General features: G+C 39.3%; 3 protein-coding genes across 4 annotated transcripts; 1 reads left to right on the top strand and 2 right to left on the bottom strand.

Annotated features, from left to right (window-relative positions):
• The first annotated feature begins 28,478 nt into the window (after window positions 1-28,478).
• Window positions 28,479-65,432, top strand: ywhaba (tyrosine 3-monooxygenase/tryptophan 5-monooxygenase activation protein, beta polypeptide a). The gene is made up of 7 exons (XM_041782688.1): window positions 28,479-28,616; window positions 44,230-44,389; window positions 51,052-51,192; window positions 54,659-54,782; window positions 56,232-56,395; window positions 58,604-58,699; window positions 61,436-65,432. Exons 2-7 carry the CDS (start codon window positions 44,237-44,239, stop codon window positions 61,490-61,492), a joined length of 735 nt encoding a protein of 244 aa, XP_041638622.1. The 5' UTR covers window positions 28,479-28,616; window positions 44,230-44,236; the 3' UTR covers window positions 61,493-65,432.
• A 1,759-nt stretch (window positions 65,433-67,191) lies between these two features.
• On the bottom strand, window positions 67,192-76,926 carry tomm34 (translocase of outer mitochondrial membrane 34). Of its 2 annotated transcripts, none has more exons than XM_041782686.1 (8): window positions 76,631-76,926; window positions 74,417-74,567; window positions 73,067-73,166; window positions 72,672-72,824; window positions 72,144-72,316; window positions 71,818-71,965; window positions 71,043-71,169; window positions 67,192-69,887 (listed from the first exon to the last, which is right to left on the bottom strand). In XM_041782686.1, exons 2-8 carry the CDS (start codon window positions 74,544-74,546, stop codon window positions 69,786-69,788), a joined length of 933 nt encoding a protein of 310 aa, XP_041638620.1. In that variant the 5' UTR covers window positions 74,547-74,567; window positions 76,631-76,926; the 3' UTR covers window positions 67,192-69,785. The 2 variants fall into 2 exon arrangements, with proteins under 2 accessions (XP_041638620.1, XP_041638621.1); XM_041782687.1 differs by lacking the exon at window positions 76,631-76,926 and adding an exon at window positions 76,094-76,604.
• A 5,375-nt stretch (window positions 76,927-82,301) lies between these two features.
• On the bottom strand, window positions 82,302-124,869 carry LOC121507338 (protein-glutamine gamma-glutamyltransferase 5-like). The gene is made up of 16 exons (XM_041783620.1): window positions 124,798-124,869; window positions 116,795-116,968; window positions 116,398-116,652; window positions 114,351-114,469; window positions 113,079-113,207; window positions 112,507-112,684; window positions 110,808-110,940; window positions 109,365-109,493; window positions 102,347-102,447; window positions 97,817-97,932; window positions 97,489-97,615; window positions 97,132-97,403; window positions 92,954-93,128; window positions 92,701-92,864; window positions 85,354-85,487; window positions 82,302-83,262 (listed from the first exon to the last, which is right to left on the bottom strand). Exons 1-16 carry the CDS (start codon window positions 124,817-124,819, stop codon window positions 83,115-83,117), a joined length of 2,376 nt encoding a protein of 791 aa, XP_041639554.1. The 5' UTR covers window positions 124,820-124,869; the 3' UTR covers window positions 82,302-83,114.
• Between the last annotated feature and the right edge of the window lie 3,388 nt (window positions 124,870-128,257).

Below are 128,257 nucleotides of genomic sequence, written 5' to 3'. Positions count from 1 at the left end.
TGGCTGAAACTTGCAGAGTGCATGCAAGGCTTAACACTATTCACACTGCACTGCTGCTGGCAAAGCTTCCTCTCCACCGCAACTCTCCTCCTTTCCTGCTACCAGACTTAATCTGACTGGGACTAGAAATGGCAGCTTCCAGTTTTCAATCCAAGCCCTCAAAGACTGAGCGACTGCTCTCCCAGTTTATATCAGAGTAGAAAATGAGAACAGTGCAGTGGTAGCATGGGGAATTCCTGGTTTCTGCCAATAATTTGTATTTTTAATGCAAGTTCCAGTAGTAGGAGGGTTCTCTCTCCCGAATCATACTCAGGTTCAGATTTAAAAATCAGGAAAAATGTTCTAAAAAGAAGAACCAGCACTTTCTGAATTCCCAAGTATCATGCAAAAACGTAAAACCCAAGAACTTGGATGTTTACATTTCAACCAAAGTAACTTTTTTTCTGTTTGTAGATGGGAAATGCCTGTTTGGTTGGGATGAAACATGCAGCTTTGTGGGTTTTGGGAAAATGTACTGAGGTGCCATTTCACCTGGCTGTTTCCTGTATCAGTTCATATCTTGAGATATCTGTCTTGGTGAGCAAATGTTCATCCAAGACACAAAATGACCAGTTTCAATTGAATAAATCAGGAAGTTGTGGAGTAAAATGGAGGTAATATATGTCAACCATGATTTTAATGTGCATAAATGAAACATGCATGATGTTTTTCCCAATCAAACTTAGCATAATTGAACCGTGCCACGGTCAAATCTGTTGCATTTGTCTTGAAACATCCAGGTGTAAATGTGGTCTGAATATTGAGGGAATTTTCTCCTCTTTGTGTTCAGTTCTGTGGTGTTGTTTTAAGTTTTTACTTCCGCCTCACAGTTCGAGTGCAGAAAGATATTTGTTCTTCTGTTGTAGCACTGATGTTTGATTCTGATACAAAAAAACACCTGTATCAAATATTTCCATAATCAGTGAGGATCGTAGCCTGGCCGACAACTTGCTGTAAATCCCAGTGTTACTGTAGTCCAGAGTGCTCTTTAGCTAAAATTAGATGTAGGTTTTTAAGATTCCTCCTCTCTTTTTTTAAGCTTTGGCTAACAGTTGTCTAATAACAGTTTCTACTGTGCCAATTTCTACCAGCAAGTGTCTTCTCCTTCCTGATCTTCAGTTACCTTGTGGCATGTGCTGCTGTGAGGGAGGAACAGAAACGAGCGCTCACGACGTCTGACAGCAGGCCGTGCAGAGAAGAGTCCCTTTTATTTTAAATTACAGCCCTAATCCACAGACCGCCGCGGCACCTGGTGATTAACCAAGCTACGACAAGAGGAAGAGAGCGAGGAAGCATGAAATGTACAAAAGAAAAGGATTGTAACACCGAGCAATGTAAGAACAGCCCATGAATTTAACACAGATCTGCAGCTTTTCACGTGGTAATCTCACAAATATGATTTCATTTTTCTTCTACAAGCATAATATGTCATTTCCTGCACACATAATGGCTATTATATTGGATTTGTTATGTTTCATGGGAAATCTTCAGCCCTCAAAATCACAATAATGTCCCACAAATGTAGCATGGAAATGAAAAATGTTCCTAGTAGTTCAAGAGAAAATCACACAAATTTTCAATCCATCATCTGATGCAGTAGATGGCAGAATTCACGCACTGGTTTGCAGATCAGCCAAGAAGAAAAAAGATGAAAAAGCTGCTTTTGCAAGTTAGTTGAAATTTTTTATTCTCTGTGCAGACAGTGAAGTCGATTCTGCTACTTTGGATTTTTTTATTCTATTTGCCAGCAAAAACACTCTTCATTCTTCTACATCTGTCATGCAGTTCAGAGAATGACAAAGGCCTGTTCTGCACAGAAACAGCCATTTTTGAGGAGATTTAAATTTGCATTTACAACTCTTCTCACTGATGAGTACCCAGTTCCTGATCACAGCTGCCTTCACATCTCCAGTCTGGTTTATTCCAATAATGAACAAGACTCCAGCATGCTAGCTCATTACACAGCCCCATACGGTGGGCGTCCGACTTCTTAGAGAGGTAAGTGGTGTTCAGCCATGCGAGATTGAGCAATAACAGGTCTGTGATGCTCTTAGATGTGCTCTACCCTTCGCCAGGAGGCGTGGGTAACCTGCTGAATCCTAACCTTGCAAAGCAGATGGATTCCCCGTTGTTGTGTTTCTCACTGTCGAATCCATCTTGCAGAGCTCCCATCTAAACAGTTTGGGAAGTTTAGAAAGTGACAGGGCCAATCAGCATCGAGGGCAGTACTTGTGGGCGCGGCGAAGTCGTACGTAAGCAAGAAGCAACAAGAGGCCAGTGTAATTATGGTGCAAGAGATTAGAGTGTACGTTTTATCAGAACTTGACGACATTTCTTTATTAAGAACAAAGAACAGCAGTAAGTTGTTTTCTTTTCTAAAACAACAAAAGTCGTGTACTGACATGTCTACAGTCGCCATGTTTAACATTATGCAGTTCTCTATGGGGTTTACTGCTCGGTAGCGGCGCACCTTGGTAGCGGCTATATCACACGTTTTTTTGCTCTGATTGGCCTGTAAAGATGTGACAGACATAACATTCATCCAATCACCGTCTGAGTTTTTTTTTTTTTCGAAGGCTCTGCCCTTTCCCAAACCCCGTCTATGGAGGGTTTACCAGATGGATGTGTGAAACACATCCATCTGGCGTGTCATGTGGATTGCAATTATTTCCCATTAGTGAGAAATTCCCAGTAGGTGCTGGTCATAAGCTTGCATCTATTAAGTCCCTCCCCTTTGTGCACACCGCTTGTCGCTACTACCAGTTGGATGGTTGAATTGGATAGTAAGGTCCTCGGATTGGATTGGCTCTGCCAGTGTCGGTCACGGCTCTGGGGAGAAGACGATCAAACTTCACTATCCAGAGGAAGTAAAAGTCGTAACATGGTTTCTGTAGGTGAACCTGCAGATGGATCCTTGCCAATTTGCCAGGGCAGGGACAGGCACACCTCCAACTCCCATTGGTCACTGCTGTCACTCCTGCAGTGGCGTGGGTCTCCCCTCCACCGCAGCAGGCACTGTGGGGCGAGCATACGTGTGTGACGACCCCACCTCCACCTTTTTGTCAGGACTAGGTATGAGACTGACAACACACTCCACCCACTCTGACCTCTGACTGCTGAAACTCACCCGCCAGCCCGCTTCAAGGGCTGACGGAACCTGCCGTGTGGGCACGCTCGCCAGGAGGCCTGGACAGGCGGGGATACCGCATGTACGGTTAACTCCAGAGCCCTGCTGCTCTGTCTGAACCTGCCAAAGACCCTCGTTAAGCATACTTGAGGATGAAACTGATCTGTCCTGCATGACTGTGATGTTTGTGGAGAGCTGTAGAATTGCCTTGATGTGTTCGAGGCCACTTGAAGAACCATCAGACTTGTGCCCGTCTGGTACGTTAAAAGTCGGAAGTTTATAGCTGTAACCGAACATGTTTTGCCACGTTGGCAAAACATGTTCACAATATTGGATGGTTGCCGATATCAGATATTTTGAAGCTTATTTTGTCCAATATTGATTACACAATTTTTTATTGTCAAGGAAACCAGTGCCGTATTTCCATCAGGGGGTCCGGTTTGATTCAGTTTGGTTTGGTATGGTTTGGTACACTAAACCCCAAAATATTTTGCGTTTCCACAGACACCGGTGCTCTCACTTGGTGGGCGGGCTGTAAAAGCATGCATGTGAAGTCACAGACAGTGCGAGTCTGCTGGTCCAGCAGCAGAGTTATAGAAAGGATGAGTGACCGAGTGACAGAAATTATTAGGGAGTAAGCAGTAAAAAGCTTTATTTCAGCTGAAAGTGCTTTTTAAAAAAAATAGTATGTTTTAATGATGTTAACTGTTAGTACAGCTCCACAGCTGATGGAATACGTGTACAGAGATGGTTTGACTCGTAACTCTACGTTAATATGTGAACATATCAGTCTAGAACAGTTTATATGACAAAATAGGAAGGTTTAGAGCTGTACTGTTGTACATTAAAAATAAAGGAAAAGTTCAACTGGTGTTAAAATCAACCTAGATTAAGTCATAAATCCGGGGTGTACTGATCACGTTGTAAAATAGTCTGCAGCCTGAAGTTTTACGAACACATTCAACAACCACAGAGCGATGTTTTCACAGGTTACCTAGTGTAAGAAGTAGATTAATAACTAGTTACAGAAGAGAATGAATTGTTCTAAGGCTTCGTATTTACAAACTTCAGCATGAATTTAGTTTCTCATTTATTGCGGATGGATCGAGCTGATGTGAGCCTTTGGGCTCTGCTTTGTGCTTAAAATCAGGTCCAGATAAACATCAGGAAACTTGATTTGTGGCCAGATACCAATATCCATAGACAAGGAAACAGTTTGGATCTCTGTCGAGTCCCAATATTTCCCATTTAGGCAGATATTAGTCTGCTTTTCTCCCGTTTTCGCCTGCTTCTCACAGCACAGACTTCCGTGTTTTGAAGCCCGAAGGCAAGCAGCTGAGTCGCGCACTGATGTAACGTAAGTGCAGCCCCTATTGTTGTGTGTGTAGCTCTACCTTTTTTGGTATGGATTGGTAAGATTGGCACCCCTACGGAAGGGTGCCAAAAAGTGGGACGGTACGGGTCGGTTTTTTGGGTCCCTTTCCAACTTTTGCTCTATGGAAACGCAAAAAAATGCTTGATGTTCCGCACTGAAATGAGCTGGACTGCTTGGTGGAAATGACCTACAGGTGTCTCCTGTTCAAAGAGAGGCTGGGTCAACCAGAGTTTGGACAGGAGCGAGGTGGGGGTGGACAGTCTGGTAGCTGTTTTACACATTGGGCTTTATTTTAAACATTCGTGGTATGATTGGCCTCTTTGAGTGTGTGAGACCCTAGGTAACCAGATATTTGTCTATAATATGAGTGAAGCATGCATGCAGATGATTAAATTATGCACCCATTTAAAAAAATGCATGTGCATAAACTCTTTCATGAGCAGTCAATAAAAAGCAATGACCACAAAGATCATTTGACCTTCTCATATAAGACTAATTGGACATTTATACAGATTTTGAAAGCTGAAGATTTGTCACCTTCCCACAAACAAAGCAAATTCTTGCAGGAAATTACACAGTATGTTTCTTGAAGTCAATAATTTAAACGCTTTTGTTAAATGAAGTCACCTTTATGGGACTGTTGCATTAAACACTGCTGGTCTGGATTACAGTTTATGGGCTGTTTGCATGTTATCGGTGCTACAAGGCTCCATCTTTCAAACATAGGATGATCTTAAAGGGAACACAACGTGCACACTGTAGAGAAATTTCTAGTTTATTGAAGATCAAAAGTATCTGTATTTTTATTTGGGCACTTTATGATCTGTGACGTCTTTTTATGTGTAAATATTCTGGTTGTTAGTGTCTTTTGGAGTGAGCCAAAGTTGATCTATAAAAGCAGATTAATGTTAAACCTCTGACGGGGAGATGGGATTATCTTTGCTAGTTACCGTAAGACTGTAGCGTTAGCTGGTAGCATCCGCATGGTTAATTAAAACTCTAATTAATTAAACTTGATAAGAAATGAACATGCAGTGTGATAAATAATGAGGAAAACATTCATATGTAGCGATTTTATTCAGATAAAGAGATTAAGGAGACACATTTGGGTTTTTTCTTTCACAGACAAACTATAATAAGGAATAAAAGTGTTTTTTTATTTATTTTGAAACTAAATTTAGAGATTTTCTTTCAGTGACTAAGATTTGATTCAAGCTACACCAGTTGGATTAATTCCACTTTGTATTAAACAATGCAAAATAGGCCTCTGTTTTGCTAGTAGCAGCGTTGCAGGGATATTAATACTGGATTTATTTCCAAACAGATTTGCTACATTCTGTAAGCAATAATACACAAGCAGCCAATCATTGCAGCTTTTCAATCGTTATGTGGAAACTGGAGGGAAATAAGAGACTTAGCAGGTGATTTTCTCTGTAGTCAGATTCACAAAAAAATATTCAAATCAAGCTCAAGGCAAATGTTTCACAATGATTTTCACGATGGGTATTTTTGGGGCAGTTAATAAAAAGTTGTTTTTTTTTTTTTTTTTTAAATAACAGCAAAGTTTTCCAGCTTCTTCCAGAGGATTTTGAGTCTATAAAAGCAGTAGAAATGAGATTCCTGCAGAGAGTTTCTCGGCCCATTCTAAAGCCCAGTTCAGAACAAAGACATGGATTCAAACAGCTAACTGCTTGAGATGGCCACTATGCAGCCCTCTGAAAGGTCACACCACTGCGACTGAGCAAGAGATTCTGACTCAGTTCAGGTAGCTGCAACTCACCACCACATTAAAATGGATTTGTTGTGTTCCAAATCTTTGGGCTGTAAAGTCAGGGTGAGGAGCTCATACATGAGGGGGTACTTGGAGTAGAGCCACTGCTCCTTTGCATTGAAAGGAACCTGCTAAGGTGGTCCAGGCATCTCGATGGATGGATGGATGGATGGATGGATGGATGGACGGACAGATGGTAGATGGATGGATGGATAGATGGATGATGGATGGATGGATGATGGATGGACAGATGGATGGATGATGGATGGACAGATGGATGGACGGATGGATAGATTGATGGATAATGGATAATGGATGATGGATGGATGGATGGATGGATGGGTGGGTGGGTGGGTGGCTGGATGGAGTTTTAGTCAGACTAACATGGCTTTGGTAACTTAATTAGAATAATCTGATCAAGAGTAAATTTCCAGGTCTGCTGCTGTCAGAAAATGATTTCTTTACATCACTTGAATAAAAGCAGGTATTGAGCATGCAAAGAGAGAGCTGGGAGCCAACTTTAGAACCCTAGAAACAATAATCACTGGTTAAAAATGCTCTGAAACTGAAGTTATAATAGTTACCAGTGCAAAAAAAAGCCATTTTAGAATACAGACCCTTCAAATATTCTGATTTCAACATATCTGACTACAGAAGCAGAAATCACTTGTTAAAGTTCATACTTTCACTCAGAACATGAATGTTTGTTTCCATTATTTGTTTCAGGAACAGTGTGTGTAGTTAATCTCTGTTTAATCCAGAAGTAGCTGAATTTTATTTAAGATTAAATTAGATTTAGAAAAATGCAGGATCATTTTTCACAACCTAAATCTACATTCTATGGATTTTATTTTAATGACTTCGTGTTAGTAAGAACAAAAAGATGATTGTTTATAAAGATGATATGAAAAAGCTGTGTTAATGGAATATACATAGAAATAATCTATATTTAAATATGCTGAAAAATTCTTCTTATTGTGACCCGAGGAATGTGTTTTTGTCTGTGTAATTTTGTGCCAAAAGTGAAGTTGAGGGCTGATTCCCAGTTGTGGACCAATGAAAGAAGAAAGTTTACACACTTGGCATAAAATGTTGATTTGCTGGGCTGATAATGCTTAAAAAAGAGGATGTTACGGCTCCTGAAAATGAAATGTTGCATGGAAAGCATCTAGATTAGTAACGACAGATGATGATGAGAGTTAAAAATGGTGCAGCAGTAGCCATAATAGAAGTTTAGCATACATGTATCTACTTTAGTCTTGCAGCTGCTGCTTGTTTAAATATAAATTACAAATAAAAAAAGCATTTTAAAGCTACAAACATGCCAGACAATTGGCATGCATGACTTCAGTGACGGGTTTCTGTGATGGCTACAGCTGCAGACGCTTGGTGTAAATTTGGTGTAAACTTTTCTTCCACCAACCCTTGCAAAAAATTTCTTCTCTAATCTTTTGGAAACGAGAAAAATTAAATGCCAACATTTGGATAAATCAATGTTGTTTATTAAAAAATGATTGTGTATTTTTGTTCAGCAGAAGCTTCTTGTTCACAGTCCGAGTTTTTGTGACATTTTTGTACCTTTGAAGGCAAACCGACGAGCTAACGCCATACGTGTAGATGTTACATTCGACATGTTTAGCACCAAAAATGTTCGTGTTTGCATTCACCCATGTTCTGATTGTGTCTGCCACATGGATGTTCATGATGTACTTCTATCAATTGTAATGTAAGTAGAGGCCTTAAATACACAGAAATACATTATGTCAGGGCTAAGGACTAAGAAATGTCACATGAATCAATCAAATCGATGCAAAAAAAATTTGCAGTTTCACCATTCCAGCCCATTAACTAAGATAATTTACATCTTATCTGTGGGAAATATGATCTTTGAGTTTGTTCTTGGTGAATTTCTGATGTTCTAAAGGGAATATTTGTGTGTGATCAGACTCTCGTGTGTGGGTTGAGCAAAAAAACACCCCAACATTTTTGCAGAGCAGATATTCAACCATTCTGACCTGTTTCTAAACAGTTTCTTCGTTGATGTTTGATGCACACAATAATTTATGGTTTCAACAGTGAGGGTAAATTGAAAAAAATAGCTGTTTCAACACAGTCATGTGTGCCATCTGTAAGAATTTAAGAGTGAAGTTGGGGTAAATTTCCACCTTCCTACCTTTTTATGGACACCATTCTGCAAAAACAGACATATTTACCAGTTATTTCATTCTAGAGTGTTGTAAGGGACCATAGCTCATGATACAGACTAACATGGACAGAGTTTTAGAAGCAACTGGTTTCCTAATCCCCGTGTTCACAAGTCCAAGTTATCCCCAGCTATCTTGAATCTAGCAAAAAGCAAAGACAGCTGAGTGGTGGAGTGGTCTTTAGCTGTTTTTGAACTGCCTCCAATTTCCACATACTCTGCCTGCACCTTGATGTGCTCACAAAAACACTGGAGAGCAAATGGCACCCTTTCTAGTCAATCTTAACAATTCCTCTGCAAGTTCACTGGTCCGGCTCCTTCATGTTCCAGAAGCACTGCTCCACTTAAGATACTGCATCAGCTGCTTTGCAGAATTTCAAACATATCCAAGTTTGAAAACAAGTTCTTATGACCAAGTTTATGCTCTTCTAATATTTAAGGAGTTGCACCAGCTGAGATAGTTTCTACATAGGCTTAAGTAATAGGAGGCAGCACTCTAACGACTGGGTTGATAAATGCTTTTCATTGATTGGTTAAATAAGTGAAAACATCAGGGATAGGGTTAGTGACTTAATACGAGTTTAACCACAAATTTATTTTACAAATTTGAAGTGCTGTGCACATGAATGTAATGCAGGTGGAGTATGTGGATTTTGTGGGTTAACATATAGTCTGCCAAGCAGAGCTTAGACCAGGCCCAAAAACTGCAGTCCAACTCTACTTAAGCCTGTGCATATTCCCCTGCAGCCCTGCCTGGCCAATTAACCTGCTCTGCACAATGTGCATGCCTACTTTGCTACATGTTTTGTATCTCTTATTGGCCTGTGATGAATGTGACGGACAAAACGTCCAAAACTTCCCAAACACCTTCATTGGGTTGTTTCCCTGTTGGATGTTAAATATATCCCATGTCATGGGTCTGTGAAACAGTTTATCTGACATGTCAGGTTACAGCCTTCAGGTTTGTCTGTTTTTGCAGAAGGTTAACCTCAAGGGTGAACAGGTGAAATCTTTCACATGTCTGGTATCTGAGCTTCAAATTTCCATATCTGTTTTCTGTTAGATTCATGGATTATCCTGGTTGGTAATCAGAGTGCAGTAATGTTGAGTTAATTCCTAGACACATATCCCATCACGTGGAGTAGTGGGAGGATTAAAAAGATAGAAACTCCACCAGTGGATCCCATAAGCAACTCCATTTTTCCCTCAGTGGCGTCCCCAACTAAACTCCATTATAAATGTGTTCCTGCCCACGCCATCTGAAGGATCGACACATTTGTAGCGTCCCCCGTTACCATGAGAGAACGCTTTTTCAGGTTGGGATGACCCCAGAGGGAATCAAAGTTCCATGCATAACTTTTAGGTACTTTCTCAAAACAAAACTTCAATGCAATCCCTCTGTGTTGTTTTAGTTTCAACATTGTGTAAATCATTTTCTTTTGTCTTTTTACTGTCATCTGAGGCCTGTAAGGATGTATAAGAAGTTGATGGCTGTGTCCTACACTGAACTTTTACTCTAGAATGCTGAATGTGATATTGAGAAATCCCTGGGTACAAACTAGATTGGCCTGACTTTTGAGGCATAGTGAAAATACAAAATTTAGAGATAATTCTAAGAACTTTTGTGGTATTGATCTTTGTACTCTGGGTCAGTGAGTACCCAAATGTAGGTACTTGATCTTGGTCTGAAAAAGTTGTGCATCTCTCATAGTCTGTGGTTTTGGTCAGTGTATTTTCTGGCAGATCCATTTCCTGGTTGAAACCAGACTCAAAAAATGGGAGAAACTGTTGCTATTTTTTAAAAAAGGGTCTATTTTTTTTTTTTTTTTTTTTTTTTTTTGATTCTGTTATTTTTCTTTCTTTCTTCTTTTTAATGAAATACTTGAGAAGAAGGAAATCATGTGACCATTGGGAAAAGTGAGCATTTCAAAATAAAAGTCTCCATGTCTTAACAAGAGCCATCCATTGTGTTTAACAGTATGATGATAGTTATACATACATACAGTAAATGGAATGCAGGAATGCAAGTAAATAGCTATAATTTAACATATTAATCAAGAAATAATAATGTGCTTTACTATTTTTTCAGTTTTTTTATAAATCAGTAAATTTGAAAACTCATGGATAACAATAATAATGATATTTTAGCATTAAAAATATCATTTTGGTTAAAGAGATTCTACATATTGGCGTATTAACCATTGCAAACCATAAAAAATGATTTTGGTAATTACCAATGCTGTTAATTTAGGGCAGCTGCAGCATAAACCTTACTTTGGTTAGGGTTAGGGTGGTCTAATACATTTGTTAGGCACTGTATATATATTATAAATAAGAGTTGGTGTAAATCTGACACCAAACACACAATCAGCAAACGCATGCTGTAAAAGGCCTGCTATGTTTGGATCTGAATTAAGAATTAAAGAGGTAATTAAATTACTATCCATTAAATTTCCAGTACATTTACAATTTAAATAATTCATTATACTTTGTATAAATAGCATTTTAGCCTATTATATTACTGTAAAACACAATAGATGGCTCTTGAGAGGCTTTTGTTTTGAAATGCTCACCTTTCCCATTGGTCACAAGGCAAGGCAGGCAAGTTTATTTGTAATGTACATTTCAGCAATAAGGCAATTCAAAGTGCTTCACACAGGACATTAAAATACAATGGCATAGGAAAAAAGAAACACAAAGGAAACATTTTAAACGAAACATGTAAAAGGTAGGGAAAAAAACAGCAAATAAAACCCAGAAAAGATAAAAAACCCGGGTTCCTCTCTGTTTATTTATTTTATTTTATTATTTATTTTTTTATATGTCAGAAACAACCTTGGTCCATAGATTGTATTCTGTCCCAGACAGTTTCACGTTTCTGGCCAATCCCTTTATATATAAATATATATGCCAGAAACAACATTGATCAAAGACTGGATTCTGTCCCAGACAGTTACACGTTTCTGACCTATCCTGGATGCAAGACACAACCTTGGTCTGGAGACCAGATTCTGTCCCAGACAGTTTCATGTTTCTGGCCAGTCCCTTTATATATATGTCAGAAACAACATTGGTCAAAGACCGGATTCTGTCCCAGACAGTTTCACGTTTCTGGCCAATACCGGATCCTTATCTGATCTCCAAGCTCATAACTTCAGTGCTTCACACAGGACATCAAAATACAATGTCAAAGGGAAAAAGAAACAGAATAGAAAAACTTTATAAGTCAAAATAATAATAAATTTAAAAAAAGTGATTTAAAACAGCATTAAAGCATCAATTCAATTTCCTCAAGAATTCCATTAAATGAAGAAAACAAAATAATGGAATTGAAAAAAATTGGACCCTGTTTTGTAAAATGTTATTTGTTTTTTCCATTTTTTTCATTTTCGGTCAAGAACGGAAAAACAGATTAACGAGAGTTTCTCGTTTTTTTTTTTTGTTTTTTTTTTTGTCTGATTTCAACCAGGAAATGGATCTGCCAGAAAGTACACTGATCGGCTTTGGACACAGCCCACATTTTCCAGAGGCCTCTAAAATGCTCCATTTATGTAGGTGATGTTTTGGTTTGGGATATGAAATACTGGAAGACTCATCTTTATTTAAAGATAGGAACTTATCCAGGGAACGTTTTTCATGTGCTCTTTTCTCCAGCTTTTCCCTCGCTCCAGTCGTCCTTCATCAGTAATGGCAGCTCAGTAGCAAAGGGAAAGGAAAACCTCACATAGCCATATAAAGATTAAAAACTTTATCTCAAGCATACTGCAGATTTAATTGTTTTTGTTGAGTAATTTCCATCCCACATGGAGTTTAGCATAAACCAGTGCTCCTAATTCAAATGTCCATGCACTGGTCTCCATCTGTTGCTCATGTCTGACAGAGTTGAGGACCTGAATGTTGTCAGAGGAGTTACAGAGTGGTGCAACTTTAGTTTTAATCAAAGCACTGTCATTTAAAACACAAGTTAATATTTGCAGATTCTTTGGCAAACTGTTCTATTGTTGAGTAAATGCACAATTTGGTGTATTGTTATTCTATTCCAGCTGTCAATAAAATAGTTTAACTCCAAAATCTGACGACTCTGGTTCCTGTTTTTCATGCATCTGCAGAGGTGATATTTCACGGTTTTGTTTGAATCTATGTGAAATAACTGAATTTATCTTTGAATGAATGGTGACTCGTTCTATCAATGCCTTGCTTTAAAGGGCAGCTTATGAAAGACGCTTTCACTGACCCAGTTCACAGTTCTGTTTAAATCTGTGATACTGACACCTTTGTGACGTTTGGCCTTTACTCTGAGGTGTACAGGAGGACAAAGGGCCATCCTCAGAGGTGAAAACAGAGTCAGCAAGGTCAGCATCTTCAATTATGTATCCCATGCTTTCTCGCGGCTGTGCAACACCAAAACACACCTCAACACCTGGACAGATGGGGCAGGTAATATCATGCCATCCTGGAATAAGTGCAAATGGCTGTAAAGATGGCAGAGTTTTGCTATGGCGCTGTCATGGAAATGCATTGGAAACACCTATTAATGAGAGAAAAATACAAAAGTAAACTGGGTAAAATTGCATCCTAAAATACAGATTAGTAAGTACTTAGACGTGGTTAAATCAGTGTTGATAAAAAGTTTTCACCCCCTTGGATGTTTTACCCTTCTTTTGATTTCATAAACCAATCATGGCCACTATAATTTGGCTTTTTGACCCCAGAAAATACAACAGAACCTCTTTAACGTCAAAAAAAAAAAACAGATCTCCTCAAAGTTATGTCAATTAGATAAAAATATGTAGTGTGAAATAAGTGACTGAATATTTTCAGACCCTTTAAGTCAGGATTTAGTAGAGTCACATTTGGCTGCAATCACAGCTCTGAGTCTGTGCGAATAGATCTCACTCAGGCCTAAACATCTGGACTCCACTCTTCTGTGCTAAACCACTCAAGCTCTGTCAGGTTGCACAAGGATCAGGCCTGAACAGCCGTTTTCAAGTCCAGCCACAAACCCTCTACTTAATTGAGGTCTTGGCTTTGACTCGGCCGCTCCAGAACATTCCCCTTCATGTCTGTAAACCATTCCTGTGTAGCTTTCTCTGTACGCTTCAGTTTCACTCTCTTACTGGAAAATAAATCTTCTCCCAAGCTGTAGTTCTCCTGCAGACTGAACAAGATTATCCTCCATGATTTCCATGCGTTCATTTTGCCCTCTAACTTTACAAGCCTTGCATGGCTGGCTGCTGAGAAGCATCCCCACAGCATGATGCTGCCACCACCATGCTTCACAGTGGGGATGGTGGCTTTGTGGTGATGTGCAGTGTTTGTCAGATGGACTGGCATGTTTACATGCATTTTAAAAGGCCGATATTAGTCAAGCAAACACAGGCATCAACATTTTGTACTGCTGTAACAATTAAGGCTGGGCAGTTAATCCAAATTATGATTAAATCGCAATATGGCCTGCTGCAATTTTCAAATTGCAATACAATCATTCAGGTACCATTCTTTTCAAATTTTTTACAAAAAGTCCTACCTTCTTCATTTTTGTACTTTTTTTCTCATTATCTCTGCCAAGGAGGTTATGTGATCGGGTGGGTTTGTTCGTTTGTTAGAAACATAACTCAAAAAGTTGTGGACAGATTTTCATGAAATTTTCAGGAAATGTCAGAAATGGCATAAGGAAGAACTGATTAGATTTTGGGAGTTATCCGGATCACCGTCTGTATCCAGGAATTTTTTAAAGTATTCTGTACTATTGGGAGATAGGGCTAATGGCGGAGGTCTGCGCTGTTACCACTTTACACCAGGAGATGGTGGACATGAGTAACTTCAATCCCAGCAGCCTTTGTGGGTGTGTTTCTATTCAAAGTTTTGGAGTTTATAGAGTTTGAAAGACCCACGAGGCAGGAGGGTGCCAGAGATTTCGGGGGGGTGTGATGGCCTGTCTGTTCTGAGGTGTTTAAATTAGGTTCACTCAAATGACATATTATCATGATAAAACTCATATGATTGGTTCATACCAAGGCATTTTGCTAATAACACAAGTGATTTGGGCCATTGTGTTTGGCTTTAAACAATGAAAACTGTTCAAATTTATGTGTATTTTTGACAGAAGTATCTCTTTTTTCCATGTGGGTCCTGGGGGGGCGCAGCTCCTCTTAGATATGTCAAGGGGGGGCTCAGTTGAAAAAGCTTTGAAACCACTGATTTAAGGAAAAGGACCTTTGGGTGAAATTTTTGACTGAATTTGACTTTCCTGTTAAAAGCTCTGTCTCATCCTCAAACCCTCAGGAGAAAACAGCAGCACCTTTAAGAGCAGGAAGTGATTCTGATTCTAAATAGACACTTGATGAATGAATTTCACTCAGACCGATCTTTGAAAATGGATGTAGAACATCCTGAATTGAAACACTTCCTGCGGAGGACGATGATGATCTAAATTTAATTCTCTTCTAGGTCACAGAAAGCTGGAAACACATGAAGACGTCAGCAACACATTTTAACATCTGCAGGAAGAATTTAATGATCTTTGGGTCTGGCATGTCTCCAGCTGGCAACACAATAATAAAAGAAATACATGCATATAAACTTATGAACCTTCATCTTTAGAGAACATTAGATTTTACATGGGCTCTACTTTAGATGTTCTATGTTTAAGATTTGTGTCATTTATGATCATGCATGATTTAATGTTTGATAAATACATAAATACATCCATCCATCTCCTTCCCCTTGTTGTTCTTGTCTCTTTGTTCCCAACCTGGGGTCTGGTCCCCTCTTCAGGGGGGCCAGAGATTTCAGGGGGTGGGGGAAGCTTTTCTGCTCTGAGGCTATAAGTGAGATTTACACAGAACTAACAAAATCTTAATTAAACACTCATGAACAAGAACATATGTGTTCAAAGCTAATTTTTCTTGATCTAAAAAATTAAAAGAATTAAAATTGGTATTAGTTTTGACTGCAATGTGTTGCCTTTTTTCTCAGGGGGCTCATATTTTCTTAGATTCCAAAGGTGGGGAGCTTAAAGATCGTTGGGAGCCACTGCTTTAACGGATGACTAGAGTCAACAATTAAACTTGAAGAGTGTAAAATGTTTTTAAAAATGTCTGAACACATTTACATATATATTTATAAATAAAATAAGTACTGTTAGTTTTTATTTGGCTATTGATCTAAATTTTCTAACACTATTTTGTATTTATAAAAACATCCAGTCTTTATTTTTATTTGCTTCGATTTTACAAAACTAAATGCACATAATAAAATTCAACAAAATAAAGAATATTCACATGATCTCAAACTTAATAGATTAATCTAAAATGTACTAAGTAAATCATTCTAACTTTGGCTTCCTGAACTATCAGAGCTTTTACAGTGGATCAGGCGCAGCGCTATAATTAAACCTCTCAGTCTTTACTGCCATCTAGTGCCCAAAGCATTGACCTACAGCTCCACTGGTGTTAAGCCTGCAAACATCAGAGTAATTATCAGCTAGTATTCTCTTTCTACATTTCTCCAAGTTTCTTTTTATAACAGAGGAGGCAGAGAGCATTAAGGTCAGCTTAAAAGTTTGTCCACAAATCAAGTGATTTTTATTTCAATAATGATAAATGATTAAATCTCAATGACTACATAAACTATACTGCCAAAAGTATTCACTCACCCATCCAGATAATTGAAATCAGGCGTTCCAATCACTTCCATGGCCACAGGTGTATAAAATCAAGCACCTAGGCATGCAGACTGTTTCTACAAACATTTGTGAAAGAATGGGTCGCTCTCAGGAGCTCAGTGAATTCCAGCATGGTACTGTGATAGGATGCCACCTGTGCAACAAGTCCAGTGGTGAAATTTCCTCACTCCTAAATATTCCACAGTCAACTGTCAGTGGTATTATAACAAAGTGGAAGCAACTGGGAATGACAGCAACTCAGCCACCAAGTGGTAGGACACGTAAAATGACAGAGCGGGGTCAGCGGATGCTGAGGCACATAGTGCGCAGAGGTCACAAACTTTCTGCAGAGTCAATGGCTACAGACCTCCAAACTTCATGTGGCCTTCAGATCAGCTCAACAACAATGCATAGAGAGTTTCATGGAATGGGTTTCCATGGCCAAGCAGCTGCATCCAAGCCATACATCACCAAGAGCAATGCAAAGCATTGGATGCAGTGGTGTAAAGCACGCCGCCACTGGACTCTAGAGCAGTGGAGATGTGTTCTCTGGAGTGACCAATCGCGCTTCTCCATCTGGCAATCTGATGGATGAGTCTGGGTTTGGCGGTTGCCAGGAGAACGGTACTTCTCTGACTGCATTGTGCAAAGTGTAAAGTTTGGTGGAGGGGGAATTATGGTGTGGGCTTGTTTTTCAGGAGCTGGGCTTGGCCCCTTAGTTCCAGTGAAAGGAACTCTGAATGCTTCAGCTTACCAAGAGATTTTGGACAATTCCATGCTCCCAACTGTGTGGGAACAGTTGGGGGATGGCCCCTTCCTGTTCCAACATGACTGTGTGGCCCCAGGGCCTTAGTTTTGACACCCCTGGCCTACGGTACAGTCTGGGCAGGAAGTAGGGTTGCCACAAGCTCCTGGTCGTGCTGAGGATGTCCCAAGAGCCTCATGAATATGACTGTGCTGTCTTTATTTTATCCCTATGTTAAATGTTATTCTTATTACTGCTTATTCTGTTATTATGTATTTATTTTATTCCATTATGTGTTTTATTTATCCTTTAAATCAGGGGTGTCAAACTCAATCAAAGCAGGGGCCAAAATCTGAATTCAGGTCTAACCTGAAGGCCCAATGAGGTCAAGATTTAACTGAAAACTGTCAACCATTTTTCCACAGGTAATGAATTGTGGGGGAAATTAAGCAGTGATGATAAATGATTTTAAGATTTCTAAAAAAAAAAAAAAAAATTTAAATGATTAAATATCACAGCATCAGTGTTACTGTGTGTCCATGTCAAATAAATCCAATCCAATCCATTTTATTTATATAACACATTTTACAAAAACATTACGTTTACCAAAGTGCTGCACAGTGACTAAAACAAGTAAAAACCACAGTGAATTAAAAAAAAAAAATAACCATAAAATACATAAAAACTTCACAGGGACTAAAAACAAGCTTAAAAAGAAACACACACGGTAGGGCAAATAAAAACAGATAAAAAGACACACAGTAGATCACACAACTCTCATGCTGAGTTAAAAGCCAAGGAATAAAAATAAGTTTTAAGACACGATTTAAAAGTAGGTAAGGTGAGGGATGTTCTGATTTCGTTCTGATTTAGAAATGAATGCAAAATAAATAAATAAATAAATAAATGAGTTTAAAGGTTTAAAATCTGAGATAAAAAGTCAATTTTCTAAGTCCTAAAGGTCAAAATACAGAATTAAAAGTCAAAATAAAGTTTTTAAAAGGTAAATATATGAGATAAATTACAAAATCAAGAGTATAATTTTTAAAAAGTCAAAAGAGAAGATAAAATTCAAAATTGTGACTCTAAAAGGTCAAATATGAGATACAATTCTTGATTAGGCAGTTAAAAAAATGAAAACATGGGATTAAAAGTCAAAGTTAGGAGTTTAAAAGGTCTAGATTTGATTTAAATGCAAATGTGCGAATCTTAAAGGCCACAATATGATAAAAAAAAAGGTCAAAATTATGAATTTAAAAGGTCAAAATATGAAATAAAAATTCAAAATCCTAAGTTCCACTCATAATCCTGGGATGCAAAATGAAAATACGGAATCAAAACACAAATTCATTTCTTTCCCTCATTCCTGACTTTTTATCTAATTATTTCTGCTCTCTATTTTTTCAGATATTATAACTTAACATTTTTTTTATCTTCAAGGTTAAATTTACATCCTCATTGCAGCAGGCCAATTATAATTAAGATATGATCTTGCGGGCCAGGTAAAGCTGCACCGCGGGCCGCATTTGGCCCCCGGGCCTTGAGTTTGACACCTGTCCTTTAAATGATTCAAGCTGCAAAAGATTCATGCTCATTTTTCTTCACGTTCACTGTGATGATCATGTTGAATGTAAATCTGTTTTTCCTTCACTGCTTCGCTGATAAATTGCATTTAGTGGTGCTGATTGGCTCTGTGCAGGGACTATAAAGCTTAATTTAATCAAATATAAAACATTCGTGCTCTAATTCAATAAATGATGCTTTTACGGCACAGCCAATTTACAGATAATCAATAAATAAGCCCTATGAAAGCATGCACTCATCCCATCTACTCTGAATTATGTCATTAAACAGAGGAATTTCCAGCTCACTCTGCAGAAGGCTGCAGTCATTCACGCTGCTCTGATACAGTACTGTACTGCTTTTCTTCATGTTTGTGAACATAAATACAATAAATCTAAAATCTACACATATTTCTACACAGTAATCCTTCTATTTTCCAGTGTTTCCAGTCTGTTGTTCAGAAATGTGGAGTTTTGCTTTAATAATGTATTTGACTGCAGGCATCTGCAGCTGAATCAGGAGGGAAAGCATCCATCACACTGGTGCTGAGGTCAAAATCCACAAGTTTAGTCATTTATAATGTTTTCTAGAACTTTTAGACACACATAAACACATGGGCCTCTGGATGGAGACATGAAGATATGCAGAGCACAAAATATCTTCATGCATAGCTGGTTTTCAGCTATTTTCCACTTTATTAAAACTTTGCATGCCTATAATATTGCCATACCTCTTTTAGAGATTTTTGGACCTATCTAGAGGTAGAATATGTGGATTTTTTGCACTTAAATGTCTACATACAGGTGCATCTCAAAAAATTAGAATATCATGTAAAAGTTCAATATTTTTGTCACTCTTTTCTGAAAGTGAAAACCATAAAGTGATTGAAAGATAAAGTGGTGAAAAGAGGTTAAAATGTGGCAAATGATTAAAGAGGGAAAAGGGGGCAAAAAGTGTCATAAATTGATTACAAATGACAGAAATAGTTTAAAACGTGTTAAAAATGGCCAAAAAAGAAAAAGAAAACTGGTAAACATTGATTAAAGAAAGGCACAAAGGGGATAAAACATGCAGGAAAAGTGGTTTGAAAGGGTTAAAGAATGGCAAAAATTAGGTTGAGGAAGCAAAAAGGGGCAAAAAGTATCAAAATGGGTTAAAAGTGGCAAAAATACAGCAAAAATAGCTTGGAAAATTAGTCAAAAGATGTTCAAGAGTGGCACACAAGGGAAATAATTGGCAGGAAAGTGGCAAAATGGGTGAGAAGTTGCAATTATTGTTGAAAAAAATGTAATAAGAACAGGTTAAAAAGTGGCAAAAATAGATAAGAGTGGCACAAATGGGATAAAACATGCAGGAAAAGTGGTTTGAAGGGGTTAAAGATTTTCCAAAATTGGGTTAAAGAGACCAAAAGGGGTTCAAATAAGTTAATACTAGTACTAAATCACAACTGTGGAGGGCCCATTCTCTGGGATTCTCAGGGATCCAGCCAATTCTGTTGTTAGGCCTGTCTCCTTGTGGCCCGCTGCATGATAGATACCAGGGATAGATCTCACTAGCAATGACTAAAGTGTCCTGTGTTTTGAAAGAAGATAAAATATTTTAACCAGACCAGAATATTTATTCCATTTTTGTGTATTTGAAAGTCTGGCCCTTCGAGTTTCTGTTGAGACTAAATCTGGCCCTTGTGCAAATGTACTTGATGACCCCTGCTTTATGTGATTCTGAGGGTATTTTATCTTTTCCTTCTCATTCTTTTATCAAAAGTATATTAACATTTTCTTTTATTTGTGGGTTCAGTAAGCTGTCTGTGAAGTTCAGGAATAGTCTGAATCATGTTGTCTGTTCCAGGATTCTAAAAGTCCAGCTGAAGGAAACATGGGGTCCCAGAAGCCAAGGAAAGCCCGGCCACACTCTCTCCTCTGACTTTTCTTTAAAGCCCTCTGGATGGTGCTATCTTGCCTTCTCAAGGAAAATTCACCTATACCCAAACTTAATATACAGATGCATCTCAAAAAGTTAGAATATCATGAAAAAGTTCAATATTTTTTGTCACTCTTTTCTGAAAGTGAAACCCATATATTATATAGACTTGCTACACATAGAGTGAAATATTTGAAGCCTTTATTTCTTGAAAGGTTGATGATTATGCCTTACAGATAAGAAAACCCAAAATTCAGTGTCTCAGAAAATAAGAATATTACATAAGAACAATAAAAAGGATGTTTTAAACAGAATTGTCAGGCTTCTGAAAAGTATGTTCATTTCTATGCCTTCAATACTTGGTTGGGCCTCCTTTTGCATGAGTTACTGCATCAGTGCGGCGTGGCATGGAGGCGATCAGCCTGTGGCACTGCTCAGGTGTAACGGAAGCCCAGGTTGCTTTGATAGCAGCCTTCAGGTCATCTGCGTTGTTGGATCTTGTGTCTCTCATCTTCCTCTTGACAATACCCCATAGATTCTCTATGGGGTTCAGGTCAGGCCAGTTTGCTGGCCAATCAAAAACAGTAACACCATGGTCATTGAAGCAGCTTTTGGTACCTTTGGCAGTGTGGGCAGGTGCCAAGTCCTGCTGGAAAATGAAATCAGCATCTCCATGAAGCTTGTCAGCAGAAGGAAGCATGAAATGATCTAAAATGTCCTGGTAGATGGCTGTGTTGACTGTGGACTTCAGAAAACACAGTGGACCAACACCAGTAGATGCCATGGCAGTCCAAATCATCACTGACTGTGGAAACTTCACACTGGACTTCAAGCAACGTGGATTCTGTGCCTCTCCACTCTTCAAGGTCCCAGAGTCTGGAGAAAGAGGACTTGTACTGCAGCACTCAGGACCTCAGACTGGGCTGAAGGTTCACCTTTTAACATGACAATGACCCTAAGACCACAGCCAAGACACAGGAGCGTTTAGGGACAACTCTGTGAATGTCCTAAAATGGTTCAGCCGGGGCCATGACATGAACCCTAATGGTACAAACGGTCCCAATCCAACCTGACAGAGCTTCTAAAGAAGAATGGCTGAAAAATCCCCCAGTCCTGGTGTGCAAAATGTACTGCATCAAATTCAACAGACTTGAGTCTGCAACTGCTGCCAAAGGTGCTTCAACTAAGTACTGAGTAAAGAGGCTAAATACTTATGTCAATGTGATAGTTCAGGGGTTTTATAGATACCTTTGGAAAGATTTCTCTAATTCTGTTTCCAAGTTTTCATTATGGCATAGTAAGTGTAGATGAATGAGAACAGGCACATTTAAATGACTGCAGCATCAGGCTGCAACATAGCAAAAGGGAAAGAAGTGGCAGGAGGCACAAATATTGACTAAAACAATGATAAAGCAGTTGTTAAATAGTTTATACATAGGTCTTTTGAGAAGAAAGGCATGCATAGGCATTTTTTAGAGTTTTATTGAGGAAACAATAAAATCTAAGTTAATTTTTGGCGGAAGTGTCATTTTTTCCTTCTTTCTTGGGTCCTAGGAGGGCTCCGCTCTTCTTGGGTGCATGTAGGTCGGCTCCACTCTTCTTGGGTGAATGTAGGGCGGCTCCACTCTTCTTGGGTGCATGTATGGGGGCTCTGCTCTTCTTGGGTGCATGTATGGGGGCTCTGCTCTTCTTGGGTGCATGTAGGGCGGCTCCACTCTTCTCGGGTGCATGTATGGGGGCTCTTGCTCTTCTTGGGTGCATGTATGGGGGCTCTGCTCTTCTTGGGTGCATGTATGGGGGCTCTTGCTCTTCTTGGGTGCATGTAGGGGGGCTCTGCTCTTCTTGGGTGCATGTATGGGGGCTGATGCTCATATTGGGTGCATGTATGGGGGCTCTGCTCTTCCTGGGTACATGTATGGGGGCTCTGCTCTTCTTGGGTGCATGTAGGGCGGCTCCACTCTTCTTGGGTGCATGTATGGGGGCTCTTGCTCTTCTTGGGTGCATGTAGGGGGGCTCTGCTCTTCTTGGGTGCATGTATGGGGGGCTCCGCTCTTCTTGGATGCATGTATGGGAGCTCCAAGGAAAAATGGTTGGGAAACACTGCTTTAGTTTCCTTACTGTATTGATTTTATCTCCTCAGTTTGTTGTATTCTACTCCTTTCTTACGTTTTTTCTTGTTTTTATTGATGGTTGCTGTCTGTCTGTTCCTCTTAAACTTTGGGCTGCATGTCTTATGTATGAAAGGTGCTATACAAATAAATAAAGTTGAGTTGAGTAAAAATCTAACCAGGCAATTTAAAATGAGAGGATCATCTTTTAATTAAAATAAAAGGCTACATCATATTAAGTAGAAAAAAAAAGTCTGGCTTGAGATTTTAGTTTGCAGACTCATCTAGAAGGAAAAGCTGGGCATCATCCACACCTTTCCCAGCTTGACCGGCGAACTATAAGTTATGAAGAGGACTTCCTCTTTTAGGTTTGTTTTTTTTTTTTTTTTTTTTTTTTTAAGGTTTTCTTAACAGTTATAGGTCTGTGTATTTCCATGCCAAAAAGAAAAGGAAGAGCTGCCTCACTAATTTGATTACGACTTTAGCTCTATGAGAAACTTCTCTTTTCAGTCGTCTCCATAATCCAATCTGATGTCTATAACCTTAAACAGCTCTTTAAAACTCAGTGTTATAACTAGTTTTATACGTTTTGAGTGTCTTAAAGTTTTCTTCTGTCTCTTCTTGAATGTTTTGCACCTCTTTGTTTTGTATTTGTTCTCTCCTCATATGTCTTTTTGCATCTGGTTTGTTTTCATTTTGCATCCTTTAGAGAAGTTTTGCATATCCTTGAAGTCTGCGTCTTTTTAGTGACATCTTGAAAATCTTGATAGATTGCCTAGAGTGACTGAACCCCTCTTTGCCCCCATTCATTTGTACTGGTAGTGGCTTCACTGCAAAAAGTATGCAGAGATACTCTATATCAGTGATACTCAACATGTGGTTCTAGAGCCAGCCACATGTGACTCTTTTATGAGGATTTGAGGCTCTTTCATGTCTTAATTTGAAATAATATTCCCCCAGACTTTCATAAAGGGAAACTTTGACCTCAGAAATTATCCATTGCTAGTCACATTAATCAGTTTGAATCCCCACATTAATACAGTTGGCTTTTATTTTTTGTCTGTACATTTCCATCGCCCTTATTTGCAATTTGTTGCCTTTTTTCAATGTTTTGCTTCTTTTGATCCATTTTTACTGTTTTAAGCCCACTTTTGCCATCTCTTTTTGCCCATTTTTACAACCTCTATCCAATTATTGCCACCAGTTGTTTTTTTTTTTTGTTTGTTTGTTTGTTTGTTTTTTGCCTCTTTTACCCTACATTTTGCTATTTGCAATTTTCCATTTTTGCCATGTTTTTTCACTTTTTGCCCATTTAAGCCATGTTTCACCAAGAAATGCCACTGTTTTCAGCATTCTTGCCACTCTTTGCTGCTCTTTGACCATTTGCCCAACATTTTTGCCAATTTAGGTCATTTTTACACTCATTTTTTGCCATTTTTCCCCCTTATATCCCATATTAGTCACTTTTACACTCATTGTTTTTGCCATGTTTTTACTGCTTTTTGACCATTTTCCCCACATTTTTGCCCATTTAAGTCACTTTTACACTTATTTTTGCCATTTTTTTTACAGCTCTTTGACCATTTTCCCACTTTTTGTCCATTCTAGTAATTTTTACACTCATTTTTTTGCCATGCTTTTCCTGGTTTTTGGCCATTTTCCCCACATTTTTACCCATTTTAGTCACTTTTACACTTATTTTTTGCCATGTTTTTGCTGTTTTTTGACCATTTTCCTCACTTTTTTGCCCATTTTAGTCACATTTACACTAATTTTTGCCATGCTTTTGCTGCTTTTGACCCACATTTTTGCCCATTTTAGTCATTTATACAGTCATTTTTTGTCACGTTTGTTGGTAACTTCTCACCCCTTTTTGCTGTGTACTGCGGATTTTGCCATTTTTTTCTCCCTGTTTTTTCACTTCTCACCCACTTTTTTGCCATTTTATGCCTACTTTTCCCCTTTTTGCCACTTTTGTTTTATAGCCACGTTAATCAGTTTTGTCACATTTCACCACTTACATTGTGGCTCTTGGAAAGGCATTATTCAACAGTTTGGCTCTTTGGTGGAGCAGGATTGAGTAATGCTGCACTATGTGGACAAAAGTATTAATCTTTTAAAGGACACAGTGATTTAGTATAAAATGTTGTCGGGTGCTGGCCTGATTATGTTGACTGTCCATTTCATGATAACAGCTGATCAGAGAGGCTGGACAAACATCAGTGAGTCTGAGAGCCATAGAGATGATAAGAGGCAGGGACGTGAGCTCATCACTGGAGATGTGTTGTTAATGCAAAGTGTGAGGGTGTGTAAGCAAGTGCAGTCAACCTGGTGTCTGATTACCCAGCATGAATGATGATGAAAAATATAAACAGGGTCACAGAGACAGGCACTGTGGAGATGCATCTGGTCCCTGCTCAGTTCAGTATTTCATAAGAACACAAACAGTTTAAAATGTACTCATGTGCATCCATGTATCTGCAGCATCCTCACACCCAACCAGAGGCTGATGAGGTCAAAAGGTTAAAAGACGATGTCTCTCAGCTGCAGTTTAATCAGTCACACTCAGATGATCTGTTTTCAATCAGTAACTTCTGCCACTGATTTATTTGCCTTATTGATTTAGTTATCGATCTCCTGTCCATGTTTTCCTATGCTTGTCATTCTTAAATTGCACACTGGATCATCCTATTGATTTCTGAAGCATTAATAAATCAATATTTAAAAAAATTTACTGATTTCTTACTTACTCAACAACAGTAACACTCTCCTCTGTGGTCTATCTAAAATTTGAATAAATTTGCTTCCATTAATTACAAATCTACTGCATGAGTGCAGACAAGGACCAAAAAATGGGAGAGCACACAATACGCTGTTTTAAAGTCCTCACACTGATTAGTTCTTTGCTGAATTATAAAGCCGTACTCCAGACGACCTTTCAGAGACGGTTTAATTTATGAACCGGGATGGTCCTCGGATCCTCGGGTTCTTCTCTCTTAGCTGTTCCTCTGTCTCAGAACAAAAACATTTGGTGGAACTGCAGGGCTGCAGAGCTCAGAGAATGGATTTTTGACAGGCACAGATCTGGGGAAGGATACAGAACCATTCTGCTGCGCTGACGGTGCCCAAGAGCAGGGGTTCTCAACATGGGGGACGTGAGACACTGAGAAAGGGTCACCAGATGAATTTTTAAAAAATAAATGCAAAAAATAAGTGAAATATAAAACAAATGGGGATTTGGTGAGATTTAAACAGAAATCGAAGTAACCAAAAAAGCTTTAAAAAGAAAGCCTGTGCAAAGATTTGGCAGGGTCCCTTATAAACCCAGAAAATGGACCCCTGATTAACCCAGAGAATGGACCCCCTGATAAACCTAGAGAATGGGCCCCTGATGAACCCAGAGAATGGACCCCCTGATTAACCCAGAGAATGGACCCCTGATAAACCCAGAGAATGGGCCCCTGATAAACCCAGAGAATGGACCCCTGATAAACCCAGAGAATGGACCCCTGATAAACCCAGAGAATGGACCCCTGATAAACCCAGAGAATGGGCCCCTGATAAACCCAGAGAATGGGCCCCTGATAAACCCAGAGAATCTGAATTATTTATAGTATCAATGCATGTGTGTTGGATCAGTAGTGTTGGTGTCCTAGTCCTGAATAACAGTTTTCTCATTTTGCAGCTGAAAAGTGTCAAACTGTTATTGGGTTGTGATGTTGAAAGTATTAATTTTACCACTTTTTAACCACTTTTCCTGTCCAATTTTGCCACTATTATTTGTTACTTCCTGTCTATTTTTGTGCGATTTGGACCCATTCTTGCCTTTTTTTTTTTAGCCATTTCACACCAATTTAACCTTAGTTCTCTCATGTGTTTCCTCTATTGACCTATAATGGCCACCATCAACCAAGTTTTTTTGTGTTGTTGTTTTTTACATCTATTTTTGCCTGTTTTAACCTCATTTCACTTTTTAATTCACCATTATGGTCAGGTTTACCCCTGTCTGCCTATTTTTCTGCCTTAGTTAACTCATTTTTGCAATTTAAACCACTCCACTCACCTTTACAACCCACTTGACACTTTTCCTTTCTTTTTCACTTATGCTACTTTTAAAATCCCATTTCACCACCTTTTCCATTTTAACCCATTGTTATTCTGTTTTTGAAGTAAAGGATTTTACATTTTTAAGAAGCCTATAAACTACAGCACAAGTGAACAAAAAAAGAGATTTGTTGCTTTGATAAGAGTGTTTATTATTCAGGTTAAATATAAAATATGGATATCACAGTTTAACTTTCCAGTGGATCCATGATTTTGCTAACCTCCACAGGTCCCCAGATGGGCTGGGGCCCAAAAAGCTTTCCCCTCTACCCACCTCTATTGGGCGGCCTTGTCTGCACGACTGTTCTTGAATGTGCATGGCTGTGTTCAACCACCTTCAGGTACAGTGGGGGACCCCGGTCTCTGGCACTTTTACTTTGAGGGTTGTAGGCTGAAAAGTTTGAGACCCCTGCCCTAGAGCAAACTGGCCTCCATAATTACCTCCGCCAAGGAGGTTATGTGATCGGGTGGGTTTGTTCGTTCTTTTGTTAGCAACATAACTCAAAAAATTGTGGACGGATTTTGATGAAATTTTCAGGAAATGTCAGAAATGGCATAAGGAAGAACTGATTGGGTTTTTGGACTGATCCAGATCACAGTCTGGATCCAGGAATTTTTTAAAGGATTCTGTACTATTGAGAGATAGAGCTAACGGTGGAGCTCTACGCTGTTACCACTTTACACCAGGAGATGGCAGACATGAGTAACTTCAATCCCAGTAGCATTTGGGGTGTGTTTCTATTCAAAGTTTTGGAGTTTGTAGAGTTTGAATGACGCACGCCTGGAAGAGGAGACGAGTCGGAGCGTAACAGAGAGAAAGACAGCGAACTGTAGCAAGAATACTCACAATGCTGGGAGGAATAGAGGAATATTCACCCTCTAACATGACTTCCAGTCGTCCAGTGAGACCATGGGTGCATCTATTGGCACACGTAGCAAAGCCAGTGCTTTGCCTCACTGTGTTTCCACCCCACCAGGGAGGGAGTAATCGGCGAATGCCGTGGTGCGGGGCACATGGGAACGGATCCAGGAATTTTTGAAAGGATTCTTCACTATTGGGAGATAGGGCTAATGCTGGAGGTCTGCACTCTGCGAGTGCTTTTCTAGTTTCTTATGGTTTTTGTGTTGTTCCAATGCACATAAAAGAAATGAACATGTGTATACCAAAAATATTTGTAATTGCAACAATTTCTGGGAGAAATTGTGTATTTTCTGGAAAATTACAGGGGTGTAAATACTTTTGTCCATGACTGTAGTTATCTGTTTTGCACCAAAAACAAAGTCAGATTCTTGTATGTGAAAATGCACTTGGCAACAAAACTCAATTCTAATGTTTTGAACTTTTTAAAGTCATTGCAAGAAGGTGGCAGCAGACGGAAACAAGAGAAAATGTCCTAAATTGTCTGAATTCACAATAACTTTAATTATGTACTATTTCTCCCTTGTTTGCTTGGTCATGCCTTTTACAGTGGTGTGTTTGCTAATAAATCACGCCTTAATATAAATAAAAAAAGTGTATTAAAACACAGTGAAGATATCATGTTCACAGTAGTTTGATGGACTGAGTGTTTGAGGGTTTGCAGTGGTTGTGTAGGTGGAGTGGTGGGAGAAACAGAGCTGCTTGTTATAAAGTATTCATCGCTGTATAAAATCAGTGTAACCCACACAGAGATGATCAGCTGACACGATGGTGAACTCAGATACGACGGCAGCAACGGCCTCGTGGAGACAGTTGCCGTGGCGACCGGTGAACGTCATCCTGTAGCGGTTGCCATGGTCCTCCTGACGTCAAAGCCCCTCCAAAGATGCTCAGGAAACCCCCTGGCGCGGTCGCCATGGATACTGGCGGGGGGGGGGGTGGGGTTTAGAGGAAGCGGAAGTGTCAGAGCGGGCGGAAGTGGTACTGCCCTGAATACCGTGAGCAGCGAGCGGAGGACGGCTTGACAAACTCCCATCGTTCAGAGAATAAAATCGGGATCCTAGCACGCTCTAAATGTGAGTTCACTTACATATCACTCGATTGTCGTCTTATGCACAGGGTAGTGATGATCGTTATCGGGGAACAGCAGCCCCAGCGGTGGCCCCATTCCCTGCCTCTGCTGCGGAAGGTGCCTATTGTGGTTAGGGGCTGGGTGCGAGGATTTAGGCCGAGGCTTGTGGCCAAAATGGCGAGAGATAACCAACAAAACACATGCCCTGCGGCTACCTGTGCTCTTTGCGCCGTCGATTGCGCTACTTATCGGTGATTTAGAAGGCCTGGGATCTGGTCGATGCCATGCGTGTTGCGCGGTGACCAAGTAGGGGAGGGGAGGGGGCAGCAGCACCCAAGTTTGGCCATTTTGACAGCTTAGCAGCGGAGCACAGGCCCGCAGTGGCCGAGACAATTTAGCAGCAAATACTTAACAGAAACATCTGATATTTTGTTAATTTTGACATGCTGCTATACCAGGATGAAATAAAATGTTTGATTTAATTTATCTTCAGTGGAATAGCGCTGTTGGCGACGTCTTTAGCGTCGCTCCGTCATGGCGTAGAGAGGCGATATCGAGGCTAACCCACCCTCCCTATTTCCCGGGAGTTTCCTATCTAAATGTACTGGAATTTATACCAGTTTCTTTCGTTATTCTCTATCTGAAAGGGGGCAGTGGGGACATTGAACCGACGCTGCATTTAACCCTTTAACTATTTACAATCATATCTCGGGTTCAGCGCAGTTACGATCGCCATTCAGATTGAACTGGGTCAGATCCCGTTAGAATGCTAGGTTAACGGTTCAAGCTGCATTCAAGTGCTTCGCGAATGCTCGGAGTTCCTAAAGTCAGGGGTGGATTTTTTTCCCGACTTAAGCTTTCAAGCGTATATTAGAAATCTGTTGGCCACAATAGCTGATTTGATATTTATAAACGACTTAAAAATACATCCATAAGACAGCAAACTGAAAACAGTGGATGGATATGAGTAGTTAACTTCGTCACAATGAAACTTTTAATTTGATTAGGTTCTCTACTGCAGTACCTGTGCAAGGCAGAGTGTTTTGTTTGTTTTTTTTATCTTAAAACCCTTAAAAATTCAAAGTTTTAGTCCTCGAAAACTTAGGATTTTTAACTCGTACATTTTGAGTATTTCTTTAATACATTTCTGACTCCTGAAGTTGAAAATTGTACCGTTTTGTCAAAAAATTGACAGATCCTTTGTATTTTTTTATTTTCTTAGTCACCCTTGAATGCATTCCTAACTTTTGCCAGCGATCGCTATGCATAATATGATGCGATTGTTATCAATTCGCAGAGTTTTGTGGCATTTTTTTTTTATTTTACAGGCCGTAAGTCATAAATCCTACTTTTCCCATAGTACATGAACGCAGTGTACAGCCAGCTAGGCTAACCGTTACTGCTGCATTCGGATGCTCGGAGCGCCTAAGCTGTGAAATAGTCTTTTCTCCTTTATGAGCTTCAAGTATTGATACAGAATAATTATCAATGTTAAATTATTTTTTTCTGTAATTTTTCAGATCTTAACTAAATTGCTCTGTGTGAACAGTAACTCACACCTTTAGCCATTTGTACTTTTATCCCCAAATACTAATTTTAATTTGTCTCTTGTAAGTTTTATTTCTCCATAATTAAACTAATATTTAATACATCTGTAAATCACGTCATTACTGTCAATTCGTAAGCCGTAATGAAACATTTTCTCGTTCTACTTAACCATCACTTGAGTTTTAGAACCGTGGAGCTCACAGTTCCGAGTTTATCAACACAACATGAATGCGTCGTAAGGCTAGCGGCAGTTCAGTTAGCCGGCTAGGCTAGGCTAACCCTAGTTAGCCTGTTAGCTGGCGGTAATCTATCTCTCCATCTTAAAATTCCGCAGGGGAATGCGACAGGGAGGGCGTAGCTGTTGTCAGGCCTACTCACAAGCATGGCTCCCTTTATTAGTGGACCGAAGGAGTATTTTTGAGCAGCCGTGTTAAAACTGCACCCTAGGGCGTTGTTTTTTTTTTAAAGCGGTTTGGTTCGCGTCGTTCCGCTTGGGAAGATGGTGTTCTTTTTTTTTTTTTTTTTTTTTTTGACGCTGCGCATTAGCACTGAGGGTTAGCTGGATGGTTTCCTTACTAGCTAATGCTGGGTGCCTTGGTGGCAAGCCAAGTGGTTGTAGCTGACCGTGGAGGCCGAGATGAATCATTTTACCGATATGCAGGCCTCTCTTGCAAATATGCGCCGTCAAAGCCTGTGTAACCGCTCTGAGCGGCGTGTAATCCACTGCTCAATGCTAACGCTCAAGCGGGTTTATGGATCACAAATCTCACTGTTCGGATCTGATGACGGATGTTTGTCAATGCTTTGATCGTTTTGTGATAAAGAAAAACAGATTTATAACTAATACTCTTTAGCCCGCGATGACTGTATGTTTTAACACATGCATGAAATAAAATGCATCTATAAATCCAAGAATAATACTAGACAAATCATTAACTAGGGCTGGGCAGTTTATTCTGTTTTGAAGATGGGCTGTTAGACAGGGTATAGGGAATGCTGTTTGTCTTGATCAGATTTATGTTGACTGAACAGTGCTCATACAAAGGTTGTTCACAGAAATAAAATGTTCTTATAATTATCATGTGGTTGGGCAACCAGATCAGTTTATATTCCAATCACAATTCTGTCATCTCACAAGCATGAAACAAGATAACAGATGAAATCCTCTAAATATTTTAGTTGTATGTTTTTTCAGTTTTTTTATGATATTTTGGGGAAAAAAACATTATTTATTTCTTGTATTTCAAAGGGATATGAGAAAAGTGTAATAAATACATGTGGTTCTGTTGGTGTAAAATCAATGAGTAATTGTGTTCAATAATTGCAATCCTAATTTGGATAAAATAATTGTACTTATTTTAGTCATAATTAAGCAGCCATAATTTTTCATTAACTTTATTAACACAAAAAGGAAAACTAGATGGTAATTTGGCAATGGTGAACATGTAAAAAAAAAAAGCTTTTTCCACTTAGTGGTGTGTTTGTACTGTCTGCATCTGCAGCATATGCCTGTATATCTTCTGTTTCTTGATAGAACACAGCCTTTGGCTTGTCAGGCCAAGTTTAAAATTGAAAGACTACAGCAGACTTGTATGAGAAGATAAGATTCTGATTGTTTTCTCGCATAGCAATCAGCAAGTACCTGCATAAAAATGCAGACATCAAAAAAGTGAATTTAAAAAAAGACATTTCGAACAAAAGTTACCATGCATAATGAAATATTAATGCATTATGACTCTGAATGCTCAATATTGTCGTCCTGATATCGGTTTCAGCAGATATTAGCCTATTAGCAGTATTGGCATATCAAAATTAAAACCGCTGCAGAATATTTTATAAGATGAGGGCCAAAAGGAGATATAAATCCTTCAAAAATGGCACACTGTCTAAATTGCACAAATACATATGCACAGAATTGTGTAATTTAGATCATTTGCAGGAATTTGACTGCAATTTTTGATGACTGAAAGAACAAACTACCTGATATTGGTGGCTTTGGACTTTTGTTAATGGTACCTTGGTGTCCAAACAGATTATGACATTGTTTAATTTCACTCTTATATCAAAGTTTAAATTCTGATACTGAGACAACCTGATTGAAAATGCATTCCTACAGTTTTTTAGAACCTTTTATTGTACTGATTGCAAAAAAAAGTTGAGCAATTTACTAAAATAAACTAGAGCAGGGGTGTCAAACTCATATTGAGTCCGGGGCCAGATTTGCTCCAAAGAGGAGTCCTGAGGGCCAGACTATTTGGGCCAGGATTGTGAAAGTCAATCGCAGATTCTGAATTTAGGCCTTACCTAAGAGCCTAACAAGCTCAACATTTTAACAAAGTTAACCTCATTTTCACCACAAGTAAATTATGAAAAAAAATATAAATAATACAGATAATAAATCATTCTGAGATCGAAAAAAAAAATGATATGTTTAAAGGCTCAAAGTCTGAGATAAAAAGTCAAACTAATTAGTTCAAAAGGTCAAAACATGAAACTTAAAGGCAAAATAATGTTTTAAAAGGCAAATAAGTGAGATAGAAAGTCAAAATCACAAATTTAAAAGGTAAAAATATGACTCTTTTGAATTGTATATGAATTTTGAATGGAGGATCTTGAAGGTCAAAACATGAAAAAGTCAAAATCATAAGTTGGAGTTGTGAGATGCAAAATTGGAAATATGAAATAACAACATTAATTTCTTTTCCCCACCTTCCTGGCTTTTTATGTAGCTTCTTTTACTCTTTCTTTTTTGGATTTTTAAAATTTAACAAGGATATTTTAAATCATCAAGGTTCAGTTTACACATTTATGGAGGAAATCTGCAGACCTCATACTGGTGGACCAGTTATAATAGAAAGAACATATGATCTTGCGGGCCAGATACAACCATACCATGGGCCGGATTTGGCCCCCAGGCCTTGAGTTTGACACCTGTGATCTAGAGGAAAAATCTAGATCTAAAAATGTCCCAGATAAAGAACAAGTCATCAAGGCTCTAGTTTGATTATTTTCACCGTGCATCATAATTCAGTCTGCCGTCATTTGATTGATACATTTTTATTATAAATATTTATGAAAGGGTTGTAAATTAACTACAACAGTTAGATGAAATGTAACTAATTATTATTTTGACTACAAAGAGCTAATATGTGATTAAAAGTATTGACTGTTGTCTTTCATACTCCCAGTAGAAGAAGAGAGCTGACCTCTGAGTGATGCTGGTATTGGGGCTGCGGCCAACATAAAAACATTGCATCCTTATTCCTCTGTAAGTGGACTGATAATGGAGGAAATGGTTATCTGAATTTATAATGACACATACACAATTCACATACACTAATGGTCCTACAATTTTGTTTTTCTGTAAATGACTGAAATGCTCTCAGTATCAGCAGATAATTGATTTTATGATTCAGGCCTTGAATCAGCTGTGGAAATGTGCCATCATTGCTTTCCGGCTTCGAGGCTCATAATCAAGACTACAGGAAGTGACCAAGAGCTACAGCATGATCAAACTTAATGTTGTTTACTTCTGTTTATTCATATTAAAGGTGTTAGCTCATGCTGCTCAACGCACAATGGTTGTAAAGAGGTTTGAAAATTCAGTATGCTGTTAGAAAGGTCAAGCTGTCGTGTTAAGCTGTAACCTTGCGAAGCAGATGGATACACCAATTTCCTTGTTTTTCACTGGCCAATCCATCTTGCAAAGCTTCCATCAGTTTTATTAGAACTTGACATTTCTCTGTTAAAAGAAGAACAAAGGGCAGCAATGAGTTGTTTTCTTTTCAAAAATGACAAAAGTCGGGTACTGACATGTCTGCAGTCGCCATGGTTCGCGTTATTCCTCGGTAACTGCGCACCTCGGTCACGGCTACATGTTTTGTTGCTCTGATTGGCCCGTAAAGATGTGAGAGACGGGACGCTCATCCAATCACACTCCAAGTTTTTTCAAAGCCTCTGCCCTTTCCCAAACGCTTAGTATTGAAGGTTTTCCAGATGGATGTGTGAAACACATCCATCTGGCATGTCAGGTTACAATGGGCCCCTTTGAGCGTGTAGTTCCCTAGGCAACCAACTATACCAGATGATATAGTTGTACATTTTGCTGATATAAAGGGCTGTAAATGCTGGCAGAATTTTTGATATCTGCTCATACCAGCATCATGACAACAATATTGTGTATCCCTACTCACGGTCTGTCCTGATTCCTCTAATGCCCGACCATCTGACTGCTGTGTGACTACGTAATTCATGAACATGCCAGATCAACTGTTTCAAATATCCATTGCATGGGAAGATTTCGCATTCATCTGGGAAAGCTCCCATAGAAAGTGTTTGGGAAGGGCAGGACTTTTCCCAAAAATTCTTGGAAGGTGATTGGAGGAGCATTCTGTGTGTCACATTCATGACAGGCCAATCAGAGCGACACAAAAAAATGTTGTATGCATGTGCTACTCTTGAGCTGACAGGTTACATCTGCTGTAGATTAACAATGGCAAATAAAATGGATGCCAAGGTCGGTCGGGAGAAGAGCAAAAACATCTTTTCTGCTGAGACGAGCTTTCACTGTTGCTCTTTGCTTTTGTGTTAAAAAGAAATGTAGTCCATTTCCAATTACACTGCCGCTTTCCTACTGCTACAGCTGAACTAACAGCTACCAGGGTAGCAACCGTTGTATACATCAGCAGATCCATGCATAACGATCGTCAAACCATCCTGAAGCAGACCAGGAGAAAAGTGAAACCATCTTTTCCGTCATGAAAAGTTTTCGGTGTTGCTCTCTGCCTTTGTTTTGATAAAAAATGTCGTCCGGCTCTGACATCACTGCCACTGTGGATAAGTCAGAGCAAATCATTCCACTAGGAGCTAGCAGCCGTTGTATACAACCACTCACACAACAACTAACCCTTTACCCCGTAACCCTCACAAAGTCATGCTGAAGCAAGTTGGCAGAAGAGTGAAAACATCTTTCCCATCAAAGTTTAAGTGTTGTTTTTAAATCCTTCATTTCCATCACAAAAGTGGTCAAGCTGCAGTGAAATAGCTGCTGTACTAGTGCTGTATCCAAGCTAATCACCACACTGGGGGCAGCCATTGCAAACAGCTAGTTAGTTATTTCCCTCAAATGATGCTGATTGGTCTGAGTGCTCGGTTTGGCACAGACATTGTGGATTGGAACTTTTCAAGACAGATTGCCGGACAACGGAGATAGTCTGGCATATCTATCTGCATTGTAAGGTCAAAATCGTGAAGGTTTGCAGAGCGACTTAACAATTCAGTTGTAGTGTGAGCTGACATTCTACCATGAACATTACAGAATTTGTCTCAATCGCCTCGGCTCTTCCCCGCACGTCTTTTTCCACTCTCTCGTCCCTGTTCCCAGCTCTGGTTACTTGATTTTTGCCAATATCCAATACATCAATATTTACAAATCATTTACAGATCATTAGGAAAATAAATATATTTTTTCCAGTACTGGATAGTAATTTGATATGTAAACACAATCTGATTAGCTAGTTATGATATCACTTCCTGTTTTCCTGCTGCTACTGGGTTGCTCAGTGCTGTTTCTTATGTTGCCTCGGGATGTTTTTTTTCTTAATTTTTTTCATCACACAGTTTTACTTTTGCCACATTAATCACATATCACATTATCGCTGTCATGAATAGGGATGGGGATAGAAACCCGGGTCCATAAGGACCCAGTTCTGTGTTTTTGAAATACCCGAAATCAATAACATTTTAGCTTATCGATAATGCAGTCCAGTCTCCCAGGCTCTGGGACATAACGTCATTTTAAGATATAACTGTTGTAAAAACATACACCAGTTCTTTCAAGGGGAGCATAAACTAGAAGTATTGTGCATCACATTAGACCAAAATGTACCTTCAACTGTCAGCTTGAGGAAAAAAGATGCCGCCTGTGAGACGTATGCACTCATCTCTGCCTGCGCTGTGCACAGTTTTCTTCTTCAGCTGCTCAGATAAATGCTGAAAAGTGCTCCAAAACTTCAAGTCCTGTTTGTTAACAATATTAATCCAGTGTAGAAGTCCACGGTGGAATGGGCAGAAGTAAAGATAATTTGCGAACTTTATGAGCTAAGCGTGGAAAATATGATGTGTTCAGGTAAATTGGACGACTATAGTCGAAATGTTATGTGTTCAAATGCCACATAAATATGGGAAAATTTAGTTTTGGACGAGAAACCTTAGTAAGCACAGTTGTGAATATGAAGAATGTGTTTATATTTGAGGGATGTAAAATAGATGTGACAGACTGAATTATAGCTTTTTACCTCAAGCACTACTCAGCTAAGACTACTCAAGTGTAAATATTCATCTCCATTTTGTTTTTCCACCAAACTATAGAAAAGTATCAATAGTGGTATCGATAAAGACTCAGATCAATAAGGGTATCAGTATTTAAAAAAAATAACAATTCCCATCCCTAGTCATGAAACAAAAACAAATAACAGTTTATCCTATTAGATAGGTTAAAAAAATATTGGATTAGGATTGTTTTGACTCGTAATGCAAATTGGATTCCAATTGAAAGAATGGTCATTGTTGCTTCGCTCATTTTGATTAAGAAAAACATGCAAGAATACCATCTCTACTGTAAAAAATGGTAATAATCTACTTAATGACACATTTCAGGATAAATACGTCTTCTAAGTTTTGAAAATTGCAAAGGGATAAATTTAATCTAAATATTGATTAATTGCCCAGCTCTAGCTGATACCAGTATTAGGACTGATATGTGAATGAAGCTCAGACCTAAAAATTCAGCCTTTAAAACACAATATAATGTTCGAGAACGAACAAATGATCACATACCAGACCTCAAAACTAACTTTAAAGTCTAATGAATGATGAGTAAAGAAAGTCTTCAGATGATGTCAGCCTGTTGGTCCAGACTAAAACTCTACTAACTTATTTTTCATGCAGCCAATATTTCCAGCTGATAGAGGCAGATTTTTATTGCCAAAATATCAGTTGTAAATATGACTAAATTCATACTAAACCTAATTTCTGAAAGCCAGACAAACAAACCTACAGTATAATGAAGGCAGAGATTGATTTACTCTTGCTTGTATAACTTTCAATCAGACCTAAACTGGATTAGGCATTTTGGGCGCTCATCTCAGCCTGTGTCAGGCTTTGAGTCATAAATGCTGATCATAGCAGGAGTCACAATGTCTGCCATCAGTCTTCACTATAGCTGGAAGTAAGGCCTTTGTCTTATTTGTACCAAAAGTAAAGCACAGAGTATGCTTAAATTTGACTGAGCTTGTGAACTTTGTTGATGTTTGCACCATTCAACATAGAACATTCAGGTTGAAGAAGGACCTTGGTATCTGTCTGAACAGGAACATATCGCCATCTACTGTTTCAAGACAGACATAGTTGAATTGAGTCACAACCATAGTTTGACTTTGGTGTGTAAACACTGTGGACCCCATCCTCACAACTGAACCCAAGCCCTGCACTATTGCAGAAACCACAGATGTTATGAATAAAAGGGCAAACTGGGTTCAGGTGTGAGTGTGAGCATGCATGGTCCCAGTTTCTGTCAGGCCTGTGATTGATTGTCAGCCAGTTTGGGGCGTATGCCGCCTCTGTGAGAGCTGGGATCAGCTCCATTTATAAATACTGGGCAGAAAATGCTGCAAGGAACTCATTACCTCAGGATGTAAAGTGGACGTTTCTTTGACCGGTGATGTGAGACAGAGTTCTGCATATCAGCATGAAGCTTTGAGATGGGATGCCATGCTGAGAGGACGCTGCATGTAAAGGTAGAGTCGTGATCATGGATACCATAAACCAAGATTCAAAGAGTAAATCTGCTGGGCTCTTTGCAGTGAACAGATTTAATTTTTTTCTTTGCAAGAAGGATCCAAACAGAATGCCAAATCCACACAGGAATGGCTTAAAACGAACAACAATGTCCCAGAGCGGTTCATTATAACTCAGTCCAATCAAGAATTTGTGGCAGGACATGAAATATGCTGTTTACCCACAATCCCTGTGAAGGACGACAGGGCCTGAGCAGTTTGGTGATGAGAGATAAGGGAACAAAAAAATGTAACAGACAAATGAGGATGATGTTTTTGCAAAAATATTTGCTGACATTTTAAAGCAGTCCAATAACAGGCAAAAAAGACTCCAGATTTAGAGTCTGAGGTCTATTTTGGTGGCACAAATGCTTATCTGTGTAAACAGCAATACAAAACAATATCATAATGAGGTCTTGAATAAGTAAAGATGCAAAAGTTTGCATTTTCATCATTTTTAGTTGTGTGACAACCAACAATGCATTTGCACTGACTTAGAAACTGAAGGAGAGAGCCTGAATGACTCATTATAGAGAGAGAGAGACACAGAGAGGCTGTGATGTTTCTCAGGGCTCGAGGACTTTTTTGTAAAATTTGAATATTCTGAAGACTTTTTTTCATAGAATTATTTTTTAATTTATATTGGTCCAAATAAGATAGGAAAATATTTTTTGTTTCCAAAAAAAAAAAACATAGTCATTAATATTTACTGTGTATAAAACGTAAAAATCTTTGAGTTTTAATTTCTGTTTAGTTTTTTTTGTTTGTTTTTATAGTCCCATAACTTTTTAAAAATTGAAACAACATTACTGCAGCACACATATTCTTAAAGCCCAGGATGTCCTTTAAAAGGATGTTGAGCTTGACTGTGCACCACAGGCTGGATGTTTTACACGCTTTTCAGACAAAAAGTCCAGGTGAGACAAAATGATTAAAAGAATAGCCAGGACTCATCGCTGAAGATTGTTCAGTGACGAGGGTTGTGGCAACTAGGGCTGTAGTAAACCAAAGAAAAACTTGGTCGACCAAAATCGCACCCAGGCACCAACCTATCAGTTGGTCATTCAGGTATGAAAATAAGAAAAATAAATGTTAAAAATCACCTGTTGGGGACCTGTTTAATCCATACAGGTTCCTCACTACACCTGCTTGGTACTCTAAATTATCCTTAAATCACGTAACAGGCCTTTTAAAGCATTAATATATCTTTTCGCCTCATCACCTCTCACTAAAAATATAATTAATTGAGAGACGATCAGCCCACACCTGCCTTTGATCTCCGTGATCCCGGCGCGGTATCTTTTTAAACTCATACAGCCTACAGAATAACCTCAGATCATCGTTTTTCATTCATTTATAACGGTAACTAATAACAGGATCACTTAATCCAGCCTGCGCCATGTCATTTATGAGCATAAAGCAGACTGCATTCATTGTTTATTTACAGAAGATTTTATTTATTTATTAATTTATTAAAGAAGATTATAAAAGGAGATGATACTATGCAGCCTACTTACTGACAGGTAAATCAAACTGACCGCGGGAGACGGGAGTTGATGGAGTGAGGGAGGGCAGAGCAGAGACACTCAGGAACGCCACTTCAAGACAAACAGCCTGCATCTTTGTGATGAGTTAATGTGTTGTTTCTGAGCATTAGTGCTGTAAAACATCAGAAAATATCCCACTCTGCTAGCTTTGTGTGCTTCTCTACCTGTAATTTCTAAAGATGCATTGCTCCTCGTCCCCTGCAGCACATCTCTCTATCAGCTCCGCACACTTCGCGCCTGCCATCAGCATCTTGAGGGAGGGGGTGGGTGACTCACTGACCAGAGTGATCTTGGTCAAACAAAAGCTTTTTGACCAAACAATCGACCAATCGAATTGAAGCTGTCAGCCATAGTGGCAACAAATGAGGTGGGAGAAGCAGCTGTAGACTCTGGTAGTACAAACTTCCTGGCACTGTTGCTAAGGCTAAGCTAAACCAATGCAAAAAATGGTACTGCTGACAAATCTTTCACAATAAAAGTCCTTAGTTGCACTTTTTCAGGAGTGCTTATCTGTGAATGCCCACATCAGGGAGTGGGGTGTTTTCTGTAGCAGCTTGGCACACCTCAGCAAACGAGGAGTGAAACTGAAAACTACAAGTTCAGTTATGAAGAAGGGAACACAGAGACTTATGAAAACCTTTTTTTAGTGGTCTTATGCTCAAACATGACTTTAATGTGCCATAACAGGTTTGTTATAGAGGGCGATGGGGTTTTGGACACCTGAATAGGCATTTAGATGCATTATCTCACAATATAATACTGTTACGATGAAGAGCGAAAAGATACTGTGATAGATGGGCCATATCACCCACGACTACTTCTAAACCATCCTTCTCTACATTTTCCTCGATAACCAAGTAAGTAGACTCATGAAACCATTTATGTATTATACCGTAATCACAATATTTCCAGAATAACCACCCATTATTACTCAATCCTGCAGCACTAATAGTGACTAAGGCAAAACAATTATTCTATATTTAATTGGAATCTCAATTTTACCTGCAGTTTTCAAATCTCAGGAGATGCAATGTCTCTTTAATTTTATGTCAAAGGTCTATTTCTAGGACCATTTTGATTTAAAGTTTGTGCAGCCGTGGTGTTCTGGCACACATTTCATACATACATTTCATACATACATTAGTTATCTTTGGGCAGAAATTGAAAAAAATCACACTCATCAAGCTTGGTAACACTCTTTCAGTAAGCATTTTTGTTTTTACTAAAAAGATGAGAATTGTTTAAAAATTGGCGCTTTTTAATCCCAAAATTTTATTGAAATTGCTGTGTAGCTCAAAATAATTTCATTTCAATACTAAAATGTGTGATAATAATTAATCAGAGATGCCCCTGTGATACGCTAGGATTGTGGGTAATGTACAATAGTGCTGTTGCTCGAAATTGCAAATACACGTTTTTCTTCAAAATAAAGTTGATAATATACAAACTTGAGTCTTTTACGTGACCATATATCATCGCTTCACACTCAGCTCGTGGTAAGTGCCTCTAATGATTATGACGTTATGGCTAATATTCAAATCTGAAAAGCAGCACGCTGATCTTGTGGCTGATAAGGGACAATAGGAAAGAGGGACATAGACATAGCAGATACACCTCAGCTGACACCCTCAGCAGTTTAGTTACTCTTAAAGTTTTTGCCAATTCTTTCTTTTTTTCACTTTTACAAAGCTGCATCAGCTCAGTACAGAGATCAAACCTGCCACACAGAATTATGCACAAGTCAAGTCCAGAATAGCCTAGACCTGTGTATATTCGACTCATGACCTGACCCATGACTAAACTAAATATCTACACACTCACTTCAAAGTGATTATTTTTAGTTTCTAGACCATCAGCTTGTCTCTACAAGACGGGCAGTACTACACATAGACTGCACAGATAAACAGTCACCGATACCGGGCTTTCCCCGTCTTTCTCTGTTAGAGGGTTTGTTGATTTTGACAGATTTTCTGACACAAGTACTTGCTCTGTATCGGGGTTACTCGACCCAGTTAAGGTTTCCCTCATCGATACACAAATATGAAGAAATTGTCAACATTGTTGTGACATCTGAGAATCTCCATCACTCCCAGCCTGCACACTGAACCCTATCAGAGTGGTGATTGGCTATCTCTTTGTAAATAAACCAATATCACTGAAGTTTCTGTGCAGATGTGAGAGTAAAGCAGCACTTTAGAGTGTGTGTACTGACACATCTTGTGTCTAGTGCAATCGTCTTATGGTCTTTCATATAGCTGTTAGAAAAAAATCCCAAAATAACAGCTCTAAATATCACTCAAATAAGCTGATATGCAGCCGTTGTCCTTTCCAGTCCATTGTGTAGCTCTCTCAGCATGTTGTGTAGATGTAGGGGGGAGATGGAGGCGAGGCTGTGGCCTACTTAGACCTACAGATTCATCTGGAGAGCAGGAAGCCCTCTGGGATGAAGCCACTTTGCTGGAATTAAAAGGATTTGTATCAAGTGCAGTGCGCTGCTTGTGCTTTGTGCTTTGCTGGTTTATTTGATTCTGACCTTTTTTGTTTTATGTTATCCAATCAGTGATTATTTTCATTAGCATGACTGAGCTTTTGTTTAACAAGTGCTAGTGATTCAGACCTGTGTGCTATTTACCACTTCTTCTGAGGCTTGCATGATTTTGGTCTTTGCATTAATGGCAGTGTTGCATACATATGTGATGGTGGATATCCTGATAGCGACAGTGTTTCAGTGTAACAGCGTTAAATACAGATGATACAGGGAGTCAGGTATGTGCAGTTAAACAACTTTGAAACCTGAAAATATGAAGATTGGGATTGTTGGTGTGCTGCATTTGCTGGAGAAGGGGAAAGCTTTTTGATTTCAGTAACGGGGTTTAAGGACAAAAAATGGTATCGAAACTCTATCTGGAGGTCAGACCAGAAAACAATCAGAAATGAGAAAGTTTGCCGTCCCCCCCACCATAGTCACTTAAAATCTGTGTAAAACAATGAAAATTGGAAAATAGCTCAGCTTTACTGGGGAATGACACTTAGAGAGGAGCCACAGGCTCACATTTTAGTCTTTACCTTTAGTTCAAGCATTTATTTTCTTGCCGAAATCCGGTACCAAGTCATGGTATTGTGTTCTATGCACCCTGCCAAACCTGGGGTCCCTGCTTTCTACAGCTGAGAGGCAGAATAGATACAGCTGCATTGTTTTTGACAGATTTACCCACAGTGGAGAAATATCACAGATTTTGAATGTCCGACGAAAACATTTTAGTCTAGTTTTAGTCATCGTGACGAAAACTAAACTTAGTTTTTGTCAGTTTTAGTCATCACAGATCTGTTTTTGTTAGTCTTAGTCTAGTTTTTGTCATGGAAAAAAGGCTGTCTACTAACATTTTTAAACATAGTTTTAGTCAACGAAATTAACACTGGTTAATTTGAGTTAGGCCCCCCCAAAGTGCCTGATTAGGAAAAAGCTGACCCTTAAATGTAGTTGATGACCCCTGCACTCAGCTATCTACAGTCCTGCAGTTCTAGGTTGATTCTCTCCTGTACTCCAATTCTGTACCATGAAATCGATGTTATCTGTGGAGGCAAAGTTTTGGTTCCCCTCCTTTCTTTACAAGAACGGAGATAAAAGTTGTAAACAAAGATTCTATTCTCGCTCAAACTATTACAAATTTCACCATTTTGGTAAAATTATTCTCGAACATTAGCACTGTACTGATCAAGCTCTGCCATCTAAACTGAAGTGGTCTTTTCATACCAGCTCAAAAATTCATTTTTTTCTGCCACCATGTCGAAAATCTGTGGATTTTTTTCCCTCCAGAAAACAGTATTGGCTGTTAAAATCGACATTCATGCTCTGATATTCTATATCCTAGCAACCAGGCGCATCACTACTGGGAAAAAACAAAATACACAGTGAGTACCTTCAAGCACTCCCAGCTCTGCAGAGGATCACAGGCTGTTTTCAGCTGAGGAAGGATGCTCAGATGAGCGATCATAAGGAGGACTGGTGATATGGACCAAAATTTGTTCCTCTATTTTGTAAGCTGAATGGGGATTTGTGGTATATAGTGTAATGAATGACAAACTTCTATATAGTTCTTGTAAAAATTAAGCAATATTGATACTACTGCAGTAAAAAAAAAAAAAGCCCTAGACATCTGATATCGGATGCTCTTGAGCACCGTCCATGGGAGATGTGAATGCAACTGTGCTCAAATAAGGAAGCTACATGACATGGTCCATTTCATCCTCTGAGCAGCAGGGTGGATTTAGATGAAGGAGAAAGGTCGCTGTTGGCATCTTGAACTAATAAAAGCATTTATAGCAGCAGGATGGACTCCATTGTCCATTCGTGAATGTGTTTGGGTGCAGAGCAATGTTGCTTATGTGAAAGCGGACCATCAGGAGAGAGGGGAGCAGAATAATCTTGTTTACTGTAGAACTGTTAAAACCCTGCTCTACTATACAGAGGAATGCTTGGAAGATCCTATAGACCCTTTCTGTTAAATTCATCATGATGAACATTTATAGGGCCCTGCTTCTCTCTTTAGGTCTTTTTGTCCTCTTTATCGCCTCTCTCTCCTTATGAGTCTTTGCCTTTTTTTTTATCCCAGATGATAAACAGGCAGCCTCAGTGTTCAGGTACAAACACTAACTGTTTATCTGTCCCTTGTTCTTCTCTCTGCAGCCTAAAAATGGATAAGAACGATCTGGTGCAGAAAGCCAAGCTGGCAGAGCAGGCCGAGCGCTACGACGACATGGCCGGCGCCATGAAGAGTGTGACGGAGCAGGGCGGGGAACTGAGCAACGAGGAGCGCAACCTGCTCTCTGTCGCCTACAAGAACGTGGTAAGTCGCCTGTCTCTCTCCACTGCAAACCATCAGATTCTTTGGATTTTACTCTACTGCCAGTTCACGTTTCAGTGAACATAACAGCACAGCACACAGAACCTAAACAAGAAAAAGACAGCAAAACCAGAACCCAGACACAGACCCAACCAGAATATTAACCCAGATATCACAGGGACCCAGGCGGATCAGGACCCCAGCTTCATGTACATGTTCCTAGTTTGAAGTTAAATGTCAAAAAAGATTTGTCTGAGATTTTTAACTGAATGAACAAACACAGCAAGGAGCAGAGGATGATGTTGGGACAAATCAAAAATGACTGCAGCTCCTCATAAGCTAATGAGTCGCTGCTTGTTGTCAAAACTGATGTTTCTAAGGAAATGTTTAAACCCCCCCAGAAAACTTTGTGGTTCTCCTCAGCAGCAGAATACACAAAAAGTTCTGTTTCATGAATATTTTCTAGTCTTAAGTATAAAAGTAAAATTATGTAAGAGCAGCCTGAGGTTTTCCAGCCCTGATGCTCTTTTTTTATCATTCAGCTTAACTTGATTTTTATTTCAGAGTTCACCACAAGCTGTGACCCAACCAGCTGGACAGTCAAAGTTGCTCTCAGTAGGATGTTAAGGACAAAAAGATTTAGTTTTTAATGCTTTTATTAGCTGAATATTGAGTTTATTGTGTCCACCTATGTTGTGCTACTGTTACCTATATTATATATTATCAGTGTACTGTGTTACAATGGGAAGAATTGGAGTTGTGTAAGGAGTTAAATCAGACCCTGCCTTCATTAAAGAAAAAGCATTTAAGAGCAGAAACCATTTATTCTAGGAAAGTCCTAGAAGTTTAATGCATAAAAAGAAAAATAATGTAATAATTTGTTTTGTGTATACCAGTGTTAATTTTGTTAACAAAAACTATGACAAAAAAAATATGTTCTTTTTTCAATGAGGAAGACAGGACGAGGGCAGGCTAAAAATAGATTACTGATGATAAAAATGCTGGTGAAAAGTAGATGACTTTTTGTTACAAGACGAGACAAAAATGAACGTGCCGGACTGACGGACCTGCTGTCTGTCAAAACAACCAGAGGAGAGAGAGAGGAGGAGCGATGTGTCTGGGTGTGTGAAGCAGTGTGACAGAAGCCATTTTTACACAGAGATTCCATAATAAAGGTGAAAAGGAATGCCCATCTCTGTTCCGCAATGAGCACTTCACACAAAGGTATAACAGAGCCGTGGACGCCTGAGCTTACACACACACACCGGCGTCCCGTAATCAGATGGCAGCCGCTGCCCGAGCTGCTGCTTTCAATAAAACTTGAAACTTTGGATTTCTCAGATCAAAACTTTGTATTTTCTAAATGAAATACGGGGAAAATAACATGAACATTCGTTTTGATCAATTAGATCCAATAGACTTTTTTTCCTCCATGTTTCTGAGTTGGAGGTCCGACTTAAAAGGGGTACTTCAACATTTAAGCAAATTCGCCCATTGCCATAGTTCCTATAGTCTTAGTAATAGGTTCGTTACCTTTAGTTGTCGGTGCAAGCTGTTTCTAGATCGGTGCTGTCGAGTTCGGACCTGCTGTGCCAACTCAGTGTAAGCAGACGGTATTCCAGCTTTCCCTCATCAAACTCATCAAATACACAATCCAACAACTCCAAAGTGCTCTCGTGGACACGCTGTGACCTGCACATTCACCACGCTATGAAATAATAACGTATAATTATGTAACATTAGGACACATGAAGCAAATACTCTGAACTATTTCTTGAGTAGACCACTGGGCGGAGTGACACAGTGCAGCAGCCATGTCTAGAGTGTAGCTCCGGCTTTGCATTTAGCTTTAAAACACCTCCGTCTCGTAATGTTCCATGATCATTTCATAGCGTGGTGAATGTGCAGGTCACAACTTGTCCACGAGAGCGTTTTGGAGGTGTTGGATTGTGTATTTGATGAGTTTGATGAGGGAAAGCCGGAATACTGTCTGCTTACACTGAGTTGGCACAGCAGGTCCGAACTCGACAGCACCGATCTAGAAACAGCTTGCACCGACAACTAAAGGTAACGAACCTATTACTAAGACTATAGGAACTATGGCGATGGGCGAATTTGCCAAAATGTTGAAGTATCCCTTTAAGCAGTGTCACAGCGCACATTTACGTCGGAGGTCGGAAACTTCAGAGTCGGAGCTTACTTTAACACATCGTGGAACTTTTCAGACGCTGCAGTGAGCAGAGATGTGTCAGCTCTCTCCTCTCCTGTACAGAAGGTGATCAGCTCTCTAACCTCACAGTCTCTCCAGTTAATCCAAATTATTCTTTGTTTTATCCCGCTTTTGTTTTGTCCAATGAAATGCCACTCAATTAAACCGTGCTGGTTTTTAAATCTCCCGTTTATGGAGACAGCAGCGCACACTCGCCGTTGCGGAATGCTGTGACGTCCTTCCACACTCGTTGCGGAAAACTCTGTTATGGCTCTGATACTACCTCTTGATTTGGATCAGAGGTGGGGCGAGATCGACCCCCCATTGTGGAACAGTCGCTTTCATACAGAACGCCGTTGCGGAACAAAGGAGTAACAGACACGGAAAAGAGAGGCAGTGTGAAAGTAGCTAGAGAGAGGAGCTGCTAGGTAAATAAGCCTGTAGCTCTTCTTTGTATTCTAGTGGTAGTCTTTACAAGACATTAAACTAAAATGCAGCCAGCCTACCTTAGAATTGTTGAAAACCTCCATCAGCTGTTTAGCAGCACAGACTCCTAATAATTGCTTCTGTTGCTGTTGTATAGTAATCCTCCTCAGTCTTCGTCAGAGTTGCAGTGATAAAAATGTCCAAAACCTTGTACTAGGTCCCGTAAGTTAAAAATACTAATCCAAAGTTGAAATCCGCGTTAAAATCAGCAAGACAAACACTAATTAGCTCACCAAAGGAGGCGACATACTGTTGTATTATGATGTATTTAAAGACAGTTAGTCTTCTGAAAATTCAAGGAGGTTGAAGTTCCCTTATTATGATGCGTTTAAAGCCACATGGAGAAAATGGAGATTTAGTTTTAGTGAGAAATCTGAATGTGGTCTTTTAAAGGACAAATGTTTGTTTAATTCGTAATATTAAATAGATTTAAAGTTTGAGTTCAGTTAAAAACATATTGTCTCTTTTTTCCACCCCAAATGCACCAATATTCCTATGAATATTACTAATATTATCAATAAAAAGTTTGATAATTAAGGTGCATTAATAAGAGTACCATTATGAATAAAAATCAATCATTCCAATCAGAAAAGTTTGTTATTCAATATATGGTAGTATTTTCATTAGTTTATTTCAGACTATTACATGTAGGCTGTGATTGTACAAAATGAGGGTTTATTTAGTTTTAACAATTTAGCTATTTTTTAAAGAGAAAATAAGATGTGACTAAAAGTAAAGACTAAAATGTCAGGACTTTTTATCAGCTAAAACAAGAATAAAAATATGAAGGGTGAACAGGACTGACATGTGACTAAAACTATATTTGTCTAAAGAATAAAACTAAGACTAAATCTAAAAATGGCAGCCAAAATTAACACTGGTGTATACAGGCACACAAAAATCAAGCCTTAGTCCTCTTCTCTAAATCTTGGCCTAAAACCCAGAAAAGGCTGGTAGGAAGTAAAGGGGTTAAAGTTATCTGTCCCTGTGACTGATCTCTGTCAGTTTCATGTTTTATTTTCAGACATTTTTGTTACGATCAGACTTGTGACAAAAAAATGTCTTCGTATTTCATATTTGTCCTGTAGTACAAATATGGTCTTGTATTTTATGTTCATTTACTGTGTGCTACACTTTGTCCAGGTGAACGGTTTATAGCCATGATGGTGATGTGCACATGCTTAATAGTCACATTGCAAGATCTGTAATGTCATTTAGGTTACTGGTGGGTGGGAAACTGGTATCTGTACAGTCCCAAGTAGAATTTCTGCAACAAAATAAAATTTTTGCACTTGTGCCTTTGAAATTCAGCAAGCTAAATGGGTAAAATATGTGTTCTTTCCTCTCCAAGTTTGTTCACTTTAATAACCACAGCATAGCGAGTGTGCTGGCTGTCTGTCAAGCAGTCTGTTGCTTTAATATAATCTGCTTTTGCTGATCTCAGTTTGCAGCTATTCATCTCATAACAGCTTAAACAGCAGCTTAAAGGTGTTCTAACTTCTGACTTTCTTGAGCAAAAACTATACCAGTACACCAGCCAAAGCTAAGCTAAATCTGTGATAGCCATGCTTGTTTTGTAAGTTCTTCACAAAAAAAAACAATCTGTAGTCATGTTTCTGAGATGCTTTTATTGTGAAAGGAAACAAGAGCGTAACACACCACACAAGGCGATGCACGTTTTCTGAGTCCAGAGCAGGGCGTTTTTGTTCACTTTAGTCCTAGCCGTGGAGAAAACCCTCTCCGCCTTGGCGGAGGTGCCCGGGATGCACAGGTAACGGCGTGCCTGCCGGGACAGGAGAGGGTACCTGGACCGGAACATTTTCCACCACGACAGCAGGTTACTGTTGGTGGGCAGCGCGGTTTTACTCTCGCACATCAGCATCTCTTGATGTAGCGAAGCCTCACTTGCCAAATTACCACCAGCGTGTAAACCACCTTGGTGATAAACATCCCCAATGGTGGCCATTGGTGCCTCTGTGTTTTGGTGTGAAAACTTTATTGTTCATCATCTACCTTGCCATGTGACGGAACATTTGAATCCTTCACCTATATATGGGTAAAGTAGAGGCTTAAGAGTGAAAGGAGAGGCTTGAGAACAATTGTAAACAGCAAAAATATTTATTCAAATATTAATGAGTAATATGTATTTGAATTTTTTCAAACAACAAAATTTGTTCCAACAGCCTTATTTTGTAATGCCACATTCTAATACCGTTACTGTAAAAGGCCAAAAAAAATGGGATATGTTAATTAGGCAATATTTCCCAGGCCTTATTACCCCAAACATGTCATAATGCCTCTTCTATGTAGCTTAATGCAAACTAAAGGCACGGATTTGCTGTTTTATGACTGATGTCATCATTCAACAGTAGTCAGAGAAATGAGCAGTGTGCATGCACACAGTCGGTTTCCCCCTGCCTGTACAGGCAATGCTTCTGCCGTTGCAGATACATCAGCATTACTCTTGAAGCAGACACTTAGTTAGCCCTGTAGTTCCCAAAGTAGGGGTGGGGATCCCCAGGCAGTCGCAAGACAGTGAAGGGGGGTCGCACATTGCTTTCTATAAAACAAAGACAAATTTAATATGATTTATAATCATACATTATTTTCTAAAAATATATTGTTACAGAGTTCAATTTGAAATAAAAAAGTTAGTTACCAAGTGATACTTGTGCTTAAATTTAAGTAAAAGTTACAAAAACTACCTAAAATGCAAGTTTTATACATGGTGCTTTGTGCAAAATCATGCACTTATGAGGGTCCCCAATCTCTGCTGCTGTTATTTTGGGGGTCATGGGCTGACAACTTTGGGAACCCCTGTATTAGCCTATGCAAGGCCCTTCTCCAGTGAGTGTATTCCCGCTATCATCAGCCCTTCACCCAGGTGCTCATTGATGTACGGTTCATTAATGGCATGGCCTCATTGATTACTTTAAAGCTTCAGGTGTGGGCTGAGAGGGACAGAGGTGAACTTTCTTTTAATTTGTTACACTAAACGTAACTTTTAGCATCTTTTAAAACAGTTGATGGCATTTGAGTGACGTTTACAGGCAAAAAACAAACGTGACTCCGCCACTTCCCTCGTTGCTTTTTCCCTCCTCCCCGTGTGCTTGTGCATGTCAGAGCTGATGTCACAGGGCACGACCCGATGTATGATATGTAAAATCTAAAAATGACTGAAAACAAAAATAAAAAAATGTAATTGTTTGATTTAAATTTTAATTTAAGTACATACGAACACTGAATTGAGAACTGAGAAAGCATAACAATGTCTGAGGGTTGTGTTTCGGCTCTAATGTCCTGTAAATACATCCCACTGGCTCTGCATAACAAAGCTTTTATTTTGGTAGCAACCACCAGTGCGTTAGCTGGTCATGTTTGGACTTGCTACACTCAACTTACTTAACCTTGCTAAGTTGAATACAAAAGAATACTGACCTGCTGCATGTGTGAGATGGCCTTACATTGTTTGAAGAAGTTCACATTTTTCAACACAAGCTTGATTTAGGGTTGTAGCGTTTCTGAAAGTCTCTGTTTTCAGGGCTTAAAATACCAGAGAAGTGTAAACATCATCTATAATTAGACAAAAATCAGTGCAGACATAACCAACCTTAGTTGATTGTCTGCAGTCACACGTAAAGTGACATGCAGTCATTTCTTACACACTTTAGTCTGAGGTAATTCTTGAAATTTTTGCATTTCATTTCAGTGTTAGCCTCCCGTTAACAGTACTTTCCATAATTCCAGCCGGTCTGATTTTATGGTTTAATCATTTAGAGAGACTGAACATTTCTCCACCATGAGTGAGCACTTGGCAGCAGTGACATAATTTCAAAAGCAGCCTCTAATAATCTTTTTCATCTTTCTTGCATCGATGAAACTGATCTGTTAGTTTAGCCGTGTTGATCCAGCAATGAATATAAGATGGTGTCTGTTTCTTTGGTTGATGATGGTGCTGTTTTCCCATTAGGTGGGGGCTCGCCGTTCATCCTGGCGCGTCATCTCCAGCATCGAGCAGAAGACGGAGGGCAACGAGAAGAAACAGCAGATGGCCCGCGACTACCGCGTGAAGATCGAGAGTGAACTCCAAGAAATCTGCAATGACGTGCTGGTACGGAGAGGGATGGAGGGAGGAGGTGTTGAGAGAAGAGGGATGAGGAGAAGGACAGAAGGTAGAATGAGAGAGAGCAGTGGAGGAAAAAGAAAGCAGGCTGGCAGCCGATTCCTCCTGACTGAGGAGAGAATGACACTCTTATGGTGTTGCTGCAACACAAATACGTTTCCAGCAGCAGCAGAGTTGTAGAGTGGTCAAACAAAGATTTAATTTTCTTCGCAGTTTATTATCCTGCTGCTTGCTGGACTAGCTCAGCTTAGGTTTTTATTTTTACTGATCTGCTGCTGAGCCAGAAAGATGCTTGACTGGGAAGATCAGGCTAGTAATGTTTGGTTTCAGAGCGTGCAGAGGTGAAGAAAAGGACTTCCTGTTTGTGGAAACCTTAAAAACATGGAGGTTTTAAAAATGATTACTCTGCCCAGTCAATAACAAGCGATGCATTGAAAAAAATGCCTGGTGGCTTTGTGAGGGTGTTTTGCTACGGGTGCAAGAATGAGGGGAGGAAATGTGATCCAGGAAGTCCAGTTTAGTTACACACCACTGGGTATGACTGTTGTAACACCTTCTTGATATGTTACGTGATTAAAACGTTTGGATAAGAATGACTATGCAAAAATGCATAAATCTCAAATCTGCAAATCTCCCCCCATTCTCTTTCTCCCCAGGTTTCCTGTCTCTTTTGAGATGTTTTATTAAAAAAAGACAAAATGCCTAGAAAATAATCTTAGAAAATGTATTTGAAAGAGATGAAGGAGGGTTTTAATCATCTGATCTTTATTTACTTTAGGACATGGGCTCAGATTTGATTTGCTTGCAGTCCCCATAGCTCAGCACCTGAAAGCAGATTTTGCGCTCTAAAGTTTTGGAGTAAGGGAATTTGCAGAGTGTGGCTCCTTAATGAAACCAATCTTTTATCAGGTGCTGATTTGGATTTCTTTTTTGCAGTAATCAGACTCTTAATTGGCAAAAACAACCTCTTCCTATTTTAAATAAAACTCCTCAGGATTCTTAAACTGGTGAAACACAGATTACGGATGTAAATGAACTTAAGGTGTAACTTTTGCTCTTGGAGAGCTGTCAAGCAAAATAACTAAAGATGAAGAGTAGAGATATGCTGCTCTGCCCCACTAGTGTTACTTTTATTTGCAGTTTCACCACCTGTGCAATACAAACTGCTATACTAAATGTGTAAGTACTAAACAGTAAACCAGCATTTTCAGTTCTTAGATGAAGCTGTTGTGAAAATACTGGATGTTATGTCAAAAAGAGCTACAGAGGGAAGCAGGAACTGCTACTGCAAGTCTCAAGGCAGCCTTACACCTAACCACTTTTCCTCTGATTTCAAAGTCACAGACAAAATTCCAAAGTCGAAGTAAAATCACAGGAGTCTCGCTAAAGTTGCAGCCGCCCTCATTGTCTCAGTCATTAGGTGTGAGGTGGTCATAAGACTTGATTTAGCAGTTTTAAGGCGGTCTTTCTTCAGTCTTGGCACTACGATAATATCAAACATGTTTGATACTGTTGCAAGTCTTAACTCTGGTCGTATGCAAATTGTGTTTCTCAGTAACGCGACTGCCATCCAAAAGTAATGGGAGCCGGTGCCGTGCATAAGCACATTTCACTTCATTTTTCAAAACGTGCACATGAGTGTGGATCAGTCTGGAGCCGCTGAATGTCTTCTCAGAACTCAAGAGATTGAAATGACAGGAACGGTAAACCTCATTGGGATTTTCAAAGTAAAAACCCAATCAGCTCTTTTTCATGGTGAAACTTTTCGCATTTTCATACGGTACTTTTATTCTGAAGTGTTTCCAGGATAGTTCCTCGGTTGTTGCAGTAACATGCAAAGTCGCTTCTGTTTTTAACTTTCTTTTCATTTCTAAGCAATGTAAAAGATTTAAAAACATCAGATTATTATGAGAGATTTTAATTTATACAATCTCCATCTCCTTCTATTTCTTGTCCTCTGCCCCAAAATTGTTTCATTTTCCACCAGATGCATGATTGGAAATAATATCAAAAGGAATTGATTGTAGTCTTGTAGTTAGTGACCTGCAGTCTTTGCATAATCTCAGTCTGAGACTAAAAACTCAGCGGCTTGCTGACAAATTGTCTTTAGATGAGAGAGGATCTCAGTTGTCGTCAGTCTTTTTAGAGTCTTTTAAAAGTTTTAGCAAAGTGCTCTAGTCTAAGGCTGGCATTACTTGTGATGGACCACAGTTATTCTCTCACATCAGCTCCATGTCCCAAGCTTGCTACGTTTACAGGTCTGTCCTCTGCCCCCCAGTAGACATTTCCATATGGAGTAAAGGGATAGAAACAGACTACTCAACTAGCACCACTGCTGCTTAGAAGGGACCCTGCATGATGAGACAAGTTTGCCTTATCTCTCATGTATACAGGTGCATCTCAGAAAATAAGAACGTCATGTAAAAGTTCATCCAATTCCTGTGATTTACTTCAAAGAGTTAAACTTATCTCAAATAAAGACTTCCTTTGTTTGATAATTATGGCTTACCGCTCATAACAATCAAAAATCCACGCTCAGAATATTAGACTAGTGTGAAAAAGTTCAGTTTGCATTAAGTTGAGCCTTCATTGTCTCTCTGGTTCAATTCACTCAGCCACAATCACTGAGAAGACTGCTGCCCAGACTACTGTCCAGAGGACAATCATTGACACCCTCCATGTGGAGGGTAAGCCACAGAAGGTCACTGCTGAAAAGGCCAGGCTGTTCCCAGAGTCTGTATTAAAGCAGACTCATGAAAGCTGACTGAAGGGAAAAGTGTGATAAGAAAAGGAGCACAACCAACAGGGATGAGCTCAGCCTTCAGAGGATTGTCAAACAAAGCAGATTCATGAACTGAGGGGAGCTTCACAAGGACTGGACTGAGGCTGGAGTTGGTGGACCAAGAGCCACCACGCAGATGAGTCTAGGAAACGGACTACAAGAGTGGTGTTCCTAGTGTTAAGCCAATCCTGGACCATAGACGTCATCAGCTATAGGAGCATTCTTCACATTTCCAGGTCCTGACTGGGTTAAAGCAGACAACGCTCAAGGTCAAAGCAGACTTTAGATTTTTAGCGCCTGAGCAGACGGCTAATAATATCTTCAAGGTCAAACTGTGAGCTTGTGCAGTGATGTGGTGCTGAAGGAATGAAGGGAGGAGAGGACGGGTGGAGAAACACTCGCCTTAGAGCTGTATTAAAGGGGGTTACTGCAAATATCTGAGCCATGACGATACAACTCACTGTTTAGACTGATGGGGAGGGAAATTATGTTTTCTTCTCCAGCATTAAGCATATTTTTTATTAACTGACCCTTTGACAAGCTGGTTAGTTGTTACTAGGTTAGTTAAAATCTCTTGTCACTTTGCTCTCTCCTGTTTGAATAAAATACCCATCTATTTGACTAAATAACAATCGATGTGTAAATCCAGATTTCTTTTGTTTTCTTTTTCAGAGCCTGCTCGATAAATTCCTCATTTGCAATGCATCTCAGGCGGAGAGCAAGGTGTTCTACCTCAAAATGAAAGGAGACTACTTCAGATACCTGTCAGAGGTCGCCAGTGGGGACTCGAAGAAGGGTGAGCATCTCAGCCTCTAACTGCAAAATGGATCTACAGTTTCAGTTTAACTTGGTGGAGAAAGCTCTGCTCTAGAGATGCTCCCTGGGTTAGTCATGCAGCATGCTCTGACTTTTTGCATTTATGATAATATACTGAAAACAATGAAATTATTCAGAAGCAATTAATCCATAGTAGCATTAATCTGAATAGGAGGGAGTAACAAGCTTTAAGCTATAAAGGAGGCAGCTGGGGTGGAGGAGGTGAAGCTTTGCCAGGAGGTACAGTATTGCTCTAAACTGAAATGTGTGTCAGAATACCTGTTTAATAAACCTTTTTGCAGCAGAGATGTTATGCTGTACACATCAGGCAAGCATCCAAGTGTACATTTTTTTAGAATAGTTTAAAAAAATCCTACTTTCCTTTACTTTGCCTATGTTTTGCGATTGAAACTTAAAATGGTCGTTTTCTTCAGTATAACAGTTCATATTGAATTTAAAATATATGTAATACTTTTCTTGCAGCAGAGATTTTATGCACATAATGCAAACATTCATGTTTTTCTAGAATAAAAATTCCTGCTATACTAATGTATATGCTTTTCTCATTTAAAATGAAATTGCCATAAAAATGATTATCCTTTAGTATAGCAATTGATAACAAATTTGCAATATGAGCCAAAATAATTGCAATTAGATATTTGTTATAAATTGTTTTTCCCTAGTATGTTATATCTAATTTTGGTACTGTACATTATGATTTAGAATGATTTATTGCTTGTATTTCTTAAAAAATATATAAGATGAGGAACCTAAAAATAATTGCATATTTAATCACAATATTGGAGGTAAAAATCGCAATTAGATTATTTTTGCAAATCGTTCAGCTCTACTTTCAAGGTTGTAAGAAGAGGTGGACAAAGTAAAAGACTATTGTACCCAAGTAAAAGTACAGTTACTCCGATTAAAACGTACTTTAGTGAAAGTACTGGTCAATGGATCTACTCAGGTAAAAGTAAAAAGCATTTAAAGTTTACTTCAAGTACTAAGATGTTGAATGGTTGTACAGTTTCATTAGTTTATGCTATTGAGAGAATACAAATTATTGTCAGCTGGTAAAATACTTAAATCATTCACTACTTATTCAAAAATACTGCAGAAATCAGGAGCATATATTTCCAACTTTAACCTCATAGTAGTCTATAATATAGCCCTTATTATCTACTTTAAAATGTTCCATTTGATCTGTATGCTATATGAAATAACTATGGAATTCCAGCATGTTTTTGGAGACATCCTGAGTCTTATTTGTTAAAACAAGAACCATTCTCTCTCTTCAGGTCACAGTGATCTAGCTCGTCCAGTAAAGTATGTCTGTGTTGATGTAGAATGTGTCACAGAGCTGAATGTTCAAGATCACACTTTGTTAGAGACATAAAGTGACATGGTGCTGTTGTTTTCCGTTGCACAGAAACAGTGGAAAACTCTCAGCAGGCCTACCAGCAAGCCTTCGATATCAGCAAGAAGGACATGCAGCCCACACACCCCATCCGGCTGGGCCTGGCTCTTAACTTCTCCGTCTTCTATTACGAAATCCTCAACTCACCCGAGCAGGCCTGCTCTCTGGCCAAGCAGGTGAGTCTCTCTGTTACCTGTTTAGCCGACTCAGAATCAGAGCTCCTCTTTTAAATGTTGGGTTCCTGTGAGATGGTGAGCGTGAATGCAGAGGTCAGACTTCACAGTCTATGCGAGGCCATAGGAGATTGGAGAGCCATACTTTTGTGCTATGACTTGACAACAGACAGGACAGACTACAGGCTGGTGTCTGACCAATCATCACGATCGATATAATGACTCTAGAGGGAAGAGGGGCGGGGCTACATGTCCCCTGGAAAGAAGACTGTAAACAAAATACTGCTTTTTCTACTGCACTTTGTTTTTGTACCCACATTTAATAGTGAATGATGATTCTTACAGCAGAGACTCACCAGGTTGTGTTAGTACAAAGCCAATTCCAAAAAAGTTGGGGCGCTATGTAAAATGTAAATAAAAGCCATCTTACAGTTTGCAGATTAAGACAAATGGATTGTTTTCAAAAAGGGAAGTTTTCAGTAATCAGTCAAAACAGAAAACACATAAGCCTTTTTATGAAGTGATCACATGTATCATAACTAAAACATGAGAGTACACATTTCCAAAAAAGCTGGGGCACTGAGTAAAATATTAAAACAGAATGCAATGATTGATAAGTCTCATAAACCCATATTTTAGTCACAGTAGAACGTTAAAAACATATTTTACCATTTCAATATTAGCTCATTTTGAATTTAATGGCAGCAACACATCCTAAAAAAGTAGGGACAGGGGTACAATTGGGGTACAAGAAGGTGGTACTAATGGAAAACAGGCCAAGGTACTAATGGAAAACAGGCCAAGGCAGAGTCTCTCAAAAGTAAAGATGGACAGAGGTTCCCTAATCTGTGAAAACTACATCCAAAGATTGTGAATCAACTTCAGAAAAAAAGATTTGTCAATGTCAATTGGCAAGACTTTGAATATCCCACCATCTAAAGTCTGTAATATCATCAGAAGATTCAGAGAATCTGTAGAAACTCTGTGAGCAAGAGACAAGGCCGAAGGTCTGTATTGGATGCTGGTGATCTTGGAGCCTTCAGGGTCACTACATTAAAAACAAGCATGATTCTGTACTGAAATAACAGTATGGGCTCAGGAACACGTCCAGAAATCATTGTCTGTCAACACAGTTGGCCATGCCGTCCAGAAATGACAGTTAAAGCTGGATCATGGAGAGAAGAAGCCATATGTGAACAGGATCCAGAGACACTGCTGTCTTCTCTGGACCAAAGCTCATTTAAAGAACCTGGAGTCCTAGAGACTTAAGTGGGGTACACACATAAAGACAATTGGGCTTTTTTTGTCCCGATTTTCCCCCTTCCCATCCAAGGACGACAAACGCCTGATTATCTTATGTCTTTTAAGATTATCCTATAAGATTATCCTTTGGTCTGAGGTGTTTTAAGAGTGAGTTTGTCCTGATAATCGGCTCCGAAAACAGTCGGGGCCGACAATCGTAAATATTAGACTTGTTCAATATTTACGACCAAAAACCTTAATGTGTGTGGACGACTCCTGAGTCATGACTCCGTGAATTGTGATGTGGAACAGAATGTAGCCAATCAAGAAGCGAGCTGACTGAGGGACAAGGAAGCAGGCGTAAATAAAAACAAACATGGCTGACCTGCTGAAGCATCATAGAGTTCGGTGGACTTCTGTTCCTGTGTTACTGGGCTAATAACACCAGCCATTAGCTTCATTTGACAACAACTCACCTCTAGCTCGCCCAGTAGACTATAAAGTCCGTGTTCGCGCTGTCTCCAGCATTTTCTCCACAGTCTTCTTTTTTTTTAGTTCAGGTTTTCTGTTAAAAATGGTCCCAAGAACACCGCCATTCCTTCTTCTTGGATGTCCTCTTCCATGTTGCGTGTTGTGTTCTCCGGTTGTTGCTATGTTTCTTCTTCTTCGTTTTTGTTAGATCACGTGTGGTCACACAAGATTTCTGGCTTGGAGGACGAGATTCTAGATCGGTGGTGGGACAGAATCATGATGTGTGTGGTGTGCTGTGTTGAGATTATCGGAGCACACCACACACAGTACAATCAAAACTGTTCAATGCCTGATTTTTTATCTTCATGAGTGGGATCTCTAACAGATTAAAAAAAAAACTCTTAAGATTTAGAAAATCCTTGTGTGTACCCCACTTTAATCTATGTGGTAAAAAATATCTACAAGGATGTGGATCTATTAATCTCTCCTTCTTCACAGGCTTTTGATGAGGCCATCGCCGAGCTCGACACTTTGAACGAGGACTCGTACAAAGACAGCACGCTGATCATGCAGCTACTAAGGGACAACCTGACTGTAAGTATAAACACACAATCCAAACAGTTATCTATAAATGTTTTCGAATTTAAGGGTTCTGTAAAATTCAAGCAGGTCTTTCTCCAGTTGTATTTTCTGACTTAAGCACAGTGGAGCTCAGGGCCCAAAAGGAGAACTAATAGAGAAAAAATATGCCTGTGAAACACATGGTGTAAGAGACCAGAGCTATGCAAAACAAAAACAATCCTGCACATGGTTGGAGAGGGAAGATGAAATCTAAGAGTAAAACTGAATAAATATCACCAGCACCATCTTGAAATTTCTCTCATACTTGTCCCACATATTCAGCGACCGTGCCTCCTCTTTAAGGCAAACACACCCATCCTCTTTTCTCTGTTTCAAAACTGGGACATGAATGAAAAAACAAGAGAGAGAGAGAGAGGATGGAGAAGAGTTAAGAGTAAAGGTGACTTTTTTTTAAAAGAGAGGAGCTGAATCAGAGCAGTGTGGTTGGATTTTAATCTTTAGTCTGAAAACTAAACAAAGATGATTGAAGAAATGAAGCTGGGAAATTATCCAGGCAATGCTGGAGCACAAATATCCTTTTTTTTAGTGGTCCACAATCACACATTACATCAAGAAAAAAAGAATTCAGTTTTTGATGAGAATGTTGAATATCGACAGGATGAGAGCTGTGTTTGCTTGTTCAGCAGTATAAAATAGATCTAACAGATGGAATCATGACATTTTAGACTAAAAGCTCAAGCTCTAGTTCGCTGAAACCACTTCAGGTAAAGACGGCTCATTGTTTGTTCCACCAAGCTGCAAAGAAGTAACAATAACAGTATTGATAAGGACTCAGGTTGATGAGGAGCTTTGGGTTGATAATTTGACTAGTTTATCTGTTTCTTTGGTACTTTTCTGTTCTGTCAAATGTAAAAATAATCTACATACAACCTTTGTTCCTCAAGGCCCCCCCTCATATCTTAGAAAAGCTAAAGCCACAGGACCTGCTTGGAAAAAGTACACATCAATTTTAACTGTTTTCATTGACAAAATTCCAACACACCAGACCTACATATTCTTGCTCTTGAAAAGGATCTATTTATAAACTATCCATTATTATTTTGCCTTATTAGGACCGCTCTTTAAAAAGTTAGGATAATAATAAAGATTATGTGTTAATTTTCAAGAAAAATCTAAATTCTCAAGTTTAGAAAGCCTTTAATTTAACAGAAAAATAGACATTTTTTTACTTAAACAGTCTTAAATGTATGTGAACCAAAATTTGAATTTTTGAGATTATAATGTCAAAAGGTTGATATTATTTTCTTGTAATTTCTTGCCTTTACAATGTTGTTCTTTTATGGTTTTAAATTGTGACATTTTGAGTTTCTAATGTCAAACTTTAAGATTTTATAAACTTGGAAATTTCAAGTATTTTCTTATATATTTACAAATTTCTAAACTGTGAAATTCTGAGTTTGTTTTCTTGAAAATAGCCTTCATTAGAACAGAATAGAATATTTTTATTGTCATTGTACAAGTACAACAAAATTAATCCTTAACATGTCTTTGTTTTAATTTCACTTTTTTCCTCAAATTTACAGATCCTCTTATGTTTTTTTAATCTGTAAGGGTGGCACTAATACACCCTCATACTGTATTTCTAATTATGTTTTATTTCCTTTGTTAAAAATACAAGTACATTTTACTTTGTCAAGATCAGAGCAGACAGGCGTCCACACCCCCTTGAAATCTTTGGGCCCCCCCCCAAGGGGGACTTGGACCCCAGGAACCACTGATTAAAGGCCTTGTCCATATGGAGACAAAAACAATATATTTCCGTTTTGTTTTGAAAAAGTTTTCCGTAAACACGAATCATTTGAGGAAATGTCCGCGTAATCACGGAACCACTGAAAATGCTGGATATTGCAGCTGCTATCGCCACGCCTGTAAGTGGCACTGTAACGCTGCCACTGAAATGCACCAAAAGAGAGAAGAAGATCACAGAAAACTGCCCCAAACTTTCTCCTGGTAGTTCTCCGCGATGGATTTAAGAAAATCTGATGTATGCTGTTCTCAGTGGTGGTAAAGGACCATCAGATTTTGCTGTAAAAGCCAAAATAAACCTGGTAGCTTCTGCAGCACAAACACAACCCTGTAATCCGTCGTTGTTGTTTTGGTTAGACACACACATGCGGCTCAAGTGGGCTGCGCTATGTGTGATTTAATCGTTTCAAGAAAGATGTGGTTGGCTGTCCACATGGTGACGAAACAGTAAGCTCTTACATATTTGTTCACTCTGGGACCCAGTTTCAAAAAGTAGCATTTACAGCCTCCTAAAATGCCGTGGATGAAACACCGATACGACAAACTTTTGCTCCATGTAGACGAGGCCTAAGGCATGTGTTGTCAAAACAGTTTCAAAAAGCTTTTGTCAATTAAAACTAGACCGTGGGGTACGTAGTCTGACCTGTGGCTCTTTCACAGCATGTCATTCTCCTCACTCTCATTCCTGTTTCTGGCTCAATCCGCTGTCTTATGTCTCCCTAATGAAAGCAGGAAAAATGTAGTTTTTTTAAAACTAGAATGAAACTTACAAGATTAAAAATGTCTAATGTTACTAAAACTAAAGGTGGGCTATGATCAAATTTAAAATAGCTGCTTAAATTTCTACTGTGTCACAGGAAGACAAAGCTCATGTATAAAGGAATGTTGCTCTGACATCGATTGTAATGGCTGTTATTTTCTTTCTCTTTTGTCTTTGTACAGCTTTGGACATCAGAAAACCAGGGAGACGAGGGCGAGACCGGTGACGGGGAGAACTAGAGCGCACTTCACTGTTAACCCATCCCCACTCTCTTCCTCCTCCTTTTATCTCTCTTCCTCTTTCTTCTCTTCTTCCTCTCTTCGTACACATAAAACAGCCCGCTCATTCCCTCGTCCCACTTTTCAAGCCCGGCCTCCCGACTTCCCTTCTGTATAACCAACAGCATGAATAGTACCTGACCTTCACCAACAGAGATGTACATGAAATAAAAAATGAAAAACCGGAGGAGGGAGAAAAGAAAAACTACTCCATCACCCCCGTCAGCCCTCCTCCATCCCTCCTCCTACCCTCCTCGTCATCATGGCACTCCACAGCCGGCCGGGCGGACTCAAACCGCCGGCCAGTCTTCTAGCACGCAGGGAGGGTTTTATCCCAAACCAGGAAATAAATGAGCATCTTTTAGAGCCCACTTTTACCTTCCTCATTTAATCTTCCTCCTCCATTCCTTCCTAACATCTCAGTACGTTCTCTCACCCTCCTCCCCTCTTCTTCCTCGTCTTTAGCGAGTTAATGCATTTATCTAGTTGTCCATCCCTTCTGTTTTGGCTTTTCTTAGTGTACTGGCATAAATGGCTGGTTTTATTCCATTTTAAACAAGACAAAAAAGTTATTAAACTGTCCGTTTATTTTCAACAAACACTGTGATGCTTAGTTTTTCCTCCACATCGACCATATTTGAGCTTGGAGAGGGTGTGTTTGAGCAGCAGTGCCATTCTGCTGAGGTTTATACAGAAGGGGGCTCCTACAAGGCTGTATTGTGACACTGACAAATTAAAATCAAACTTTTAACCTGCAAAAACGTTTATTTTACTTTCCAACGTGGAGTTTTTATTGGCTCCATTTCGCATTTTTCCACAAACCAATCTGGAATATAAAAAAAATCAAACATTCCATGGAAACCTGTGGGAACATTTTCACATCAAACGGGACCTGCCCGCTTCCTCGGACCATCCCAATCAGCACCACTGTCCCTAAATTGACCCCCATGACATGTCCGATCCCCTTTGCGATCGCTTTTCTCTTTTTTTCTTTGTGTGTGTGTGTGTAACAAAGTCTTTATTCCCCCCACCCTGGTTTTTGAAAACTGTAAAATTGTAAAACATTTTTAGAGCTTAACTGTAAATCTGTCTTTTGGAGAAAAAACTAAACGGTTTGTCGATGTTGTTCGTTAACACCCGCTTGCAAAGAAAACCTTGAAGCCGTTACAGTCAGCTGCTGATTTTATGTTTTGGCGTTATTGACCACATCATTGATTTGGATTTTTTTTTTTCCTCTCCCCTTACAACTCTTTGTACTGACGAGTTTCGAGCAGACAGAAATGCATGCAATCATATCTATCCCCGTGTTGATCTACTGCAAGCATCGAGTGGGTCTTCTCTGCAGACAAAGACTCTTAAACTCCCTGCTTCCTCGTCTAAAATGAAAAACAGCCAAAGACGATTTTCAGAAAACTAAATTGAAGTGCAACTAACCTGATTTTGAGCCTGTTTCTTGTGATTTTAAAGATCTTGAAAAAGGAAATTACTCTAACAATGGTTCAGTAAAGTTTCATGTGTATACATCCTTAAAGATTTTCTCTTAAAAATTATCCAAATGTAAGCTCAAACGTATGACTCTCTAGGCTTGATTCTGCTTCCTGCAGTTTAAAGACGTAGAAAAAAGGTGGTAGATGACGCTTGACTCGACACGGTTTGGAAAAATTGTATCCTGGGTTCCTTCTTCCTGAAGATTATCAAATTTATGTGCTTTACTCTGCTTCTTGTGGTTTAAAGATCTGGATAAGGAAACAAGTTTGGGGAAGTTTGCAACCTCTTATTCCTCCGTCCTTATTAAAAACAGCAGCAGGCGTTAAAGACGCAGCTGAGAAATAAATAATCCAGTCGCTTGTAAATGATGCTTGACTGGACACAGTTTGGAAAATTTGCATCCTTGATTCTTTATTTGCAAAGAAATACAGCATCATTTTTACTGAAAATTGAAATCTCATTCGAGCGTCTGTAAACAAATTTTTAGGCTTTAATTTGCTTTTTGAGGTTTAAAGAGGTGCATAAAAAATTGGTTTGGTGATAATTTTCCTTTTCCTATTGGAAAAAAACAAAGACCAGGGGTCAAAATGACTCTTATCCTCTTTAGGGAAAAAAATCCAGTCACTTGTAAATGTACAATTCCAATTAGGCATCATATCCACCACTCCCTGGATTTTTAGGCCTTAATCTGCCTCTCACAGTTAAAAGACCTGGAAAAAGTTGGTAGATGATGCTGGGCTCGACAAGGTTTGGTTAAATTTGCATCTCCTTGTTCGGTTTTTGCCCCTTTCTCTGTCCCCCTGCCTGCCTACTTGTTTGACAAGTTCTAACTGCTGAATTGTGCAACGGTCCAACAAAAAAAAGCACGCCTTCTTTTATCACAGAGTAAATCTGCAGCATGCACCGTGTGAGGAAATGTAAACTGTGTATGGATGGTTGAATTTACAGCTTCCTTGATGTTGAAATATTGCAGATACAGCAGCAATGGGAGGTCTTTTTTCCTGGGACTGGATTGTTTTATGAAATTAAAGTCATGTGAAAAGATACATCTAACTAATCCAATCTATAAAAGGTCTTTTATCGAGCTTTTAACTGTTCATAGTGGTGCAAAACTAAGGGAAAGAGGCAAGTAAGTTAACTTTGGGTTTTTATAGTTGGCCCAAATTTTGGTTCTTGGTGTAAAAATGTGAGTTTTTTAATACATTTTCAGAAGAAGATCCTCAAAGTAAAACATGCTAAAAGATGATTTAGATGATTTGGTGACCAAAGCTGTTATAACTGCATCGGACCAACAGAAGTCTGTACTCTAGCTGGCTGCTTTTGGAGTTTAAAAACAAGGAAGCATGGGTTTTAAGTGTTTTAAATGCAAAGGCATGTGCGTTAAAGGAGCCTAATCTCCCAGCAGCCAATCATCTGTCTGGAAGAACGGACCTTTGAATGGGTTCACGGCGAGTTTAATAAAAGACGCACACTTTGAGTTGACCCTCAGGACCATTTAGAAAAGACTCAACACTCGACCAGTGGTAAGGAGAGCACTTCCAGCTTGTTTGGGATCAGATATTCAAAGAAGTTTCAACAGCAACAATCGGGCTGTTTCTCTTGTTCTAATGACGACGCTCTGTCGAAATCAAGATACGTCTTTGTAGTCCCAGAGTGGCTGAGACTTTAGCCCCATGCTTCAGAAGTATTAGCCGAGCAGACGAGACCTTCTGTTTGTTAAAAAGTAGACCTAGTCGATAAATCTTCTCCCTCTTTCCTCCTCTCAGTGTCACAATAACCTTGTCATGAACCATCTCGACATTCCACTCTGTAGGTGTAGAAAAGTCACGTGTCTCAATGTTTATTTTCTTTTGCTGGGGACAAATGTTTTCATGCACTGAAGCTAAAAAGGTTTGAAAAAAAAATCCTCCCTGCCGCTCTTTTTCTTGTTAGCTGATCAAAAAAAAAAAGGAAAAAAACAAGGCAGTTCTTCTTCGCTTTCTAAGGAAAAAATGATCCCATGCAGTAGTGAATGTGGCACCGAGCCTGTCTGTATATCTGGTATCTCAAATCATTTTGTTTTTACTGACCAGTATTCTGCTTAAAAATAAAAAGACAAAAAAATAACCCAAAAACCAACAAAAAAACAAGTTTGCTTCTGTGACGGTTTTATTGCTTAGCGCGCACGTGGTTGTGAAAATTTAGACTTAGCTTAAGGACACCGATAAAAACAAAAAAATGACAAAAAAAAAAAAAAACACCCCTTTGACACCCCCCCACCCTCCCCCCCGCCCCACCCTGGTTATTGACGTAATACTAGATTTGTGTATGTCTTTTAAAAAAAAATCCAACTCTAGTTTCACCCTACATGTTATAAACAGGACAAAATGTAAAAGACAATTTAAAGTGAAATAAAGGTTTTATCAGTTCCGAACCAGCCCCGATCTGTTTATTACCAACACAACCCCCTTCATCACGCATGTGTCTTCATATCTGACTTCACTGCTTTGAAGTGCATGATGGGAAAGATTAGGGAGCACTGCACGGAGCACCTAAAGTTCAGGAAAGCATGCAAAAATACTCAGACAGCATTGGGAGACCACGTTTTCGCAGGTTTGTTTCCTCCTCCTGCAGTGTAGGTATGTTTCAGACAAAAATGCAAATCTACAACCTGATATGAAGAGCGGCCATGTTCTCCTGGAGGATATCTGCTTTTTAAACTGTTGTATGCAAATAAAAAGATGCAAATTCTTCTTTGGCCTCACCAGAATAAGAGGAGTGCAAGAAGAACAAAACCGCAGGATGTACTTTATGATCAGGGTTAGCTGTGGGTCAGCCTTCTTTGTGTAGTCGTGGCGGTTTATGAGACAGCGGGCCCCCCATGTGCAAACATGTAAAAGACTACCCTTTTTTATAGCATACACAAAGTAGGTTCATTGTTGATATTTTTGACTGGTTTCAGAGGTTTTTTTTTTCTTGCCGATACTGGATCAGATATGATTATATTTCATGTTTGATTAGATATGCACAGTATTATTGGCAGGATATCAGTTTCAGCAGATCTTAAGCATCCGCACATATGAAAGGTTTTGCAGGTATTTACAACTTGCATATGGTGTGAGTATTTGCCTATATTAGCTGCAATTATTGTCATATAAAAGCTATAAATAGCCAGCTAATCTCCTTTGTATATCTTTCTATATCTGCTGTATATAACCTATTTAAGTAGTAAATATCGGCCTATATAAGCAGTAAATATCCATCTAAATTAAGAGGAAATAGCCTGTATTTGCTGAGAATGTTGACCTGTATTGGCCTTTAACAAAGGGCCATATGGCTGTAAATATTGTCTTTTATCATCCACGTGTATGGGGCTATATAGTCTGTAAATATTGGGCTATATCAGCAGTAAATTCTGGCTATATCTACTGTTAATATCTACCTGTATTGGCTGTAGATATCAGCCTTTAATCACTGTAAATATCTGTATACATACATACATAAATATAGCCAAATATTTATATCTACATGGCTGTAAATCTGACTATATCAGCTGCAAATAACAGGCAGTATTGAAATATCAGCTGTAAATAATGGGACACATCAACTGTAAATAGCAAAATACAAACCTGTATTGACTGACAATGTTGACCTCTGCTAAGAGAAAATAGTGGGCTGTAAATATCAGTCCTGTATCTTCTGTATCAGGCTTTATAGTCAGTAAATATCAATCTCTATATTAACTGAAAATATTGCCCTAAATCAGCTGTAAATCCCTGTCTGTATCCACTGTTAATATCAGCCTGAATCAGCTGTAAATATTAGCCTCTTAGAGCTCCAAATGTGGACCTAAACCGTCTGTTAACATCAAGCTGTATTGGCTATAAAGTTTAGGCAATATCAGCTGAAATATCCAGCTATTTCATCTGTAAATATCTGACTATTTCAGCTGCAAATTTAGGCCTTAATTGTCTGTATATTATCTGCCAATATCATCTATAAAAACAGGCCTTTGTTGATATCAAGCAATCAGCTGTAAAATCTGACTTTATTGGCTTTAAATATCAAGCAATATTGGAATATATTGGCTGCAGAGATCTTGAGATCAGAGATATTGAAGTCGAATCCATATTATTACCTGATGAAAAACCAATCATTTCAATATTTAGAGGAACAACAGACAATGTAGGGGCTTATTTTTTGAAGTTTATTTTCAGTTAAAACAGAAGCAGGTTAACAAAAAGACATGATAAAACAAAGAATAAGATTCTTGGCGCAACCTTGTGATAGTGATAAAATGTAGCTTTGACTCCTTGAGTGAAGCACAGAGCTCTAGAAGCAGTTTGGTTTGTTAGAAACCAGGAAGTGAACTTTTCATCGAAGCTATTGAGCAGAGACAAGTCCAGAGCTGCAGCTGGACGATGTCGACAGGCACTTAGGCAGGACAGAGGTCACTCACTACATCAGGTTAAGAATGAAAAGATTCTCCTTATTTCACAAAAATGATACAGAAAAGGAAAAAGATAAGATCAAATGAGGCAGTACTGTGTGTAAGATCACTCCTTTACAAATACAAACTGCTGCTCTGAAACTTAAAGTCAGAAACAAACAAAACTTTCAGTGCTCAAAAATGACAATCTCTCACCAAAGTTTTAAAGACGACAAACATGCTCACACCTTTAGGACAAAAAATACAGGATAAATAGGAGAGCTACCTGAGTGTTTACTTGTGTGGTCAAATGGCTGTTTACTTTCATTTCAAACAGAATGAACCTTTACAATCACCAAAATCAAGCAGGAAACAAGAAGGCAGTTCACATTTTTTAATCTGACAAGTGAAATCCTCCAGCCTTCAGTTTAAGGACTTTTTCAGCACTTATATGATATTTTTTTTATTGTCCACTGGTTTTTCAAACAAGCTGACAGTGTGAAAAGGCATCCTTAAGTTAAAAAAGTTCTGGTTTTCGCTTCTTTAGCCTCCACATGGATCACCAAAGGGTGAAAAGGTTTTTTTGTTTTTGTTTTTTGTTTTTTTAGTTAATCAGTTACAGATGAGAACCTGAGCATGAACTTTAAGATTTGAAGTCAAATCCAAGGTTTTATTTTTTCAAAATGTTTAAATGCTTATCTGCTTATCAAGCTGAGAAATTTAATCATCCTTAAGTTTTTTGGTCTTGTTTTAAAAGTGTAAATAAACTTAAGGACACAGGTAATAATTCCATGTTAAACCCTGTGGTTTGAGCTTCCAGTGGGTTTTCATCTCTTGTCTCTATCTGCTACTGAGGCTGGGAAATAAAGATTTTAGTAAATGCAGAAATTCTATGCAGTTTTTCAGAAAACATCAAGCTATCCACACTTGGGTGTTCGTTTGTTTTTAGGGAGCCATTTAGGAGATCTAAATGGGTGAAAATAATTAATACTTCACTTGTTTATGCTTACCTACATCTTGTATGGCTGCTTTTATGTTCTTGCTGCTGGCTCAGCAGTATACCAGTCCTTAATAAACAAATACCTCTTGACAATCTCAGTATCAGACATCCTGGATATGAACACAAAGACTTTAAAGGTCACATATTTAACCCCTTGAAGACAAGTTTATAGTGGTCTCAAAGGTCCCAAAAACATGCCTGTGAAGTTTGCTGCTGAAAAAACACTCCAGTGTTCGATTTTTGCAGGTCTAAAAACCCTCTGTTTTAGTCCTACTCAGAACAGCTGTTTCTGTGTCTTTAAATGTTAATGAGCTTTCTGACTCCGTCCCTCCCAGAAAATAGATGTGACTTAATGGGTGTGGCTCTCCTGATCCTCCTTTTAGCTGCCAGCTGAGAGGAGGGCAGAACTTTCTTCCAGGGCCAACTGAAGCTGGGGGCGGGGCTTACTCCCCATATGACATCATGGGGGGAAAATCTGAGAACGGCTTGTTTCAGCACACATTCTCTGAAAGGTTGAGAAAGAGAGGGAGGGGGGAATTCATTTTTTAGATTCTTGGGGGGGATTATGGACAAACCAGGGGCACATATTTTTGCTAGGAAAGCCAGAAAAGGCGTATTTTGCATAACATGTGACCTTTAAAACAAAAGGGATTGGATGGCGACTCGGTGTGGTCGAAGCAGAAGAAATCTAAAACAAGGTCAGACGCTCTCAGAAAACATGCACCAGAAACAAGAGAAATTAGGCACTACAAGCATTAAAAATGTAAAAATAAGGAAGGAAAACATTTTTTTGGGGTGCAGTTTAGCTCAGTTAGTAGAGAAAGCTACAGACCTCAACACATGGGATCGATTTGCAGTCTTGGCCATGTTTTATGCATGTCAAAAAAATTATCATTGGTCAAATGGTTCTAAAGGACAAACTAAGCTGAAAATATCTGATAAATTTAATGTTGTGTTCACTAGGGGCCTACAAGTATGACTGATTAACTGCTGGGCTTCCTGTGGTGATTGTAAAGGCTCATTCTCTGTCAATTTCAGCATTTATAAATACCAATAAATACTCAGTGACTTAAAATAAAACAGGTGAAATACAAAGATTCTCAAAGCTGAACATGGCGGCTCATCCTCTGCAGATTTTACCATTCAAAGCTGTGTTTTTTCCAGAAGGTTCTTGATAATGACCCATGTTTGATCTGTGTGTCGGAGCGTTGTGGAAACACGGGTGGATTATTTGACTTACAGCAGTGGAAACGTGTCACTGCCCCGCAGAGATTCCTCAGTGATTCGTCTTCATCTCCTCCTTGAGAGTGGCGCGGTCACAGATCCTCTCCGCCGTCTCCAGGGTCTCTGATGAGTCGTCACTTCTTTTTCTGCACTTCCTGCAGCAGCTTCAGGGCGGCGGTGTTCTTTGGTTCCACTTTCAGGAGGTTGTTCAGGTCGTCCACGCACGCTTTGACATCCTGCAGGAAAGATGACGACAGTTTAGACACAGAAACTTCACAAGGTTAATGATGGAAGTGAAAATATAACAGCACACTACAGGCTGTCATTGAAGCATTGTTGGTGGCTTCACAGCTTTCACAATTTGTGACCTGTCTTCAATTTCAATGTAGTCGTCCCTCAAGTTGACAATAGCTCTACAAACTAGGGATGTGCCATTCCAATCCTGACTCAAAAAGCTACATCAGATATCGCTGATTTATGAGGCTTGTTCCTCAGTGCTCTGTCAGGTAGTGTCTGGAAGTAACAGATGTCTATGTTGAAGCACTATTTCCTTTGTGGAGAGAACATAAACGTACTTTTTGAGCTAGTGTAAAGGAACAGAAATGACATGTAGAGGTGAAATCTTCACATAAAACTTTCAATTAAGAGAATGATTTCTGCTCTTGGTAAACTAGAGTAGGGTAAAAACAAAGTCCTCATACATTCCTGAAGGATGTAATCAATCACAGAGAATGCACTGCTGACACCAAACAGTCCCTAAAACAGTCTGCTCCTCTTCAGCCACCACATTATCCTACTTTCCTCAAACTATCACCAGGACAAATATATTTCATTGAATACACTACACCTACTTGAAGCTGGTTGTAAGACTTATGGTGTAACTTGTGCTTAAATTAGAACGATCTCAGCTGGTGCAACACCTTAAATGTTAGTGGATCATAAATGCTGTTGTGAGGCAGAACTTGCAGCAACCTCTGGTTGAAAGGTGAGCAAAAATCTGCAGTTCCTGAAGGCCTGGTCATCAGGTATTCTTAAAAGTGAAGGTTTTTCTCTGCATTTTAGCCTCCTCACTAAGAGAAGATATTCAGCTCATTTCTAATGGATTTTATAGGCACATCTTTTTGAGGGTGCAAGCGAGTTCTAATATTTGTCTCGATGCATTCCTGATTTAAGCTGGTTATTTAGTTTCATTTGCAGGCTTTACTCTACCACTAAATCTCCAATCACAGGTTCAACAGATTACTCACTGAGGTATACTGAGAAACTACCAAGTGGACATATTCATAACCAATTAGACAGGAAATTATTTTATTTTGATACCAGCTCTGAACAGACACCTCTGATGGTGACGCTTGTGTGTGAATCAGGATGTGATGACGAGTGTCGCTAACCTTCAGCTCTTTGTGAGCCTGAGCTCTCCTGTAGAGCGCTTTCACGTTGCTGCTGTCGATCATCAGGGCCTCATCACAATCCCTGACCGCGTCTCTGTACTGCTTAACAGTGAGGTAACACAACGCCCTGATCACGCCCACAACACAAACACAGAGATGCACACATACACACAAGAGGAAAATCATAATCAGACATCAGGGAGCTTATATAAAGGACATTCCGGAAAAAAATCACTTGAGTGTTTGAATGAAAAATGAAAGCAAAAAATTACAATATATGTAGGTCCTGGTTTAAGTTACAACTGTTTAAATATATAGAATTATTATTATAATAATCATTATTCAATAGTAGAGTTTCAATGTGCCAGTATGTGCATGTCAGAAATGCACCCTTGTCAGTTTTGTTTTCCAAAATGTGCAGACATAAAACTGCAGTTAAAACAAAAAATTTCCTAATTTGAGATTTGATGGGGGGAAAATATAGAAAGTCTTGAGTTTGAAATCAGTTTTGAAAGCCATTGAATACATAAAAGTGTGGATGTTTGGATAAAGATCTGAAAGAAAGCAAAAAAAGGAACACACTTAGACAATAAACCTCTTAAAGTGCACAACAAAAACCAACTAACAAAACATGGACGCCTTTCGACTTGCAGCTTTCTTCAGCGCTGATCGTGAGTCAAAACCTGTCCACTGTGGCTACTGCCTTGCCTTGAAATAAATCTACTTAAAAGGAGAGTGCTGACTCCTAAGTTCTGTGGGTGCAGATCTGACTCACCTGTTGGTGTAGGTCGTGACCTCCGTTGGGTTGTGTTTGAGGCTCTGAGTGTATTTCTCAATGGCCTTCTTGTGTTCTCCTTTCTTCACTAGAGTGTTCCCTTCGTCCTTGAGGGCCTGGCCTTTTTTTACGTCTTTTTCACTCGGAGCTAAAGACAGAAAAAGAGAGGACAAAGAGGAGAAAAGGTGTTACTGGTGAAACTCTGGAGACGCAGGAAGTAAGACGACTTTAATAGGAGACTGAGATTTTAAAGAACAGGATAGTTAAAGTTATTTTGATGACAATACATTTCTATTACTTTAAGCAGGAACCCTAAATCTTCTCACCGGGTTTCTTTGTTTGTGTGGTGCCGTTCTGCTGTGGTGGTGGAGTCGGCTGTGTAGCGTTGGCTGTAGTTTTCTGGGCGAGTTGCTCTCTCACTGACAGAGGAACTGTGGGGATGGGAGGAAGCTTTTCTCTCCATGACAGACCATCTGCCTCTGTGAGCGCCTTTGTCATCCTGAAAGACAGAAAAAAAAAAAGTTAGGGTGAAAAATAAGAAATTACACCAGATTCATTATTTGTTAATTGACGTCCAAATGACTGATTAACACCCGTTTAAGAAAGTTTAGTCCCTGAAATTCATTGAAAAATGTTTGAAGAGATTACATATCCTCACTGTCAACACCTTGAGAGCTTACACCTTGAAGGATGAATGCCTTTATTGTTGGAGTCATACATATTTAAAGTCAGCTAACTGTTGATTTGAAGACATGCGGCCAGAAAACATTTCACTTTCTATATTTTTTTATGTTATCAAGCATGCCAGTACATGAAATAGATGGGTTTTGTTGTTCTTTAGGAGTTTTTCCCACCTGTTGGTGCCATCATGAGCGGCAGCAATGTTGCAGTCTATCTGCAGGGCAGTCTTGTAGTCGACGTACGCCTGCCTGTATCTCTCCAGAGCTTCGTGAGCTGCAGCACGACGAAGAAGAGACTTCACATTGAACGGGGACAACTCCAGAGACCTAACAGAGAAGACACAAGGTCAATAATTTAGTTGACATCTGACAGTGGAAAAAAAAAATGAGTTCGTATTTTCATCTTATATAGGCCAAGAATCTAGAGCTAAAAATAAGCAGCAACACCAAAACAAACATCCTTTTAAGTATGAAAAAGTTGTACTTAGAAATAAAATTTCTAAGAATGTAAGAATGCAAATATGAGGTTTTAAAGAGCTAAACAGATAGATGAAAATAAAAACACTTACGAGTTGCAGTCCTTTACACACTCTCCACAGTTTCCGTCTTTCAGATAGCTTGCTGCACGGTTCGAGTACAAAATGCCCAAATCCTCTGGGTTCTTTTTGCCTTTAAGAGAAAATAAGACTCTTAATCTGGAGGTTAACATCATACTAGTGGCAATAGTAGACAAAAAATACTTTGAGACAGACATAAAGGTGAAAGGTTTAATAGACAAGGATGGATGGTAAGCTAAATGGACAGAAATGTTAATAAAGGGTTGAACGCCCAATCTTACTCAAGAGTATGCACAGCACAAATGTTTTAGCACAAATGTGATGACGTGTTAAAATACACTCTAGTTGTTTTGATCAATATTTTAATGATTTTTCTTAAAATGCACCATAAACAGCTGATGGTTATTTGTGACCGAAGCCAGATAAAGTTCCTGCAAGTCAGCATTCCGGTGGTGAGAAAAATGGATACAAAGTCATTTTCTTCAAAATGATCATTTTTTTTCTTCTCATTTTATGCAAGTTCGACATTTAAACCACTCATTCGATGAAAAAAGTAACACAAATGTGATATTTAAAGCGTTAATTTTGTGTTTTAAAATGCCCTGTTTTCGGAGTTGCTGCGGGGAGATTGAGGGGAGGGTAAAGCGCAACTGCTGGGCAATAATTGGCCACTCACCCTGCCACTGTTCTCAGTTTCGCCCACTGAGATGGACAATAATAAACACAGCATCGCTCAAACGCCACCCCCCCCACCCCCCACAGCACGTAAATACAGCTGTTTCTAGTTATCACCTTTTATTAACAAGCCTCAAGACGCACCCTGCAGCGAAGAAAAGTAGAAGAGACGATGAAGAAGCAGCAAGAATTATCAACAGACTTGGGATGACTTCAGGATCACTCGACAGTGAAAGTTTGATGAAGGTGGATTTCCTATGAGAATATTTTGATGAGCGTCACCAGTCTAATTCAGAAGCTTGGTTTGGGTGGACTTTATGTAAATGTGGCCCTATTGTTCACGCCCATTACCTGGCCTGCCTGAAGGTAGGAGAAGTCCTGAAACTTTGAGCCTTGTTTTCTCAGAACAAACAGAAACTAGAAGTTAACATTAAAATGAACATATCTTTGTAAAATATGCTCAGATTAAGGTGTTTGATACACCATTTGAAAGCTTGGAATCTACGCTTTCACAATGTGTAAAAAACTAAAAAATGACCTCAGACAACTTGCAGGAGTTTTTACCAGCTTTGGTCACATTTTTGCATAACCACAGACCTACAATTACCTGAGTATATAATGCAGTTCTTACTGTCTTCAAGAACCCTCAGAGCTAACAAAATAAGATAATTTTAGGGTAAAACTTACTGGATTTTTCCAGCTCTTTGATAGCCTGGCTGTAGAGATTGGTGGCCTCCCCATACTGGCCTGTCTTGAAACATTCATTTCCAGCTTGTTTCAGCTCTGACCAGGATTTGGACTTCTGTTTCTGAGGCATCTCTTCTATTTAAAGGGTTTTCTAAAAGGATTAAACATCAGTTATTAAATGTCCAGCAGTATGTTAACTGATCACAGTGCAAAATGAATACAGATGTTAACCAGAGGAAGGTACTAGGACTGTCACAATAGCAGATTTTTAAAAGCTATGGTTCTGATAAAAATCCTCTTCCTCTTCCTGTCCCAGTGTAACAGAAATTCAAGCCATTGGCACAGAATTAGAAAATGTCTTCTGGTGAATTAACAGAAATTACAGTGGCATTTCTTCACTCTATATAAATGGCATATGTTGTCAGCATTGTTGTAATAAAATGTGCAAGTTATATAGGGTGAATTCCTTCTTGGTTAGGGCAGCCAATAGTTGAAATTCTGACTCAAGATCTTGTTTACGCTTTAGTCCTACTTAATATCACTTAACAATGAGTGTATTATTTTAACACAAACCTCCACTTTAAGGACCTTATTTGCTTATAACCTAGACAGTCATTTTTTACTTTTGCACTGAGTTCTCTGTTGACCCATCTCAGCAACCACCCAATTTTATCTAGATATTTCTTTCATTGCAAAGTTGACATTGAGGCTGTACTTTAAAGGAGCAGTGTGTAAAACTGAATATCAACATCCAGAAGTGGGTTCTAGATTGCATTTCTCTGCTGGAAATTGTGGCAACCAGTTGAATTTAATGTGTATCTGTAATGTGAATACAATACAATACAATAACTTTATTTATCCTTTTTTTCTCTATTGTACCACGGAAACATGTAAAAATCCAAGATGGCGGCATCCATGGAGGGGACCCTCCCTATGCATGAATTAAAGGTTTATTCTGAGTTGTCTTTTTCAAAATACCTATTTTTGAATTTAGATGACTAAACACTTATTTAGATAGGCCGTCTTAGATATGTTTTGCTTTATTTTACCAAGTTTGTTCAGTTAAATGCTACTAGGGTAAATATTACACACTACACCTTTAATCTACACAAGATGAGGAAGGTAGTGGTTGATGAACAACAGGAACAGAATATTTATAATATCTAATATCCCTTTCAACAGTTTGGAACAGATGTTATTTACATCATTATAATCATTTATAGGTGTTTAGTTATGCTACTTTATAGTTACTAAGAACCTTGCTTAATGTCTACCACACACAACATGCTGCAGATGGTTTTAAATGAATATCTACACAGTTGAAAACAACAAGAAATGGGCTTATATGGGTAAAATTAACACGGCTGCTTTAAAAAGGCAAATTTAGCTAGGGAGGAAAACAAAACCTCGGCTGTCAACATAAACTAACTTCACAAATTTGCTCACGATTCCCATCTATGAGGATTGGGGGCATTTGTGTTAACCATATTAAAAGAAGAATTATTTAAACAACACCTATTGTCATAATACAGAAAGAACAGCCTAGCTTTAGCAGCACGTTAGCTTAGTTTAACTACCGATATGCTTTTTGTGTATTAGCCTGATACCAAGCTGCTAATAGTCGCTAACGTACATTCATCTCTTTGACAATTTATACAAACTTACACTACAACTTACTTCTAATTCGCCCTTTATACTTCTGGGTTGTTTAAGTTTGTTGCTAACGTCACTCTTGCCTTTGTTTACAACTTAGGTGGTATATTAGCTTGCTAGCTAACCCTACTAGCATTCGAATGCTATTGTAAAATAGCCGTGTACTTAGCATGCTAGCCGCTGTTACGGCTAAAGCGGTGACCGTGTTATCTGGTGACTACACGTTTAATGCACAGGTCGCTGTGTCTTCTGAACTCTTTATTATTTCAGATTCACTAATTATAAAAATAGCAACTAGTATTAACTAGAATAGTCAAGTATCGTCTAGCTTCTACATCAGTTATTATACGGTGTATATTTAATAATATACTCGCTAGATGTGTTTTGAAAAAGAAATTAACACATAAGCATGATCGGTGCTGTTTCCGTCTCTTTGACGTCTGTTGTAACCACAACCATCGAAGCATTCGACCAGCAGTCTCCAGTTTGCACGGCCACTCGTTAAACCGTAACACCATACTGCAACTGCTAGCTTTGCTAACATAAGAAGCTCATACTTACCGGCTTCTGCTTCTGTGGGGACAGGAACACAACAGGGACACCCTCCTCTTCACAACACCAACAATACAAACGTCTTAGCGGCTATCGCCTCCCGAAAGTCTCTGTAACTGCTCTGTTCGTGGTTAAAAATGACATTACTCTGTGTGGGTTGTTTTCTCCGGGTTGTTCACGTACACGAGGCTCTGCTCTGCCCGTGTGGAGGGTCTGTGGGGGTACAGAGGGGGTGAGAAGTTGCCGGTTGTATCTAGTAACTTCTCCGTATAGGGAGGGGGTCCTGTTACTGTATCGGTTTCACTTCTTGGTCGTGCTGCGTTCAAGACACTGTGGGACTTTTGGCACGCGTAGTGCACCCTCTGGTGTCCAAAGTGGATGGGCTACAAAGCGCTGGAAACTCACCTGATCAGTTACCTCTGTTTAAGGCCGGATTAATACAGTTGTTTTTTTGTTCAATGTCCACATTAACATACCAATTTCTGAATCATACTGAGAATATAGTATACAGTTGGTTGATAGGTTAATTCCCATACTCTTGAATGCATCATTCGACAGAGAGCAGCAGTTGTTCGGTTTCTATTTCAGAGATAGGAGATCGACAAATGTTTACTCAAATCGAAAGCAAAAGATGGGTTTTCAATTAAAATTGATTGATTTAGATGGTATTATACAAATCGCAAAAGATGGGTTTTCAATTAAAAATGATTAATTTAGATGGTATTATACAAATCGGGGCCTCTTAAAATGCAATTACAGTTGGACGTAAAATTAACCAAAGATTAAAATTCAAAGATTCAAAGTTGGAAAGGTGACATTTTTTTGTTTATCCTTTAACAGACCACCCTTTTAGTATGACAAAGAGAAGTTAACTTTTTTGCAGTTTTATTTTTCTATTTTTAGTTTTATTTATTTTTTTAGGAAATTACATGGGTTAATAATTTAAAAAAAAAAACAATTAGAGCAGGAAAAGACACATAGAGAGCATATATGAAGCGTATGATATAATAATAGTAAAGTAAGAAAACTCACATAATTAATAACTGGTACCTGTTAGGAACTCAAAAATATTAAAAACAGCAATCAAAACAATTCATAAAGTAATTATGACAAACCAAAATATTGATCCTTTTGTTGTCTGTGTTGTTATTTGTTGGATTAAACCTATTTTTAGCCCAACTTTAGCTATCATTTTATCCAAATATTTATATTTTTAGTCTGTATCACTTCTTGGTAATTTCTACATCTATTTAGAATTTTGTTTTCTTACTCTTAAGTTTACCTAAGGTAATTATAAGGAAACATAGGGATGCATTATATTACTGGCATGATATCATTATCAGCAGATAGAAGCTTAAAATTTCTGCTATCATATGCTGGAATATCAGTCTACATCAGCTGTAAATATCAGTCTATATATGCTGTAAATATTGGCCGTTACTAACTGCAAATATTAACCTATATATTTAGTAGATATTGGCTTATATTAGCTGTAAATATTGGCCCATACCAGTAGTAAATACTGGACCTTTATTGGTTATATCTATGAGCCTATATCAGCTCAATTATTGGCCTGTATTGGCCAGATGTCTGAATAAGTTTTAAAGTTTGAACCAACAGAGGTAAGTCAGCTGAAGTTGTTTTATTTGTACATCATCAATCCTTAAATTTTAAACTGGGTTTTAAGGGCTGACGTTTAAGTTAGATGCATTTATAAATCAGCATCAAAAATGGTTTTGGCTAAAATAAATTTGTAAATATCAGCATATTAGACATCAGCAGAAAGTTTATTTATATCCATACCCAGAGCAATAAGATTAAAAGTATTAAAAGACCAAAATCCAATATGTAGCATCCCATTCCAAAAGCTTTGCATGGTTACTGACATACATGCCAACATTTCATTTCAGTAAGTTTTCCTGTGATAATAAGTACAATTTGGATGTTTTCTTGAGATATGGACAAAAGGTCTTGTTTTTTTTTTTTGTTTTTTTTTTTTTATTTAGCTTCTCCCCTGCTGGTCCGCTATCAGAATAGTAACATCACTTTCAGCCTGAGCACACTTCCAAATGTGATCACAGTCTGATGCAGTGGGTGGCAGTATGCATGCAGTCAATTTGCAAATCCACTATAAAGAGGAAAGAAGAAGAGACAACTATGGCAAAAACTCACATTGACATTTGCTTATGCTCTGTGCAAACAATAGTCAATACTGCTTCTATGGATAGACTCTAATGTTTGCACATTATTTCTGAAACGCCCTAAATGACCCTTTTCCTTCTTCCACATCTGCTGTGCAGCTATGAGGATGAAACGGGCCTGTGCTGCAAAGATATAAAGGTTTTTGAAGCAACAACAGACATTTAGAAATACCTTGGCTCAACTCACCGATGAGTACCCCATACTTGGGCACAGTTGCATTCACATCTCATGCCTGAGTCCACCTCTGTTAGTGGGCTCAGGCCACTGGTCAGATGAACCAGAGTTTTGGGTCAAGTGTACTCAGATCTGGGCCCAAATCCCCAATGTGAAAGCACCCTTATGTATCTTTATATCTCAGGATAACCACTGTTCTTCCTCACATAAGCTAATTTCACAATCTCAAGAAGTCTTGTGATAATAACTTTTTTTTTTACATCAAAAATAAATGAGAAAAAGGCAATGTCCTCTCAAGATTTTGCTAAGTAGAAATTGTGTTTCCTCAGCTCCATTTCTGTTTTTTTTCTCTTAATAATAAGTGACTGATGAAAGATCTGTGTAAGTTTTTGGAACTGTGAGAAAACGTACAATCATTCTAACCAAAGACAGACTTTCCCTCTTGGGATGTTTAATATAAAACCCCCAGATGTAAAAGCATACACTATTTTGAAACAGACAAAGCCAAATGTAAGATAAAGTCCATCAAAACGGATTAAATACAGTGTGTATTGTCTCTTTGATGTTTTATACCATCCAACAACACCTCAGGTTTATATTAGTTTATGCTTTTTTATCTAGTGAAGAATTGGAGGTATAAAGCAACACATTTCCTCATGAGGCTTCTAAAGTTTGATTATAGAGATATAGAACAGATATAATAATGAAACACCGGGAACATGGCGTTTACTAAACATTTTATTTTTGTACACCTTCAACAAGTCCAACAAAAAGTGCAAACAGAGAAAAATCAAGCTCATCCAGGATTTTGGTCTCTTATATTTTTAGCCACAAGGAGTCGCTCTAACACCAGCTCATCAGGCCTGAAGGCTGAAGTTATGCAGAGGAGGAGAAGGAGGTCTCTGTTTTTACAGGAGTTCAGACTTGTAGATACTTTATGAATGAGACTGTAAATCTCTGAGATACTGTTTGAGAGTTGCATGTTTTTATTGGAGCAAAATGTGAGAGGGTGGAGACCTGAGAGCAAAAACATATTTGTGTATAGTTGTGGTGATTGTTGTTGGCTGAACTGCATTTGAAACATCACTCACTGCAGAGAAAAGTGTCCAGAAGCCTCTGCTGTCTCTATAAATCAGGCTAATCTGCATTTCTGTTACATTAACCTTTGACTGGATGTGATTTGCATATTGGAGCTGGAACATAAAGAGTCATGCATAACGATGTCCTACAAACTGTAATGCGTGCTAATGCTTGTTTGTTACATATTATCAATAATGACTTGACAGTACCCATTGTTGTTTTATTTCCTGTTTTCAGAAAATAACGGCAAACTCCATGTCTAAATTGCACAGATATATTGGTTGCAATACAGTAACAGTTCAGTTAACCTGACATGGCAGACTTCACATTACATGGCATATATTTCACATCCATCAGGGTAACAACCTATAGACCATGTTTGGGATGAGCAGAGCCTTTCAAAATAAAACTTGTGAAGTAACTGGATGAATATTACATCTGTCCCATTCATCACTGGCCAATCAGAGCAATGATGTAGTCGCCGTGCACAACTACAACTTTAAATCTTTGTTTGCTTCTTTGGTCTTTCTTTAGAAAATTCCTGAGATAATGAAGTGGAGTAAACAGTGTTTTACTTGCATGCTTTATTGCTCCCAAGACATATAGATAGCTCAAATATTAAAAGTAAATTACCAACAATTTCCACAGGGTCTGTGTCTGCAGCATTCCTTTTGTACTGGTTTTGGCACCCTTTCCCACTGGGTCCATTTTTAGAGCACAGTGCAGCCAGGTCCCAAGTTTATGCAGGAATTAAGACTGCAGCATACAAACAGCATGCGTCTTTCCTTTTCCAAGGTTGATTTGCTCTTTATTTGCTTCCTGCTTAGAAGTAATGTTGATGTAGTGATGACATAAAGGACCAGCAGTTTGTTTTTGTGCTTTTCTGTGCCGTATTTCATTTTTGGGATGATCTGCTCTTTGCAAATGAACACACGCTGGCACTGAAAATAGACTTAGCATCAATCTCCAGCAGAGAGGTACTTCTGGCACGCTCTGCTGGGGACGAATCACCACAACACTGACTAGAAAGGTGCAGCACAGATGGAACACTGCACAGCAGGGGCGTAGCTAGGGATTTTGGGCCCCCAGGAAGAATATTACAAAGGTCCCCCATAACTGGCTAGCCAAGCAACAAATGTTGAATATTCTTTTACAAATATATATGCACTGTAATATATTTTTGAAGCATAATCACCCCATTTATAAGAAATATTTTTACTGTGGTTAAACTGAATTTACTTGCATTATTTCGCAGCACTGGAGTATACCATTTGGGGAGCAGAGGTCCCCCAGTATTTATTTTACTCCATTTAACACAAATTTCAGTTTGTTTACTGATTCATTTTGTCACTTTTGATTCAATAATGACACTAATTACTAAAAAAAAGAAAAAAAAAAAAAAGAAAAGAAAAGAAGATATAAACACACTTTTTATTGCAGGCTCCTCAAAGGCCCCTCCCTACTGTTGGCCCGGGTCATCAGTACCCTTTTTCATCCCTGTGCTACGCCCCTGCTGCACAGACAGAATAAGTGGAAATTGCAGGTAATGCAGAGGAGAATGAGTTGCTTAGTGGCATAAACTACTGTCCAAAAAAATTAGAACTTAAAATATACTGAACACCAAAAAAGATCCAGAGAAGGATCAGAGCCAAAGTCAGCAGATAATTTTTTAATCATGAAAAGCAAAAAAAAAAAAAACTGTGCGTCCGAAAGAGTCAAGGCCTGTGTCCACGGCTGCCACCTTTGTGTAAAAAGGACCCATTTTTAATTTAATCCTCAGGTCATTAGCTTTGGGTAGTGACTGAAAAAATTAGACATCAGAAACAGGAGGCTGAGATGAGTTTCTCCTTAAAGGGATACTTGCAAATTCGCCCATTGCCATAATTCCTATAATCTTAATAATCAGTTAGTTTCCTTTAGTTGTCAGTGCAAGCTGTTTCTAGATCTGGGGGGACTGATAAATCAGCTGCGCAGCTAATGCTATGGAGACAGATGGTATTTTTGGCTTTCCCTCATCAAACTCATCAAATACACAATCCAACAACTCCAAAACGCTCTCATGGACAAGTTGTGACCTGCACATTCACCACACTATGAAATAATCATGGAATGTTATGAGACGGAGATGTTTTAAAGCTAAATGCAAAGCCAGAACTACCAAGTAACTACGGCACTGCCACAGGCGCGCACTGTGTCACTCCACCCAGTGGTTTACTCAGAAAGTAGTTCCGAGTATTTGCTTCATGTGTCGTAATATTACATAATTTTACGTTATTATTTCATAGCATGGTGGCCGGCCTCAGCCTTAAGAATCATATATGCTTCATGTTTTAAACGTATACAGATATGGACAAAGCTTTGCATCTATACTCGGTGTTCATTTCCTTTCTATTACTTTTTATGCAAACACTGCAGAAGCGCTCAACAGTGCCCGTCCACTTTTTCACCAGTAAAACTGCCATTCAAAACCCCCATAGACATTTTCTAAAATCCTTATTACAACACTTTTAATGCATGGTCCAACTTATCTAGCTGCCTGAGTCCTCATGACTACAAAACTTTTGATCTGGAGCAAAAACTACCTTTGAAAACAGAGAAAAAGCATCTTCCTTTACAAAGAGGAAAAGAACTACGTATCCCACAATCCATTGCAGTTCATTTTAGTCCCTGTTAATTATAGCTTTTCAAGTTCCAACCATGTAAGTACCTTTTTTTCTACATTTATCTTTATTGTAGGCATATATTTAAAAGGGTAATGTCATATCCTGGGGAAAGTTTTGAAGTCTACAGTTGGCAAGACAGAATTCCTTTACATTGTTTTCAAGTTTTTTTTATATTTCCTTGAATAAGGAAAAAAAAATAAGCACCATTTGAAATAGACCTTACCCGTAATATGTAGGAAAGCAGAAGTCAACAAACGCAAATGCAAAAGAAACTGCTGTGACAGAGGTTGTGGAAGCTGCCAGCACAAAACAGCTATAGACACAGGCTCTGATGAATCTAACTCATAGAGTAATTCCTGAGTCAACCTGAGAGTTTACTCAGTAACCTTGACGGTGCAGCTCCCTTTGATGTCTCTGAAGACGGAGCAGTCAAAGTCGACCGCCAGTTTCCTATCTCCGGCCTTGTAGGGAGTGATAGGGATCTTGATACGTATCCGTGAGCTTGGTTTCAAGTCAGTAAGTCTGAGGGTAGAAATGCAGAATTAAGTGATGTCTCTCTAATGCTGTCATGTGGTGGTAATTGCCAGATATTTCAAGAATAAGTCGTACTTTTCACTGGCAGCCATTTTCACTTGTATCTCAAATTCTGACCTTTTCAATTTATTATTTAGATTTTTTTCTAATATTTTGACCTTTTCAATTGATAATTTTCACTTTTTATCAAATATTTTGACCTTTTCAATGTATTATTTTGACCCTTATATCATTTTTCGACCTTTCAGGTGCACCACTTTCAATTTAAAGCCATATTTTTGCCTTAAAAACATGATCAGGCTTTCTTTTATATATATTTGCCTTTTAAAAGCATTATTTTAACATCTAATTTCATGTTTTGACCTTTTGAACAAACAAGTTTGACTTTTTATCTCAGATTTTGAGCCTTAACTGATTATATTGACATTTAAATCTCAAAATTATTTATCATAATTACTCATTTTTTCCCTCATAATTTATTACTGGTGAAAAATGAGTTTGACAGTCCGGCTATCCACTTGAGGGCATTTTTATCATTTATCAGATTGTATTCAGAATTTTTTTTAGTAATCTATTGATCATATTGATTAGAGAGAGGTATCATTAAAGTATGGATCAAATATGATACAACAGGGTTAATTCAGAATCAGGACTCCTCTGTGATTGAGTTTGACACTCCTGCACTATTGGAAGGTTTTTCTCAGCACTGTGACAGAGTCAAATACAGCTAATGCTGAGCTCATGGTGATTGATGCAGGTCTTTATAATAATAGGCGACATCAGAGAGTCAGTCTGGACCTGCCCTCTTTGTAAAGTGTCACGAGATAACTTTGGTTATGAACTGGCACCATACAAACAAAGACTGATCGATTGATTTGCATACTGGTATATCTTCTCGTATCTATATATAACAGTAGAGGATAATCCTTCTCCTTCCACTGCCTTTTCAATGAAAGTCTACAAAGTACGGATATTGATGAATTTATGATGTGTTTGGGTCAATAATGCTGCTGTTTGGGAAGCGAAGTGCACTAGTCACTAGTTTTTGTACCTGCTTTTCCCAGGACAGTCTCTGATCTATAATAACACCTGGAAGTTTGACATCATCTACCTGATTTAATAAAGTCTGTTTTATCCTGAGCTCAAGCTTTGGTTTAGAACATAAACAATAAGCAGTTCCAACTACTAGGCTAGTTGTTTTGGGTACATTTAATACAAGTTTATTGTTGCTGATCCAGTCTACCACTGACTGTAACTCTCTCTGTAAATTAACATTTAAATGATCAATATTTTCATCTGATAGATATATGGTTGAATCATCAGCATACATTGAGATACTTGCCTTATCTAAAACAGAGGGAAGGTCATTAGTGAAAACTGCGTACAGGAGTGGCCCAAGAAAACTTCCCTGAGGCACACCATGTTTCACAATCTTTACATCAGAGAAGCTTCCATTAAAATACACTATTGTCTCCTATCACTTAAATTGCTATTAGTCCATTGTAATGCAGCTTCAGAAATATCATAACATTTAAATTTTTGTAATAATAACTCATGACCTATTATATCAAATGCTGCAGAAAAATCCAGCAGTACTACTCCTGTTAGTTTCCTCTCATCCAAAGCTTTGAACCAGTCATCAACCATCTGGGACAAGGCAGTAGCCGTGGAGTATTTTTCTCTATATGCATGCTGAAAATGTGTTATTAATTTATTGTTTAAGAAATAAGACTGAACTTGCTCATATACTATTCTTTCCATCATCTTCCCTAGCAGTGGTAATAAACTCACTGGCCGACTATTTGAACCAGAGAAAGACTTATTTTTATCTTCAGGTATTGGCACCACTTTAGAAATTTTCCACGCTTACACACAAACATTTTCATTAAAACACTGGTTAATTATGTGTGCTAGGTGTGAGGATCCCTGTCAGGATTCTGGTGCTGTAATGTTTGCTCAAGACAGTCATATATTGATCATGTTAACACAGTCTTTGACGTCAGGACTGGGAGCTGCAGACCTTGAATTCATTGTTTTTGTAACATTATCTTTTATAATGATGTGTGTTGATAGACTCACTTGAATTCGCTCTCTGTCCTCCAGAGACCAGTTCCACAAATGGTAAGTGTGCAGTTCTTCAGTGTCTCATTCACAGGGTTCATGAAAACCACCTCTGCCTCTGAACTTTCTCCCACTTTGAGTTCACTGGGCATCTGAAAACAAAACAATTAGAAGATTGTTGAAACACTCAGTAGAGCTGTTTACAACTCTAAAGATATCCTGCCTAAGGTTACCGTATTTTCAACTCTCTTACAGAAACTTTAATTCACCCCCCCTCAAAAAAACACAAGGATTGCATCGGTGTAGAACATTTAATATCACTGATTACCTGCACTGTGACTGTGACATTCTTTGTCATCTCATGGTTAGCAAAGCCACCCTCCATAGCAGCCTGTTTAAGGTGGCTGTCACCAGTTTTTGGCTCTCTAGCATGGGTCACAGAAGGACCACATTCAGCCACTTCCAACTCATTATGGCTTTAGATCCCACCTTGGATGTCTGAGTTACAGTCATCATCTAGTAATCCCTCTAAAAACACAGACAGCTCTCTCTTTTTGCATTTCTTTCTCTTTTTTCTGCCCCTCCTTCAGAATCCCCCTTGTATTTCCTGCTTCATCTCCTTTTTCTCACTTCATGCATCCCTCTCTGCTCTTTCTGCATTTCTCTTTATCTTCCTGCACCATCCTAACCTTGCAAAGCAGATGGACACGCCCGCTTCCGTGTTTGTCACTGGCAAATCCATCTTGCAAAGCTCCCGTCTGAACAGTTTGGGCCCAGTTAGAAAGTGACAGGACCAATCAGCTACAAGGGGCAATACTCTCAGGCGCGGCAGAGTCATGCCATATGCAAGCAGTGAGAAGAGGCCGGTGTAGATATGGCAGATGACAGCGTGGATCCTGCTAAAGCGTAAGTTTTATCAGAACTTGATGACATTTCTCCATTAAAAGAAGAACAAAGAATAGCAGTGAGTTGTTTTCTTTTCATAAACAACAAAAGTCGTCTACTGACACGTCTACAGGTTCACGTCTCTATGGAGTTTGCATCTCGGTATAGCTACGTCACATTTTGTTGCTCTGATTGGGCCGTAAAGATGTGACAGACAGAACGTTCATCCAATCACCCTCCAAGATTTTTTCAAAGCCTCTGCCCTTTCCCAAACGCTGTGTATGAGAGGTTTTCCAGATGGATGTGTGAAACGAATCCATCTGGCGTGTCAGGTTAGTACTATCCCCTCCTCTTCTATCAACTCCTATTTCTCTGTCTGCATCTCCCTCTTTCCTATTTCAATGTCTCCCTTTTCTCTGTTCATGCATCACACTTCTTTTCTGCAACTCTCTCATCTTTTTCTTCACCTCACCCTTCTCTTCTACATCTCCTTTTCCTATCTTCATGCATCTTTCTCTTCTCTCTTTCTTTTTTTAAAGGTTTAATTAGGGCATTTTTGTGCCTTTATTTGAGAGGGGCTGCAGTGGATAGAATCAGAAATGGGGTCGAGAGCGGGGGAGAGACATGCGGTAAAGGGCCTCAGGCCGGATTCAAACCCGGGCCATCCTCGTACATGGGGCTCGCCTTAACCACTCGGCCACCTGCGCCCCACTCTCTTCTCTTTTTCTACATCTTCTCTTCTCTCTTCATGCATCTCACTCTTCTCCTTCTGCTATTCTATATTTTCTCTTCATTCTTTTTCTGCATGTTCTTTTTCTTCCTGCACAATCTCTTCTGTCACCCTGTTTTTCTCTGTCTGCATCTTCTTTTCACTATTTATGTACCTCTCTTTTCTCTCTGTCTGCCTTGTTTTCTCTTTCTGTACCACCTTCTTCTCTTTCTGCACCTCCTTTTACTCTTTTCATGCATCTCTCTTCTTTTTGTGCAACCCTTTATTCTCTCTGCATCTCAATCTTTTCTCTTTCTGCATGTCTCTTTTTCTTCCTGCACCCTCTTCTCTTTTTTCATCTTACATTTTTCTCTCTGCACCCCCCTCTTCTCCTTTTCCCCATCCCCCTTTTCTCTCTTTCTGCATCTTCCTTTTCTTTTTTCATGCATCCCCTTTTCCAATATTCATACAATGCTTTTCTTCTCTATTAATGCAGCATACTCATCTTTTTATCTGCATCTCTCTCTTATTTTTCTGAACCTCCCTCTTTTCTTTCTGCATCTCCATATTCTCTCTTCATGCATTACTCATCTCTGCTTTATTTCCTTTCCCTTTGTCTGCATGTTCTCTTCCTCTTTACCTCATCTCCTTTTTCTCTCTGTAAGCATCTTCCTCGTCTCTCCATACAACTCCCTCTTCCCTCTTTTCCTCCTTTTTCTTTAACTGTATTTTTTTGCCTTTGTGCTGTATTATATAATATGCAGCCTCATAATTTTGTTAATTAGTTAGTCAGTTGGTTAGTTTATTGTCCCTTCTGGGAAATTCATTTTCACAGATTCTGTACATACAGGTATAAAAAAGCCTTACAAGAGGGAACAGTCCCAAGAGACACACACGCACACACACACCTACACACATACACTCACACAAAACCCATAACATTCACTTCCAGCAATGATTACAAATAAATAAAGACAATCAGGTGTCATTCACAATTTTGCTGGTTTAGTGCTGTGATGGCGGAGGTTATTAGACTGTTTTTAAGCTGTGCTCTGTTGTATCTGAGTGACCTGTATCTGCGTCCGGAAGGCAGTAATGTAAAGTAAAGTATTGGTTTAGTGGGTGGGTGTGATCTTGTGTTATTGCGTTTGTGATGCATCTGATGGCTTTGGCACTTAACTGAGTGAGACTGGGAGTTGGGAGGCCTATAAGCTTTGTGGCAATATTGGTTGTTTTTGTGAGGACATTCTGGTTTTTGATTGTGAGCATATTGTAAAAGTATGTCGAACAGTAAATGAGAACAGGTTGAACAATGCTTTTATAAAGGTCAAGGAGGAGATCTGATGTGACATTCAGGCTTTTTAGTTAGCGGATGACTGAAAGTCTTTGCTTTTCTTCTGAATTTCCCGTGTGTGTTGGTCAAAGCTGAATTTATTGTCTATCGTTAGTCCAAGGTATTTGATATGATCCACTATTTCTGTGACGGTGTTGTCAATGATGGTTGGATGTTGGTGATTGTGAGTCCCGAAGACTATTTATTTTGTTTTATTAAGGTTCAGGTGGAGATGGTTTTGTTTGCACCACTGATTAAACTACAGGATTGAGTTCTGTTATTCCTGGAGTGAATGATTGTCCGTGAGAAGGCCCACAAGTGCGGTGTCATCTGCATATTTGAGGAATGTTATGGTAGGAGAGGGGCTCGTGCAGTCGTTTGAGTATAAGGTGTAGAGAAAAGGGCTCAGCACACAGCCCTGTGGTGCTCCAGTGTTGGTGGTGAGTGGAGCTGTGACTAATGTGCTGACCTTTACAGTTTGTTGTCTGTCTGTGAGGAAGCTGTATATGATGTGTATCAACTGGGAGGGTAGGCTGAGGTGGATTAGTTTTTGGATTAGGTTGTGTCTCTGAATGGTGTTAAAGGCGGAGCTAAAATCAGCAAAAAGAATCCTGGCAGAAGTTTTTGGGGAGTCGAGATGTTGCAGGAGAAGATGGAGGAGGCAGGCCACAGCATCCTCTGTTCCTCTCTTGGCCTCATAGGCAAACTGAAAGGGGTCCAATTGTTTGTTGACAAGTGGCTGGATGAATTTTAGCATCAGATGTTCAAAACATTTCATGATTAATGATGTGAGGGCAATGGGTTGGAAATCTTTGAATTCTGTTGAGCGAGGTTTTTTTGGGAACAGGGATTATTGTTGCTTTTTCCATATGGTGGGAATTTTGCAAGTGTGATAAATTTCGCAGAAGAGAGAGTGTATCACTGATGCAAGTTCTAAGGCACAGGTCTTCAGCACCCTTCCTGAGATGTGATCTGGTCCTGGTGCTTTACCTGGCTTGTATTTGTATAACTGATGCTGTACATCCCTTAATGAAAAGGGGATCATTGGGGTCTGGTGGGGGCAGACCACTGAGCTCTGCAAGGCACTCACGGGTACAGTCATATTTTTCAAACCGATTGAAGAAAGAGTTCAGGTTGTTTCCCATCTCAGGAGTTATTGTTTCGGAGAGCTTGGGCTTGTTTCCTGTTAATGTCTTTACCATTTGGAAAGCCTGTCTGGTGTTCATGCAGCTGAATTCATTTTCCAGTTTGTTTTTATATTCATGCTTGGCCCTCAGAATCTCACTTTTGAGAGTCCTGTTTGCTGACTTGAGTGCTGTCCAGTCCTTTTGCCTGAAGGCTTTGTGTTTCTTCTTCAGGCTTGTCCTTATCTGAGGGGTAATCCAGGGTTTGGAACTTGGATATTTGATTATATTTTTCACAGGGATAGTTGTGTCAATACAGAAGTTAATGTAGTCTGTGATAATGGATGTTTTCTCATCTATCTCTCCTTTAAAAGTATTCCAGTCAGTGCATGCCAGGGAGCCTTGAGGTTGTATAATGGCGTCACCTGTCCACTGGCGGGCGCTGTAGGCGGTTGGCTTGTGACGTTTGAGTTCCTGTTTGTAGAGCGGAAGTAAACAGATGACGTTGTGATCAGCAAGTCCCAGCGGTGGATATGAATGAGCACGGAATGCATCCGTGATGTTTCCGTAACATAAATCCAAAATATTTTGCCTTCTTGTTGGTATATCAACATACTGTTGGACAGAAGGCAGTGCAGTGTACAGTCTGCAGGTGTTGTAGTCGCCCAGTATAAACACGGGGGCCCCTGGATACTTTGCTAACATGGTGTTAGCCTCTTCGGCTAACACCTCTGCTGCTCTCCTGTCATTGCAGTCCAGGGGAATATACACACAGCTGACAACAACAGTAGGAAATTCCCGTGGAAGATAATGGGGGCGCAGAGACACTGTCAACATTTCCAGATCAGGGGTGCACATTTTATGATTGACTTTGATGTTAGTACACCATCTGTCATTTATGTAGAGGCAGACACCCCCGCCTTTCTTTTTCCCGGACTGGCTCGTCCTATCCGACCTGATGATAGTAAAACTGTCCAGGTTTACCTCATCATCCAGGGCAGACTCGTCCAGCCAGGTCTCAGAGAGAGCAATAATACAGGTGTCCTTGAAGGTTCGCTCTAGCCGGCACCGAGCGTGTTACAGGTCCATTTTGTTACGAAGAGATCGGACATTTGCCAAGATGATTGAAGGCAAGGGCGGCTTAAAAGCACATCTTCTAAGCTGGCACCGTATTCCTCCTCGCCTGCCTCTTTTCCTTTGCCGGAGCTCTTTCGGAAGATTCACGGCAGGCCTGGTGGTACATGGAGGGGAGCTCCATAGTGACAGTAGCTCAGCACGGCTATAGGTGAGTAGCTTATCGCTGGTGATTGGTCTCACCACAAGACTGTCACTTATGAGAATGAGCGTTGCAATTGTACAGATTACAAAAGGAATATATAGCTTCATCATTTTTGCAGTAACACGCAGACTAAACATACATACAGGACAAAACGAGGCGTTCAGACGTGTAAAGACTGTGTTGTCCCAGCAGAGCGTGCACCATAGTCCCCCTGGTGTGCTATTGGGAGACTGGACTGCTGCTGGGAGACTGGATAGATTTTGCCTCTATATTTGGTGTCTTTTTGCGTGAAATATCTTCTTCTAATCTCTTAAAATCTAAGCTTATAATACCTAATCATATCCTACAAACTGGAGACACATTGCACAAACCTATAATCTGGCTGCCTTTAAAGCAGGGCTGTCCAATTTGGGGCCCGCGGGCCAACTTTGGCCCACAAGTGATTAGTTTTGGCCCGTTGCCCGTGTTCAAATTTTTAAATATTTTTTTATTATTATTATTTTCCCAGCAGTCTAAATATTTCTTTCAATATTTATTTATTGTTGCAATTCCTCTCCTGACCACAAATTAACACTGTGTTACATTGGGGGTAGGGTGGCGCTGCTGAGCTCAAATCTGGAAGCCCATGACCAGAGAATGAGTCAGTGAGAAGATGCTGGGGTCAAGCTGGGGTCATGGCAGAGATGAAGCATGTGAGGCGGTGGCACAATGATAAGAGAAAGTTAAAAAATAGTTGGGAACATGAGTACTTCTTTACTAAACTGATTTCAAGGCAGTATGCCTACTTAGTATTTGTGCCATATGGATGTTCAGACATTTCATGCTGTGAAACACAATAAAGAATAGTGTTATTCATTTTCAAAATTACTTTGTATGAGTTTTTATTTTGCACAGTTATGCTATAGGCATATTTAATTTCATGCACTGCAACATGAATGTTTAGTTTTGGCCCGTGGCTCTCCACCCCGATTCATTTTTGGCCCTTCACTAAAAAGAATTTGGGCACGCCTGCTTTAAAGCATCAGATGAATCACTCAGCATGAATCTTTGCCATGGAAAATATAATCACTAGTAGTTGTGATTTGTGTATCTTAAATCTGTATGACATACACAAACTGCCTGGTTTGCTTTTGTAGGTCGTTCTATAAAAGACTTCTTTGATTCATAACCAGCAGCATTTAGACCTAAACGCTGAGGTGCAAGGGCGGGACTTTCTGGCAGCTGAATGCTTTTTAATTGAGGCGTACTGGAGTGAGTGAACCCTACAGCAGCTCAACTGAACTGAACACATTTCTCTTACACAACAACCCACAGTGGACACAAAAGTCACTGATGATGACAGTCCCTAGCCTGCAGGCTAAACTGATATCGATACTAGAGAAGAAAAAATGAGCATATACAATAGTTTTTATGTGCTTTTGTTGCACACTGCATCAGAAACAGCAGATATAAAGTCAACTATGAATGCATGAGGCAACTATGATGCCTCAAACTATGCATGTGACTATTGGTTTTCTATAAACGTTTCTGTATTTTTATGCAGTTATTAAACGCGGGTATTGGAGGTCTGCCATGCTGTTTCAGAACACTCTGATGGCGTGCATGATCACAGTCTGCCTTTTGAAACAGACACCTGAAAGCACAGCTAAGCATGCAGTTTTCAATTTAGTTTCTGTACAAAAACTCTGTTGTCACTACTCCAAGTCCAACACAAGTGCCAATATCCTGCTAAAACATGCAGGATGTTGAAGCAATAAGCGTTTCACATTTGGATGTGCTTGTGCCCACAAAAAGCAACTCCATCAAAAAATACTTTGAAGGCGCGAGACCTTGTTAACTGTCTTTTTAAACAAATGTCCCATTCTGCCTGAAGTCCTCTACAATCATCCAAGTCCCAAAGAAGAACACCATCAGTGGACACATCTAGAAAGAAAGAAACAAAGAAAGGAAAGATGGAAAAAAAGGAAGGAAGGAAAAAAGAAAGAAAAGATGTAAGGAAGGAAGAAATAAAGAAAGAAAGACTTTGTCTATATACCGTGACAGAGATTGGGGGGTCTTCCAGGATCACGTCATCGTCAGCGTGGTAGGGGTGATCTGGGTTCTTTTGGTCCTTGACGATGACAGAAACCTTCATGCCGTCACTCCCCAACATGGGTTTACAATAGTCTGAGAACTTGACCACGATTGGGATGGTCAGATCTTCAAGAAAAGGAGAGATTTAGTCAGTTTATCTCAATTCTAACCAGTCAGTAGAGTTTTTCTCCAATCCTTTGAGATAAATCTGTCACCTTTCCCAGGCAGCAGTGTCTCCTCCTTCTTGTTTTTGAGGATGACCTTGGTTGGACGTCCGTTGTAATTCATAGCTTGAATGTTGTATTTGATGATCAGCGGTCTTTCCTTGGTACTTTTACTGTTAAGCTTCAGATTCAGGCAGACATCCTTACCGTTTATTGGCTTTGACACCTAAGAAAAAGGTAAGAATTGGGACAAAGGAGGATTTTATACAGTGCATTCAGTAAGTATTCAGACCCCTACATTAACTCTTTAAATGTAGCTCAGGCTCCTCCCATTTCTTTGATCTTTGCTGAGATGTTTCTACACCTTGACTGGAGTCCACCTGTGCTAACTTAAATTGACTGGACATGATTTGGAAAGGCACACAAAAGCTCTCTATAGAAGGCGTCACAGCTGTCAAAGATATCAGAGTAAACCAAGCCATGAGGTCAAAGGAGCTGCAGAGCTCAGTGACAGGGTTGTTGACTGGCACAGATCAGGGGAAGAATACAAAAACATTTCTGCCGCACTGAAGGTTCACAAGAGCACAGTGGCCTCCAGAATTCTCAAATGTAAGATGTTTGGCACAACCATGACTTTTGAATGAGCTGGGTGCCCGGCCAAACTGAGCAAAAGGGAGAGAAGGTCCTTAGTAAGAAGGCTGATAGGACAAAGTTCCAGAAGGTCAACCATCACTGTAGCCCTCCATTGATCTGGGCTTCATGGCAGGGTGGCTTGACAGAAAACTCTCCTCAAAGCATAATGCGTAAAAGCTCACTTGGAGTTTGCAAAAAGCTCCATGTTTAAAACCAAGCAGGCTTACACCAGCTCTCAGGTTTCTCAGGGGAAATCCTTGCAAAAACATTGCTCGTAGAACTGAGGAGCAGGGTCCAAGCACGCTTGCCCCGCCTCCAAGCATTCTGCAGTGCCAGCAGTTTATCACTTAGGGATAACTCGAAGTCTTGTTTAAGTAGCAACCGCTGCACTAAACTTTGAAATACCTGCCAGATTATTGGTAGAAGAACGAGAAGATACTTTGAAGTTGAAACGATGTGTGCTTCTTCTTCTGGCCGATCAAAACAATGCTTACTGAAGCTGGGCTATTTAACGTCGGAACCCTGTGTCATCAGCTCTGGACGCGCCCTCAAATGGGTAGCTTGGTTTTGGTGGAAAAGCACAATGGGCTGCCAAGTAGAGGCAAGCCGCTCAATGTAGAGGAAAAGCCCCAACAGACAGATGTTGCACTCAGTCAATGTGGATTAAGCGTGCATGCTAAACAGCTGTCCTAAAATTGTTTTGCGTGTATTTTTCCATGTTTAGGATTACATGAATGGCTGAACTGAGGGGCACAACACAGAGCGTTAACCTTGTAAAGCAGATGGATACGCTCATTTCTGTGTTTCTCACTGGTGAATCTATCTTGCAGAGCTCCCATCTGAAGCTTCTGGGCCAAATTAGAAAGTGACAGGACCAATCAGCGACAAGGGGCAGTACTCTCAGGCGCGGCAGAGTCGTGACGTAAGCAAGCAGCAACAACAGGCCAGTGCAATTATGGCAGAAGAGCTTAGCGTGGATGCTGCTAAAGTGCCAGTTTTATCAGAACTTGACAACATGTCTTTGTTAAAAGAAGAACAAAGAACAGCAGTGAGTTGTTTTCATTTCAAAAATGACATAAGTCATGTACTGACATGTCTACAGTCGCCATGATTCGCGTTATTCCTCGGTAGCTGCACATGTGCACCTCGGTCGTGGCTACGTCACGTGTTTTGTTGCTCTGATTGGCCCGTAAAGATGTGACAGACAGAACGTTCATCCAATGACACTGAGTTTTTTTCAAAACCTCTGCCCTTTCCCAAATGCTTAGGATTGAAGGTTTTCCAGATGGATGTGTGAAACAAATCCATCTTACATGTCAGGTTTACAGAGTGCCAATTTCATGTTACAATTGTCACGAAAGGACAACTAAAAGATAGAAACAGCCCAAAAATAGATGGTAAGACCTCGCAGTTAAAAGGGTGTCCAAAAGAACATGACTCTAGGTGAGGGTTGGAACAAAGAGCAGCTGGGTAGTTAAAAGCTTTACCTTGAAACTCCCTCTTCACAACACTAAAACATCTGTAATAACACCGATCCACCTGTCAGTCCTATGGTCCTTTCTACCCTCAGTCCTGAACAAGACCAAGATAAACTTGGACTCCTTCACTTGGTGCACAGACTCTTGACTGAGCCTGACTGATATAATGACTAAACAAATTTAGATTTTAAAAAGAATGTTAGCACTTTAACATCCCCTGCTAAGGAGTAGGAAAAAATCCTGCAGACTTTATCTTCAGCTGTATCATTTCTGTAGCTGAATGGAAGGTATGGATCTGTGCAAACGAGAAAAAAATCCCAAAATGCATTTAATAAGATTTTGTTTTTTTTTTAAGTTAGAAATCTTGTGATTTCCTGAAACTCTTGACTAGTTTAAAAAGCACCTGCTCACCTGTAATCCCTTTTTTTATCCCGAAGTATGCTTTATGTGTTCACATCATTAAAGGATTTAAAAGGTGCACCTCATAATAATTGGATTGTAAAACCACACTTCTTGAAACAAATCCATGTTTTTGTCCTGTTATAAATAAAGCATTTGCAGACTGGGAGATAGCGCCTGTTAATGCCTTCGGCTGCAAAGCCTCAATGCCAATATCCTGTTGTAACACCCAGAAAAGCATTCCATGTTTGGGTGTGAATGACATGCACGATCACAACACCGCATTCAGAGTTAATATGCAAATTAGATGGTAGTCTCATAAACATTTAGTTTTTTGTTTTTCAGTTAAACTCATGGATGGTGTTGTGTCTCAGGGCTCTTTGGATCACTGAAATCAATCCCAGACACCTGTGATCATTAGTTTGCTAGGTGAGCCCAATTGAAGAAAAACTACTTAAGAAGACTGTTCCACATTATTAAGCAGGCCACAGGTTTCAGCAATATGGGAGAGAAAAGGACCTTTCTGCTGCTGAAAAGCCTAAAATAGTGCAATGTCTTGTACAAGGAATGAAAACATGAGATATTTCATGAAAACTTAAGCATGATCATCGTACTGTGAAGAAATTTGTGGCTGATTCAGAGCACAGACAGGATCGTGCAGATAAAGGTATAATGAGGAAGGTTTCTGCCGGACAAATTCATCAGATTAAGAGAGCAGCTGCTGAAATGCCACCACAAAGCAGCAAATAGGTACATGAAGCTGCTGGTGCCTCTGGAGTCCCATCAAGCTCAAGGTGTAGGATCCTCCAGAGGCTTGCATTCGTGCATAAACCTACTATTCAGCCACCCCTAACCAATGCTCACAAGCAGAAATGGTTGCAGCGGGCCCAGAAATACATGAAGACTCATTTTCAAACAGTCTTGTTTACAGATGAGTGCTGTGCAACCATGGATGGTCCAGATGGATGGAGAAGAGGATGGTTGGCGGATGACCACCATGTCCCAACAAGGCTGCGATGTCAGCAAGGAGGGGGGCAGAGTCAAGTTTTGGGCTGGAATCATGGGCAGAGAGCTGGTAGGCCCCTTTAGGGTCCTTGAAGGTGTGAAAATGACCTCAGCAAAGTATACAGAGTTTCTGACTAACCACAGTCTTCCATGGTACAAAAAGAAGAACCGTGCATTCCATGGCAAAATTACCTTCATGCATGACAATGCACCATCTCATGCTGTAAAGAATCCCTCTGTTTCATTGGCTGCTATGGGCATAAAAGGAGAGAAACTCATGGTGTGGCCCACATCCTCCCCTGACCTCAACCCTATTGAGAACCTTTGGAGCATCCTCAAGCTAAAGATCTATGAGGGTGGGAGGCAGTTCACATCAAAACAGCAGCTCATTTTGACATCTGGCCAAGAAATTCAGCAGAAACTCTCCAAAAACTCACAAGTTCAATGGATGCAAGAATTGTGAAGGTGATATCAAAGAAGGGCTCCTATGTTAACATGAAACTTGGCCTGTAAGATGGTTTTGATTGAAATAGCTTTGATTTCAGTAATTATGACCTCCTAATGCTGCAAATTCAACAAATGACCATTTTCAGATCTTTACAACCTATAAAATATTTTGAAACTCTGTTGTGCATAAGAATTTGGAACAATGCATTTTACGTTTTTTTTTTTTTATGTTTGTTGAAATCTAGTAATATTGTCATCTGTAGTTACCTCTTCAAATGAGATGTTCACTTTGGGTGGTGGTGGTGTGGGGGCGACTTCAGGAGTTCCCCCAGCTGATCCTACTACCGCTCCGTCAGGTGGGGTGTTTGCTGATGGTCTCATTGGTACCCCCGTCCCCCCTGCCATTGCCACAGGGTCTGTTGTCCTCCTCTCCGCCTCCTCCCTCCTCCTCCTCTCCTCCTCCTCCTTTCTGATCTTTTTAAGGTTTTCGTAGTGTCTGATGACGGCTCTTACAAAGCTTAATCTCTCTCTAAATGTTCCTGTAAGAGAAATGATTGAGCCATTGTTTCAGGTCAGTTCATCCACCTCTTGTGTGAATTATACGCTTTATTTCGACTGACTCACCTTCTTGGGGTTTGTAGGTGAGGGTCAGGTCCTCTCTTTCATCACTGCCCACAGCTTTTGTGGAGATAAACTGACCAACTCTCTTGGTGTCAGTCTCCATCTTCTCGAGTGTACCATCCTCTCTGAGCTGAAAGGACAAACGTTTGAAACCAGAAGAAACTATTCAGCTAAAGTCTACTCATTTATCAGAACTGCCTGTGGCTTTCTGGGCTTATAATTTCCTTTTCTTTCAAGCTGTTGTCTTTTTCATTGATTGATTTTTTCACTAAAGGCTGTGGTATCTGCTTCGTTATTTTCATGATGATGGATCCAAGCTGTGTTTACTGACCAGCCAGTCGACGCAGTCAGAGTTGACTTCAGCATAGACGAACGGGGTGTCGAATTCTACCTCTGTGTGTCCACTCAGGATGGCCAGCTTTGGGGATGGACCGCAGCAGTAAACACCTACAGGAGAGAGACACACAGAAATTAGAATTTGGACAGAAATCTTCTGCAATGAAATGAAATTATGGGACGTCTTGTGTCCAAGAGCTTCAAAGGGGAGATTTATCTCACACCAGAATCTTGGCAATGACTATGTTTATGTGAACTTGTGTATCCTGGCTTCCTCAGCAAAAAGTTAAAGTGTCAGGAGCATTTTTGTGATTTTTTGAAAATAGACTGTATTTCCCATAAGAGGGGATAAAATGGAGAACTTTTTGTGATGGTCAGCAAAATCATGGTCCATCATGAAGTTAAGCTGTGATACATATATTTTACATTTCAACTGAATAATAACCACTCTTATCAAAGCAACAAATATCTTTTTTTGTCATTTGTGCCATGTTGGAAAAGGTGGTGAACTGGGATTTTTAACCCCCAGGCATCACTAGGGACATTTTTGTCCATTTGGGCAAATTTTTCATCTTTATCTGCTCACCATTTTGGCTGTGTTGGTCCATATGGTCTAATTTTTTGCAACAAAATATCTTTCTTGGCAAACTTTCAAAATCAAATTTCAATTGCTCTAATAGGTCATGGGAACACTGTGAAACAAATTTACCACCCTTTAAAGTAATTAAGGACAAAAATGTCCATTTCCAAAAAACTGCTATATAAACTTAACAGATTATTATTTTTTTCTGATTTTTTTTTGCATAAATCTCATAAACAACTTAAGCTGTGCTCAAAACTACCAAACATTCAATCATTTTGAGGATTTTAACCCTTTAAATGCCAGTTTGATTACTTAAAGTCAATGTGTTTTTTTTATGAAAAAAGTGAAAAAATGTGATATCTTCCTCAAACCAAATGTGGGATGGCTGGGGCACTATTTCTAAATCCAGCATGGACATGTCAATGATTATCCAAAATATTGACTTTGTTGCATTATTAGTTTTTGTGTAGCATCCAATTTAAAATTTATGACCCTATAGTCATTAAGGACAAAAATGTCCACTTCCAAAAATGGCAATAAAAATAGTTTACATTAATATTTTTTTCTGCTTTTTTGGGTCAAATCTTTTAATCAACATCAGTTCTGATCAAAACAATCAATTATTGTATAATTTTCAGGATTTTAACCCTTTAAATGCCAGGTTGATTACAGGATGGTAACATTTTTTCTAAAAAAAAACCCCCACAAAACATTAATTATTTTCCAGAAAACTAATGTTGGGGGGGTGGGGGGTGTTTTTTTAAATCAGTCCTGGGTATGTCCAACAATAGCCAAAATATTCACTGTGTTGCATTATTAGTTTTTGTGTAGCATCCGATTTAAAATTTATGAACCTTTCAAGTAGCTGTTTGACAAAAACGTCCCACTGACTCCCAGTCAAACCATATCATGATCTCCTCGCCGTTGCATGATATAATCATGCATTCTGTAATGTTATGGTTTCATTAATGAGAAAAATAGTAAAATTTATCATTTTTAATGTTCATCACTAAAATCAATTGCCATTTTTGGAAGTGGACATTTTTGTCCTTAATGACTATAGGGTCATACATTTTAAATTGGATGCTACACAAAAACTAATAATGCAACAAAGTCAGTATTTTGGATAATCATTGACATGTCCATGCTGGATTTAGAAATAGTGCCCCAGCCATCCCACATTTGGTTTGAGGAAGATATCACATTTTTTCACTTTTTTCATAAAAAAACACATTGACTTTAAGTAATCAAACTGGCATTTAAAGGGTTAAAACCCTCAAAATGATTGAATGTTTGGTAGTTTTGAGTACAGCTTAAGTTGTTTATGAGATTTATGCCAAAAAAAAATGAGAAAAAAATATTAATCTGTTAAGTTTATATAGCAGTTTTTTGGAAATGGACATTTTTGTCCTTAATGACTTTAAAGGGTTGTAAATTAAAGTGATGCCTGTGGGTTGAAGTAGATAAAAAGTAGAAGATAAAAATAAGTACAAAATAGCAAAAACAGAAACAAAAAGTGGTAAGAGGGGATTAAAAGTGGCAGAAATGGATTTGAATTGGCAAAAATTGGTGGAAAATATGGTGAAATGGGATTTAGAAGAGGGAAAAGTGGGTCAAAATGGCAAAAACTGGTAAACTGAGGCAGAAAAATTGCCAGAAATTGGCAGGAATTAGTTAAACTGGCAAAAAAGGGGCAGGATAAATAGTGATATGTGGTTAAAATTGAAAAACTGGGTAAAAAAATTGGCAATAAAGGGGTTAATAGTGGTAATAGCGGGTCTACATGGGCAATGATAGGTGGAAACTGGCAAAAATTGGTTTAAAAGTGCCAAAACAGGCAGGAAAAAAAGTGTTAAAAAAAGGACAAAAATGGGTTTAAATATGCTGAAATGGGATTAAGAAGTGGGAAAAAATGGTTCAAACTGGCAAAAAATGGGTAAACTGAGGCAGAAAAATAGGCAGAAATTGACAGAAATTAGCTAAACTGGCAAAAAAAGCAAAAAAAGGTTTCAAATTGACAAAAATGTATTAAGAGTAGGGTGTAAAGGTACATGTATTCATATCATACCGATTCGGTACGGGCCTCTCGGTACAGTACAGACGTGTACCAAACGAATACATGTGGGAAGCTCACATAGGAAGACAGAAAACCAGAGCGCAACTCGCTGTCACACTGTCCTGGTAACCACTGCAAACGACAGCAACAGCCTGAATATTCCCAGATAAAAGTGTCCTGTTTAGGAACACTTTCTTTCCTAGTAAAATACAACAGTGGACAAAGACGACAACAATAGCGCTGACATTAATAAGCAGCTGTGTCGCTGACAGCACGTCGTCCAGCGGATCAATCAAAGCATTTTAAAAGGCTCCACTCAAACAAAAATTGCTGTAACAAGGGGGAACAGCAAAGTTTCACCAGCCAGTAATAAATTTCCTATTCTTTAAGATCATTTTTAGTATGACAATGGTGCTCTGGCTCTTTGAAGAAAATTAATTTTACCTTCAAACGTCAGCCTCGGAGGGGGGAGAGAGAGTCTCCATCATGTCTGCAGCTGCGTCATAGGTAAAGTTATCCTCAGATTTCACATGGCTTTAACCTCTTTTTCCACCAAGACGGACTGTGGAAAGTTCTCCCAAACTTTGTAATAGGTCCCATTGTTTAAAAAAGTAATCCAGCGCTGAAGTCCGTGTTGAAATCGGCAGGATAGACGCTAATTTGAATTTAACAAGCTAACGCACGGTAATATGATGATGCATTCAAGGTGGCTGGGAAATTTTAGGGTTTAAAGAATGGGTATAAATATGTCAATATATCAATTGAAAAAACCTAGTAAAATTTTCAATCATTGAAGAACCTTTGGAATGTGCTGCTTTATTAATCATTTACATGTAGTTTTTTCAGCCTATTTATTTTAATACAATTTAATTTAAAAAATATTGGCTTCAATTACTGTACTGAAAATGTACCGAACCATGAATTCAAAACCGAGGTATGTACCGAACCGAAATTTTTCTGTACCGTTACACCCCTAATTAAAAGGGCAAAAATTGGTTTAAATTGGCAAAACTTGGTGGGAAAAACGGATGAAAATGGGTCAAAATTTGTCCAATTTTGTGTTAAGTGGCAAAAGTGGGAAAAATATGCAAAAAAGGGTGCAAATTGTGCAAAATTGGTGAAAGGCGGAAAACAACAGTAACAAAATTGAGTGAAAAAACATCATTTAAAAAATATCATTCATCTTTTAAAGCATCTGGCGACCTCCTTCTAAGTGCCCCCTCCTCATGTTGGGAACCAATGGAATATAGAAGCACTTGAACCTTATATTAGGTTAAGGATTTCAGAATTAAATCCTGTGTTTTTCATTGGATCAAGTTTCCAACGGCTTGGAGATTAGTTAATTTTTCAGTGAGTTAGGACCTTTTTAACCGTGGACATAGCTCTCGCTGTCATTGACTTACATTCAACTTCAGTCACGACTGCACCTCTTGCATATGGCGCCCGCATGATGCAATCACATATCTACATTATCTATGTAGCTAAGTTAGCTTTTGCTACATCTGCTAAAGCTCAGACGCTAAAGCTAACATAGCTACTAGCTTATTTATTAACATTTATCATGGAGTCAGCGTAGCAAAGTTAGCTTTAGCTAAAGTTAATGACTTTTAGGAGGTCTGAAGGTCATTCAGAAGATGAAATACTAGTTTGATTTTATCTCTATGTACAGCAATTTGCCTGAAAGCACTTTATAAATAAATGTATTATTATTATTATCATTATTTTATTATTGTCTTTATATGTCTTTTTATCTTCGCTGTGTCTTTAAAGCATTTATGTAAAAGAAAAGTCCGCACATGAAACATGGAAACGAAATCAGGCCATAAGAGCAGGTAGGGAAATGCATCCCAGTTAAAGTTTATGAGGATGAATAACAGAATCCATACCATCACTCAGCTCCTGAGGTGTTGGATCCAAAACCTGCCAGCCGCCGTACTGTTCCTGGTCATGCCGCTTCATCCACCCTTCTGTCCACACGTGGAAGTTCCTGAAACAACACTGCATTTAGTCCATGTAAGATCATCCATACCACTGTGGAATCTCTCTGACAGCTGTCTAATCTGGTCTTTGTTGAACATCCCTATTTTGGAAACAAGGTTAATACTACCAAAAGAGTTTATCATTAGAGTGGCTTCAGCTCTTGGTTTGTTCGAACACACTGATATTCTTCATTTGGAACAAAAATAAGTTTCTTTGTCACAACACTAGTATGATTACAGCGATGTACGATGGTTGTAAAGCAGCATGGCATCACAGTAAGGTCAGAAATATTCAGTCTGGTTTTATGCAAATTGTGTTTTCAGTGATGAGACCATCATCCACAACCAATGGGTGTCAGTGTTGTACATAAGCAGGTTAAAACAGTGAACCTTTAAAAAATGAACATCAACATAGATCAGTCTGAAGTTGCTCAGTGTCCACTCAGAACTCAAAAGATGGGAAAACTTTTCTGCTCAGAGCTGCAGTCAGATCTCTGCACCGTCATCTATCATTTCAGGCAGACATGAGGTATGGTAAACGTTCACTGAGTTTTTCAAAGTAAAAACCCCAACAGTGTGTTTCTGGGATTGTTCTTTGGTTGTTGCAGTATGTTGTAAAAGCTTCAGTTTTTCACTTTCCTTTCGTTTTACTCTGTAAATGATTGAAAAACATCATATAAGAGATATTAACTTATATGCAGCTCCATCTCCTTCTACATCTTGCTCTCTACCCTAAAGCTGTTGTGAATTTCCACCAGATGCATGATGGGAAATAATCTCAAAAGGAATCTCACTCTAGTCTTATGACCCCCAATCTTCACAAAATTCTAGTCTGTGACTACAAACTCAGTGACTTGCTGGTAAATAGTCTTTAGATGAGAGAGGATCTCAGATGTCAGTCTTTTAGAAGTATTTTAAGAGTTTTTTTCAGCAAACTGCTCTAGGTTAAGGCCAGCATTGCTGCTGTGCTCTTAAAGTTGTAGTCCGTGGCATATCTATGCTGAGTGTTTCTGTTCCATGGCTTTGCATCATGTTAAACCTAGCCTACTTCCACCAGGTTGAGACATCCTGCTGCCGTCTTTTTAGCGTCATTCCTGAATGAACCTGCACAGCCTGCTGTTGTGAGTACGCATGGGGAGAATAATTCAAGTGTCCCACTGGTTTTTGGCTAATTTCAACCACATCCAAGCATGCAGAGCGCTGCAAACTCAGCTGATCTGGAGAGTCAGCTGGAGGGTGTGCACCTTGCAGCAAAAGCTCATCTTGTGACTGCTGTCTGTCAGCGGTCATATTTTAGCACTGACTCTCACAACAGCATGCACTTCACATTTGTCTGTTTTCCATATTTGACACGTATTGGCATCTGTCATTGGCACATGTTGCATATTTTGCAAACAGGCCAAAGAGCATCCATAATGCTGATGTTCCACCAATGCATCAGTGCATCACTAACTCAGTTAAATAATTTTTACCAGATGCACAGACCTTTGATAACCCTCACAAAGAGCTGTCAATGTATCATTAAATCTACCACAACAGACAACACCGATGTATTTTTACAGGCAGACAAAAGGCTGGGGGTGACGGTCGCAACCAAACACTAGATTTAGCTCATAACTCAGCAAGAAACAATAGGCAGACACACCCATGTGACCTATAAAACTGGAAGTATAAAACCTCCTGGGGATTTGGCATTATTTATTTGGTTTATTTCATAATGCCAATGAGGGTGGGGTCTTGTAGGTTCTTGACACTCCCATTAGAGTTTGAGACAACACTTCAGGCTTACAGAAGAATTCAACACTGACCTTATTATGTGATAGAAACGAAAAGTCATTTTTTTTATTCTTTGCCTGACTATAAGGTCTGTGTTTCTTTACATTTCAAGAAAAATTAAAATAAAATAACTATATGAGCTGTTTCCACACTCGCAGAGCCGCTGTTTTGGGGCTTTTTAAGCTTTTATTGATGGAGGAGGACAGTGGAAAGAACCAGAAATAAGAATAAGAGAATAGGGGAAAGGCATGGTGCCTCAGGCTGGACTTGAACCCGGGTGCGCCTTAGGCCATCTGCGCCCCTCAGGCAGGCCTTCTGAAAAGGTTTTGACCTTCCAAACGCATGCCAGCAGCATTTTAGGTCACTGAAAACCTTTTTTGACAACTCCTTCCAGGGTGAAGGTTTTAAAGGAGACATTGTACCCTTTTAAGACAAGCTTAAATTGGTCTCAGAGGTCCCCAAAACATGCCTGTGAAGTTTTTTGCTGAAAAAACACTCCAGTATAGGATTTTTGTAGGTTTAAAACCCCTCTATTTCAGCCCTTCTCAGAACAAGCCGTTTCTGTGTCTGTGGCTTTAAATGGTAATTAGCTGTCTGACTCCGCCCTTGACCACACCCCTCTCAGGAAATGGATGCAGTACTCCTGGTACTACAGACACTTTTATCCAAAGGTAAGAACTTGACTGGGATTTGAACCATCAACTTCCCAGTCCGTAGTCAGCAGGATAACCCATTGAGCTATCCAGCATCTCCGCTGGTAGCTGAGAGGGTCAGTAGAGGAGGGCGGAATTTCCTCCACGTGGGGGAGGGTCAACCAAACCTGGGGCGGGTGCTTACGCTCCTGGTGAGCTCACCAGGAGCTAAATCTGAGAACAGCTTGTTTCAGCACACATTTTCTGAAAGGTGGAGAAAGAGGGGGGGAAAGGGAACGGATTTTTCTGGTATTTGAGGGGATTGTGGACAGGCCAGGGGCACATATTTTTGTTAGAAGAGCCTGAAAAAGTGATTTTTGCCTAATATGTCTCCTTTAAGAAATGAATCTCATGGTTAGTTCATGCAGGACATGGTAGTCATATGCCAAGCAGTGAGCAGCTAACAGCCAGCTGATCCCAATTGACCTATGGCTAAGCCACACCCCCCCCACTAACTCGGACAAACAATGAGCATTCAGTGACAGACGCTATTGCAGTCGTCACAGTAAAGGCCGGCTCAGACTACACAATTTTTTTGGTCGTTCACGATGGCACCATGTCAGACTATGTGACCAAAATCTTGTTACATATGGCAAGCTGTTTTAACATTAAAAAGTTAAATTTGGCTATTCGGAATTCAAATTGTAGATATCTGTAATTCAATTTCGCCTAGTCAAAAAGAACATTTCAGATATCCGAAAATACATTCTGCCTATCCAAAAATGCCATTTAAGATATCTACAACGTCATTTTGACTAGGCGAAATGATGTCACTTTTGTCATTCATGTGAATGGGGTATGTCATGTCAGGTATCCACAATGTCATTTTGGATATCCAAAATGTGAATTACAGATATCTGAAAATGAATTGTAGATATCTGTAATTCTAATTCAAGATATCTCTAATTACATTTTGACTAGGCAGAATTAGAATTACAGATATCTTGAACTGTATAGAATTGATGCGAATTAAAGGAAGGAGTTTTCAAAAAGGTTTTCAGTGACCTAAAATGCTGCTGGCATGTGTATGGAAGGTCAAAACCTTTTCAAAAGGCCTGCCTGGGGGGCGGGCCAAAGAGTGTCAATCACTCTACAATAGGACCGCTCCATGTGATTGTAGTGGTCTTTTGCTCAAAAAAGGAAAATAAGAAACAATTATGGATTGGATTATGGATAATAAGTATGGATGTATCAAGAGGAGGACAATATGGATCGGTTCTCCTTCAGATAGAACTTAAGGTATGCATGTGATAACGTGAAAAAAAACAAAATTCACATTTTTTTAGGAAATAAAAGGGGATAATAGTGGTAAATCTTGTAAATGATAATGCAAAGACAAGGACCAAATGTTCTCCTGTTGTTAGACATCAGGATTTACGTCGTTGATGTCAGGTCAGGGTGTCAAACTAGATGACGATGTACGACAAATTCTGACATGCTAGTCTTGCTGAATTGTGGTCGTGAGGAATCGTAAGGGGTCTTGGGTGCGTCGTTAATTATGTCACACTACATGACGGTTTGTCGTTCACAACTCTCAAAATCGGGCCCGAGTTTTGACGACGAGCTGCGACATCGCAGTCGGACTTAAATCTGGCTGAATTCATGTAGTCTGAGCCAGCCGTAAGAGACATTTCACAGGAGGCCATTGATGATTTTTGGAGACAGAAAGATCACATATAATCTAGAAGTCACCAAAAGGGTCTAAACTACGCACTGGAGGGTTATATTAATCATTTTATTGTCAAGAAGATTGATAAAAAGCTTCAGTTACAAGCCAAAATTTACAGGTCCCAGTGCAAACGTGATAAACTGCATCTTGTTGCCATCACAATCTCAGGCTGTTTTCGAATTCGCCTACTATACTAGCAGTGCGTACTGATTTGCCCAAAATGTAGTATGCAGTATGCGAACAAATGCGAAAGTTGCAGTATGCCAAAAATACCCGGATGACGTACTGATTCGGGAAAATTTCATAGTATGCATCGGACCAGTCTGCTTTGCCTACTGTTACCCATAATGCAAAGCGGCGGGTCAGAGTTCATAATAGCAGAGAGTGGCAGAACTTTCATCGGAGCAACTGATGGTTACTCAAAGTGCCATTACCTTTTACCTTTACCTTTTTAACGTGTACTACAGCGAAATAAGTTGTAATAAGGTCACTGTTGTTTTTGTTTTGCCGTTAAGGCTCGTAACGGTTGGAAAGGTGCTGTCAAGTGTGTCCTTTCATTGCACTATACATGCTAAGCTAAAAACAACAGCTTTGAAAATCCCAAAAAATCAAATAAAAATGCTTCCCAGATTTTTTCTGTACGTAAATGGATGGAAAACAATGTGTGCGTCATTTAATATTGACCAGGGTATGACATTCTTCTGTATACCGGAAACCAGCTAAACCAGGCCAAGCATACTACACGATAACGTCCGACTGGCATTCATACTGCATACTACTGTTGAATGCAGTGTGCAGTGCGCAATACATACTGCATACTGCGTTTGGCAGGAGTATGCAGTAGGCCAATTCAAACAGCCTCAGACTACTAGATAGAGGATCAGCATCAAAGTGCCACTGAAGTTAAGGTTTTTGGCCCAGAATATGACAAAAATATAACGGCCTTTTTACCAAGAGTGTCTCTACGTTAGTTTTGTGCTACAGTATTTACATTGAATCATTCAGCATGTTTGCCAACCTTTGTTATCTCGGCTATTACAGATAAGTTAATGAAGCTAAGCTCCAGAAGTTAACGTTAGTTCAACTAGAGCCCTTTGGACAACAGATAACAATGATGTACGATCACCAAATAACAAAAACTAGAACAAACAATGCCAATGAACTCCCAACAAACAACGTGCCACAACGAACAACGCAGCTAGGAGCTAATGTTAGGCTAACTTTAGCCAACGTTAGAGATGTTGAAGATAACTTTATATTTCTTTCCAGCAAAGTGACAGTATGCTGCCTCAAAAACCATGTTGGCTTACCTTAGAACAGACGTTAATTTTATCCATGTTGAGTTGATGTTGTGGTCTACCGCAAAACTTTAATCCAAAGAAGACAGTTTTCTCGGTTTAGATGTGGCTTAGGAAAGGGTAAAAAATACACTCCGTCACCCAGCCTCTCAGGATACCTTGTGTTGGCGTCGCATGTACCCAATGAACACCGTTTGACCATTTTAAAACTTAAAATCTAAAAAAAAACTTATAAAACCAGACGAAAACTGACGTTCTCCTATTCATTTCAATGGATGTCCAGGCAGCCGATGTCCGAGTGTATTGGAGTGGCTATACGCACTGTGATTGGCTCATCGCGTTTGAGGGCGGGACGGTGTAATTTAGATATGACGTACTTCCTAATCTCTGCTTGCATTAATGCTGACGCACCACACTGCTACAGCTGAAAAAGCTTCACCTCTCCCACCCCAGCCTCCTCCTCTATAGCATAAAGCTTTGTTGCACCGTCATATTCAGATTCATGCTATATGGATTAATTGCTTTTGAACTAATTTTATTGTACTTAGTATGCATTGCCATTAATGTATCCATCCATATGGGGGTTTCTAGCCATGTGCTCCCTGGAAAGTGGCTAACCCGGAGAGCATCTTTAGAGCAGAGCCTTCTCCACAAATTAAAACTGTGTAAACGTTTTGCAAAATGTATGACAAGAGTGTTCCTGACTGAAACTGAGTGAGCTGTTTCACCAACACAGTTTTAAAAATACTTGCCTACATGTGAACTGGGCTTGAGCACAATAAAATCCTCATTTTCTGCTCTACTATTACCATTTTTGAACCTGAACTAGCTAAGGCTTCATGCTTTGGTCCAGGTGAGTTTTCCAGCTATTACACTCAGCTACAGTCATCTACAGGCAGTGGTGTGCACAGACATTTTGGGGGGCAGGCGCTCAGTGAAAAATAAGGGCACTGTGTGTGGCACGTTGAACTGCCGGCTGCCTTATTATAGCAGTGTGAGATTTAAAAAAAGAAAAAGAAACCATTACAGGCACATGTTACATAGTAGCTATCTTTGCAACTGTGTCATCTCTTTCACATACAGCTGTTCTTGCTCATGCCTTTCTTGTTCTCCCTCATTTTGATCATCCATGCTGGTAGATGGCCTACTGCAGGACAGCACAGAGCTGCTTCCCTGCTGTAGCTGCCTAGAGAATAATAATAGTTTTAATGATAGCCTATTTTTTAAGTTTTAATAATAGCCTATAAAGGTAAATACAAGATTACTGCAAGTCCTGTAACACAGAAATAACTTATGGTTGGTACAAAATAATATAATTAGCTAGTATACCTTCATACCTGATTTAGTTCTGACAAACCACTTTGTGTAGTTAAATCAAAATGTGGACAGCTTTTAAGATATTTCAATAATATTAGAGGAAGAGATCAACTTTAAAATCTGAGCTTTAAAAGGCCCTCAACAGTTAACATGACTCTGGTCTTGACTCTGACCTGTAATCTTCATCTTCCTCTTTCTCCTTGCTGCTGGTGGAGAGCAGAGAGCTGCTTCCCTGGGCTGCCTGCTGTAGCTCTCTGTCTTTCTCCTTTTTAACCCTCTCCTTTCTAAGCATTATGCTAATGCTGCAATTAGTAAATAAAAAGACCAAAAGTATGAATAAGACTGCTTGGTGGCATTACAACAAGGCAGAAGGCTACTTTTTCTTTTTTGTCATTTAGCAAGAAATATTCAGCTTAAGTATACTGATAGATTCACATGCTGTACCAGTGACAAACTCTACCAACATAAGTTGTGTGGTGGTCATCACATCATATCTATTATTGATTTGGGCTAGCGTCGCTTGTTAAACAGGTGAGCAGTCGGCTAATTTATGCTCAGCTGTGTTTGGTGCTGTATGAGACAGGCTACTTCACAACAGAGACAAATAAACGCAGGTTACAGCTTGGCAACTGAGACTTAGGGGGCAAACAATACACTCGATTCATTTATGTTACCTGGCTGGCTGGTGGGGCAGGGGAAGAGGTGTGAGTGGGCTCCAACGCTGCTGCAACGACGCGACTCTGTTTGTGTCCGCTCTGCGCGTTCACATTGACGAAGGAAGAGATGTGTGTGGGAGGGGGGTCATTATTATCACATGCTTTTAATCGTCGAGTATTTATAGATGATCATGTCAACATGGGCCAAATACATTACACAGTAAAACAACAACAACAGCAAAAACAACAAAAAGAAATTTTTTTAAAAGGGGCACTTGCTTGGTCCAGTACGGAAGAGTATTAGGGCCACTGAAAAAAAAATTTGAGACGAATTTTTTTTTTCACTTGTAAGAAAAAAGTCAGAATTTTGAGATCAAAGTCAGAATTCTGAGTTTAAAGTCAGAATTCTGAGATTAAAGTCAGAACTCTGTGAAAAAAGTCAGAATTCTGAGATTAAAGTCAGAATTCTGAGATTAAAGTCAGAATTCTGAGTTTAAAGTCGGAATTCTGACTTTAATCTCAGGATTCTGAGATTAATCTCAGAATTCTGAAAAAAAAAATTTGAGACTTTTTTTTCATTTGAAGAATAAAATCAGAATTCTGACTTTTTTTCTCAGAATTCTGACTTTAATCTCAGAATTCTGACTTTAAACTCAGAATTCTGACTTTTTTCTCAGAATTCTGACTTTAATCTCAGAATTCTGACTTTTTTCTCACAAGTGAAAAAAATTTTCGTCTCAAATTTTTTTTTTTTTCAGTGCCCAATACTCTTCCGTAGGTCCAGAGAGCAACGGGCAGGTGCCATAGCACCACCTAGAGTCCATCTGTGCACGCCACTGTCTACAGACCTCCGTTTACAATACAAACTCAGACAGGAAGAAATGTTTTGTTTTTTGTTGTAGCACTCAACATCTCTGTGGATTATTCAGGCTCTAAACTTGAATTTGTGTGTGCCCTCACCAAACACTGTCAGATTGATCCAGCACGTTTCCTTCCTCATCGTAGACCGTGTCGATGGTCAGATTGGCATTGTTGTCGTGAGCTGAGGCGAAGTTGGTGACCACACGGCAGGGGATTCCAAAGAACCGCATCACTGGGAACCAAAAAAATACAAAAGACGTGAGTATTTTCTCCTCGGATGTTCTCAGATCTAGACCAGTTAAAGAGGATCCTGCTCACATGCCTCCCAAATTCAAAAAACTTGGGGCACTGTGTAAAATATAAATTAAAACAGAAGTCAGTGATTGCCAGATATCATAAACCCATATTTTATTCACAATAGAACAGAAAAAAAAAACATATCAGATGTTGAAACTGAGACAGTTTACCATTTCATGAAAATATTAAGTCAACACATTCTGAATTTGATGGCAGCAGCACATCCCAAACTAGAAAAGCACTCGGAGAGCACAGACCTCCGCCATCAGCCCTATCTCCCAATAGTACATAGTCCTTTAAAAAAATTCCTAGATCCAGACGGTGATCCGGATCACTCCCAAAATCTAATCAGTTCTTCTTTTTGCTATTTCTGACATTTCCTGAAAATTTCATCAAAATCCATCCATAACTTCTTGAGTTATGTTGCTAACAAATTAACTAACTAACTAACAAACTAACAAACCCTGCTGATCACATAACCTCCTTGGGTGTCCACCATTGTGAGTACCCTCTTCTTTTAACATTAGTCTTTAAAGATGTGAGGAGACCAGCTGCTGGAGTGAAGGTGAAGGTCCAACTAATGCAAAGATTTTAGAATTGTTCAGTAGAAATGGGCTGCAGTGTTTTGTGTTTTGATTTCTGACTTCTCTTGCACCTCTTCAGGTGTGCAAAAGGTTTTTTTCTTTAAAAATCTATTTTGGAAAATTGAACAGTGTTTTTTTTTTTCCAAAAGTATCATTGACTTAAATAAACTTAACTTATTTGCTGTCTCACTACTGTCTCAAAACTTTACCTTTTCCTGGAGTGATCATTGACCATAGTGCATTCTGTTGCTCTGTAGTAATATAAGGTCACAGATTATGTAAAAATCACTTTTTCAGGCTTCTCTTGCAAAATATGAGCCCCTGATCCATCCATAATCCCCCCGAGAATCAGAAAAATCCATTCCCCCTTCTCTTTCTCCACCTTTCAGAAAATGTGTGCTGAAACAAGCCGTTCTAAGATTTTCCCCTCATGATGCCACTTGGGGAGTTAGCCCCGCCCCCAGGTTCAGTTGGCCCTCCCCACTTGGAAGTTCCGCCCTCCTCTCCTGATCCTCGGATCAGGATAGCCACATCCATTAAGCCACATCCATTTCCTGAGAGGGGCGGAATCAGACAGGTATTTAACATTTAAAGCCACAGACACAGAAACAGCTCGTTCTGAGCAGAGCTGAAACGGAAGGATTCAGACATGCAAAAATCCAACACTGGAGTGTTTTCAGCAACAAACTTCACAGGCATGTTTTGGGGACCTCTGTGACCAATATAAACTCGTCTTAAAGGGTTAAATATGTGACCTTTAATATCTGAGGTTGGTTTTTATGACAGTAGCTATAAAACTGGAATTTGTGTTCAGTGATTCAAGAAAAGGGAGGACGAATTTGACAAATGTGTCTTTGCAGTTGTGAAAAAGTGTAATGCTTTCCAGCTGCAGAAAAGCTGGAGAAGTCAGACATTACCTGAACACATCACTCCAGCAAACACCCAGCACTGCCCGTATTTGACGGGACGGTTGTTGCTGTCAAGCCACTGGGTAAGGATGGCAGAACTGCCGGACCAGTGACCGGGACTGCGTCCACCTGAAAATTCACCTGACCAATTTCCCTCCAGCACACCTTTGTCACCCTCGCTGTTGATCTGCATGAAAACACACAGACAAGGATGTCAGAATCTGAATCATCAGTAACACATAGTATGATTAAAAAGACAAGAGATTTCTTGTGTTTTTTTGTGTATAATGATAATAATGATGTTAACAAAATACAACACATAAAGCCAGTAAAGTGCAGTACTCCTCAGCAAAAGAAAATACATTTTGCATAAAAATCTGTGTATAATTATGTGAAAAAGTTGTTCAACATGAGTCATCCATTCCTGTAAATCTAAATCTATATTTCTTCATCCTCCCTGCTAAGGCTGTGTCCAAAACCCACTTTGATTGTCAGAAAGTCTAAATTTACTAAAATTGTCCCAGGCATGGTTTAACTCTGCTGTAATAATCTTTCTGGTGTATAAAACACAGAGGATTTACCATGGCACTGATCACACGGCCGACGTAGGCTGGGTCCCACCGAAGAGAAACATCCAGAGCAGGATCTTCCTTGTGCTTGCGATTGAGGTCCAGCAGTTGTTGACCAATGGTCACCATGTTGTCTTCAAACTGGACATAAAGAGACAGAATTTCATGTAAACACAGCAGGGGGAATAAACTTTATTATGGGAAAAAAAGAATAAAGTGGTGACATTCGTGCTCATTACTGCATGTCCCTGAATTAATGGATTAAACTCTCTAACGTTCCTAAATGTTTTGGTTGGTGTCAATGTTGGCACCCCTATGGCATATCACTCACTGTGAATCTATGGAATCTATATAGTTTCCAAAAAAATTATTCATTATTTCTATTAATATGAAGATCTTCATTCATGTTTATTTTCATGAAATCACACACAGGTATGAAAGGTTTAATATGATTAATTGACTGAACATAATTATTATGTCAAGCCCACAAAGTACCAAACACTCAAAAGTTTAAACCAGTGGTTTGCAACTGGTCTAGTATCAGGACCCACCACCACATCCTTGATAACAATCACAACACAAATTTATGTTGTCATTATTGTTGTAAAAATTGCATTTAGGAACTTGACAGTACTCTTTTAAGATTGTGAGAAAATGCTCCATTCATTCTCCTCTCATTCAGGCTGCTTCTGCTTGCTTGTGAAACTTCCACTCTGATTTTTCTCAGTCCATTTATGAAACTTTCTCTGCCGGCATACAAGGCTTTCCCTGTCAGTGTAGAAGAATGTCTCTGCACATGTTCAAACCTTCTCTGCACATGCTCAAATGCGTGTGCGAACATATGAAACTTTTCTGCCAAGGTACAAAACTTCCTCTGCCCATACTCAAACCTTTTTCTTCCCCACACGAAACTTGCACATGCTCAAAACTTTCTCTGCTTGGTCTTGTTACCACTTAAATGAGTTTATAAGGATCAGATATCTGCACAAATGTAGTATGTTGAGAAAGGCTTTTCTGCCTGAAAAAATTCCTTTCTCGTCCAACCAGAAAAAATAAACATGAGCACATTTTCTTAAAAAGTGCATCTCTGGATGTCATCATTCATTAGAATAGAAAATTCTTCTCATTCTTTAAGGAACTGTCAACCATTATTCATGAATTGCGTTTTGAGTTTAAAGGCACATAGGATGCAGTTTGATTGGCTGTGACTGCTATTACCTAAAGCACCAAAATCTCTAACATTAGGGTAAGTGTGTTTGTATGAGCAAAAGAGAGAGAGAGTACCTGTCCAAAGTCCCAGTCCATAGGCCTATTGTAGAGAGCGCTTCCTCTCCATATTTTTCCATTTTCATTCATCACATATTCCTGTCTGAGCTTCTCATCTTCCATGTACACAGCGTCCTCTGTGGAGAACGAAGAGATTCATCAAAAGAGAGACAGGAAGAGAGAGAGACAGACGCACAGTTTGTGTACAACAGGCAGATATTTCAAGGACTCATTCCTCAATAGGAGGAAGAGTTCAGGGAAAAATTCTGCAAAGCAATTTTAATTTTCTTTCCGCTGTCAGAGATGTAAACGAAACTAGGGCTGCAAAGGACCTCGTATCCTCCTACCACCTCCCATGTGACACTGTTGTCTTGCCAGGGAATGCTGAAGAACATAGGATCAAGTTTTGAAAAAGTAAAAAAAAAAGGTTTAAGTCATTTAGCACCATAAAAGGCCTTACTGTGAAATTGTGATGAAGCTGGTGGACTTCCTGTAGGATTTTGGCATGGGTCCAAGAGGCTTTTTTGTAGGTCTGATGATGATGACCCACAGTGCTTAACAAATTTATTAGACCACCCTAACCCTAACCAAAGTGAGGTTTATGCTACATCTGCCCTAAATTAACAGCACTGGTAATTACCAAAATCATTTTTTATGTTTCTGCAATGGTTAATACACCAATATGTAGAAGCTCTTTAACCCAAATGATATTCTTAATGCTAAAATATAATTATTATTGTTATCCATGAATTTTCAAATTTACTGATTTATAAAAAAACGGAAAAAGTAGTAAAGCATATTAATATTTCTTGATTCATATGTAAAATTATAGTTATGAACTTGCATTCCTGAACAGAAAAATGAGTTTTAGTGGTTGAATGTTATGCTTGATTAATTTCTGACTTGTCAGAGAAGCCCAGTGAGCCGACTCAAATTTGGGTGAATTCATTTTGAAATTCCTTATTCCTGTTCAAAATGGTAAAACGTGGAGAGCTCACTGAAAATGAAAAAGTCCACATTAAAGCGCTTCATGATGCTGGATGGTCTGTGAGACAAATATGACAGGGGGTCTAATAAATTTGTTAAGCACTGTATATGCACACTGAAATTCTTAAGCCTGGGTTAAACAGTGTGCAGGGTATACAGTTTTTTGCAACACATAAAAAGCGCATGAAAAATCAGTAGAAGAATGTTTGACTGACAGAAGGAGGCACTGTGACAAAATTAATGACATTGAGAATGACATTGTATGCATGTATTCAGGACCAATGTGTGATTATCCTTTTTGAGATTTGGTTATGTTGAAATAAACACTAAAAAGTTAAAAGGCAAAATTGGTGTAATTTCAGAGCAAAAAATAGGCCAAAAAAAGTTTAAGTTTGGGCTCTGTCAACCCCGCCCTACGGTGAAAACTCACCGTTCACACAACTTTGGGTCTCAAGGTTGTCTAGTTTGAGTAAAAAAAAGAACTTCTGGAGTCAATCAGATTAAATCCCTCGGACTAGATCGTTCAAATGCGCAAAGTGTCCATCAGTGGAAAAGGTCAAAAACTGCCAAATTTTGACCTGTTGCCATTTGTAGTTTGGTTCCTGTTCATTTTAAAGGATGGTCATAATCCAATTTCTTTTATTTCATCTTATCATGATACATATGTGTACCTATTTTTATGCATGTAGGTCTTACCCAGGGCCCTATCTCACTTTTGGCGCCCCCCAGAGGCACCTGTGTGATGGACATGCACTGTTTCACCACCAGATGGCTATTTCTTGAGGGGGACAGTTTTTGAGAAAAAAATGTGTTTTTTCACACATATTAACACCCCCAAAACAGGCCTCGAATTGATGGAAACTCAGAAACAATAGGGTCCTCACCAACCCTCGCTCGGGCCCTAATAACAAAAGCACTTGAAAGACTCTTAGAAAAATCTGCAACCAACTGAGAACAGAGTCAACCCACTTTGAGTCCTGACCACTAGTTGAGATAGGGGGACCAAGAAGAGAAAGAGATGCAGATAAACAGATGAATGATATTTATCATCCTGCTCACACAGATTGTTCAGACATACCAGGGCACCAGGGGTTGAAGAGCACCATCGGCATTCCCAGCAACTTCTCCTCCTTTTTATATTCTGCCATGATGACGTACTCTCCTACAGGGGCGTTAGCCGGGGGGATGAAGCTCAAGATCAGCTCGCCCATGAGTGGGGATGATGTTGGGTAGACCTCTACTGACCAAACTGCCTTTGCCTTTGGTGAAAGCTCCACGCCGTCTGGGATAGACATGTAGGACATCGTCCCCTGCTCCTGACTGGCATACATCCCTGTGGATGGAATCAGACATCCATCAACAGCCTGCATAACTATCACTTCATAGACTGGTTAAAATGATTTAAGAGGCTGTGACAGTTTTTTCGCTGAAGCTCTGTGTGATTGCATAAATAGAAATACTGATGATGGACATACCTGTGATTGCCTTGATGAAGAGCGGGCTCGCAGAACTGTTCAGGAAAGGCTCCGTCAGTGTGACGGTGATCTTAAAAGCCTGACCTCGCCTCACGGTCAGCCGGTCCTTGGAGATCTCTTTTGTGCGGTGGTCAAAGTTGTTGGAGGGACAGTGGAGGTCGATGTCCTTAAAAACTGTAGTCAAAGACACAGAAAAAATGTAAAAATATGCACCAGAGAATGGAATGTCCTATTAGAGCATTAACCAACAAAACTGAATGTAATTACTTCTTAAGACCTCTGCATCAGTGAGACAGTTTCCTTTAAGAAAGACCAAAGGCAGTCATTTCACACTGATATTGCTGCACTTAAACTGATATATTCGTTTGTACAGGCAGCTGCACAGTAGTTGCCTGGCTGTATTGATGTTTCTCACAGCATGAGCTCTCTATGTGACCAAACTGAGATGTTTAGTAGTTCATTAAAGCAGGCTGAGGAGGTCTGAGGCTGTTATCAGTCAGGATTAATGTGCTGTTCTGTGGTGCTGATCAAAGGCTGGTTTCAGTTATAATTACAAGGGTGATCAGACTTCATCATCACCTCTATTATCATAAAAAACAGATCAGATGTAGAAACTGAGACATTTACTATTTCATGAAAAATCTTTACTCATTCTGAATTTGATGGCAGCAACACATCTCAGAAAAGTAGGGAGGGGGCCATGTTAACCCCTTTGTAGCATCCCCTCCTCTTCAAACAACAGTCTGAACGTCTGGGAAGTGAAGAGACCTGCTGGTGGATTTTAGGGGGAGAAATGTTGTCCCATTCTTGTCTGATGTAGGATTCTAGCTGCTCAACAGTCCTGGGTCTTCACTGCTGGATTTTTTTTTCCTTTTATGATGATCCAAATGTTTTCTATTGGTGAGAGGTCTGTACTAAAGACAAGCAAGTTCAGGACCCAGACTCTTTGATTGTGAAGCCATGCTGTTGTGATGGATGTGGTATGTGGTTTAGCACTGTCTTACTGAAATAGGGAAATCTTACTGAAATGCGCACGCGCAGCTTGTAACTTTAGTCTATTGCAGCGGTTCTCAACATTGGGGCCGGGAACCCATTGGGGGTCGCAAGACACTGAGGGGGGGTCTCCAGATGGCTTAAAAAAAACAGGAATATTTTAAATTTACACTGTTGCCATGTTACACCAATTTTCCAGATTTCAACCCGTTTTCATCACATTTTCCTACCAATTTTGCCAACTTTAACACATTTTGCCTCTTAAAACCCATTTCTTGTCAGTTCTAAACCTTTCCCACCATTTTTTTCTGCCACTTCTATACTAAATCTTGCAGCTCTGCCTATTGTTGCCTCTGTTGATCCTTTATAGTAGTACTAGGGCAGACAGGAAGAGGCTACAGAGGGTCATCACAGCAGCACAGAAGATCGTTGGCTGCCCCCTCCCCTCCCTGACTGACATTTACACCTCCCGTTGCCTCAGCAGAGCACAGCACATTATCAAGGACAGCTCACACCCCAGTTTCCATCTGTTTGACCTGTTGCCCTCTGGCAGGCGCTACAGGTGTATCAAAACCAAGACAAACAGACTCAGAGCAGTTTCTTTGCCAGAGCCACAACAACCCTAAACTCACACGTTACTGGTTCATAATAACTGTGAACCCATTGCATTTTGCACAATTATTTGTTACATTGCACTTCTTCTTTTGTAATATTGCACTATTGTATGGCACATGATGTTGGTTTGCACTATGAGAGGAGCAGCTCTCTGTAACTTCGTTATACATTGTATGATGATAATAAAGGCTATTCTATTCTATTCTATTTATTTCCACTATTAACCCCTCTTTTCCATTTTTTCACCACATTTCACAATTTAATATGCCCATTTTTGACAGTTTAAGCCATTTCTGCCTATTTCTGCCTCAGCTAACCCTTTTTTGCCTTTAAATTAGTTTTTCATTAACCTGACATGCCAGATGGATGTGTTTCACACATCCATCTGGGAAAGCTTCAATAGGAAACGTTTGAGAAAAGGCAGAGGATTTGAAAAAAACTCGGAGTGTGATTGGGTGAACGTTCTGTCACATCTCTATGGGCCAATCAGAGCAACAAAACACGTGACGTAGCAGCTATTGAGCTGCGTGTGCGCTGCTATAGCGGAATAACACGAAACATGGCGACTTCAGACATGTAAGTACTCGACTTTTTTTTTTTTTAAGATTTAATTTTAATCTTTATTTGATAGAGGAAGGACACTGGATAGATTCTGAAACAGGGGAGAGAGTGGGGAGAGACATGCGGTAAAGGGCCACAGGCAGATTCGAACCCGGGCCGTTGCGTACATGGGTAGCACCTTAAACCACTCGACCATCTGCGCGCCAGTACTTGTCTTTTGACGTTTTGGAAAAGAAAACAACTTACTGCTGTTCTTTGTTCTTCTTTTAACGAAGAAATGTTGTCAAGTTCTGATAAAACTGGTGCTTTAGCAGGATCCACGCTAATCCCTTCCTCCATAACTGCACCAGCTCTTGCTGCTGCTTGTTTACGTCTCGACTCTGCTGCACCTGAAAGTTCTGCCCCTTGTCACTGATTGGTCCTGTCGCTTTCTAACTGGGCCCAAAGCGTTCAGATGGGAGCTTTGCAAGATGGATTCGCCAGTGAAAAATAAGGAAACGAGCGTATCCATCTGCTTTGCAAGGTTAGTTTTCATCCCATTTCACCAAATTTCCACCTTTTTTTGCTACTTTAACGGCATTTCAGGCACTTTTTTAATCCCCTTTTACCTCTTACTATGCCAATTTTGCCACTTAATTTGCTATGCCACTATGCCACTTAAACCAATTTCTGCATTTTTTTTTTTTAGTCATTTTTGCAACTTTTACCCAATTTTTGGCACTTCTAACCCATTTCGGCTACTTTTAAACTCCAATTTCACCACCTTTCCCAGCTTTTGGTTTTTTTTTTTGTTTTTTTTGGCAAGTTTTTTTGCCATTTTTATCCCATTTTAGTTATTTCAAAGTATTTTATTTCTGTTGTAAACAAAAGGATTTACATTTTTAAGAGGGCTACTTACTGCACAAATGAATTAAAAAGATATTTGTTTCTTTGATGGTCATGATTCAGGTTAAATATAAAATGCCACAAATTAACTTAACAATGGACCATGATTTTGCTGGCCCCCAGTTTGGCCCCAGCTGGGCCATTTTTCCCCCAAATGGGCAATCTTGTCTCCACATGACTATTCTTGAATGTGCATGACTGTGTTATGCCACCTTCAGGTACAGCGGGGGTCCCGTGTGTCTGACACCTTTATTTTGGGGGTCGCAGGCTGAAAGTCTGAGAACCCCTGGTCTATGGAAGGCTGTGGGCGCAGGAGCCCAGCGCCCCAGGGAAGAAATGAGTGAACAGGAAGTACAGCAAACGTGTAGAACGTTTGTGATCTTTTGATTTATTGCACATTAAACATTTCAATCAATAAATAAATCATATTAATACAGTGCATGACAGGGTTTATCTATATTCATATAACTTCATTGATATTTGAAGCAAATGTTTAAAAAAAATCTATCCAATGATCTTAAGATCTGTTCTCTCTCTGTGGGCGCCCTAGCGCCTCCTATTGACAAGCCGCTACTGAATGCAACCCCATACCATCACCATCAGAGATGTAGGCTTTAGAACTGTGGCAGAATAACAAGCTGGGTGGACCCTCTCCTCTTCATCATCAGGACATAGCAGCTGTGGTTTCCAAAAATAATTTCGGATTCATTTTTCTACAGAACAGTTTTCCATTTTGCCTCTGTCCATCTTAAATGAGCTTTGGCCCAGAGGTGACAGCTGCAGTGTTTGTGTTCATTTTCACATTGTGCATTAAGTTTCATGCTTGCTTAGATATTTTGTCTTCAGGTCTTTCACTGCAGCTTTTGCTTCTCTAAGGGTGTGGACAGATCTAATATGATATGCAAAAACTGGCTTGGCATGCTAAAAGTCACCGCACTATTAGGTTTCCAGGTGAATCTAGGCCAGGGTGTGGTAAGAGAGGTTTAATTATAAACACCCTCAGGGTTGTGTGAAATGTAAGCCAAGAGTTACAGTATGAGAGGTTAGGTAATGTTCAGATCGGGACAAGACATGACAGGACGGGATTAAAACAGACCAAACTGCTCAGCTCGGGGTTAGACTACATCCTGGAACAGTTTGGTAACTTGCATGAAGCAGAGATGCTTAAGGACAAATGATGACAATGCAAAAAGTATAATAAAGCTGCAAGAGGAAAATGCATGAAAAGCAGACACCAGATGATGCAGTTTTCCTTGCAGAAGATCTGCAGTTGTAAGCCTAATCAAATCGTACTTTTTACCGGGACTGAACAACAAGGAAGTAGTCGTGGTTTTAGCCAAGAAGAAGAAGATTCAATAATCTAGGGCTATCCAGCCACAGTTTTCAGTTTGGTTTCATGTAAATTTACTACTCAGTGATGTTGTAAATTTATGATTTTATACAAAAGTATATAAGTGGAAATGTACAGCTTTTTAAACTCTAAAATTCTGAGTTTGCCCAGCTAGCATGTCCATGTGAGCCCCATGTTGGTTATATGCAGGGCTACATTATGGGTCTCCTTTGGGTTTATCCATGGGTTTCATGGTGGCCCCACCTGTGATTGCCCATGTGAACTGCAAGTGTGGATACGCCCATAAGAGACCCATATAGGCCCCATGTCTAGAGATCCAAGATAGATCCTACTTATAGTAAAAACTGGCAGTTGCAAGGATCCCTTCTGTCTCTCTGTCCTCTCTATAAATAGCTCGTACTGATTTTAAAATATTTTTGAATTGGGTTATTGTTCAGTATGTTGACTCATCTGGAATGTAAAAACCTTTGCCAGTGTTTAACCTGCTGCAAGGTACGACATTTAATTCAGTTGTTTATTCATATATTTCTCGATGAAAAAAATCCATTTGCTGTTTCTTTTTGCTAAATAAAATTCTAATTGTGTTTAAATCAGGTTGCTGATCACAAAAACTGAAAGGTTTCTACATTAAGTCTTCTTCTATGAAATGCAACAAGTCATTTCATCGCTCAGCGTCAGAAATGTTTATGTGGTCGGTGAATTCTCTGTATATGACTTTGATCCGGTTTAAAAGCGTTGTTGTTGTTGTTGTTGTTGTTGTTGTTGTTGTTGTTTGACTGACAGAATGGGGCTGATGTGTTCTCTACTCAACCACAGACACACCTTACACTAAGAACGGGTGTGTGTTTGAAGGTGTAACATTAAAGTTTTATAACAAGGGCGTTGTTTGGACTGAACAGTAAGCGGGGTTCATTATTTGAAAATAATTATGAAATTTAGAGTGTTTTCTTGGAGATATTCAAAACAATATTTAGATACCAGAGCTGCTCCATCATGTCCAAATGATTATTAAACACCATCACTGATTTTGCATCTGTAACTTACGTGAACGTCAGATGATTAGGCCTCTGGAAATTTTTGGATTGCCTTAAGACAGGGGTGTCAAACTTAAGGCCCGGGGTCCAAATCCGGCCCTTGGCACAGCTACACCCGGCCCACCAGCTCATATCATATTTTTATTAGAACTGGCCCACCAGTATGACGTCTGCCGATTTGTGTTTTCATTTTGTATTTTCTAATTTGCATCTCACAATTATGACCAAAAGTTATGATTTTGACCTTTTACATCATACTTTGATGTTCACTATGTTCACCTTTGACAATGAGAGAATTTGTGAAAGAGACCATATACATCATTGTATGTGTCCATGTCAGCATTTTAGCTTGGGGTATTGATCTGCAAAACCTATTAAAGGGCATGAAAAAAACAGTGTAGTTAAATCACGTCCCACCATAATTAAGGGCCGGTTCATACCAACAGATGCCAGGGCCAAATTCTCTTCCCAGTCCAGTGCTGTGAGTCAGCACCAGGTCTGGAAAGTAGCACCTTGAACCAGCCAAATACAGGTACTTTCAAGCAGTGAATTTGCCAGCTTACCATCCACCGGTGCAAATAAATAACCTTTTAGTGATTTTGTGAGCATAAATGGCATAAACTTTTTTTCTGCATGCCCTACTGACTTTATGAGAGAAGCACTAATGAGCAAAACACCTCCTCCTCCTCCTCCTCTGTGTGTCAGAGCCATGTCAGACATTTACAGATGGCTGTGTGCTGGGATCAGGGGTGTGGCTAGGGATTTTGGGCCCTGTGAAAGAATATTACACAGGGCTCCCCTTAGCTGGCTAGCCAAGCAAAAAATGTTGCATCATTTTTTACAAATATGAGCATTTTAATGTATTTTTGAAGCATAATTTCCCCAATATTTTTACCTGAATTGAATTTACATGCATTATTCTGCAGCGCTGGACTAGACCATTTGGACATTTCTAAGGGAGGAGCAGAGGCTCTCTAGTATTTATTTTATTCTATTGTATACAATTTTCAGTCTGCTGACCCATTCATTTTGTTGCTTTTGATTCAATAATGACACAAAATACTAAGAAAAAATAAATTGAAACACACTTTTTATTGCAGGCTCTTCAAGGGCCCAGGTAATCAGTACCCTTTTCTCCCCCTGTGCTATGGCCCTGACTGGGATGGCTGGACTCAGTATCATGTGAAAGTAATTCTCCACTGCAACTGGTTTATCTGCTAAGGGTGTGTTTGAACCAATGGTATGCTTGTCGCAAGTTAAAGGTAGTTAAAGTCTGAATTTTGGTGTGAGACTGCAGAAATCATGCATGAAATATCAAATTCTTGTGAGTCTGACACTCATAAAACAAGAAAATGCCTGTGAATATACAGATCCCCTGTGGAAGCACAGCAAACATTTGCATGGTTGCCAAACTGGATGAAAAATAAACATTTTGGATTAGTACGCATCAACTTTCTCTTAATTTTTCGCCCGTTAAAAAAGAAAATTGTGCTTATGCTGTTATAATCATGTTTTGCCCACTGAACCTGAAATTTTCATCCATCATATTTTTTTTTCGGAACAGGCTCGATTTTATGCGAAATTTCACATCAGTCCAAGCCATTTAAATATGTGATTGATGATTCAAAACAGTGCTCGCTGCTTTCTCTTCGCTTGCTCACCCCACCGGAGCCCTCCTCCCTCTCTCTCGCACCAAATCTCACTTTAAACACCAAAGTTTGCTTATTTATTATGTATCAACCATGGAAATATATCAGATAGATGGGTGATTGATGATTCCACCCAATCCCCTCCCTCTCTCTCTCTCTCTCCCTCTCTCGCACTGAAACCTCACTGCAAACAGCGTAGTTTGCCGGTACATTATGTGGATATCAACCATGGAAATGTGACAGATAAAATCAGAAGTTTGTAGCCTACTCACAGGTGCTAACAGAGACTGAATTATAACGTTGCTCTCCGTTTCTCCAACGTGGATTAGCACTATGACGCATGAGCAGATGCTGTATGAAGCTCTCTGTCAGGATGGATCCAGCGAGATTTTAAAGGAGATTCAGGTTCGCAGTACCAAACAATTTCCCACATTCTACTAATTCTTGCAGTAAAGGCAAATAAAAACGCATCTGACCCAGTGTGCAAGGTCCAAGTGCATGACGTTTTTTCGGATTACGGATCCAAAAAAACACATCCAAAAATAACAGACCCAGTGTGTTAAGACCTTAAAGCACAACAGCAGCTGTGGACACACACCTTTTTGAAATAAACCCAATGAGGCAATGTGCTTTTACAGGGCTGTGACTTTTTGGAATAAATTCTGTGTTAACATTATGCAAATGTGTTCCTCTTCAAAATCATTTTGATTTCTTTTTTTCTACTTAGCTTGACTCAACAAAACCACATTTCTCTGATGCAAAGCTGATTTCAGTTCAGCTTCTTCTGGTGTTATATGACTGTTGTCTGCTGCCACAGAAACTTCCTCATCACTCCTCATAAATCAAACATGCAGAAGCAGCAGAGAAGATGTGGGATCAGTCACCTCAAACAAAGAAAGGCCATTTTGTACTTACACGACTTTGTGATGTTCGGCATCTTTGCAGAGCGTTTCTTTCTGTCCTGGGGTCAGCGGAGGTAAAAACAGACCAATGCACGCTGTCAGGGAGTCAGCAGCACTGTGACGAGTCAACACAGCGGCTTTAAAACATCTGCCCACAGGAGGCCCAACCCTACACTTACATCAAACAAGTCCTTCAGCACGCTCTGTTAACTGTTTAAGTGCAGCTTTGTCATCTTCAGACTTTCAAGAACAAAGACAAACTTTTAATAAAAATTTAACTCATGTTAATGACATGAACCTCCCCAAGCATGTTAAAAGTTTTTTTCCGCTTGGCATGCTGATTTTTCTGGCATGTAAATGATACAGGTGTGGCATGCTTAGGTACTTCCTAAACATTAATATGTAAGCAGTAAAGTGGGTCACTGCTTATGTAACTCCAAAGAACAAGGCTTTGACTGTACATGCATGTGAAAGTAAAACTAAAGCTTAAAGATCCATAGGATGGCTGCATCCATTTTACATCCTCAAAGTAAAATGATCCAATATTTATCGTGTCTTGTGCAGGTAAGTAAGTTTGCACTCTGCAAGACTGGCAGGGAGTGGCTGAGGTCATGAAAACATTAAAAGCACAACAGGATGAACGAGATCTGCTGCAAATTTTAGCAGAATAAAGCTGCTGTTTATCAGATGATCTTTGCAGAATCATTGCAGCACATCACCAGGATACATTGCAGCAAAGTCCACTTAGTTATTTCCCGTTTCTAACTTTTAACCCTTTCCTTACCCCTGCAGAGCTAAGATTGCACCCAAAAATTCCTGCCCAACCCTACCCAAGCCTGCGCAAGTTCCAGCCTGTCTAATGAACTGAACTGAATAACTGAATAAATTGGTTGTTACATGAAAGGTTAAACCGGCACACTGTGTACCCAGGACCCTGTGGGCTGGTCCTGAAGCTGGGGGCGACCGTGTGCACTGTGGAGGAGGCAGCTGGATGCATGGGGAGATGAGGCACGGGCCTGGCACAGGCCTGGTAACCTGACATGCCAGATGGATTTGTTTTACACATCCATCTGGGAAAGCTTCAATAGGAAACGTTTGAGAAAAGGCAGAGGATTTGAAAAAAACTCGGAGTGTGATTGGATGAACGTTCTGTCTATCACACCTCTACGGGCCAATCAGAGCAACAAAACACATGACGTAGCTGCGACCAAGGTGTGCGTGCACAGCTACCAAGTAATAACACGAACCATGGCGACAGCAGACATGTCAGCAGTGTTGTGCCTGAATGAGTTCAGTGAACGATCGTTCATGAACTCGTTCATATTCTTGGCAAACGTGAACTGAACGTACTGTATTTCTGCCTGATGAACGTCATTGTGAGCACTTATTCTGGCGTTTGTGAACGGCGCTCTCTCACAGTTTAACTTTGTTTAAGAGAGTGCCAGATTTCCATAGAGCCTTCCAGGCAAAAACCTGGCTAAAACACACCATAAACTGACCTTAATATATATATCTTTTTAGGAAGGAAACAGCTTCCAACAAACAGAAAATAAGTAAATTAAAGTACCCTTTTCAAATCAAAATAAATTTTGACAAGTCAGCACAGATTTTTCTTGCAGTCTTGTTGGAACTCATTCTTTATAAGGACAAGAAATACAGTTTAAAGTCATTTATAAAACACTTAAAAGAGGGTTTTCCACCTTTCCATTTACTACAGTGAATATGATATTTACCCATAAGTAAAACAGCATTAATCATGTCAGAAATAGATGAGTTCAAGTTATCCATGTACAAAAGAATATTACATGTGTCAGATAATGGAATATTATCAATTCTGAGTGATAACCAATTTCTAATATTAGTCCAGAATCTTTGAGTTATAGGACATGAGAAAAACAAAAATGTACTAAATTTTCTTCAGCTTCATCACAGAAGATACATAAGCTTTCTTCAAAAATTAAACCTTTTCTTAAGAAACATAGAGGTCGGGTAAATTTTGTGTATGATCTTAAAATGTGTTTCTTTAACTTTTGGAAAGACAGGCATCTTGATGAACTTAGAATGTGTATTTTTAATAGCACTGGAAAGCATTGTTAGCTCTGAACATAGAGACTGCACCCCTCTGTGGTAATCATGAAACAACCTTGATTTAAAAATGGATGAAATAAATTTGTTATTACATTTTCTTTCACATAGCTTAAATTCTTGGATCACTAATCTTGGCAAGACGAGTGTAATGTTGGTATAAATTATTACGCTTTTAATCAGTTGAATTAATGGTAATGGGATTGATTTGCAGATCTTGTTAAATTCTCTGAGACTACAATTAAGATTGTATTTGTTCACAAAGTAGTTAAACTCTAACATGTTACCATGAGAGTCCATTAAATCAGTGACAAATATTACATCTTTCTCATACCATACCTTGTTAAATATTGATTTCTTATTGGTTGTTACCACTCTATTGTTCCACACAGATGTACAGTGGGGAGAGAAATTATGGGTAAATAACACCTTCCAAAAGTGCAGTATTTGCTGGTGGAAATTAGCCAACTTAATGGGAAGTTTCTTTATCTCGAAGTCACATTTTAGAAGTCAAATCCTCCAATCCTGATCAAAAAGGCTTTTATCCTGTTAATCTTAAATGTGCCGACCATAGATTCGAATTCAAGAGCTTTAGCGCCTCCCATATCATAGTCTTTAACAAGTTGTGATCTTTTTATATAATGGGTTTTATTACGCCAAACAAACTGGAAAATAATAGAATTGGCTTTGTTTATGTTTTTGGGAGAAATATATAGAGAGTGACAACGGTAAACTAACTTTGAAATGCCTTCTGCTTTTGACAAAATAACTCTACCAAAAATGGTTAGATCTGTTGTTAACCAGTGACTAAGAGATTTTTTTCATGTCATTGATACGATCAGAAATATTGATGTCTTCTCTTTTCAGAGGGTTTTTAGATATTGTTATTCCTCAGTATTTAACTTCAGATTTAACTTTTATAGAAGCAATATTTTGATCAGTACTTGAATGAAGGAACTAGTTCACACTTATTAATATTGAGAGATAAGCCTGAAGCTTTGGGGAAAAAAACAATATCATTCTGAGAGTAATATCTACCATGGATTTATCTTTTAAGAAGACAGAAGTGTTGTCCGCAAATTGACTAATTTTGAATTCTTTGTCAGAGATTGAAATACCCTGTATTTCTGTGGTGTGTATAAGAATTGAGAGTAGCTGAGTTGCCAACATAAAAAGTTTTGGAGAAATAGGGCATCCCTGTCTGATTCCTCTCATTACCTTAAATCTTGGGGTGACACCAGGGTTTAGGGAGAAGCTACTAATGTCATTATAAAACATCTTAATAACATCACAAAATGATTCACCAAAACCTAAAAAGTTTAAAGCTTCCAGTAAAAAGGGGTGTTCGATACAGTCAAATGCCTTATAAAATCCAGAAATAACACATA

The sequence above is a fragment of the Cheilinus undulatus genome, linkage group 3 (assembly GCF_018320785.1).
Source record: "Cheilinus undulatus linkage group 3, ASM1832078v1, whole genome shotgun sequence".
Classification (NCBI taxonomy): Eukaryota; Metazoa; Chordata; class Actinopteri; order Labriformes; family Labridae; genus Cheilinus; species Cheilinus undulatus.
Note: the sequence above shows the minus strand (reverse complement) of the source record. Positions and strands in the feature narration are given on the sequence as shown.

Bases quoted from the DNA above. Each gene is read 5' to 3' on its own strand.
- tomm34 (XM_041782686.1), bottom strand. From the start codon at position 74,546: ATGCCTCAGAAACAGAAGTCCAAATCCTGGTCAGAGCTGAAACAAGCT. The intron at 73,167-74,416 runs GTAAGTTTTACC...TTTCTCTTAAAG, and splicing joins CAAAGAGCTGGAAAAATCCA to GCAAAAAGAACCCAGAGGAT. The intron at 71,966-72,143 runs GTGAGAAGATTT...TTCTGTCTTTAG, and splicing joins CACACAAACAAAGAAACCCG to CTCCGAGTGAAAAAGACGTA.
- ywhaba (XM_041782688.1), top strand. From the start codon at position 44,237: ATGGATAAGAACGATCTGGTGCAGAAAGCCAAGCTGGCAGAGCAGGCC. The intron at 51,193-54,658 runs GTACGGAGAGGG...TTTCTTTTTCAG, and splicing joins AAATCTGCAATGACGTGCTG to AGCCTGCTCGATAAATTCCT. The intron at 58,700-61,435 runs GTAAGTATAAAC...GTCTTTGTACAG, and splicing joins TACTAAGGGACAACCTGACT to CTTTGGACATCAGAAAACCA.
- LOC121507338 (XM_041783620.1), bottom strand. From the start codon at position 124,819: ATGCCGAACATCACAAAGTCGT. The intron at 116,969-124,797 runs GTAAGTACAAAA...CTTTGACTACAG, and splicing joins GCCGAACATCACAAAGTCGT to TTTTTAAGGACATCGACCTC. The intron at 102,448-109,364 runs GTCAGAGTCAAG...GTGTTGTTTCAG, and splicing joins GAGGAAGATGAAGATTACAG to GAACTTCCACGTGTGGACAG.